Below are 129,793 nucleotides of genomic sequence, written 5' to 3' on the forward strand. Positions count from 1 at the left end.
TTTAAATTTATAGGAAATTGGTGGTGAAAATAGTAAAGCTCAAAGAAGCCCAAAAATACATCACATGATTGACGTTTACTTCTCCAAATTAGTTAGCTTTTGTTTTCAGACAGAAGAGGCAGCTGCTCTCGTGGCCACTGACAGAAAAGCAGAACTAAAGCAACTGAGAGCCCTTGGGAATGGCCAGTCAGCTGCAGGGCTTAAGGCTTGGCAGTGGGTTAGGAGCATTTCTGTTGCTGCCAGGAGGAGGCGGGGTGGGGTGGTTGCAAAACTAGTCTGAAGCAAAAAAAAAAAAAAAAAAAAGTGAGGTTTTTCCGGGATAACAGCAGCAGCGTAGGGGCCGGGGGAGCAGGCCGGGTTCGCTGCCCAGCAGGCGGGTGTGTCCAGTACAGGCCGGAGGACGCAGGAGGCTGAGGGTGGGGGCGGGGGGAGCTGCGTCCAGGTCAGCGAAGGACAAAAGAAGCCGGACAATGACGCCGGTCGCCACCAGATCCCGGCTCGAAGGCCTCTAGTGAGAAACCGGCTCCCAACCTACAGCCAGTTTCCCCAGCATTCGCGAGACCCCAGAACCTCTTCAGGCATTTCCGGTAAGAAGCCCTGGGCCCGGGGCTTAGACCCCCTGCATCGCAGAGCGCAGGCGCCTTGCGATACTGGAGGCCGCGGACGCCGAAGGAGGGGGCGTGCGAGTCAGAGGAAAGCCTCTTCTGCGCCTGCGCTTTGTGTTTTTCCCCGGTCGCGGAGGATAGGGGTTGGAAACAAACCTTGAGCCGACGTCTGGTACTCCCTGGACTCCCGGCCGGGTCGCCCTTCACTCCTCCGCGCGGCGTCTTCGTAGGTCATCAGAGAGCTCCGCAGGGGTGTGGGTAGGTAAGAGTTCCCTGTTACAGGCGTCTTGGCTTCTCACCCCCGTTGCCCTCACGGAGGGGGCGGGGTGGCCGCTGGTCGCGCTGCGCTAGGCGCTGGGTCTGGCCCTTCTGCGCCTCCAGGGGCCGAGCCTTGGGGCCCCAGGAACCATTCCTTTTCCGAGCCCCCTGAAACTGGCTGGGAAATCAGCACCCTCAAACCCAGCGGCCCCCTCAGTAAAGCCTGGAGGGCCGGACCAGGCTAGGGTGGCAATCACGGCGACTGTTTGCCGGGTCCCACCCACTTGGGCCGTCCGGAGTGCTTGGCGCTGCCCCGGGGAGCGACCCCCTGGGGCCGCGGCGGGTGGAGGGAGAAGCGCCCCCCGTACCCCTGGGCCTCCTGTCCGGCTGGGGCTGGGGTGCAGCGCATCCCGGAGGGGCTGCCGCTCCCCGGAAGAGAGTGGCAGCCTCTACGCCGAAAGGACTCGGCCCCCGCAGACCGATCTGTCATCGCCGCCCCAGCTCGAGCAAAGCCCGTTCCAGCACCCAGGCATTTTTTTTCTCGTCGTTTTAGACCCAAAGGACGCGGCGGTGTTCCTTCCGTCTACGTTTTCTTTTGTACCTTTGAAAAATTATAAAAGGTGATCTAACTTTTAAACTGTTAACTTCATTTGTACTACTGTGATTGCCTATTATTATATTCCAGACTGAGGGTGTTATTGCACCCTCTAGCCCCCACATTTGATAACTTTTTTCTTTGACAAAATAGGCAGCTTGTTGATCGAATTAGGTTCCTTAATTTATTGTTTTGAGCTTGTCTTTTGAATTGGCAGAAGTTCAGTGGTTTGATCTAGTAGAACTAATTTTTCACCTAACTTCTTTTCCTTTTTTTCTCACCCGGATATTAAACTGCATGTTTGGTGTAAAATTTTTTTTTAATATTAAAATAAAGGAAAAGGGGAAATAATCAACTATGATTCCACAGTTAAAGGTAATCAACAATAGTTAATTTTGACTTTTTACTTGAGTCTTTTCCCCATGGCATTTTCTTAATGAAGATGATGAGATTTTCTGTACAGTTGGATTACCCACTTTTCTTGCTTAAAATTATATTTTGAGCATTTCCCCATATTTAAAAAAAAAACTTCATAAATATAACTTTATGATTTTGATTACAAAATCATAACTGATAACATGAACCAACTATCTTTTGAAATAGTTATATTACAGGTAAAACTGAATTCCCTGTTAAGTATCATCCCCTGGTATGCTAGATAATATGAAAGTATCACAGTTTATTTAATCCAGTGGGTCTCAGGTTCCCTTTCTACTCTTAAAAATTATCGAGGAGTAATAGAGTTTTTGTTTTTCTAATGAAGTATATATACTACTTTAGAAATTGAAACTGAAAATTAATTTTTTTATTTATTCATTTAAAATTAACAAGAAACCAGTTAACTATATATTAATATATGTTTAAAATAGCTAAACTATATTTTTTAATATTGGGTTTTTTTTTTTTTTTACATTTTTTTGTAGATCACTTTAACATCTGGTATTATAGGAGACAAGTAGAATCTCATTTGGTGTGCTACCTTATTTAAGCTCAAGCGTGTTAAGAAAATCCATCCTTGCACAGATAAATATTTGGACAGGAAGGCCCTCACCCCCCAAAAAGATTTGGGGTTTTTAGGAGCCCTCAGACCACAGTTTGAAAAAGCTGATTTAATCGTTCTCATATTGATGAGCTGTTAGGTTCTTTGCAGTTTTCACTATTACAAACACTGCAACATTGAAAGTTCTTTGTGATGTATTCTTGAGCATAGTACTAGTGTTTCTCTAGACGTAGAATTGCTAGGTCATAGAGTATGTACCTAAAAAGTCTTGACAGACATAAACATCACTTTTGATGTCCACATAACTTTTTATGTCCTAATGTTGGTGTCTAGATTGTTTTAATTAATGATCTGGCATAATACCTTTGCATAGTTTTAGTCATTTTGAATTATTTTCTTGAACTTATGGAATGAGAATTATTAGATCAAATCTTAGGAATCTTTCTTAAGTCTTTTGGTATATATTGTCATATTGTTCCCCTGACTGAGTATACTGCTTTACTTCTTATCATCAGGGTCTGTGATGCTCTTTTTATCAGACCCTTACCAACCATGTGTGCTTTTATTAATAGAAAGATTGTATTCTGATTTAGTAGGCAGCCAAAGGTATGTATTTTAGTTCGTGTTACTTTGATAGTGCGGACTGTACACTGAATTTTTTTTCATAATTTTACTAGTTTGTTCATATTTTTTGCCTGTTTATGGTCCAGTGTCCAAGTGTTTTTCTAAAAGATTTGTAATATCTTTTTATATTATAAGGATACATGCTATCATTTTTTGAAGGAAAGGAACAAAATTAACTTTTTTCCTATTTATAGTAGTATATTTTTGTTAAAAAATACTATAAGGACATATAGATATGAAAAGCTTACATAATCTCAGACACCATTATTAATAGTTTGGTCTTTGCTCCTCTGTATTTTTTTTTCGTTGTGCCTTTGCTAATACTATCATTTTTTTTTTTTTACAACTTATTTGTAAAAATGAGTTTGTACTATGCATGAGGTTTTAGAATTTGGTTTTTCTTTTTTTTGTCTTTTAACATTATATATTGGGTATTTTTCTATAGAAGTACATAGAACTCTGGGCAAAGTTCTTTCAGAGTGGCTTTAGGACACCAGTTGTGGCCTTTAGCTATCTGATGTCAGGCTCCTGTCCTCTTCTGTATTCTCTTCCTAGGTGATTTCATCTGTTAACAGCTATGTGCTGCCAATTTCCAAATCTTTATCTCAGACCTCTCTCCTGCATTCCAGATCCTTACATTCAACTACCCATTGGACATCTCCCCCAGGACAGTCTCAAGGTACTTCAAACACCAGTCTAAACGTAAACTCTTGTTTTCCCTCAGTCCTGTTCCTCTTTGTATTGCCCATTATGGTCAGTGGTACTGCCGGCCACCTAGCTGATCTTACAGTTCAGAGGTTAAAGCCTCTGCCTGCAATGTGGGAGACCTGGGTTTGATCCCTGGGTTGCAAAGATCCCCTGGAGAAGGAAATGGCAACCCACTCCAGTATTCTTGCCTGGAGAATCCCATGGATGGAGGAGCCTGGTGGGCTACAGTTCATGGGCTCACAAAGAGTCAGACATGACTGAGCCACTTCACTTCACTTCACTGCGGGCCACCTACGCATTGTGATGGCAACCTAGCTAATCCTAGCTTTCTCCCTTATTTTCACTCTCCAAAAGTCACCATTCTTTAGCCACTTGAATATCTGTTTCCTTTCTGTCTAATCTGTCTCAGTTCAGACTCTCATCATCTCTCACTTGAACCATTTCAGGAGCCTCCTTACTGTTGTTTTTTTGTTTTCTGACAAATCTTCCACGTTGTTGCCAATTTGGTTTCACTCATGAAGAGATTTTTAAAAATCATTTTTGTAAAACTAAATACTGTAAGTACTTGTTTGTAAAACTGTGTGTACATAAATAACCAAGTGAGTAAAGATACTACTTACAACAGGTTATTATGCACATGTAAATAAAATTCCTTAGAATAGGCAGTATATCTTGTATTTCTTTTGTGTCTTCTCTACAAGGTGGATTACTGGCACAATAAATTTGATTGAAATGGGAAATATGTGCAGTTTAATAAGATTTCATGTCAAAAGATTTCAGTATCACACTTCCTTCGTGGCTCAATTGGTAAAGAATCTGCCTGCAGTGCAGGAGACCAGGGTTCAATCCCTGGGTCGGGAAGATCCCCTGGAGAAGGGAATGACAACCCACTCTGGTATTTTGTCTGGAGAAGTCTATGGACCGAGGAGCTTGGTGGGATACAGTCCATGGAGTGGCAAAAAATTGGACATGACTGAGCAACTAAGCACACACCCATCATACCTTTTATAAATTATTAGATTATGATTTAATTATCCTACTTTTTGGGTATCTTTTAGGTGCCTTAAAGAACATAGTGCTTAGTAGTATTGCTATTTAGAAATACTTTGTAAGTAGAAATTCCTTATTAAGTATTACTTAATAAATTCTATATTCTTTAAGAAAAATTATCTGGCTTTTTCTAATGAGAATTGTTTCTTTCAGTTCTGCACTTTATTTTTTTTAATACATTTTGTATTCAGAGTCCCTTCATTACTTTTTGCTATGTTTATTTTTAATGTAATATTTATCAAAAGGATACCTGTACATAATTTAAAAAGTCAAATAATACTACAAGACTTATAATGAAAAGCAGCCCTCTGCCCTCATGCTCTCCCGTAAATCCCACTCTGCAGAAGCAAAAACAGAAGCAACTTTTCTGAGTGTTCCTCATCGGAATCACAAACACAGAAAATAATTTGACTGTTTTCTCAGTTCCCCCAAGGGTGATTTATAACTACAATTGACCCTTGAACAACCCAAGTTTGAACTGCAGGTCCACTTATTCATGGACCTTGAGTTTTTTCAGTAGTAAATAAATACTGCAGTACTACATGATCCTGCTTGGTTGAATCCATGGATACAGAGGAATTTCAGACACTGAGGAACTGTGGATATGGAGGGCCAACTGTAAATTACACACAACTTCATGAAGAGTCAGCTCCTGTAGCCCACTGTTAAAGGGTCAACTGCAGTAGCACTTCAGATGCTGCTGCTAAGTCGCTTCAGTCGTGTCCGACTCTGTGCGACCCCAGAGACGGCAGCCCACCAGGCTCCCCAGTCCCTGGGATTCTCAAGGCAAGAACACTGGAGAGGGTTGCCATTTCCTTCTCCAATGCAGGAAAGTGAGAAGTGAAAGGGAAGTCGTTCAGTCGTGTCCGACTCTTAGCGACCTCATGGACTGCAGCCAACCAGGCCCCTCCGTCCATGGGATTTTCCAGGTGAGAGTACTGGAGTGGGTTGCCATTGCCTTCTCCATAGGAGAGATGTTAATACATTACATAGAGTGGATGCCTCAGAACATTAAGGATTAATTATCTCACAGAACCTTTATCGAGAAATGTTGCCCCACAGTCAGCAATTTGCCTCTTTTCACCTCTAGGTTTTTAAATAACATGCTTTCTTATACAGCTCTCTCTCCTACTCCCATCCTACCACAAAGTAAACAAACAAATAAGTTTTAGATATTATTTACCAACTTCCTATTACAGAAGATGGGAGTTTAGTTTTGTTACACCAACCTCCACATTTAAACACCGCACTTCTCTCCTTTATGTTTGCATATTATATGTTAATTTTTAGGGGCTTCCCAGGTGGCTCAGTGGTAAAGAATCTGCCTGGCAGTGCAGGAGACAAGGAGTTGCAGGTTTCATCCCTGGGTTGGGATGATCCCTTGGAGGAGGACATGGCAACCCACTCCAGTATTCTTGCCTGAAAAATCCTGTGGACAGAGGAGCCTGCTGCTGCTGCTAAGTCGCTTCAGTCGTGTCCGACTCTGTGCGACCCCAGAGACAGCAGCCCACCAGGGAGGAGCCTAGCGGGCTACAATCCAAAGGGTCCCAAAGAGTTGGACACGACTGAGCACACAGCACACATTGTTTAGCCATGTAAATATTTTGTACAGCTGAGCTAGGTAGTATATTATAATGATATGTTCTTATATAATTTTGTTTTTCCTATAGTTAAAATTATCTTGGTTTTTAAATATATCTTTTTTTTATCTTTAATATGTTAACAAACTTCCAGACAAGACGTAAATCTTTGGTAGATTCACACATGTCAGATAATCTGTTTGTTTGCAGCATCCCTCCTGTCACCCTTCTCCCTGCCTCCATCTTGGGTAGCTCTCTAGACCTGTTGCACAGCTGTCTTCCTGAAGTGACCTTTTATGGTCGTCTGTGAATTTCTTTTGTCTCTCCCCTGTGGTGGACAGCTTGTTTCCAGGATGTCAGGTCTTTCTTCCTTGGTGTCTATTAAATCCTTCATGTTGGCAAAGTACATTTTCTAGTAGTTGCTGAAAAAGACCGAGTGGGAGGCACATTTTGCCATACCTCCTTCATTGTGTGTGTGCACATGCATTTCCTTACTTTCTGGCATTATAAGATACTCCATGCTCTTGTATATCTCCTGTCCCAGTCTTAGCGTCAGCCATTCCTGCAAGGAACCTTGGTTCCTTTTGTTGAAGAAACACACGGGCACTAGTGTGTTTGTTGACACTAGGATTGTCTTGCTTTTAGGCCCTTTTAGCTGATGGAGCAAGAGATAAATGGGTTTATGATAATATCTATAAATATTTCAAGTAAAAAATTATTACAAATGTGTAACCACCTGTGTCCATGTTAAGGTGAACATGAATTTATTCTGATGTCTCCAACTCAAATTTGTTATCATATGGATCATATTCTAGCTCTTCCCCTTAACTTACCTATAACCTTTCCTTCTAAAAGTGGGAGACCTTGCTCCCACCATCAGCCATCCATTTATTTAATTTCATTTCTAGCCTATGTGTATGGGGGTTTCAGAATTAACCCATACCCCCATGGGAAACAGTTTTATCAACTAGAGCAGCGGTTCCCAACCTCTGGGTGGTTTGCCCCAGGGACCAGTTTTATGGAAGACAAGTTTTCCATGGACCGGGCTGGGGAGGGTGCTTTCAGGATGATTCGAGTGCATTACATTTATTCTGTGTTTTATTATTATTATATCAGCTCTACCCCAGAGGCATTAGATCCTGGAGGTTGGGAATCCCTGAACTAGAGTATAATGCTTGTGTTGCTTTTAGACTCCACTCATTTCCCAAGGTAGAACTTTTATTTTTCCACCCTTTTCAGCATAGTTGTTTTATATATTCATAATGCATTTAGACATTTTTTTTCCCCCAGATTCTGCATTCCATCTGAGTTCTCCAGCCTTCTAAATATTTTTTAAATTTGCATACATTGAGATTGTTCTTTGTATTACAAAGTTGTATGGGTATTAAACACTTAATGTTTTGTATTCACTATTATAGTATTGTAGAGAATAATTTCACCACTCTAAAAAATCCACTTTGCTTTACCTGTTCAGTCCTCCCCTAGTCCAAAGCACGGGTTATCACTGATGTATTTACTGTCTTTCTAGTTTTACCCTTTCCAGTATATCATAAAATTAGAAACCTATAGTAGTACATAGATTTTTTTTAGACTGACTTCTTTTACTTAGCAATACCCATTTAAAATTCATCCATCTTTTTGTGTATTGATAGTATATTTCTTCATATCACTGAATAATATTCCATTACATGGATGTACCAAGGTTTATTTATCCACTCATTGAAGGACATCTTCGATGCTTCCACATTTTGGCAGTTATGAATAACATTGCTATAAACTTTCACATCTAAGTGCTTGTGTGGACATAAATCTTTAAATCAGTTGGGTAAATACCTAGTATTACCGTTGCTGGACCATATGGTAAGACCATATTTAGTTTTATAAGAGACTGCCAAGGTGTCTTCCAAGGTGACTGTACATGTTGCATTCCTAAATGAAAGTTCTTGCTGCTTGGCATCCTTGGGGCATTTGGTATTGTCAGGGTTTTTTTTTGAATTTCAGCCATTGTGAGAGATACAAAATGATACCGTGTTATTTTAATCTGTAGTTCTCTAAAGATAAATGATGTTCAGCGTTTTATCATATCTTTGTTTCAAAATTTTACATCTTTTTTTAAATTAAAAACTAACTTCATTTCTATTTTGGCTGTGCTGGGTCTTCACTGCTGTGCAGGCTTTTCTCTACTTTACAGTGAGCAGGGGCTCTTTTTTGTGGTGCATGGGCTTCTCATTGCAGTGGCTTCTCTTGTTTCAAAGTACGGCCCCCAGGGCGTGTGGGCTTCAGTAGTTGTGGTGTATGGGCTCAGTATTTGTGGTTCCTGGGCTCTAGAACATACACTCCATGGTTGTAGCACAAACTTAGTTGCTCCATGGCATGTGGGTCTTCCCAGACCAGGGGTCAAACGTGTGTCTCCTGCACTGGCAGGGGGATTCTTTACCACTGAGCCTCCAGGGAAGCCTTTTAACTTTTATTTTATATTGGAGTACAGTTGATTAGTCAGGTGGGCCTTAGAAAGCATCACTATAAACAAAGCTAGTGGAGGTGATCGAATTCCAGTTGAGCTATTTCAAATCCTGAAAGATGATGCTGTGAAAGTGCTGCACTCAATATGCCAGCAAATTTGGAAAACTCAGCAGTGGCCACAGCACTGGAAAAGGTCAGTTTTCATTCCAATCCCCAAAAAAGGCAACGCCAAAGAATGCTCAAAACTACCACACAATTGCACTCATCTCACACGCTAGTAAAGTAATGCTCAAAATTCTCCAAGCCAGGCTTCAACAGGACGTGAATCGTGAACTTCCAGATGTTCAAGCACTTTTGGAAAAGGCAGAGGAACTGGAGATCAAATTGCCAACATCCGCTGGATCATGGAAAAAGCAAGAGAGTTCCAGAAAAACATCTATTTCTGCTTTATTGACTATGCCAAAGCCTTGGACTGTGTGGATCACAATAAACTGTGGAAAATTCTTCAAGAGATGGGAATACCAGACCACCTGACCTGCCTCTTGAGAAACCTATATGCAGGTCAGGAAGCAACAGTTAGAACCGAACATGGAACAGACTGGTTCCAAATAGGAAAAGGAGTACGTCAAGGCTGTATATTGTCACCCTGCTTATTTAACTTCTATGCAGAGTACATCATGAGAAACACTGGGCTGGAAGAAGCACAAGCTGGAATCAAGATTGCCAGGAGAAATATCAATAACCTCAGATATGCAGATGACACCACTCTTATGGCAGAAAGTGAAGAGGAACTAAAAAGCCTCTTGATGAGAGTGAAAGAGGAGAGTGAAAAAGTTGGCTTAAAGCTCAACATTCAGAAAATGAAGATCATGGCATCCGGTCCCACCACTTCATGGGAAATAGATGGGGAGACAGTGGAAACAGTGTCAGACTTTATTTTTGGGGGCTCCAAAATCACTGCAGATGGTGTCTGCAGCCATGAAATTAAAAGATGCTTACTCCTTGGAAGAAAAGTTATGACCAACCAAGATAGCATATTGAAAAGCAGAGACATTACTTTACCAACAAAAGTCTGTCTAGTCAAGGCTATGGTTTTTCCAGTGGTCATGTATGGATGTGAGAGTTGGACTGTGAAGAAGGCTGAGCGCTGAAGAATTGATGCTTTTGAACTGTGGTGTTGGAGAAGACTCTTGAGAGTCCCTTGGACTGCAAGGAGATCCAACCAGTCCATTTCAAAGGAGATCAGCCCTGGGTGTTCTTTGGAAGGAATGATGCTGAAGCTGAAAGTCCAGTACTTTGGCCACCTCATGCGAAGAGTTGACTCACTGGAAAAGACTCTGATGCTGGGAGGGATTGGTGGCAGGAGGAGAAGAGGACGACAGAGGATGAGATGGCTGGATGGCATCACCGACTCGATGGATGTGAGTTTGAGTGAACTCTGGGAGATGGTGATGGACAGGGAGGCCTGGCGTGCTGCGATTCATGGGGTTGCAAAGAGTCAGACACGACTGAGTGACTGAACTGAACTGAACAGTTGATTAACAATAATTGTGTTTAAATTGGTTGTACAGCAGAGTGATTCAGTTATACATATACATGTATCCATTCTTTTTAAAAATCTTTTCCTATTTAGGTTATTACAGAGAATTGAGCAGAGTTCCCTGTGCTTTATGTTGTTCAGTCACTCAGTTGTGTCTGACTGTTTGTGACCCCATGGACTGCAGCACGCCAGGCCTCCCTGTCTTTCACCATCTCCCGGAGCTTGCTCATACTCATGTCCATTGAGTTAGTGATGCCATCTACCCCATGTTGCCTCCTTCTCCTCTTTCCCTCAATCTTTCCCACTATCAGGGTCTTTTCCAATGAGTTGGCTCTTTGCATCAGGTGGCCGAAGTATTGGAGCTTCAGCATCATTCCTTCCAATGAATATTCCGGATTGATTCCCTTTCTTATTTGGAGACGTATCTGTTCAGAACTCTTGCCCGTTTTTAAATTGGATTGTTTGTTATCTACTGGGGAAGCTAGAAAGTTCAGGCTATGGAAGAATCCGAACAAACTTTTTGGCCAACCCAATAATTATTGAATTTTAAGAGTTTTTTGAGGATTTTAGATACAAGTCCTTTATTAGTTATGTGTTTTGCAACTCTTGTCATCCACTCTGTGGCTTGTCTTCTCATTTTCTTAACAGTGTCTTTTTCAGAGCAGATATTTTTAACTTTATAAGGTCCAACTTACCAATTTTTCTTTCATGTCTCATGTCATTACTGTTACTGCTAAGTCACTTCAGTTGTGTCCGACTCTGTGCGACCCCATAGACGGAAGCCCACCAGGCGTCCTCCAGGACGGAGAATCCCGTCCCTGGGATTCTCCAGGCAGGAACACTGGAGTGGGTTGCCATTTCCTTCTCCAGTGCGTGAAAGTGAAAAGTGAAAGGGAAGTCGCTCAGTCGTGTCCGACTCTTAGTGATGCCATGGACTGCAGCCCACCAGGCTCCTCCGTCCATGAAATTTTCCAGGCAAGAGTACTGGAGTCGGGTGCCATTGCCTTCTCATGTCATTGGTCATCACCAAACCCAGGGTTTGGGAAGTTTTCAGCTATTATGTCTTCAAATATGTTCTCTCTGCTCCTTTCTCTCCTGAAACTCCTTTAATGTAAAGTTAGTACATTTAATGTCATCTCAGAGTTCTCTTAAGTTGTCTTTTTTTTTTTCCTGTTCAGCTTGAGTGATTTCTACTACTCTGTCTTCCAGTTAACGGATCTGTTCTTCTGTATCATCCTACTGCTGATTCCTTCCAGTGTATTTTTTTCTTTCAGTTATTGTATTCTTCAACTCTGTTTGGGTCTTTATGTTTTCTAATTCTTTGCTAGAAACTAATTTCTCACTGTGTTCATTTGTTCTTTTACCAAGTGCTTTGAGCATTTTCATGATCATTACCATGAACTCTTTATCAAGTGGGTTGCTTATCTCCACTTAGTTCTTCTTCTGGGGTTTTATTTTATTCCTTCATTTGGGCCATACTCCTCTGTTGCCTAATTCTTTGTATTTGGTAGGTTGGTTACACTTCCTGATCTTGGACTAGTGAAACCCTATGTAGAAGATGTCCTGTGGTGTCCCACACCCACTGCCCTCTCATCCCCAGACCTATGTGCTCTAGAGAGTGCACTCTGGGTGGACTGCAGGGGCCCTTCCTTTGTGGTGGGATGACCTCTTCTTTGGTTTGGTTGCCAAGCTCTAAGTAGTGTGAAGGCTGCCAGCTGCTGGTGGCAGGGGCAGGTCCTGGCATGGCTGGCTGTATGGCCTGGGGTGTTCCAATCCTGATGCTGGGCTGCTGGTGGACAGGGCTGGATTATGAGCTGATTGGCCCAGAACTAGTACTGGCCCATTAGTGGGTGAAGCTGGGTTCTGAGGCTGGTGTTGGCCTGCTGGTAGGTGGGACTGTTTCCTGACATGGGTGGCTTTGAGGTCTGGGATGTCCTGGAGCTGATGCTGGCCTGCTGTTGCTTGGGTCCAGATCTTGTGGTTAATAAGCCAGAATGATGTTTGTCATCACAAGTGTCCACATGGTAGAATGAGCTCCTCAAAATCACTGGTGCCAGCATCTGTGTCCCCAGGGTGAGTCCCATTTGTCTCCTGAAATCAGCAAGTGAGTCTGAACAACCTCCTTTCAAATTACTGCTTCTGCCCTGGATCTCAGAGCATGTGTGATTTTGTGTGAACGCTTAAGTTTCTGTTTCTCCCAGCCCTCTGGCTCTCCTGAGTGTAAGCCTAAAGCCTAATGTTTAGAGGGCTTATCCTCCTGTTGCAGGACCTCCAGGCTGGGAAACTTGCTGTGGGGCTCAGGCTTCTCATTCCTTGGGCAGAACCTCTGCAATCGTTTATGCTGTTTATGGGTCACCCACCCAGGGATATGTGCCTTGACTGTACCATGTCTCCACCTTTCCTGCCCATCTTGTTGTGGTTCCTTCTTTATATTAGGTTATAGAAGACTTTTTCTGCAAGTTCTCATCAGTGGTTGCTCTTTAAATAGTAATCTTGGGACTTTCTTGGTGGTCCAGTGGCTAAGACTCTGTGTTTCCAAAGCAGGGAGCCTGGGTTTGATCCTTGGTCAGGGAACTAGATCCCACATGCTGCAACTAAGTTTGCCTGCGACAACTAAAAGATCCTGCATGCCTCAACAGATCCAAGATAACCACATGCCACAGCTAAGACCTGGCACAGCCACAATAAATAAATATTTAAAAAATAAATAGTAGTTTTGATGTGTCCATGGAAGGAGCTATAGATATTTTGTAGATATTCTTTACCAAACTGAAGAAGTTCCCCTCTAATCATAATTTCCTGAGAGTTTTTATCATGAGTGTTGGGTTTTGTCAAATGGTTTTTCTTTTGCATCAGTCAGTATGATTGTTTGATAACTCTTCTTTAGTCTGTTGATGTGGTACATTACATTGATTAATCTTCAGATGTTGAACCCACCTTTTTATCTGGATAAATCCCATTTGGTGGTTGTGTATAATTCTGTTTATGCATTGTTGGGTTCAGTTTGGTAATACCTTGTTGTAGATTTTTACTTCTATGTTCATAAGCTACATTGGTCTGCAGTTTCCTTTCCTGTAATGTCTTTATGGTTTGGTGTTATGAGTCATGCTGGTCTCAGTTTTCTGGAGGAGACTTTGGAGAATTGGGATCATTTCTTCATTAAATGGTAAAATTCACAAGTGAAGCTATCTAGATTTGGTGACTTATTTTGTGGAAGGTTATTAATTATTAATTCAGTTTCATTAATATATGTAGGACTTCAGGTTATCTGTTTCTCCTTGTGTGAATTTTGGTAGTTTGTGTTTTTCAAGAAATTGATCCATTTCATTGAAATGATCAAGTTTGGGGATATAGAGTTGTTCATAATATTCCTCTATTTTTCTTTAAGTGTCCATGATATCATATCAGTAGTTATGACCCCTCTTTCATTTCTGATATTGGTAATTTGTATCTCTCTTTTTAAAATTAGCCTAGTTTATCACCTTTACTTTTGTAAAGAGTTTTTGTTTTCAGTGATTTTCTTCATTTCTCTTATTGTTTTCCTGTTTTTAACTTACTGATTTCTGCTCTAATGTATTTTATTTATCTTTTCTGCTACCTACTTTGGCCTTAAATTGCTCTTTTTCTGATTTCCCAAGATGGAAGCTTAGCATATGGATTTTTAGATAATTCTTTTTTAATATATGCACTTAATACTATTAAAAACACCTCAAAGCACTGCTTTTACTACATCCCGTAATCCTCACTTGAATTTTTAGATTGCTGCTATCAATTTCCATGATTACTTTTTTCTTCATATCTTCCTTATGTATGGCTTCCTATTGCTGTTTCATAGTTGTGTTGCTTTTTTTCTGAGAATGTAAGTTTCTTTGATGTTTTCTTCTTCCTATATTATATCTTCCTCCAAGCTCCTTTTATTTCTTTTGGTGTCTGTGTGTTTTCATGTACTTTTGTATATGTATGGTATAACCACAATTTTAAAATGGAAATAGAAGTAATACACTTGAATGAATTAGGATGACATACCATTGTTATTGAGAATTGTTCTGAAGTTTACCTTGTGCTAGCATAATTAATTGTTCCTTTGAAGATGACCCTTTCTTTCTGTCTCTTCTGTCTTCAGGATTCAAAGTTTCACTATAGAGTAACTGTGGATTCCTCTTTGCAGTCTGTTGAACCATGTGAGGGTTAAGGATGCTGACCTTCTCTGCTGTCAGAAATTCTTCCATAACCTAGTCAGTCCTCCGTGCCCGTGGTTCTTCCAGATCCATGGTTCCACCAACCCTGATTGTGCAGGATTGCAGTATTTACTATCGAAAAAAATCTGCATGTCCGTGAACTGTGCAGTTCAGACCCATGTGGTTCAAGGGTCAGCTGTATTTATGTTGCTTGGTAATGGGTTCCCTGTATCTGTTGTGTCTTTAATCAGTTCTGGAACTCCTGGCATTATCTTTAGAAGCATTCTTGTTCCATGCTCTCTAGTCTCCTTGTAGGGCTCCATTCTCATTCTGTCATCCATGTTTCTTAACTTCTTTTTCATATTTTCTTCTTCCCTATTTCTCTGGGCTGCATTTGAGGTTATTTCTTCAGATAGGTCTTCAGTTCTTTGATTCTGTATTAAGCTCTGTCTAACCTTTTTAATTACGTCTTTAAAGTATCATTTTTTTGAGCTTCATGTCCCCAGTTTGTGGTGACTATCATCGGTGGCTCTAGTAAAGCGCTCGCATTTGTTTATTGTCTTTCATCTTTCATTTTCCTCTCCTTTTCCGTACTTCAGGCCACCATTCACATGTGTTTAATAATGTATATCTTTTTGTTTGTATATTATTGCAAAATTTGTATTGTATTTTACAAAAGCAACAGTTTGTAACAGACTGAAAGCTTAAAAAGTCATTCACTATCAGCTGTTTGAGGAACATTGCTGGAAGTGTTCCCCCTTCTGCACTTAGTCTTAGTTGCTTTCTTATGATGTCGTTTAACTTGTCCCTCTATGCTTGAATTTCCTGTAAACATGCAGTTAGTGCTAAAAGCTTGATTAGATTTGGAGTCAGTTACTGTTTTTGTTTTTTAAGGCAGGAATACTTTGTAGGTGATTGTATGTCTTCCACATGAAGCACATAATGTTTGGTTCTTTCACATTTATTGATGGTGAAATTGATCACTGGATTCATATGTATTGGCCTGATCCCACGTTATAAAGTTTCCCACCAGCCTTTCATCCAACAGTTTTAACATCCATTGATAGCCATTGCCTAGTCCATTTATTGCATTAGGGACTGTGAAGAGATGATTTTTTAAATGTTAATATCCTTCTGCATTTATCAACTGGAATTCTTATCTAAAGAACTCTTCCTTAGCAGCTATTTTGTTATCCTAAAGTACGTTTTGTAAATAAAGGGCAAAATAAATTCTTAGTTATTTTCTCTTAATATATCAGTTTTCAGAGTAATGAGTTACTGCCCTAGCAACCCTCTAATGAGTGGTGGTTTTTGTTTCTGTTTTTAGTATCATTATGCTCTCTTGGTGTGTGTTTTAATCCATTTGATTTGTGGTCAGGCCTCATTTATTTGATGTTCACTAGTCCCATTTAGGGCTTCCCTGGTGGCTCAGAGGTTATAGCGTCTGCCTGCAATGTGGGAGACCTGGGTTCGATCCCTGGGTCGGGAAGATTCCCCTGGAGAAGGAAATGGCTACCCACTCCAGTATTCTCGCCTGGAGAATCCCATGGATGGAGGAGCCTGGTAGGCTACAGTCCACGGGGTTGCAAAGAGTTGGACACGACTGGGCGACGTCAATTTCACTTTGTCCCATTTAAGCCAGTGGGATCGCCTTCAGCTTAGCCCCTGTGTTCTTTTATATTGTCCCGTTAGTCATTGATAGATTCCTTCAAGGTCTCTTAGGCTTATTTGGTGGAGTTCCTGCCACAAATCAAAGGTTTATCTACTTTATTCATAAAGTTAATTTTAGTTTTCTTGTACCTCTCTTGTATGCTTATTTTCTGTTTCTTTAATTTCTGCTCTTAGCTTATTTGTTTCCGTTCTTTCTTTCCTAGTTTAAGCATCTAAGTCTCTGTGTATCTGTTGAAGTGCCACTTTTGCTGATTCTCACAAGTTTTTACGTGCAGTATTATTTATATGTAGTATATTTTATATTATTTGATACATGGTACTTACAACTATTTTTAGTTTTCAACTATGAATTCTTGGACCTATGAGTTATTTAGATGAGTGTTTTGTTTTGTTTTGTTTTTAGATGAGTGTTTTAAATTTGACAGTAGTTTATATATACATGTTATATTGCTAGTTTGTTTTCATGTCATCTTTGTATGTATAGAGGAATTTCCTCAGATATATCACAGATTCTTCAAAGCAATACTCTTAAATTTTATTTGTGTCTGTTCCCTGACTGTGTTTCTTGGCATGCAATACATGGAATTAAAGGAATATAATGAATTAAAGGAACTATCATACTTTGTATTTTTTAGCCACACAAGAATTAAATTCTGAATAAGTCTACAAGTAGAATGGACAGTTACTTTAAAGCAGCAGTCAGTGACTTGGACAGACTTCTCGATGATTTTGAACAGAATCCAGGTTTGTACCATTAATGTAATTTTAAAATATCAGTAATTAGTACTCTTAGCAAAATACGGTTTCAATTTTGGTCACATGGTTATCTTCTGTAAAACATTCACATATCTCTGTATAATGAATTAGTATATTCTTATACTGAATAGAACCAATAGCCAGACATAGAAATAAGAAAACTAAAAGTTTCTTTCCAGATATAAATTTAGGTAAAAGAAAGACCTTTAAAACCAGCATATGAACCAGCTAAAAGCAACTTGTGAGTTCTTCATAAAATTGGTATTTCATTACTATGAAAGACAGTGTTTTCCACATCTTAGGATGAAGACAGGGAAACTGGTGGGCAGCACAAAGAAGTTAGATTGTTTTTCAGCTCTTCCTTAGTCTGGTTTTTATAGTGCAACAGAGTTATTTTAAGTAAAGTTTCTATCATATTATGACATGTACATAAATAAAGGTAAAAACCCCAAATAGTTTAAATCCAAATAAAAATAATCCTGAAATTATTACCATTCTGCAAGAGAGTAATCTATCTCTGGTCTAAAAAAACAAGCTTAGAAGTTGTAGAAACCATAATATCTTTGTAATAATTTTGATTTGGGTCTCATCACTAACATTATATTCCTGTTTTAATTAGATGAACAAGATTATCTCCAAGATGCACAAAAGGCGTATGATTCTAAGCACTATTCAGTCTCTTCAGAGTTGACTGCCTCACAAGTAACTTCATTGCTACCAAAGGATCAACAGTGCATTAATTGTTGTGTCTCATCAGAAACAGGTTATGAGACAAATCAGATTGCCCTGAGTGAAAAAGTACTTGAGGGACTAACTTCTTTACAAAATGAAAAGAATGTAACAGGGCTTGATCTCCTTTCTTCTGTGGATGGCGGCACTGCAGATGAAATCCAGCCTCTGTATATGGGACGGTGTAGTAAACCTGTCTGTGATCTGATAAGTGACATGGGTAATTTAGTTCATGTAACTAATAGTGAAGAAGATATTAAAAAATTATTGCCAGATGATTTGAAGTCTAGTGCAGATTCCTTGACTGGACTGGATTTATCTTCAGTGTCGGAAACTTTCTGTGTGTCTTCAGCAGACCATGGTAAGAATGCAGTCAGAGAGGAACAGAACGACGTCAGCTCGGAATTACAAAACAGAGGAATCAGTGGAACTACAGAATTTGGTGTAAAAGTAGATATAGCACTTTCAGATTCATGTAATTACAATGAAGAAGAAAATTTAGAGGATAAAAAGATCTCCAGTCAGTCAGAACCAGTTGCTGATTTTAACATGCCATCTGCTTTGACTCAACAAAGTTCCAAAGCGTGTGATGCCAAAGACCACCCACAGCACAAGAACCAGCCATGTGAATTAGTAAAAGCTGTTGGCTGTTTGGTAAAAGAGGAGGAAGAGGTGCCAGTTAAAGCTGCCACAGAATGTTTAAAAGAAGGAGGCAGCACAAGTGCTTTGTCTTGCAGTCTTCCAGAAGATGGAGGTTTATGCTTAAATGATTCAAATTTAAGAGATGAAAATTCCAAGTTACCTGACTTTTCCTTTGAGGAAGATAGGACTGCTGTATTTATAAAAGAATCTGCAAAAGAAGACTCAAGAAATGTAGATCTTAATGATAATAAAGATGTAATCCAAGATTCTGCTTCAGCTTTACATGTTTCAAGTGAAAATACATACTCCTCATTGTCCTGTCTTCCAGTACCTGGGTCTTTGTGTGGATCTTTAATTGACAGTAAAGGTCATGGTGATTTTTTACCCCAGAATGAAAATAAAGATAATGTACAGGATGCAGTGACTGTACATGAAGAAATACAGAAGAAAGTTACTTCAGGTGGGGAATCTTTGAAGGAGACTGATCTTTTGAAACAGGATAAATGTAAAAACATACTTCATCAGCCATTAACTGAAAAGATGGGAGATAGAAAGGTAGATTCTAACCAGATGGTGATTAGAGTTGAATCTATGGATTACGCTGATAACAGCAGTTCTTATACAGCTGCAGAATCTCAAATAGAGCTTTCTGGTGCTAGTGCCCCAGAATCTCCTGATCATTGTGAAGGTCTCACTTTTTCAAGCAATGATATTGATGGACAAGACTTAGATTACTTTAACATTGATGAAGGCATGAAAAGTGGTGCACCAATTAGTGATGCTGAACTTGATGCCTTTCTCACTGAACAGTATCTTCAGACGAGTAACATAAAATCATTTGAAGAAAATATAAATGATGCAAAATCTCAAATGAATCAGATAGATATGAAAGGCCTAGATGATGGAAATATTGATAATATATATTTTGATGCTGAAGCAGGAGCTACTGGGGAAAGTCCTGGTATTAATATGATTTGTGAAACAATTGATAAACAAAATACAGCTGAAAATGGTAGCCTTTCTTTAGGCGAAAAAAGTACAGTTACAGTTGAACAAGGGTTATCTAGCAGTAAGTCTGAGATTACAAATGACTTATCAGCCTCTGATAGTAACAGTCAATCTGTGCATGTTGGAGGGGCCAGGCCTAAGCAATTGTTTAGTGTTCCGTCAAGAACAAGGAGTTCAAAGGAACCAAATAAACTGGGTGTTCCAAATATGCCTGAAAGTAAACCCAGGACAGCAAATACCACTGTCGCAACCTGTACTACAGATTCTGTGACTGATCCTCAGGTTAGCTTCGATTCTAATTACATTGATATAGAAAGTAATTTTGAAGGTGGGTCCAGTATTGTAACTGCAAATGAAGAATCTCTTCCTGCAAACACTTGCAAAGATGGCCTTGTTTTGGGCCAGAAACAACCTACTTGGGTTCCTGATTCAGAAGCTCCAAACTGTATGAACTGCCAAGTCAAATTTACTTTTACGAAACGGAGACATCATTGCCGAGCATGCGGAAAAGTAAGCTATTAAAATGTTTGTCTTTTATTCTTTTGAGGCATTTTAAATGAAATGTTACATGACAGAAGAATTGATTAATAGATGATTAAAAGATTCAGTTAATTTAAAATCATTGTTTTTCATTTATGTGGAAATATATAAAGCCCTGCCATTTTTATAGATTGCTTGAGGTTTGAATAAATATCACACAGTCATGGGTATTACATACTGGGAAATGAGGAACACTAATTTTTGTGAAATCTAACTATGTGTCATTTTCTCCCTGACATTAACACATCAGATGTACGGAATTCAGTTTAATTCCAGTTTATCCTTGAATACTTAATTTCAGGACTACTCTGCAAGCTAGTGTTAACACTTGATACCTGAGGTAAACACTGAGGAAAAAAAGCAGATTGATTTGCACGAGGTTCAGAACACTGAAGATGACTTCATTTGTGTTCTGTCTTGACTGTGAATTCTAAGGCTTGCCTATAGAAATACCGTTGCATTTTTCCCCAGCATTTTCAGCTTTTCTTTAGTTGCAGCAAGTAGGGGCTCCTCTTTAGTTGCAGCGTGCGGGCTTCTCACTGCAGTGATTTCTCTTGTTGAGGCTCATGGCTCCAGGGTGCTAGGCTTCAGTAGTTGCAGCCCATGGGCTCAGTAGTTGCGACTCAGGCTCTTGAGCACAGGCTCAAGAGTTGTGGCACACGGGCTTAGTTGCTCTGCAGCATGTGGGATCCTCCTGGATCAGGGATGGAACCTGTGTCTCCTGCGTTGGCCAACAGATTCTTGACCACTGAGCCACCAGTGTGTGTGTGTGTGTATGTGTTAGTCACTCATTTGTGTCCGACTGTTTGCGACCCCGTGGACTGTAGCCCCCCAGGCTTCTCTGTCTATGGAATTCTCCAGGCAAGAATACTGGAGTGGACTGCCATTCCCTTCTCCAAATGTAAACCAGCTGCTGCTAAGTCACTTCAGTTGCATCTGACTCTGTGCGACCCCATAGACGGCAGCCCACCAGGCTCCTCTGTGCCTGGGATTCTCCAGACAAGAACACTGGAGTGGGTTGCCATTTCCTTCTCCACCAGGGAAGCCCTCTATTTGTGTTGTTTGTTTGTTTGTTTTTAATTGAGTATAGTTGATTTACAGTATTATGAAAGCTTCAAGTATACAACATAGTGATTCCCAATTTTTAAAGATTATACTCCATTTGTAGTTATTATAAAATACTGGCTATATTCCCTGTGCTGTACAACATATTCTTGTAGTTTATTTTACACTTGTTAGTTTGTGCCTTTTAATCCTCTACCCATGTCTTGCCCTTCCCCACTTTCCTCAGTGGTAGCCACTAGTTTGTTCTCTATAAATCTGAGTCTGTTTCTCTTTTGAATAACATTCTACTTTTAAAAGTTGTAAAGGAAGGAGACTTCCCTGACAGTCCAGTGGTTAAGACTGTACTTCCACTGCATGGGGTTTGGGTTTAATCCCTGATTGGGATTTGAAGATCTCCCATGCAATGCAGCACAGCCAAAAAGTTTTTAAAAAAAGGGGGGTTGTAAAGGATGACAGAAAGGTTTTAAAATTGTGAACTTATTAAGACAGTTTTTTTCTCTTCTAATTAGCGTAATTGATTTAAAGGAATTCTCATCAGTAACAATTTTAAATTGTAGAAACCTCATTTAAGTAACCCACTCCAGTCGGACATGACTAAAGCGACTTAGCAGCAGCAGCAGCATTTAAGTAAAACAATAAAAATAAAAAGAATCATTTTAATAATTACCTATGATTATGATGATTAGAAAAATTGTCATGTAATCAGAAAAATGGTGTTTGCCTCCAGTAGGTATAACCATGCTTGAAACAAAATCAAATGTGATGTTTTATTCTCTTCAGGTATTTTGCGGTGTCTGTTGTAATAGGAAGTGTAAATTGCAGTATCTAGAGAAGGAGGCAAGAGTATGTGTAGTCTGCTATGAGACTATTAGTAAAGGTGAGTATTAACCTGACATTTCTTCTTCCAGTAATTGAATATATCTTAAAAACAACTAGATTGTGACAAAGATAAACTTCTTTATTTTCTTAAGGCGAGGACCTAGTGTTGACTTATCTGGCTTAGGTGGGACATCCCAAGGCTTGGTTTCTCTTCTTTTTGTTCCACTCTCACAATTATTACTACCAGTCTGGAAAGGAAGCATTCAGTTTCTGGAATGGCAGTTCATTAACTTTTAACAGGTACCAAGTCCCTAAATGCTGCATTTCATCCGCCTGTTTGCTTTTGTCACCATCATTGTCATCCTCATCATCTTAATCTAAACATTTATAGAATATCTACCAGTAAATATTACCCAGTCTTATGTATTAATAGCATAAGGCAAGATAATAGTTCCCACCTTATGGAAAATTACAACCTACAGTGGGAATGAAAGATAAGATAGTAATACTTATAATTTTTATATAAATTCTTAGGACTGTTACACTATTTGTACAGTTTCGTCTTTTGCATTTTTCTCTCCTTTCTCAGTTTTATAATTTTGTTTGTATGTTTAGCTAGTTTACTATTATTATCAGCAAAAATTTTGGTGGTCTTACTTTAGTTCTCACAGTTGTGTATGTGTCTATATATGTGTATGTTTGTTTTTTTCTTCAAATACATGTTTGTTCCTTTGAGTACTTCTTGGCATTTTTAAAGATTTGTTGACAGTTTAATTCCCAGCAAATATTACTTGGGACTTTTAAGACCAGACCTGTGCACTAGCTCAGGTACTGCTTCCTGTTAGCCAGGAGAATAAATACCTGATAATAATTTGTTTTTCTCTTTTGAATGAAGATAAATTTTTTCAGCAATTCTTCAAAAAGCTCTGATGTGAGTCTGTTAGCCTGAGGTAAGCTGCTTTACTCCCTGCTGTTGACCTCTGCTCTGGAAGATAATAGAGTGTAAATCTTTTAATATTTCCACAATACCACCAGTCTTTATGAAGAAATTAAGTACTTATATATCTTTTGCTTATGCCATTTCAGTAGCCTTTAAGACTACTGCTGGTACTGTTCGCCAAGCAATCTGCTAGAATTAAGAAATCTTAGAGCAAGCTGCAACATAATTATCTCTCCTCAGTTAAAAATAAAGCAGCCATGAAGATTTGAAACATTCTTCGAGTTGACAAGGCAGATTTTTAGGTGAACATTAGAACATACTCTGACTCTGAGGATCCAGGAGAGAAGATACAGTCATTAAGGAAACCAACTAGGAAACTGAGATCAAGTTTGGTTTATTAAAGAAAATATTTCCAATGGATTTGTTTTATTTAGATATCTGTTTTATTCTTCTGTTTTGATATAATATGTAATTTCATTTGTAGCTCTGTTTATCATTAATTTATACACCACAAGAAAACATAAATAAGTTACTTTAACACCAGCGTTAGGGTTGAAAAGAGTAGACATGATCATTTAAAATAATGTTACTAATAGGAGAAAAATGGCTCAAGGACTCTTTTAGGACAAATTCCAGGAAGAAGATAGTTTCATTATTGACTGGATAATGAGGAAGTTGTGCTAAAACTGTGTAAGTTTTGAAGAAGCATGCATGTGAGTGCCATTACATAAACTTAGGGCAGGTTGGAAATTACTTTGAAACTCTGGGTATTGTGTTTGGATTTTGTTTGGTTAGAGGAAGTCATTGCATGAGGGTGCTAATTCAGTGGCGCTTGGAGACGGTTATTGTAGCAGTGGCAGCATTTGTAGCGGATCAGTTTGGAGAAATGCTTACGGGAGGGCCCCCAGTGCTGTTCCATGTTGTGTGGGTGAAGAACCATCCAGCAGTGCTCAGGTACTGTTCAGTGCTTTAGCGATCCAGCTGAAAACAAAACATGGGACGTTTTGATCTCATAGAGCTTATGAATGTGGGGAGTGATGGATAGGCTAGCAAAGAGAATATCAGATGGTGATAATATTCTAAATAAAAATAAAAGTGTAAGAGGGATAGATGGTAACAGATTTGGGGGCAAGAGGTGGTTATTTTAAAAGGTGGTAAGAATAAGGGCTTATGATACTATGATATGTTAAGCAGAGACTTGAAGGAGATAAGAGAATAAAGCTATATGGAAGAACATGCCAGGCAGAGAGAACAGGAACAGCAAAGACCCTAACCTAGAAGAGTGCTTGCTTCATTGTTGAAGAACAAGGAGGCCTCAGTGGCTGTATCATGATGAGTAAGTAGGATTTTAGTGAGAAATGGTATCAGCTGACTAGGAAAGCAGAGGCTGGATTTATAGAAATGTAGACTAAGACATTTTCCTTCTTAGGAGAAGGAAAAGGCCACCCACTCCAGTGTTCGTTCTTGCCTGGAGAATCCCAGGGGTGGGGAAGTCTGGTGGGCTGCTGTCTATGGGTCGCACAGAGTCGAACACGACTGAAGCGACTTAGCAGCAGCAGACTAAGACAGGGTCTTGTGGGCCACTGTAACAACTTAAATTTTCATTTTAGTAGGGAAGCCACTAAGGATTTTAAGCAGAAGAATGATATGATATGATTTATGTCTTTAAAGAATCACTAGGAACTATACTGGAAATAGACTCTAAGGGTACAAGGGCAAAAACAGATGGTCATATTAAATAACAATGATTTTCTTTAGTAGATACCAAACATAAGCCAAAATTATATTGAATTAACTAATTGGTAGCTTATACTGAAGTAGAATGCTGCCAACTAAAATAAGGAAGTAAGAAAGTTATCTTTCCCACGTGCCACTTCTCGTTTAGCCATTTGATTTCTTTCTCCTTACAACTTGAAAAATAGAATATTTATCATAACTTACTTTGAAGTTTAAAAACATCTGAGATGAATTTTTTTCCCTTTATAGCTCAGGCATTTGAAAGGATGATGAGTCCAACTGGTTCTAATCTTAAATCTAATCATTCTGATGAGTGTGCCACCGTCCAGCCTCTTCAGGAGACTCAAACATCAAGTATACCTTCACCTACAACTTTACCAATCTCAGCACTTAAACAACCAAGTGTTGAAGGTAACTAGAAGAAAATTCTGTCTAATATTAAAGATAAATTATTAAAATAGACGTTTTCTAGTATTCAGGAATCTAGTGAGAACAGAGAACCTAGACTAGCTGCCAGAAGGAACTTAATACAGGGGACTGGTTAGAAGGGTATGTATGTTAGAAGGGTAGAAGAACAAAAAGGGCATGCTCAAGCGACGCTCAAGGACGGAAGAAAAGCTATGACAAACCTAGACAACATATTAAAAAGCAGAGACATTACTTTGCCAACAAAGATCCATCTGGTCAAAGCTGTGGTTTTTCCAATAGTCATGTATGGATGTGAGAGTTGGACCATAAAGAAAGCTGAGCACCAAAGAACTGATGCTTTTGAACTGTGGTGTTGGAGAAGACTCTTGAGAGTCCCTTGGACTGCAAGCAGATCAAACCAGTCAATCCTAAAGGAAATCAGTCCTGAATATTCATTGGAAGGACTGATGCTGAAGCTGAAACTCCAATGCTTTGGCCACCTGATGTGAAGAGCCAACTTATTGGAAAAGACCCTGATACTGGGAGGGATTGAAGGCGGGAGGAGAAAGGGACGACAGAGGATGAGATGGTTGGATGGCATCACAGACTCAATGGACATGAGTTTGGCAAACTCATGGAGATAGTGAGGGACAGGGAGGCCTGGTGTGCTGCAATCCATGGGGTCTCAAAGAGTCAGACACAACTGAGTGACTGAACAAGTGACTCAGAGATTAGTAAGTGCAGGAAGCAGCTGCTATCCCTAGGGTTGGGAGAATGAAAGGGGAGAGTCAGTGTTACTAGAACTCAGTACAGGAATACCAGGAGATGCTTGGTTCTCAGACGTGGTGTTCATGGATTAGGGTACCACATCATGCGGCTGGTGCTGTTGCTTCTAGAGGAACACCAAGTGGCAAATGCTGGGACCACTGAGGAGCCTCATAGGATTGGTGTTAAGATGACTGAAGGACTGTTCCCAGCTTGATTAATTGATTGATGTAAGGAGTACTGAAACTCATGGGACATGTTAGGTATATCTGGTGGTGGTGCTGCTGCAGAGATCTTGGCAGAAACTAGAAACAGAAAGAATTCCTTCTCTTCCCACCTTTCAGTCTTCAGCCAGTGCCTGTCATTAGTACCTGTGACCAGAACCAACTAGCATGGGGGGCTGGGAATTGCACCTTTCAGATGTCCAAAGAGTATCAAAGAGCACCATATAGAAGGGTGGGCTTGGATTTGAAAGATAATAGATAAATAATTGGCATGTCTCCCTTTCCTTAAAAATCTATTTTTAAATATGTATTTCACTACAATAAAAAATGTTTCTTATATCTTCTAAAAAACTTTTAAAGATTTAAAAACCTTTGGGCGCTGTTCTTTTTTACAACCTATTGTAGTTTAGGATCTTGAGTAAAACCTGTGTAGACTTTCATTTAATTTTCAAATTGAAGTATAGTTGATTTACAGTGTTGTGTTAGTTTCAGGTGTATGGTGCAGTGATTCAGTTACATATGTATATATATTCTTTTTCAGATTCTTTCCCTTATAGGTTATTATAAAATATTGAGTGTAATTCCCTGTGCTGTTCAGTACTGTGTATATTTTTTAACATAAACTGTTAGTCTGTAACATGCTAGAAGATAACTGATTGTCAGACGAATTCAAGTATTTCTGTCAACTATTTTGAGTTTCACTTCTCTCTCACTTAATAGCTATATTCTATTTATCATGGTAACTTAAATAATGAGGTTCAGCATGTATGGTTATTATAACTCTAAAGATGATGAGTCCACTTTTTAAAATATTTATATATTTTCTTATATTGACTTTAAAATTATTAAATTCTGAAGCATTGCAAATACAAAAAAGATACCTTTTAAAATATATCCACCCACGTTGCAGAAATTATGTATGAGTCCAATTTTTTCAGTGTTATTTGTATTATGATATGGAAAGTTGGTCCTTTTGATGTTTATATGTTCTAAAATCTGGTAGGAATTTTCATAACCTTCCTCCATAGATGCTTTTTAACAAAAGGGAACAGATATGCTGACATCTAGTTATTTCCTCCAAATCTGAGAGGAAAATATTAATTACTATTAAGAAATATAAATTAATTGTATTAAAAAATGTAAATATCCAACATTATAAGAACAAAACATGTGCTTCTGTTAGAAGTAGAAGTTGACCTCCGATGCACAAGTGATCCCATTTCTTTTTTTTAGATTTTTTATGCTTCTTTCTTCTGTTCTTAATACTTTTTTCCCTTTGCTTATCTACCATGCTCTGATCTATTACATTTCCCCTCCCTGTGTCTTAGTCCCTAAATTTTATTTGGTCTCCATACTCACAAAGTTAGCCTTAAAAATGTAGGCTTTAAATCTGCCTTAAGGTATAACGTCTAAGGTATAGGTATGCCTTAAGGTATAAGGTATAACGATGTCCTTAAGGTATAACGTCTCTTGTCTACTCTTTTTCTGACTTCGGGATTCCTAGGGCCAGCCCTGCCTTTGTAGGAATTAGGAAAAAAACTATTCCGGGTAGATGAATCACAAAAAGCCATTTCTGTAGGCCTTGAAACCCTGAAATGCAGGGCTTGCCAATAGTTAGAAAAAGCTTTTGAAAACTTTTCCTGACCTATTTAATATTAAATCATTGCAATATCAAATTAAAATGCTTTATTTTTTTAAACTGATTCTAGGATTATGCTCCAAAGAACAGAAGAGAGTGTGGTTTGCAGATGGTATATTGCCCAATGGTGAAGTTGCAGATACAACAAAATTATCATCTGGAAGTAAAAGATGTCCTGAAGACTTGAATCCTCTCTTACCCGATATGCCATTGGTAAGGAATCTAAAGAATGACTTGTTAATTTAGTAAAATTTTATTTTATAGGTAATTCCTTGCATGATTATTAGAGTCGTTTAGTTGCTAAGTCATATCTGACTCTTCGGCAACCCCACAGACTATGGCCTGCCAGACTCCTCAGTCCATGGGATTTCCCAGGCAAGAATACTGTTGTGGGTTGCCATTTCCTTCTCCAGAGGATGTGCCTGACCCAGGGGTTGAACCTGCACCTCCTGCATTGGTAGATGGATATTTTACCACTGAGGCACCAGGGAAGCCCCTGATTACTAGAGTACTTTTTTAAAAAGTCTTTGAGCTTCATTAAATGAGAAACATGATGTAGTGAATATATTTTAGATTTTATTTTTTAATGTCAGTTTAAGGCAGTGATTCTTAAAATTTTTTTTTATCTCAGGACCCCTTTATGCTCTCAAAAATTATTGAGAACGCAAAAGAACTGTAGGTTATGTGGGTTATATTTATTGATAATTACTGAATTAAAACTGACAATTTTAAATTAATTAAAAATTCATTAATAGAAATAATATTTTTATGAAAAGTTTTCAAAATAAAACTTTAGTGAGAGGAATAACATTGTTTTATATTTTGTGTGAATTTCTTTAACATCTGGCTTAATAGAAGATAGATTCTTACATCTACTTCTAAATTCAATCTGTTGTGATATGTTTTAGTTAAATGAAGAAAATCCTGGGACCTCACTGACTTCCTGAAAGGGTGTTGAGATCCCTGGACCACATTTTGAGAACCCCTAGTATGGGGAAATAGAACTGAGATTTAGTAAGGCAATTTAGACTAATTTGTTTAATGATTTTCAAACATTCAGTGAAGTATTTGATGGTAGTATATATTTATACAGACATATTAGGTGTTAAATAGAAGACATAGAATCCAAACCCACTAAGAACTCTTAATTGTAAAATAGTAATGTACTTACAAAAGCAAATATGAACATATGAAGTAGAAATCTTGTTTATTCATTAAACAGAGATTTATTGAGCATCTCTTCTGAGCCAGTTACCTGGTTTATCCAGGGTACATACATTAGACAAGATGCACATGTATCCTCTCTTCAAGTTCCCATACCGTATAAACTTAATGTTGTTTGTCAGTAAGAGTTCAAGAGCTAGGTTTTATAAGGAGCCATAATTACCAAAAGTATGTTCCTTAGCTAGCACCTACCCTCAATCAATATTTTAACAAAATGGAATTTTTACAGAGGCTAGTATTACTTGAGTTCATTAATAGTTCTCTACTGACTCAGGTTTGGCCAGTCTTAAAAAAAAAAGGGAAGGGGGGCTTAATTGAAGCAGATTTGATGTATAGTTTATTCCAGATGGCTACTGTTGTGGAATATATCTACCATTTTGCTTCCTAACCACTCCCCTCTCTGCCTTCTTCCCTTTTCCTCTCCCTTGCCACCTCCCAGCCAGGCTTTTTCGTCTATTAGGAGAAGTGCCTTGGGTTGCACTAATAAGCATGCTCACTTTGTGGTATGGAATAGGATCCTGAAGTTCTCCTTGCCTCCTTTTTCCAGTCTATAAAATTAAAGTCATACTTACCTGAGCATATAGTAAAGCTAAACCTGTGTTCTTGAATTTAGAAGCAAGATGGTACCGTTTCTTGGGAAATTTGGCTTCTAAAGAATTTCTGAGCCCATTTTGATTTTATTTATTCTTTTTCAAAAGATATCTTTGACTGTCTACAATCAATATTTCACATTTGAGCAGAGACCCTGAACTGATTTGGGCTTTTTCCTTCATATTTCACAGATGGTAAACACAGTGGATCATGCCCATTCTACTCCAGTGGAAAAACCAAACAGTGAGACAGAAGATACAAGAAATGAGATAATTCGAAGTCCTACTTCTCAGGTTCCACCTGTGGAAAAACTGCCAACAAACACAGGAACTGAGGAGTTGCCTACATCTGCTTCTTTTACACTAGATGATGATGTTTTTGCAGAAACCGAGGAACCATCAGGTCCTACTGACGTCTTGGTTAACAGCAGTTTACCTGTTGCTAGTACTTCAGACTATAGGTTATTGTGTAGTATTGATAATAATGTTTGCAATAAGATTAGTCTTCTACCTGATGATGAGGACAGCTTGCCCCCTCTTCTGGTTACATCTGGAGAAAAGGGAGCAGGTAGGATAGCAGTTATTTACATTTAAAAAGGAGTTTTGTTGTTGTTGTTTTTTTTAAAGAAGAATATATTGATGAATTTTGTCTCTGATATGTGAAATGTATTTTATTAAACTTACTGTGGTTGAAATATGTATGATGGCATGGAACACTAGTTTGCAAAAAGTCTTACTGTATAAAAACAGTTCTAAAAATATCTGACCTCTTGAGTTGATTTGAATGTGATTCATGTATCTGGGTCCCTAATTTAAAGTCCGGTACAACAGAGAAATTCATAGACTTTAAGTCTTGTATTAGTTTTTACTCCATATCATTTTTTTTTTTTTAAGATGCATAGTGCCTAAAGAAAAGAATATTGGATTGGATGACAGAAATAGAAATTTTAGTTCCTCGTCTGCTACATAATATACCTATGACTTGAAGTATAATTTAATCTTCTGGGCCTCAGCTTCCTTTGTAAAAGAAGATAATTTAGGTGGTCTCCAAGGACCTTTCTAAGCTGAAGATTCTGTGGCTATCTCCCACCTTGGAATAGTTCCCTAAGAATACATCCATGTAACTGCAGGCGTTACACTGCATCCCACATGAAATGATTACGTTCTGTGCCTGATAGTGTAGTAGCATGAAGCCTAGGATCTCTGTTCTGTAAGTAGGAGCTATTTCATGATCCTAGTGATGGTGGCAAAACAATGCTGTAAGCCCTGTCCTTTGCATGCCATTGGTGTATTTTCCTGTTGATTGTCAAGCTCTTTCTTAGCCACTTATCTCTGACCTAAGGCACATCACAGCAAGCAGTATATACAATTTGGGTCTAGACTACTTTTAGAGTTGCAAATTTCAGAATTTTTAATTGGAGTGGCTGGCAGATTGGAGTCCACTTTAGAAAACTGTCTTAAAAGCTTAAAGGTGCTGAAATTACATCAGTATGCTATTTAATCAACATATTTGTGCATAGACTATATATATAATTGATCAGAATTTATATGTATTCTAATATTAATATATTCACATAAATTGAAAAGTAAAAATTAGCAGTGTATAACAGTTGTCTGGTGGTTGATTGATTTCATGAGATGTGTTTTTGCTTTTTAACTGTGATCAAGTCATTGGTGGATTTATAAATGTGGCTTTTTTGTGATAGGCATATTTAATAGGAGACATGTTTATTCTAATTAATATGTTATTTTCATGTTTTAGTGCCTGTAGTAGAAGAACACCCATCTCATGAACAGATCATTTTGCTTCTTGAAGGCGAAGGTTCTTGTCCTGTTACATTTGTCTTAAATGCTAATCTACTTGTGAATGTCAAGTTAGCATTTTGTAAGTAACGATTTATTTTTCTTTGCCTAATTGGTAAGCAGGATTTCTGAATAATTAATTTCATTGTCAGGTTAAATTTTGATTGGCAACTGTAAAAAAATAAGCAGTATTGGATATTGATTTTTTAGTCAAATATTATATAAATAAATTTTGCAGTTTTACATGCAGTGATTTTTGAAGTAATATTTTAAAGATTTTTACTCAGTTCAGTCTCTGGGTCGTGTCTGACTCTTGCGACCTCATGGACTGCAGCATGCCAGGCCTCCCTGTCCATCACCAACTCCCAGAGCCTACTCAAACTCACGTCCATTGAGTCAGTGACGCCATCCAACCATCTCATCCTCTGTCATCCCCTTCTCCTCCCACCATCAATCTTTCCCAGCATCAGGGTCTTTTCAAAAGAATCAGCTCTTTGCATTAGGTGGCCAAAGTATTGGAATTTCAACTTCAGCATCAGTTCTTCCAATGAATTTTCAGGACTGATTTCCTTTAGGATGGACTGGTTGGATTTCCTTGCTGTCCGAGGGACTCGCAAGAGTCTTCTCCAACACCACAGTTCAAAAGCATCAATTCTTCAGTGCTCAACTTTCTTTATAGTCCAGCTCTTACATCCATACATGACTACTGGAAAAACCATAGCTTTGACTAGACGGACATTTGTCGGCAAAGTAATATCTCTGCTTTTTAGTATGCTGTCTAGGTTGGTCATAACTTTTCTTCCAAGGAGCAAGCATCTTTTAATTTAATGGCTGCAGTTACCATCTGCAGTGATTTTGGAGCCCCCCAAAATAAAGTCTGTCACTGTTTCTATTGTTTTCCCATCTATTTGCCATGAAGTGATGGGATGACATGCCATGATCTTAGTTTTCTGAATGTTGAGTTTTAAGCCAACTTTTTCACTCTCCTCTTTCACTTTCATTAAGAGGCTCTTTAGTTCCTCTTCACTTTCTGCCATAAGGGTGGTGTCATCTGCATATCTGAGGTTATTGATATTTCTCCCAGCAATCTTTATTCCAGCTTGTGCTTCATCCAGCCCAGCATTTTGCATGATGTACTCTGCATATAAGTTAAATAAGCAGGGTGACAGTATACAGCCTTGATGTACTCCTTTCCCGATTTGGAACCAGTCTGTTGTTCCATGTCCAGTTCTAACTGTTGCTTCTTGACCTGCATACAGATTTCCCAGGAGGCAGGTTGGGTGGTCTGGTTATTCCCATCTCTTTCAGAATTTTCCACAATTTATTGTGATCCACACAGTCAAAGGCTTTGGCATAGTCAATAAAGCAGAAATAGATGTTTTTTTGGAACTCTCCTGCTTTTTCGATGATCCAGCGGATGTTGGCAATTTGATCTCTGGTTCCTCTGCCTTTTCTAAATCCACCTTGAACATCTGGAAGTTCATGGTTCATGTACTGTTGAAGACTGGCTTGGAGAATTTTGAGCATTAGTTTGCTAGTGTTTGAAATGAGTGCAATTGTGTGGTAGTTTAAGCATTCTTCGGTGTTGGATTTCTTTGGGATTAGAATGAAAATTGACCTTTTCCAGTCCTGTGGCCACTGCTGAGTTTTCCAAATTTACTGGCATATTGAATGCAGCACTTTCATAGCATCATCTTTTAGGGTTTGAAATATCTCAACTGAAATTCCATCACCTCCACTAGCTTTGTTCATAGTGATGCTTCCTCAGGCCCACTTGACTTCGCATTCCAGGATATCTGGCTCTAGGTGAGTGATCACACCATCATGATTATCTGGGTCATGAAGATCTTTTTTGCATAGTTCTTCTGTGTATTCTTGCCACCTCTTAATATCTTCTGCTTCTGTTAGGTCCATACCATTTCTGTCCTTTATTGAACCCATCTTGCCATGAAATGCTCCCTTGGTATCTCTAATTTTCTTGAAGAGATCTCTAGTCTTTCCCATTCTATTGTTTTCCTGTATTTCTTTGCATTGATCACTGAGGAAGGCTTTCTTATCTCTCCTTCCTGTTCTTTGGAACTCTGCATTCAGATGCTTATATCTTTCCTTTTCTCCTTTGCCTTTTGCTTCTCTTCTTTTCTCGGGTATTTATAAGGCCTCCTCAGACAACCATTTTGCCTTTTTGCATTTCTTTTTCTTGGGGATGGTCTTTATCACTGCCTCCTGTTCAGTGTCACGCACTCTGTCTGTCAGATCTAATCCCTTGAATCTATTTGTCACTTCCACTGTATAATCATAAGGGATTTGATTTAGGTCATATCTGAATGGTCTAGTGGTTTTCCCTACTTTCTTCAATTTGGCAATAAGGTCTGATCTGAGCCACAGTCAGCTCCCTGTCTTGTTTTTGCTGTCTGTATAGAGCTTCTCCATCTTTGGCTGCAAAGAATATAATCAATCTGATTTTGGTGTTGACCATCTGGTGATGTCCATGTTTAGAGTCGTCTTTTGTCTTGTTGGAAGAGGGTGTTTGCTATGACCAGTGCGTTTTCTTGGCAAAACTCTATTAGCCCTGCTTCATTCTGTCCTCCAAGGCCAAATTTGCCTGGTACTCCAGGTATTTCTTGACTTCCTACTTTTGCATTCCATTCCCCTCTAATGAAAAGGACATTTTTTATGGGTGTTAGTTCTAGAAGGTCTTGTAGGTTTTCATAGAACTGTACAACTTCAGCTTCGTTAGCATTACTGCCCCAGTCATAGACTTGGATTACTGGGATATTGAATGGTTTGCCTTGAAAACAGAGATCATTCTGTCGTTTTTGAGATTGCATGCAAGTACTGCATTTTGGATTCTTTTGTTGACTGTGATGGCTACTCCATTTCTTCTAAGGGATTCTTGCCCACAATAGTAGATGTAATGGTCATCTGAGTTAAATTCACCCATTCCAGTCCATTTCAGTTCACTGATTACTAAAATGTCAGTGTTCACTCTTGCCATCTCCTGTTTGACCACTTCCAATTTGCCTTGATTCATGGACTTAACATTCCAGGTTCCTTGGAATATTACTCTTTATTTATTTTTTTAAATTTATTTATTTTAATTAGAGGCTAATTACTTTACAATATTGTATTGGTTTTAATATTGCTCTTTATAGCATAGGAGTTTACTTCTGTCACCAGTCACATCTACAACTGGATGTTGCTTCTGCTTTGGCTCCGTCTCTTCTTTTCTTTCTGGAGTTATATCTCCGCTGATCTCCAGTAGCGTATTGGGCACCTACCGACCGGGGGAGTTCCAGTGGACCACCTTTTGTCAGACCTCTCCACCATGACCTGTCCGTCTTGGGCAGCCCTACAGGGCATGTCTCATAGTTTCATTGAGTTAGACAAGGCTCTTGTCCATGTGATCAGATTGGTTAATTTTCTGTGATTGTGGTTTTCATTCTGTCTGCCTCTGGTGGAGAAGGATAAGAGGCTTATGCCAGCTTCCTGATGGGAGAGACTGACTAAGGGGGAAACTGGATCTTGTTTTGAGGGCGGTTCCATGCTCAGTAAATCTTTAATCCAATTTTCTGTTGATGGGCGGGGCTCTGTTCCCTCCCTGTTATTTGACCTGAGGCCAAAACTATTGAAGTAATCTTACATAGTTACACAAGTCATCTTACACAATTCAGTTTAAGTTTTGTGAGAACATTGGGGAAATAAGGAGTTTGAAAAGTTGTGCTTCATGCAAAGGACAACTAGAAGTTGACATTTATAGTTGTATGCTTTTGTCACTTAAGATTCCTCAGACAAATACTGGTACTTCTCAACCAATGGATTGCATGGCTTGGGACAGGCAGAAATTATTATTCTATTGTTATGTTTGCCAAATGAAGATACTATTCCTAAGGACATCTTCAGACTGTTTATCACCATTTATAAGGATGCTCTGAAAGGTACAGTATTTTATTTTTAACTGTTCAGGCCAGGGGATGGATAAATGAGGGGCATTTTTGCTTTTAGCAGTGCTAACTGTACTAAAGGTTTATTTTATGATGAGATTACTCATTACCTAAAAGAGCTTAGTTATCATTTTTAGTCTCCTTAAATCTAGCATTTTACTAGTGTCTTCATTGTTTTTTTTTCTATTTTAAAAGGTAAATATATTTACTTTCTTGATCTTTTTATGTGTCTACACAGTAGTCCCCCTTTATCTGCAGGGGATAAGTTCCAAGACCCCAGTGGCTGCCTAAAACTGGAAATGGTACCGAACCCTATTGTACTATTTTTCTGTAGTAGATATATACTATATGAAAAATAGCATATATGTATATGTATAATATATATATATGTGTGCTGTGCTTAGTTGCTCAGTCGTGTCCGACTCTTTATGACCCCATGGCCTGCAGCCTACCAGGCTCCTCTGTCCAAGGAGGTTGTCCAGGCAAGAATACTAGAGTGGGTTGTGATGCCTTCCTCCAGGGGATCTTCCCAACCCTGGGAATAAACTCAGGTCTTCTGTATTGCAGGCGGATTTTTTACTGTCTGAGCCACCAGAGACATCTAAGAATACTGGAGTGGGTACCCTATCCTATCCCTTCATAGGAGGGCTTCCCAACCCAGGAATTGAACCAGGGTCTCCTGCATTGCAGGCGGATTCTTTACCAGCTGAGCTACTGGGAAAGCCACACACATACTATTTTTTCATGCATATCTATTAAGAAGCTTAATTTATAAATTAGGCAGAGTAAGAGAACATCCGAATTACCAACATCACTTCTCTTGTGCCTTGGGGCCAATATTAAGAAAAATAAGCGTTACCTGAACACAAGCACAGTGACTGTAACAGTTGATCTAATAACGGAGACTGCTGCTGAGTGACTGATGGCCTGTAGCATATACAGTGTGAACATGCTGGACAGATGATCCAAGGTGTGGTTCACATCCCACTGGGGCAGAGCAGGATGGCAAGAGATTATGTACTTGTCCAGTTAATATTTTTGGACCATAGTTGACCAGAGGTAACTAAAACCATGGAAAGGCTGTATAAGATTTGGGGAACATGATGACTCACTTGACCTTGAAGTAAGGAGAAAAATTTAAAAACACCTCTGGTTAGAAACATTCGCAAATTTTTGTCTACAATTTCCAGTCCTCAGAAATAACTGAACTTTGTGCACACAAGGTATTTAATGCTTCTTTAAGAGTGAAAGTAAGGAAAATATATTGCTTTTCTTTAAGAAAGTTTATATTGGGACATTGAGACTCAGAATGCCACTTGAAAACAATTTAAAGTCTTTTTATTAATGATTTTATTTCTAGGAAAATACATAGAAAACTTGGACAGTATTACCTTTACTGAGAGTTTTCTCAGCAGCAAGGATCATGGAGGATTTTTATTTATTACACCTACTTTTCAGAAACTTGACGATCTCCTATTACCAAGTAATCCTTTTCTTTGTGGAATTCTTATCCAGAAGCTAGAGATTCCGTGGGCAAAGGTTTTTCCTATGCGTTTAATGTTGAGATTGGGTGCAGAATATAAAGGTAAGTTTTAGAGTAATAAATTATATAGGTTCATATACTGACTGTAAATAAGAATTTCACATATCATTAAAATGAATTTTTAATGTATTAATGGGACTACTTTTGTTTTGATGTACTTTTAAAATTCTAAAACAGCCCTCCTCTGGTATAAGATTAGTCTAGACAACCTTGATATGTTATGAGTATGTAGATGTTCCTAATTATTATATTATTAACTTACTTTAAAATTTTTTTTGAACTTCAAAACAAAACACAGAAAACCTTGAAAAGTTTTCTTGAAAGTATTTACTGTTAAGGAGTTCATTTTGTTATGTTGCTTATATATTAAGAAGATAAATCATTGTGCCCCACCCCAATTTGTACATACTATAATGACAGACATAAATGACTGTGAAGTAATGGTCAAGGCTTATGTATATTTCTAAGGTTATCTCTAAGCTAAAATAATTTCTGTGTTAAACTTTTTTGAATTCACACCTTTCTTTATCCCTCACAGAAAAGAATAATTTATTTATTGCATGTAAAGTATATCACATATAAGGGAAATTTAGGCATTTGCTTCTAATTGAATGGATATTTTCTTGGAGAAAAATTAAATGTAGAGAAGTTATAAAAGTGACCATTACTATTTCAAAATGGACAAATTCCGTGAAAGAGACATACATTTAAATCTATTTGGCAAATGTATTAAACTCTAATTTGAGGGGGTGGTTCTTACCATTTAAGATTTAAATATGTGATACTATTAAATTGTGTTGTAAGAAGTGAAAAATTAACTTTCATCTCAGGTTTTGTACTGTGAACCAAAGAGCTTAAGAGATAGCATTCTGAGCCACGTGTTTCATCCATTCAGGCTCATGTTTTGTCTCTGATACTAATATTTGAATGTTATTTTAGGAAAGTTAGGTCAAAATACTGGCTAATCTTAAATCATTATGGAACATAATAATCTATAAATTTGGCCAGTATTTTTGCCAGTATCACTTCTGTATACTAAATCTGGTTTTCTTATACTGAAAATAGGGAAATCACAGAGTAATATTTTGAAAGACTTCTCAAAATATCAGGTTGGAGCTGGAAAGCTATGACAGCTGTTTAGTGGTAATGAGAAAAATTACCAGTTATACACAGAAGTTAATTAGTCTCTGTTTTCTGAGTTGTTTGTGTTTTGCTGGATTTTAGATAGACCAGCATTTTGATGTTACTGGTATTCATGCCACTTTAGACTAGAATTTGAAATTGTGGGGTGTGTGTGTATGTGTGTGATTATTTTGTTGTAGAGATAATATACCTATGGAGAAGTTCATGGCAAAAGTTAGAGTCCCAAGATTAAAGACTGAAAACTGTCTGAAATTAGTGATTTTCCAATAGGAATTTCCTGCACTTTTATGTTGAGACTATTTGGAATATCATTAAATGTTGAATTAGATGTTTTATGAAGTCCCTTTGTAACTGACAGAATGTCATTCTAAGTCATAACCTTTTGAAGATTAATTTTTTAGGTAAAATTACCTCTATCAAGTTGCATTGGATGCTCCCTATTCATATAAAATGAAGTAAAAAAGTCAGCCTTTACCTTAATCATACTGTTTCCCATTTTAATGTGTTTTACCACAACTTACATTTTTTCTGTATTCTCTGTCATCCAAATAGCTTAGTTGTCATTTTTTAAAACTAAAAAAATATGTTTGTATGTAGCAAAGATGTGAGTTGGAGGTTTATTTAAGCTGAGGACTGAAATTCCCAGTTTAACATGTCTGATTTTTACCATCATAGAAATAGTCTTATCTTCCTGTTCTTACTTTCCTTTTCTTCCAGAAGTCCTGATGCATTGCCACCGAGGTACTTTTCTCTGTTGGTGTGCAGTGTTTATAGCGTCCTAGAGAAAGAGAAGAGTAGTTAGGTGACAGATTCCACGTCACTTCTTTGCACTGTCTTCCTACATGTTCCTTTTATCATGCTGATCCAAGAACTATATCACCATAAATTAACACAATTGAACATTATTTACAATTGCCTTAAAAACCTTGAATTCTTCATACTTTGTTTTAAATTTTCAGAATGTTTCTTTTTAAATTATGAGAATTTTATAGAGGTCCAGCCAGTTATGGTAATTTTCCAGACATTATAATGTTTGTAAACAACATGTATGATGAAAAGATTAAGTGCTTTGGAATTGAGCAATCCTGGTTACATATCTCTTTTACTAGTTATTAGCTTAGAAACCACAGGATTATTAACCTCTGTCTACTTCCCATTTGTAAAGTAGATACACTTGCCTAATTGGGTTGTTAATGCGATTTAAATAGGAAACTGTATATAGAGGTCCCAGTTCAATGTAGCATCTAGTACATACCCAGTACGTGTTAATGTCACCTCTTACTCTCCCCAAAGATCCGAATAAGTGGTATTTATTCATAAATTTTGAAAAATGAGAATTAACAGTAATAAATTCAAGGCTTCTTTTGGTTTTTGTTGATGGTAACCAGTTTTCTATTCTTATATATAGCATATCCTGCTCCTTTAACAAGTATCAGAGGCCGAAAACCTCTTTTTGGAGAAATAGGACACACGATTATGAACTTACTTGTTGTGAGTAATTGAACTATTTTATTAAGTATTCTTATATTGTTACTTAACAAATTAATTTAGCAAATTTATATATTTATTTTTTTCTATTTTAATTTGGCATATTTGGTATAATGAAAGTTCATTTATAATAAATCCTAATTTATTTAACATAATGAGCTTTCTTGATGAAGTGCTTTTAGAACACATGTCTTCATGTATACCTGATTTAGATTGCCTATGATTCATTCATTCAGCTGCAGTGCTTACACATTTAGGTAATGTGAGGTTTACACAGTTGTTGAAGTTTTAGTAAAAGTATAGTCATTCAGTTTGGTAATTTTGAGCAAACTGGCCTAAGTCATCTCATTTTTACTAGGAACTACTGGATTAGATGATTTCTGGTTCCCTTGTACCTCTAATTTCTCTAATTTTGTGTTTACCTTTTATTATAGAAAAGTATTTCAGTGGACTTGCTTTTATTTATAAATGTTCAGTTAGAAGACATATTTTGGAAGATCTGTAACTGGAAAGAGGAGTGAAAGTGTTAGTCACTCAGTCATGTCTGACCCTGTGACCCCATGGACTGTAGCCTGCCAGGCTCCTCTTTCCATGGAATTCTCCAGGCAAGAATACTGGGTATCCAGTTCCTTCTCCATGGGATCTTCCCAACCCAGGGATTGAACCCAGGTCTCCCACATCGAAGGAAGATTCTTTACCATCTGAGCCACCAGGGAAGCCCCAAAGAAAAGATTAGAACACCCTCAAATACTACAGAGTTCTTCCTGAGAATATTTTTTATATTATTATAAAGTAGCTGGAAGGATTAGTTTGTTTGTGAAGTTGGCATTGCTTTCTGGATGGCATTTTGATAGTTATGTATAACAAGTTTAAAAATGACAGATACTCTTTAAAAAAAGGATTTAATGAATGGGTAAATGTTCATGGATAGTAGTTTGAGTTTTATGAAATATCATTGTTTTATGTAGGACCTTCGAAATTACCAGTATACCTTGCATAATATAGATCAGCTGTTGATTCATATGGAAATGGGGAAGAGCTGCATAAAAATACCTCGGAAAAAATACAGTGATGTAAGTGTAATTACTTTATTCAAGTTTTGAAAATAATATTGAACATTAGATTTCTTTAGAAGTGTGTTAAATTTCTTGTTCTGAATTGGACTAATATATAATGGCAGGAAAAAGTTATTGTTGAAATTTAAGATTTGTTTCCTAGTAGAGGATATGTTTAATCCTATTTTTTCTTTTTCTTACTATTTTTATCTGTTTTTTAATTGAGGTAATTTTATCTTAAAACATTTGTTTCTGACTCATTCTCAGGGAGTTGTCCAGACTAAAAGCTTGATAAAGGTGGTCAGAAATATGACTCTTTGAATTATTGTAACTAATAAAGGCATAAAATGTTAAAAATGTCTCTAAATGAGTATTTTTTCCCTAGGTAATGAAAGTGATAAATTCTTCTAATGAGCATGTCATTAGCATTGGAGCCAGTTTCAGTACAGAAGCAGATTCTCATCTGGTCTGTATACAGAATGATGGAGTTTATCAGACACAGGCCAACAGTGCTACTGGCCATCCTAGAAAAGGTGAGTATTGGTTCCTAGTGTTGATCCATAAAACCATCTTAAAAAATAGAATTCCTTTCAAAGAGGAAATATATATAGATGTTTTACTTATTTGCTGAATTGATGATGATGAAACAGTATGCTTTAAATATTTAGCTATAGAAACAGAAAAAAATTGCTTCTAATTTGTGTGTGTTGGGCAACATTAGGTTTAAAGACTTGGAGTACAGTATTTATTTTGATGTCTTCAGGTTTAGTGTGTCTCATATAGTGGGTTCTCTGGAGTGTTTTTGCCAGAGTGTTTTGCAAGCTCTGCTGCAATGCCTATTAGCAGGAAGCACAGGGTAGATAAGTGTAAGAATGATTTATAAAACTACCCTTTTCCACTCCCTACAGGCAACAAAACCAACATTATCAATTTTTGGTATATCCTTTCAGAGACTTCTTGCTTGTGTGTATATTTAAACAGTACCCCTCCATACACACACCTTTCTTCCACTTTTTTTTCCATTGGGTGCACTATGTGGCATGGCGGAACTTCTCTGACCATGCATTTAACAAATATCATATAGCATAAAAAGAGCAGTTTAAAACATAATTATTATTGTGTTTTTTTTTTTAAAAATTAGTGACAGGTGCAAGCTTTGTGGTATTCAATGGAGCTCTAAAAGCATCTTCAGGATTTCTTGCTAAGTCCAGCATAGTTGAAGGTATGAGTTTCTTCTTTAAGATTGCTTTAATGTAAATATGTTTTCTATCTGCTTTTAAAAATGTATTTGATACTTACAAAAGAATATATATAAGTTACAAAGCATAATACCTCAAACTTACGTGAATCATCACTCAGCCAAGAATTAGAACATGACTAATATTTGGGTCTACCTCAAGCCTGACAACTCTGCCTTAACCTGCATTTCTTGTTTGTTTATAGCCTGAAGGTCAGTCTGAGGTGAGAGCTTAGGGTCTTCTCAGGTCTGGTCTTAGCATACACACACCCTGGGCGTGCACTCAGTATTGCACATGCATGAGGCCTCCTGAACTCCCAGATATATGTTAGAGCCTTTTAAAGTACTTATGGACATCTCATTCCCCAGATTTTCCTGTAAGTATTTGCTTGGCCTATTGTTTGCCTCTACTATTATCTGCTGCCACAGGCAGCTATGATGTTGATCACTGGCCACTAATTGTTTTTGACAGATGTTCCCTGAGAAAAGACTTATTTTTCACTGGGCAAGCTTAAGAGTCCAGTCAAATAAAGACATTGTATACAGAGTCTCCTAGGGAGGAGTCTTCCAGAAACCACCTGACCAGTCTAAAAAATGACAGTAATGAAATTTTGAACAGACTGGTTCCAGATAGGAAAAGGAGTACGTCAAGGCTGTATATTGTCACCCTGCTTATTTAACTTATGTGCAGAGTACATGATGAGAAACCCTGGGCTGGAAGAAGCACAAGCTGGAATCAAGATTGCCAGGAGAAATATCAATCACCTCAGATATGCAGATAACACCACCCTTATGGCAGACAGTGAAGAGGAACTAAAAAGCCTCTTAATGAAAGAGGAGAGTGAAAAAGTTGGCTTAAAGCTCAACATTCAGAAAACGAAGATCATGGCATCTGGTCCCATCACTTCATAGGAAATAGACGGGGAAACAGTGTCAGACTTTATTTTTTTGGGCTCCAAAATCACTGCAGATGGTGTCTGCAGCCATGAAATTAAAAGACGCTTACTCCTTGGAAGAAAAGTTATGACCAACCTAGATAGCATATTCAAAAGCAGAGACATTACTTTGCCAACAAAGGTCCGTCTAGTCAAGGCTATGGTTTTTCCAGTGGTCATGTATGGATATGAGAGTTGGACTGTGAAGAAGGCTGAGTGCCAAAGAATTGATGCTTTTGAACTGTGGTGTTGGAGAAGACTCCTGAGAGTCCCTTGGACTGCAAGGAGATCCAACCAGTCCATCCTAAAGGAGATCAGCCCTAGGTGTTCTTTGGAAGGAATGATGCTAAAGCTGAAAGTCCAGTACTTTGGCCACTTCATGTGAAGAGTTGACTCCTTGGAAAAGACTCTGATGCTGGGAGGGATTGGAGGCAGAAGGAGAAGGGGACGAGAGAGAATGAGATGGTTGGATGGCATCACTGACTCGATGGACGTGAATTTGAGTGAACTCTGGGAGTTGGTGATGAACAGGGAGGCCTGGCGTGCTCCGATTCATGGGGTCGCAAAGAGTCGGACACGACTGAGCGACTGAACTGAACTGATAGAGTCTCCTAGGGAAGAGTCTTCCAGAAACCACCTGACCAGTCAAAAAAATGACAGTTCTCCAGTAATGAAATTTTGAAGGAGTTCTAGCCCCATTTGCCTTCTCCAGTGTATACCAAGCTGCTGGTTTTTACTATGATTGCTGACTGTTGGTTTTTAAGGCTAATGCTAAACTGGAAAGGAGGGGAGGGAACTAGGAAAGTTAAAATGACACAAAGCTTGCTGTTTTTAATCACAATTCTGCCATTTTTCTTATAAATATTCTCCAGATTGGTACAAGTCTTTGGTTAATTTCCAGAGTTTCAAAAAAGTTGCTTCTGACACTTTATTAGTTTCCTTGTTCTTTTTATGGAGTATTTTCAGACGTTCTTAGTCTGCATTTTCACTAATATCCTCCTCCATACTATCTCAGTTACATAGCTTTATAGGAAGTCTTCCTATCTCTGATGCCACACACATGCCTTATTCCTCATTTAGTAGTGGTCTGGCCAGTTTTAAGTCTTTTATGATGTTAATTTTAGGATCAGCTTGTTAGGTTTAGAAGGTCTATTGGACTTTTTATTGTAATTGCATTGAATTGCTACTTTTATTTTGAGAAAATTGGCATATTTTCTATTTTAATTGTTCCTATCCATGTACATTGGGTACCTTCAATTTATTTACATAATACATAATGATATTTTTTCCAATAAAATTTTTTAGTTTTTCTGTAGGGTATTTTCTTAATTGATTCCTGTACCTTATCAGTTTTATCGCTGATGTAAATAGTATTTATTTTAATTTTAGTGTAATACAAATGCCATTATAATTTTTTAAATTTACTTTTTATGGAGGTTGAGTTGATATAAAATATTATATAAGCCTCAAGTGTACAACAAACTGATTCACAAGTTTTAAAGGTTATATTCATTTATAGTTATTATAAAATATTGGCTGTGTTCCCTTTGCTGTACAATATATCCTTGTATCTTATTCAGTTTACACCTTCTGGGCTGTATTTTTTAATCCCCTACACCTTTGTTGCCCCTCCTACTTACTTCTCCCCACTGGTAACCCCTAGTTTGTTCTCTATATCCATGAGTTTGTATTTTTTGTTACATTCACTAGTTTTATTTTTTAGATTCCACATATAAGTAATATGATACAGTATTTGTCTTTCTCTGACTTAACTTCAGTTGATGTAATACCCTCCAAGTCCATTCTTCTTGTTGCAAATCACAAAAATTCATTATTTTTATGGCTAAGTAGTATTCCATTGTGTGTGTGTTCTGCCCATTTTTAAACAGGTTGTTTTGTTTTGTTTTTTGATATTGAGTTGTATGAGCCGTTTAGATATTAATTTCCTTATCCTTGCAAATATTTTCTCCCATTTGGTAGCTTGTTTTTTTGTTGTTTCAATGGATTCCTTTGCTGTGTAAAAGCTTTTAAGCTTAATTAGTTCCCATTTGTTTATTTTTGCTTTTATTTTCCTTTGCTTTAGGAAACAGATCCAAAAAATACTTCTACGATTTATGTCAAAGTGTGTTTAGCCTTTTTCTTTCCTAGAAGTTTTATGGTTTCTGATCTTACATTTAAATCATTCATCCATTTTGAGGGTTTTTTTTTTTTAATTGTACATGATATTAAAGAATATTCTAATTTCATTCTTTTACCTGTTGCTGTCCACTTTTCCCAGCACTGCTTATTGAAGAGACTGTTTTTGCTCCACTGAATGTTCTTGCCTCTGTTGTAAATGGATTAACCACAGTGCAAGGATTTATTTCTGAGCTTTCTATTCTATTCCATTGATGAGTGGTTCTGTTTTTGTGCCAGAACCATACTGTTTTGATTGCTGTAGCTTTGTATTAAATAGTATAGTCTGAAGTCAGGGAGCATGATTCCTCCAGTTCTGTTCTTTAAGATAGTTTTGGCTGTTCGGGTCTTTTTATGTTTCCATACAAATTTTAAAATTATTTGTTCTAGTTCTGTGAAAAATAACCTTGGTATCTTGATAGGATTACATTGAATCTGTAGATTGCCTTGAGCAGTATGGTCATTTTAACAATATTAATTCTTCCAGTCTATGAACTCAATATATCTGTGTCCATCTGTTTATGTCATCTTCAATTTATCAGTGTCTTACAGTTTTCTGAGTAGAAGTCTTTTACTTTCTCAAGTAGGTTTTTTTATTCTTATAAAAATACCCTAGGTATTTTATTCTTTCTGATGCAGTTGTAAAAGGGATAATTCCTTAATTTCTTTTTCTGACAGTTTGTTAGTGCATAGAAATGAAATAAATTTTTGTATATTTTGTATCCTGCAACTTTATCAAATTCATCGATGAGCTCCAGTAGTTTTCGGATGGTATCTTTATTATATTGAAGTATGTTTCCTCTCTGCCCACATTCTGAAGGGTTTTTATCATACATGTATCTTGAATTTTGTAAGAAGCTTTTTCTGCATCTACTGAGATGGTCATATGGCTTTTATTCTTCAATTTGTTAATGTTGTGTATTTCATTGATTGATTCGCAGATACTGAAAAATCCTTGCATCCCTGGGACAGATCCCCTTTGGTCATAGTATATGATCCTTTTAATGTATTCTTGCATCTTTTTAAATTAAAATTTTTATGTGTTTGTTGCTGGCACATAGAAATTAAACTAATTGATTTGTGTATTTTAATCTTATTACCAGCTGTATTGCTAACTTGTGTTATTTAAATAATTTGCCTATAGATTCTTTTAGAGTTTTTTATATAATTAAGTATAATATATATTAATAATGATAGTTTCACATTTTTCTTTAGATCCCCTATGCCTTTTTAATTTATTGTTTATTGGCTAGGACTTCCAGTGGAAACAGTGATTGCAAATGTTGTCTAGATCTGTTTTCCTGTTTGTGTGTGCACGCGCATGCATGTGTATGCACTCGGACTGGTCAGACTCTTTGCAACCCCATGGATTGTAGCCTGCCACGCTCCTCTGTCCATGGAATTTTCCAGGCAAGAATACTGGAGCCGGTGCCATTTCCTTCTCTAGGGGATCTTCCCAACCCAGGGATCAAACCCGTATCTCTTGCATCTTCTGCATTGGCAGGTTGATTATCACTGAGCCACCTGCGAAGCCATGTTTCCAGTGTTGGTGTTAATTGCTCAGTTGTGTCCAACTCTTTGTGATTTCTTGGACAGGAGCCCGTCAGGCTCGTCTGTCTAAGGGATTTTCCAAGGGATTCTCATGTAAAAGTGAGTGAGCTTTATGACTCAATTTTGTGTGTCATATCTGTCATTCTGATGATGGAATGTGATGTATTCAGTTATATTGCTTATATCACATTGTATGTGATAAGGAATAAGGAAAAACATGTTTTATTTTTGTTGGATTTTTTTATGATAGGTTTTGATTTTGTTCCTTTTTTCAGGGCAGCAGTTTGCCCTGTGACCTCAATTCTTTGATAGATCTAAGAGTTATTCATTTTACATTTGTTCAGTTTTTAAGTTTTTTAATTTTTTAAATTTAATTTTAATTATTTTAAAAAATTAAAATTGAAATACTGTTGATTTATAATATTAGTTCAGGTATACAGCACAGTGTTCAGTTATATGTATCTTTTTTACAGATTATTTTTTTTACAGGTTTTTTCCATCATAGGTTATCAAAGATAATATGGTTCCCTGTGTTATACAGTAAATCCATGTTATTTATATATATATATTAGTGTGTATCTGTTAATCCCATACTCCTAATTTATCCTACCTCTCCCTTTCACCTTTGTAACTATAAGCCTATTTTCCATGTCTATGCGTCTGTTTCTGTTTGTAAATAACTTCATTTGTATTATTTTTTAGATTCTACATGTAAGTGATAAATAATATTTGTCTCTGTCTGACTTTACTTAGTATGATAATCTGTAGATTCAAGTTGCTGCAAATGGGAATATTTCATTCTTTTTCATGCTTGAGTGATATTCCATTGTATATATGCAACACCTTTACCATTCATCTGTTGATGGATACTTAGATTGCTTCCATGTCTTGGCTGATATAAATAGTGCTGCTATCGACATTGGGATACATGTATTTTTGTTTGAATTAAGACTTTTTGTCTTTTTTGGATATACGCCCAGGAATGGCCTTGTTGGATCTATTTATTTATTGGAGTTCTATTTTTAGTTTTTTAAAGAACCTCCATGTTATTTTCTATAATGGCTGCACCAATTTATATGCTAGTAACAGTAGAAGAGTGTTCCCTTTTCTTCATACCCTCTCCAGCATTTATTATTTGTAGACTTTTTGATGATAGCCATTCTGATGGGTGTGAGGTGCTATCTCATGGTAGTTTTGATTTGCACTTCTCTAATTAGCAGTGTTAAGCATCTTTTCATGTGCTTTTTGGCCACCTGTGTGTTTTCTTTGGAAAAATGTCTGTTTAGGTCTTCTGCCCCTTTTTTGATTGGGTTGTTTGTTTGATATTGAGCTGTATGCACTGTTTGTATATTTTGGAAATTAACCCTTTGACAGTTGCATCATTTGTAAATATTTTCTCCCATTCCATTTCATTTTGTTTATGGCTTCCCTGCTGTGCAAAACTTTTGAATTTGATTAGGTCCTGTTTGTTTGTTTATGCTTTGTTTTCTTTTGTCTTGGCAGACTGACCTAAGAAAAGATTGCTGTGATTTATGTCTAAGAATGTTTTGCCTGTGTTCTCTCCTAGGATTTTTATAGTGTCATGTCTTATATTTAGGTCTTCAAACCACTTTGAGTTTATTTTTGTATATGGTGTGAAGGGAGTGTTCTAGTTTCATTGATTTACATTAGTATCTGGCTTTCCCAACACCATGTCTTGAAGAAACTGTCTTTTCTTCATTGTACAGTCTTGCCTCCTTTGTCAAAGATTAATTGACTGTAGGTGTGTGGGTTTATTTCTAGGCTCTTACCTTTTGTTCTCTTGATCCGTATATCTGTTTTTGTGCCATTACCATATTGTTTTGATTACTGTAGCTTTATAGTATTGTCTGAAGTCTGGGAGGCTTATGTCTCCCAAGATTGTTCTTTTTTCAGGATTTCTTTGGCAATTCTGGGTCTTTTGTGATTGCATATAAATTTTAGGATTATTTGTTAAAGTTCTGTAAGAAATGTGATGTGTAGTTTAATAAGGATCACATTAAATCTGTAGATTGCCTTGAACAGTATGGCCATTTTAACAATATTAATTCTTCCAGTTCAAGAGCATGGAATATCTTTCGATTTCTTTGAATCATCATCAGTTTCTTGTATCAATGTTTTATACTTCTCAGTGGATAAGTCTTCCACCTCCTTGGTCAGGTTTATTCATAGGTATTTTTTTTAATGCAATTTTTAAAGGGATTTTTTTTTTAAACTTTCTGATATTTCATTGATAGTTAAAAGAAATGCAACATATTTCTGTATGGTAATCTTGTATCCTGATATCTTGTTGAATTTATTTATCAGTCTTAATAGTTTTTGTGTGGAGTTTTTAGGATTTTCTATGTTGAGTATCATGTCATCTGCATATAATGACAATTTTACTTCTTTCCTTCCAATTTTTATACCCTTTATTATTTTTCTTATATGATTGCTGTGGCTGGGACTTCCAGTACTATATTGAGTATAAAGCCAGTGGAAGTCCAAGTCTCTCAGTTGTGTCCAACTCTTGGTGACCCCATAGATACATAGTCCATGGAATTCTCCAGTCAGAATACTGGAGTGGGTAACTGTTCCCTTCTCCAAGGGATCCTGCCCAACCCAGGGATCGAACCCAGGTCTCCCACATTGCAGAAAGATTCTTTACCAGCTGAGCCATCAGGGAAGCCCAAGAATACTGGAGTGGGTAGCCTATCCCTTCTCCAGTGGATCTTCCCAACTCAGGAATTGAACCAGGGTCTCCTGCATTACAGGCAGATTCTTTACCAGCTGAGCTAAAAGGGAAGCCCAAAGTCGCTCAGTTGTGTCCAACTCTTTTCGACCCCATGGACTGTATGTAGTCCACCAGGCTCCTCTGTCCATAGGACTTTCCGGGCCAGAATACTAGAGTGGGTAGCCGTTCCCTTCTCCAAGGGATCTTCCCAACCCAGGGATCAAACACAGGTCTCTCACATTGCAGGTGGATTCTTTACCAACTGACCCACCAGGGAAGCCCAAAAATACTGGAGTGGGTAGCCTATCCCTTCTCCAGTGGATCTTCCCAACCCAGGGATCAAACCAGGGTCCCCTGCATTGCAGGCAGATTCTTTACCAGCTGAGCTGCCAGGAAAAGCCCATATTGAGTAGAAGTTAGGTTTATTCCTAGGTATTTATTTTTCAGCTTTCTTCTTATTGTGAAGGTGGGAGTGACACTTTCTGTACTCTTTACATGTTGGAGCAGACCCCAGAAGTCTTTAGTATTTTTTGTTGGCAGGCTTTCATTTACCTAAAGTTGTCTACCTTTCATTTTTCTGAAACTGTTTTTATTTCATTCGCATTTTTTAAGGGTATTTTTGCTAGATATAAAATTCTGCTTTGAAAGTCTTATTTTCTTTAAAGATGTCACTTCTTTGTTTTTTGGCCTTCATTGTTTCTAATGAAGTCAATAATCAGTTCAGTTCAGTTGGTCAGTTGTGTCTGACTCTTTGCAACCCCATGGACTGCAGCACGCCAGGCCTCCCTGTCCATCACCAACTCCCAGAGTTTACTCAGACTCATAGTCGGTGATGCCATCCAACCATCTCATCCTCTGTTGTCCCCTTCTCCCGCCTTCAGTCTTTCCCAGCATCAGGGCCTTTTCACATGAGTCAGTTCTTTGCATCAGGTGACTGAAGTATTGGAGTTTCAGCTTCAGCATAATTTTAAAATTTTTCCTTGTATTTAATGTGCCCTTTTTCTCATCTGTTTTCAGGATAGCCTCTATCTTTGGTTTTTCACCAGTTTTACTGTGATATGCCTCAATATGGCTTTCTTTGTATTTATCCTATTTGGCATTTATTGAGTTCCATATTTGACGTTTGTTGAGTTCTTTGGGTTTGTGTGTCAATATTTTTCATCAAATTTGGGGAATTTCATAACCATTTTAAAAAATGTTCTGATCTCTTTTCTCCTTCTGGGAGATATATATCTATGTATATGTATGTGTATATGTATATCCATATCTGTATTAGGCTGTTTTCTATCATCCTATAGAGAAGGAAATGGCAACCCACTCCAGTACTCTTGCTCAAAGATCCCATGGACAGAGGAGCCTGGTGGACTACATACAGTCCATGAGTCACAAAGAGTTAGACATGACCAAGTGACTACCACACACACACACACACACACGCAAGCATCTTTGATACTTTTTTTATTTTCTTCTTTTTTCTCTGGGTTCTTCAGATTTGATATTTGTTGACCTTTATGTTCTCTGATTCTTTCTTTTGCCATCTTCAATGTACTACTAAACCTGTCCATTAAAGTTTCTATTTCAGTTGGATTATACTTTAAAGTCCTAGAATTTGGGGGGAGGGTTTCCCAGTTTCTATTTCTCCATTAAGATTATTTAAAGAATCTTTATTCATTTAGCTGATATTTGCTTTTTCATTCTTAGAATCTTTATTCATTTAGCTGATATTTGCTTTTTCATTCTTTGAATGTATTTTCCTTTAGGTATTTGAATATATTTTGGAACATATTTCAGTATTTAAAGTTTTTTTTGTATTTAATCCAGTGTTTTGGCCATCTTGTGGTTAATTTCAGTTTTTCAAAAAGTTCAGTTGCTCAGTCGTGTCCTACTCTTTTCGACTCCATGGACTGCAGCACGCCAGGCTTCCCTGTCCATCACCAACTCCTGGAGCTTACTCAGACCCATGTCCATCGAGTCAGTGATGCCATGCAACCATCTCATCCTCAGTGGTCCCCTTCTTCTCCCACCTTCAGTCTTTCCCAGCATCGGGGTCTTTTCCAGTGAATGAGTTCTTCGCATCAGGTGGCCAGAGTATTGGAGTTTCAGCTTCAGCATCATTCCTTCCAGTGTTTCAGGGGCTTACAGTGTCCTGTCACTGTCTGGTAATTTTTTATTATGTACTGTCATTGATATGCTCAAGAGACTTCAGATTGTTAGCTTTTGCTGAAGAAGGCTTATTTATATTTAAGCTGGCATTTTCATGTCTGTTTACCTTAAGCCTGTGTAGTCTTTATTTTGTATTTTTGTAACAGATGAGTCTGTGGATATCCTAAGGTATTTACAGTCTGGCAGGACTCATTTTCAAAATCTCTTTTGCTTGTAGATTTTGTAAGGGCTTTCTCTTGGCTTTGCATAGTTCAGGTTTAATGAGGTTCTATTGTCTATTTTGGCTGGTCTAGACTACCATTGTTCAAGCTGGTTTTAGAAAAGGCAGAGGAACCAGAGATCAAATTGCCCACATCTGCTACATCATCAAAAGAGCAAGAGAGTTCCAGAAAAACATCTATTTCTGCTTTATTGACTATGCCAAAGCCTTTGACTGTGTGGATCACCATAAACTGTAGAAAATCCTGAAAGAGATGCGAATACCAGACCATCTCACCTGCCTTTTGAGAAACCCATATGCAGGACAGGAAGAAACAGTTAGAACTGGACATGGACCAACAGACTGGTTCCAAATAGGAAAAGGAGTACATCAAGGCTGTATATTGTCACCCTGCTTATTTAACTTCTATGTCGAGTAGTACATCATGAGAAATGCTGGGCTGGAGGAAGCACAAGCTGGAATCAAGGAATCAAGATTGCCGGGAGAAATATCAATACCCTCAGATATGCAGATGATGCCACCCTTATGGCAGACAGTGAAGAGGAACTAAAGAGCCTCTTGATGAAAGTGAAAGAGGAGAGTGAAAAAGTTGGCTTAAAGCTCAACATTCAGAAAACTAAGATCATGGCATCCGGCTCCATCACTTCATGGCAAATAGATGGGGAAACAGTGGCTGACTTTATTTTGGGGGGCTCCAAAATCACTGCAGATGGTGACTGCAGCCGTGAAATTAAAAGACGCTTACTCTTTGGAAGGAAAGTTATGACCAACCTAGACAGCATATTAAAAAGCAGAGACATTACTTTGCCAACAAAGGTCCATCTAGTCAAGGCTATGGTTTTTCCAGTAGTCATGTATGGATGTGAGAGTTGGACTATAAAGAAAGCTGAGTGCCAAAGAATTGATGCTTTTAAACTGTGGTGTTGGAAAAGACTCTTGAGAATCCCTTGGGCTGCAAGGAAATCCAGCCAGTCCATCCTAAAGGAGATCAGTCCTGGGTGTTCATTGGAAGGACTGATGTTGAAGCTGCAACTCCAGTACTTAAGGGGCCACCTGATGTGAAGAGCTGACTCATTTGCAAAGACCCTGATGCTGGGAAAGATTGAGGGCAGGAGGAGAAGGGGATGACAGAGGATGAGATGGTTGGATGGCATCACAGACTCAATGGACATGAGTTTGAGTAAACTCTGGGAGTTGATGATGGACAGGGAAGCCTGGCGTGCTGCAGTTCATGCCGTCACAAAGAGTCAGACCCGACTGAGTGACTGGACTGAACTGAACTGAACTGAGACTACCAATATCTCCCAACATTGCTTGAATTCTAGTATCTCTGTTCTGTTCCAACTGTATAATAGCTGTTTTCTATTGGGCCTCATCTAGGGTCACTATTGTGTCCTGAGTTCCAGTCCACGGACTCAAAGAGACCCTTGAACACAGTCTCCAGGTGCTTCTCTTTTTAGTGTCTTGACCACAGATTTCAATCTTCCCTAACCCCTTATCTTTCACTTCTCAGCCCAGAAGGGCCATTGTAGGTTTAATAGTAACCAAGCAGAAGTTGTCCTCAGAGAGCTTGGACAGTTGTGGGCTTATCTATTGAATATTCCTGTAGGAACCATGGTATTGTACTTCCTGTTGTCCCTAGATGTTTTCTGACAGAAAACAATCATCAAAATGATTTAAAATATGATTTAAAACTTGTGTGGAATATATTTTGATGGCAAAATTTATGGCATAGACATATAAATTTATATTAGTAAAAGAAATGTGAAACATAACTCTTTATTTTTAGATGGCTTAATGGTACAAATAACTCCAGAGACTATGGATGGCTTGCGGCTAGCTCTACGAGAACAAAAAGACTTTAAAATTACATGTGGGAAAGTTGATGCTGTAGACATGAGAGAATATGTGGACATCTGCTGGGTAGATTCTGAAGAAAAAGGAAACAAAGGGTAGGAATTTTTTGTTGTCAAAATGTAACTGATCTGATGGAGGAGAAAGGATAAAAGTATGCTGTTAAGAAAATTAAATATTTTATAAATATAGAATTATACCATTAATTTAAGTGCATATACTTTAATTACTAAGTGCAGTATTTTTTCCAGAAATGTACCTAACCAGCATCATGTGTATTTCTTTACCTAGGATGCTGTAAGTTATTAAAGGGTGGTCAGTTTGGGAGGGGCCGGTGATACAGTGTGCATTGTGTAGCACTTTCGGTTTCATGCCGGGTCTATGAAAGACAAGCTACTTTGACTGCTGTATGGTACCTTGAGACACATACATATTTTCACCCCAGACTACCTTTTATATACCAGATATGTATTTCCGTGAAATTATTTCACAAATTTTTTAAATTAATTTTTTATCAAGGGATAATTGCTTTATAGAATTTTGTTGTTTTCTGTCAAACCTCAACATGAATCAGCCATAGATATACATATATCCCCTCCGTTTTCAACTTCCCTCCCATCTCCCTCCCCATGCACCCCTCTAGGTTGATACAGAGCCCTGTTTGAGTTTCCAGAGCCAAACAGCAAATTCCTTTTGGCTATCTATTTTACATATGGTAATGTACGTTTCCATGTTACTGTTTCCATACATCTCACCCTCTCCTCCCCTCTCCCCATGTCCATAAGTCTATTCTCTATGTTTCTCCATTGCTGCCCTTTAAATAAATTCTTCAGTACCATTTTTCTAGATTTTGTATACATGCATTAGAATACAATATTTATTTTTCTCTTTCTGACATAGTTCAATCTGTATAATAGGTTCTAGGTTCATCCGCCTCATTAGGACTGACTCAAATGCGTTCCTTTTTATGGCTGAGTAATATTCCATTGTGTATATGTACCACATCTTTTTCATCCATTCACCTGTCAGTGGACATCTAGGTTGCTTCCATGTTCTAGCTATTGTAAATAGTTCTGTAATGAACAGTGGGATACACGTGTCTTTTTCAGTTTTGGTTTTCTCAGGGTATATGCCTAGGAGTGGGATTGCTGGGTCATATGGTGGTTTTACTCCCACAATCATTTTTTGTAAGTAATGGAATCCTTTGGATGTTTATTCTGTAGTATGTTGATCCATTGTAAATACAACTGAATTCAATAAGATATGTTTAAATTAGAGGCCTTATAGAATATTACTGCCATTCCCTCTTACCCATTTTCTTTCTTTTTTTGGAGACTGCCTAAGGGACCTGGAACAAAAAAGGAAGAAGAGGGCTAATGTTGAAGGATTCCAAAATAGAGTTTTTGAAATACATGAGATAGCTTTTCTATTAGGAGACTATTTAAGGTAGTTTAAACCTTAGGTCTGAATTGGGGATTTGAAAAAGTAGATATAATTTGCTACACAATTTAAAAAATCTTGGTAAATGAATGTGAACTACAGTTTTAATTATTTTTTATGTAATTGAGATGTCTTAACTGCTGCTTTAAATTAATAGCTTTAGTAATTTTTACCCTTATTCCATTTCTTCAAGTCTTATAATTCACTTCATAGAAAGCACTTTGGTTAATAATTCTATTACATTTTTTCTGCAGTGTTATTAGTTCAGTGGATGGAATGTCATTACAAGGATTTCCAAGTGAAAAAATAAAACTGGAAGCAGATTTTGAAACTGATGAGAAGATTGTAAAGTGTACTGAGGTATCATAGAAAAATGATCCCTTCTGTTTACATGCTGTGTTTGGATATATCTTTGTTAACTTGGAGATTTCACAGTATTCAACCTCTGAATGTTTCAGTGCAGCTTATTACACTTTACATTATATCTTGAGACACACATATCTCCACCCCAGACTGCCTTTTACCCACCAGATCTGGATCCCCGTAGGATTATTTCAGTTTATTATATGGTGACGCTGCCTGTCAGCTCACGGTTAGGTTTTGGCAGCACTGCCATCTTTGTTTATGCAATAACATGTTATTTGACCATAGTGTTTTCATTTTTCTTATTTTACAAAAAATAAAATATTTTATAGATATCAGTTTATAATCAGAATTCACATATGGAAGTCATTTTTACTTGTTCCAATTTTTTAAAATATGATTAAAGATAATATGAAACTATACCCTCCCAGCCCCTTAGTCTACCTGCATATTCCCCCTCATTCTACCTCTTGGGTCAATCAATGTTACTAATTTCTTAGGTATTTGTGATTTTAGGTACGTACAAGATACAGAAACTATAGAGGATACCGAAATTACAGAACATTATTTCTTTGTTTGATCTTAACTTCATTAAGATGTCTTTATAAGATGGGTATATTGTAAGATGGACTCACTAATACTTTTCTTTAAACTGAGTTAACAAAGCTTTTGTTGCTACAAGTTAACTTTAGGCAAAAACAGCTAAGTCATTCCTGTATCCCCTAACCTCTGGTTTTAAGTTTTTACTTATAGATCAGCCCAAATATCGAGAATGTTCTTAATTAGTGAATTTCATGGCACCAACCTTGGAATTTTATTCATAAAATTCAATTGAAATTAGCAATTGCATTTTTAAAGTTACTTTTAGTCTTAATCATGACTTGTTTCCTAATTGAATATATTTCAGGTATTCTACTTTCTAAAGGACCAGGATTTATCTATTTCAGCAACTCGTTACCAGTTTGCAAAAGAAATCGCCATGGCTTGTAGTGCTGCACTGTGCCCTCACTTGAAAATTCTAAAGAGTAATGGAATGAATAAAATTGGCCTCAGAGTTTCCATTGACACTGATATGGTGAGACATGTTTTTCTGATGTACTTCTGAACTGAATATATCTTATATTAAAATAATCAAAAGTTTTTTAACCTTTTACTTTGGGATGACTGGAGAGAACTAAAATTTGTTGAACATTATTAATATTTGGTATGTACTTCATGTACATCATCTCCTTTACTGTCCACAGCAGGGGCCCATGAATTTTTTTTTTTTGGTAAAAGGCCAGACAGTAAATAATTTAGGCATTGTGGGCTATCTGTTTTCTTTCACAGCTAGTTAACTCTGCCATTGTAGTGTGAAAGCAGCTATAGACAGTATATAAACAAACTGAGCTGTGTTCAGTGAAACTTTGTTTTCGAAAACAGTGGGTGGGCCACATCGACTCACAGGCCATACATAGCTTACTGATCCCTACACTACAACATTCCTGCTTGATAAGTAGGTTTTTAAATTATGCTGGCTAGATTCTATATGTGGTTTAAAATCATGAAAGTCTAAAGTGTTAAAAAGGGGGAAATTTCAGTTTTTTCCTCCTGTGTAGGGAAAAACCATTTCTTCCCTACTGTTTCTTTCCAGTGTGTCTCTTTTAACTAGTCACAGAAAACACTTGGTCACCAGATGTGTAGAGGCTTTCCCCCACACCAGTAAGCAATTCTCAGACACAAGCAGGTTATCTTAAGAATTCAACTTAATTTTGACTGATCTACACAGAGAGGGACTTCCCTGGTGGCTCAGATGAAGAATCTGCCTGCAAAGCAGGAGATGGGTTTGATCCCTGGGTTGAGAAGACCCCCGCTGGGGAAGGGAATGGCTACCCACTCCAGTATTCTTGCCTGGGAAATCCGGATCATGGACAGAGGAGCCTAGCGGGCTGTGTTCCATGGGGTTGCAAAGAGTCTGACATGACTGAGTGCCACTTTTTTCACCCAGAGATAGCATCAGAACCTCCAGGTCTTACCGGACTGCCTCCTCCCGTTTCACATTTCACACGTTTCACATACTTCATATGTGAGTCACAGCTGCCACCTGTGTTTTTGACCAACCAGTTATGGATCGGAAATTCCAATGACACCCCCATCCTCCTTGTGTTTAATTAATTTGCTAGAGTGGCTCACAGAACTCAGGGCAACATTTTCTTGTGTTTGTCAATTCATTAAAGGATACGCAGATGAAGACATACATAGGGCAAGGTCTGGTAGGATCCTGAGCAGGAGTTTCCAGGGGTATTATCTCACAAATGTGTATATATATATATCAGGGCCACCTCATTAAACATTTTCAGAGAGCAGCATTCACACAATTCTCTATTTAATTGGTGACCTCTAGAGGTAGTAACTCCAGGCTACAATGTAAATGGTTTCAGTAGAGTTGCTGAGATAATAGCCCTGAAAAGACCTCCTTCCTGCCCTTGACTCCTAACACTTTAGTCCACTTCCATACTCTGCTTCATCCTCCCTTCCTAATCAGGCAATCAAATGTTATCCATTTCTATGTATTCTTTGTAATTTACGTGTATGAGCAAGTAAGTTTGTATGTCCTTTTTGTTGTACTTTTTTCACTTTTTTTAAAAAAGCAGTGCTTCTTTAACTTAATATATCTTAGGGAGATTTCATATTAATAACATACTCTTTTTATTTATTTATTTATTTTAACATACTCTTTTTAAAAGTTGCATAGTAGTAGTTGACTATATAAATGTACCATAATTTATTTAGTTCTTATGCATGTTTAGTATGTACTGCTTGATATTTAAGGTATCCACAATATTTTGCTTTTGCTTAACTGTGAGTATATAACATTCCTGGAACTCCCAGGTCCAAGTATGTACTCAGTAGATATTACCATATTGTCTCAAATAGAGGTTATGACAATTTATACTTCTGCCACAATTTATGATAGTATTCTTTCTCTCACATTCTTATCAAGGCAGCATATAATCAAACTTTTGAACTTTACCAATTTACTAGGTTAAAAAATGGTACTCCAGTAGTATTTTAACGTGCATTTTTAGCTGCTTCCAACATCCAGTATAATAGATTTCACTCCAGGTTTTTCATTAGAACAGTCAATCTTTTTCTTTTTTTTTTTTGGCTGTGCTGGGCCCGCGCTACAGCCCATGTCCCTTGCAGTGCAAGAGTGGAATCACCACTGAACTGCCAGGGAAGTCCAAGAATGGTCAGTCTTAACAGGAATAATTTCATATGCTAAAGGTTTGCTTTTCTTCAGGCAGGATGTGTTACAGTTCTTATTGGAAAAAAGAACTTATATTTTTATCTATTAAAAGTTCCTTTTTCAAGGAAGCATCTGATAATTATTTGAGTAATTACTGTTAATTTTTTTAGTCATGTATTAAAATGTAATTTTCACCAGCAAAATTCAATTCAAATATTATTTTACAATAAATTAAAAATATTTTTAAGCAGATCTTTTTAAAAATACCATGGGGTTTTTACTCAAGTCATATTGATAATTATTCAGAACTTTGGTCCACCATGTGTTTTACATGTTCAGAGAGAAGAGACCTAAAGTAAAGTAGTAGCAATTTTACTTTCATAATATCTGTGGGAGGGACAATTATAATTTATGTAGTAGATGGGGAAATATGAAGTATTAACATGCTTAAATAGAATGATACTCTTAAATAGTTTATTTTATATTCATTTGCTGAACTAAAACAAGATTGCTCACTTTGTAGGGTTGACTTACCAAGATTTTTTTTTTTTTTTCAGGTTGAATTTCAGGCAGGATCTGAAGGCCGACTTCTTCCTCAGCATTATCTAAATGATCTTGATAGTGCTCTAATCCCTGTGATACATGGTGGGACCTCCAACTCTACTAGTTTACCATTAGAAATAGAATTAGTATTTTTTATTATAGAAAATCTTTTTGAGTGAAAGAACTGAGTTGTATTATATATTACAAATTGACCTGTTAAAACTAACTCCAGCACTAAGGCTGAAATGCCACAAACACTAAAAGAAAATATGTTTGATGTTTGAAACTTGGAAGCTTTGCTTTTTAGGCAGGAAAGATCTTTTAAAAATCATTAGCACAATATTTAAATCTCAAAAAAATGGAAGAGATCCACAGTTTTTGAAGCTTTACACTTCACAAGTACTGGAAAAGACAAGGATTTCTTTTGTCCTTAAGAAATGTGTAGCATTTACTGTGGTGTTTAAATGCTAAAGCCAAAGTATCTGCACTTTTATGCCAAGAACGATTTTAGTGAAGGCTCCTTTCAGATGTAACCTTATGAGGGAAATACCTGTTTTGTTTATATGCCAGTTAAATTACTGGTTTCTAAAGTCTGTTAAAAATGTATTTCAATGGCACAGACCAGTTTTCAGATCTTACACTTATATGATAATTCTTTGAATAAAGCAGAGTAGCTTATTTGTTTAATTGGAGTGGAGACCTACCTCCATGATTAGATAAACAGATTATTTGCATTAAAATCAGAATTTTGCCTTTTTTCTTTTCAAATTATTATTTTATATATATATATATGACTTTCTGTTGATTAAATGGGTATTCTTAAAATAATTGTGGGTGCTTCAGGATTCTTGTGCTTCTATATTTAAGTATATTGTTTTTATAGCAAGAACATGTGATTTGGTATGTGTTTTATAAATCTTTAATAATTTATAAATAGGTGATATTTTTGTATTGCAGTGCATTATTTTTCCTCTTTTCCTCCCAAAGCGTACCACTGTATATACCACTTCTGAGAGTGATTGACGACAGGCCAGATGACCCTTGAAGTAGTCATTATGTAGCAATAAATGAAGCCTGAAACAGGTGTTTTTTAACTTATCCTTGAAACCTTAGAAGTTTCTTGGCAAGTCTGCATATTTTCATTGACACCAGTGTATTAAATATAAATTTAAATGGAACTACTTACTTTTGCATACTTTAAATTCTTTCTATGGTAGTTATTTTTTATAACAGGATACTAACATAAGTTAAAGTCTGTGTATTTGAAACTGTTACAGAACTTTCTTCTTTACTTCAAATAGCAAAAAAATTTTTAAGTTCATTGTGTTAAAAAAAATCATATTTTAGTTAATCCTGTCATTTAAGTTATATAAAATATAATCATTATTTTAGTGTTTTTTAAAAAAATTCTTACGTGGAATATATATGTTTTTGTATCAAAAACACTCCTATGTCTCACGAAAAAGAAACTACACTAAATAGCCCTGTTTTAAGAAAAGTGTCTATGAAGCATCTCAACTTGAAGACAAAGTCAGGGTTGTAATAACTCAGGATCTTAGGTGTCAGGCTAGGAAAGACAGAATTTGAATCAGTTTGGTCATATGGTTCCTACTAAATCACATCTGTAGTACTAGCCAAAGACATGGCATGAAGGAAAATATCAGTCTTCTGGAAGTAACTACTTCATAAACAATGTAAAATGTTGCAGATATTAAATAAAATAGCAACATGTAATAACTTGTGAAATTTGTTGACACCATATAAGATAAAATCAAATGCATATCAAACTCAATGTTTTCTTTATATATTTGTTGTTTATTTTACAGTATAAGTTAACTGTACAGTCTATGAATACTGAATTTACTTTAAAATAACCAGAAGGTAGAGGGCTCTTCCCATGATGGGATAGCTTTGGAATTGTTTTCATAAGGTCTTTACATTTAATAAAAATTGGAGTTACTGTATCTTTGGAGGCACTATTCTTTGTAGATAAATGTTTCTGAATGCATTTGTCATGTTCTTCATTGATACTTAATTTAAAACTTTAATTTTTTTAAAGACGAAGAAATAGAATGGTTCTTTGTACTCAATCTGCAATGATCTATTTTTGGTCTATGCCTTTTAAGAGTACTGTTTTTCTCTGAATTTTGAAATACACGAAGTAAAATTTAGCCCATTTGTTTTTTGCAGCCATCTGGCAGATTTTCTGTGCCTATATGCTTGCTATACACAGAGCACTTTATTAAGCTTCATTGATTGAAAGATGAATAAACTAGTTCTTTCCCTCTTGGAGATGAATGTATAAAGCAGATAATTAACAAAGAAAAAGTAATTTGCTAAAATAGCAATACGACTTTTGAGTAGCTGGTTGGAAAACAATCCAGGAGGATAGCTGTACCAAAAAATGAGAAGGCATGGGCATTAAACTTGTCTTGGCAAGAGTTGAACATCTGAAGAGTAGATAATATGTCAAAACATTGAATTTTCCCTCTTAAGGCAATTTAAAGAGTCTTCTGTGTTATGTGAATATCTTATCTTATAATTTAATCATAAAAGAAGTAGCCTGACTATGGTGTTTCAACAGCCTAGATTTAAATATTGTTTTATAAGAATACAACTTTTTTTTTAATAGCAAACATAACTTTGATAACTTGACTCAAACATTAAAAGAAAATATCTTGAAATAAACCAGAAACCTCTGAACAATCCTAGGTTTTAATTTATTCTTTTGTGGTTAAAATAATGGTTCATATATAATATATAAACATTAAAAAGTCAGAAATGTTAAAAACTTATCAATATAAGTTTTCCTGCCGACCTTGTATGCATCTGTCTTCTCTCTCTGCAGCCTCAATAAGAAGTGATTTTTATTATTGTGTATCTTTCCAAGGTTTAGGTACAGTAGAAGCAAATAGGAATATGTATTTTTATTTTTTCCCCTCATTTTTATACAAAATATAGTGTGCTGTTTACAGTGTCATCTCCTTAATTACTTTTGATTTATGTGGCTTCTACTTAGAATCTTAAAAGTTTCATTGCTTCTCAAACCACTATTTGATTGATAAAAGCAATCTTAATTGCAGAAAGGCAAGAAGAATATCCATTATTGGGATTATGACCATATGTTTCAGTTAGGAGGACTATTTTTCTCATAACAAATTTTTACAAAAATACTTGCAGGGTTATTTTTTATTTGAGCTATATTTAAAACCTTTATTTTTTTTTTTTCTATTCAACACTAAGCCTCACCATCTAAATTTATCTTTTACCACTTAATTGACACATTGTTTTTTGTTTTTTACATCAGATTTTTAGTATGTTTAAATCTTCTCTTTATAGTCTGTGTTTTGGCTTTAGCTTAGCTTGGAATGATACACAATATTTAACACCGTTTGGAAAACATCTGCATTTGCATTGAGAAAATTACAGCCATATTTTCATGTTTTTACAAATGAAGAAATAGGTCTAAATCAAGTGCTTTATTATGAACCTCTGAATATAAAGTTGTTTTTTTCCCCCCCTTGTGGTAAAATAAGATGCTAGCCAGCCTCCAAAATAGCCCACAATGATCCCTGCCTGTTGGTTTTCACACCCTTGGGTAGTCACTTCCCAGGTTGTACCACTGTTGGTGTTTGTGACTAATAGAATGTGGAAGAAGGGATGGGATGGCATTTCCAGTATTATGTTATAAGAGTTCTGTGGCTGCCACCTTTGGTGCATTTCTCCCCACCTCTCCCTCCCTGTCTGTCCCTTTCTCTTTCTCCTTCTCTATTGAGTCACTCATTCTTGGGGAAGTCAGCTGCCAGGACAGTGGAAGGGGATCCCTCCAACCCTAGTCAAGACTTCAAATTGCAGCCCCAACCACAATTTGACTGCACCGTCCCAAGGACCACCCAACTAAGCAGTTCTTAGATTTCTGAATCTCAGATATAAATGTCTGTTTTTTATTGTGTTTTTATTTTAATTGGAGGACAATTATTTTACAATACTGTGATGGTTTTTGCTATACATCAGTATGAATCAGCCATAGGTATACATGTGTCCTTCCATCCTGAGCCCCACCTCCCCCCTCCCTCCCCACCCTATCCCCCTAGGTTGTCACAGAGCACCGGCTTTGGGTGCCCTGCTTTATGCATCAAACTCACACTGGTTATCTGTTTTACGTATGGTAATTATATGTTTGAGTACTATTCTCTCAAATCATCCCACCCTTTCCTTCTCCCACTGAGTCCAAAATGTCTGTTGTTTTAAGCTGCTACTTTTTCTGTTGGTTAATTACATAAAGCAACTAATATTAGGTAACTGAAACAAAATACTGATATCTTACGGCAGCTCTAAATAAAAATTTCTTAAAAAAAAATTGCTCTGACAAAATTAAGCATAATTCTTATCATTTACGGATTGCATGCCACAAGGAGTATGTGCTAAGTGCAGAGAATACCACGAGGAACAGTAGGTGTGGCCATGTAGGAACAAAGATGGAACTGTGGGAAACTTTCTCTTTCTCCAAATTGCTTGTCAGGATATTTAGAGTATGCCTGACTTCCCTGGTGGCTCAGATGTAAAGCGTCTGCCTACAATGTGGGAGACCTGGGATCAATCCCTGGGTCGGGAATATCCCCTGGAGAAGGAAATGGCACCCCACTCCAGTATTCTTGCCTGGAAAATCCCATGGACAGAGGAGCCTGGTAGGCTACTGTCCATGGGGTCACAAAGAGTCGGACACGACTGAGTGACTTCACTATCTATCTATATCTTTGCTAAAAACAACCAAAGCTGATTAAAATACAAAAAGAATCTTCAAACCTCAAACAGATTTTAAGACAGTATGGAACATCCAGTCAAAAAATAGAAGTGAGCATAGGGCCCTAATATGATAGCCTAATGGGGTAAGGGGGACAGATATCAAAGTTCAAGACCCACACAAGATGATGAATCTAACAGGAGTTGTGAACCTAACAGAAGAACTTCCCTACAGCAATCTGAGATTCTCTCAAAGGGTTTTGGCCTTTGGATGAAGATGAACCAGAAATATAAATTATGTAAAACTACAGCCAAGTTTAGAATTGCCTACATCACCCAAAGATTCTTTAGCCTTCAACTTGCTTTAAGGTGGTCCCCCACTGGTGATGCCGCCTTCAGGTGCTAGGAGGAATAGAACTGTAAAGTCTCTCCATAGAAAGTAATTGTAGGTCTCAAATTAATTTTCAAATATAGTATCTATTAGCACACAGTAAAAACAAAACACACACACACACACACACACACACACACAACTGAAAAGGCACATGAGGGAACCAGATTCCAGAAGCAGCAATTAGTAGAAACAGGTAAATTCGTATCATCTTAGATATTAAATTTATGCTTTCTGTATTTAAAGAAATAAAGTGTCAAGTTCCTGAAGACAATGGGAAACTAAAAAGTGATGGAGCTAATTTGGGAAATACAAATGTTGCAAGAATATATAAAAATTGGCAAATAGGTTTAATGGCAGAATGGAATATAGCCAATTGGAAGGCTGTATAGTCTGGAGTGTAAATCAGAAGGTGGCTCATAATCCCAGCCAGTGGTTTGATCTGTTTTGATGTCAACTGCCATGTGCCCTGCTTCAAGAGGGCAGCTCGTCTTTTGTGAATTTTTTGTACATAAGTATTTGTTACAGATATGTTAGCAAATGCTTTCTGTTTGTCTTGCTTGTGCATATCTTGGCTGGCGTTACAGAAAAATACTGTAAACATTATTTCCTTACTGGGGAATGAGGGTTTTTTTCTTTTTCTTTTTTTTTGTAGTGTGTGTGGGTGGGTGGTGTTTAGTTTTTCTTCTGCACGAAACATCATGTTGTGGGATCTTTAGGAAACTTCATACTGTATGAATAAGAAAATAAAATATTTGAAACTTGAAAAAAAAAATGGGGAAATTAATCAGAATCACAGGTCATACTTCCACAGACAACTCATCTCATTCCACTCCTAGAGGAGGAATACATATAAATCTCACCACCTCTATCCAAATGGGGTTAATCAGAACTTATCTTTATACCATTTATTGCTATTTAAATATTTAAATATGTCATCAAAAGCAGCTCCAAACTATCAGGTCAGTGCCCATTTTTCACATTCTAATCTTCATAAAGCCCTGTACATCATCTTTCTTCAATGTATCATGTACCCTTAACACATGAAACCCTTCCTTTGTGGGGAAAAAAATGAAAAGTAATCACACATATTTGCTATAAAATTTTCCAAACACTTAAAAGTAGAGAAAATCTTAGTAATATGAAATTCCATGTACTCTTCCTATAACAATCCTCAGATTCAAAAGTTAATCAGGATTTTCCACTTGTGCTTCATTTACCTCTTGATTTCTTTGCTGGAGTATTTTCAAGATAATCTCAGACATCATTCTCTCATGCCACTTAGTCCACTTGCTGTGCTGTGCTTAGTCATGTCCGACTCTGTGACGCCATGGACTGTAGCCCACTAGGCTTCTCTGTCCATGGGGATTCTCCAGGTAAGAATACTGGAGTGGGTTGCCATGCCCTCCTCCAGGGGAGCTTCCCAACCCAGGGATCAAACCCAGGTCTCCCGCATTGCAGGCAGATTCTTTACATATTCCACTATATAGTTCTAAAAAATGGACAGTGAAGAGTAAGTTTGACCCAGTTACTATAAAAATCTATAAAAATATTGCCCCAATATGGTGATCAACAGGCCATAAAAACTTTTGTACTGCAACTGGTATGATCTAGAAAGTGAAAAGACAACCTGCAGGACTTCGCTGCTGGTACAGTGGGTAAGAACCTGCCTGCCAACGCAGGGGACACAGGTTTGATCCCTGGGTTGAGAAGATTCCGCATGCTGTGGAGTAAGCAAGCCTGTGTACCACAACTGCTGAGCTCGAGCTCTAGAGCCCTTGAGCTACAACTGAAGCCAGCGCGCCTAGAGCCTATGCTCCACAATAAGAGAGGCCCCTGCAGTGAGAAGCCTGCACACAACTACAGTAGCCCCCACTCTGCGCAACTAGAGAAAGCCCGCGTGCAGCAAAGACCCAGCACAGCCAAAAATAAATTACTTAAAAGCCTGTAAAATGGAAGAGAATGTTGGTAAATCCTTGCAAAGAATTTTTACAATTCAATAAAATCTCCACAAATAACCTAATTTTTAAAATGTGCGAATAATTTAAATAGACACTTCTCCATGCTGCTGCTACTGCTGCTAAGTCACTTCAGTCATGTCCAACTCTGTGCAGCCCCACAGACGGCAGCCCACCAGGCTCCCCAGTCCCTGGGATTCTCCAGGCAAGAACACTGGAGCGGGTTGCCATTTCCTTCTCCAATGCATAGACGATATATAAAAAGCCAATAAGTACTTGAAAACAGTTCAGCATTATTAGTCACTAGCAATACACAAAGACCACAATAAGATGTTACTTCATGTTCATTTCAATGACTATAATTAAACTTATGCTAAACTTATTCTAAGTATTGGCGAAGATGTGGAAAAACTGGAACCCTCATACATTGCTGTTGGGAATGCAAAATGTCTTATGTAGCTGCTTTGCAAAACTGACAATTCCTCAGAAAGATAAACATAAGAGTTACCATATAAACCAGCAATTCCACTCCTATGTATATACCCAAGAGAAGTACATCCACATATTATACTTCCACACAGAATTTTGTACAAGAGTGTTTATAGCAATCAAAATTAACTAGTAGTCAAAAAATGGAAACAATGCAATGGTCCATCCATTAATTGATGAATGGACAAATGTGGAATATGCTAACAATGAAAATTTATTTGGCCACAAAAAAACAATAAAGAATACTGATACATGCTACCATAGGAATGAACCTTGAAAACCTGCTAAGTGAAAGAAGCCAGTTACAAAATACTGTATGAGCTCATTTAAATGAAATGTCCAGAATGGGCAAATCCATACAGCCAGAAAGTGGATTAGTGGGTTCCAAATAGGAAAAGGAGTACATCAAGGCTGTATATTGTCACCCTGCTTATTTAACTTATACGCAGAGTGCATCATGAGAAAACACTGGGCTGGAAGAAGCACAAACTGGAATCAAGATTGCCAGGAGAAATATCAATAACCTCAGATATGCAGATGACACCACCCTTATGGCAGAAAATGAAGAGGAACTAAAAAGCCTCTTGATGAAAGTGAAAGAGGAGAGTGAAAAAGTTGGCTTAAAGCTCAACATTCAGAAAACGAAGATCATGGCATCTGGTCCCATCACTTCGTGGGAAATGGATGGGGAAACAGTGCAAACAGTGTCAGACTTTATTTTTTTGGGCTCCAACATCACTGCAGATGGTGACTGCAGCCATGAAATTAAAAGACGCTTACTCCTTGGGAGGAAAGTTATGACCAACCTAGATAGCATATTCAAAAGCAGAGACATTGTTTTGCCAACAAAGGTCCGTCTAGTCAAGGCTATGGTTTTTCCTGTGGTCATGTATGGATGTGAGAGTTGGACTGTGAAGAAAGCTGAGCGCCGAAGAATTGATGCTTTTGAACTGTGGTATTGGAGAAGACTCTTGAGAGTCCCTTGGGCTGCGAGGAGATCCAACCAGTCCATCCTAAAGGAGATCAGTCCAGGGTGTTGATTGGAAGGACTGATATTGAAGCTGAAACTCCAATACTTTGGTCACCTCATGCGAAGAGTTGACTCATTGGAAAAGACCCTGATGCTGGGAGGGATTGGGGGCAGGAGGAGAAGGGGACGACAGAGGATGAGATGGCTGGATGGCATTACCGACTCGATGGACATGGGTTTGACTGAACTCCGGAAGTTGGTGATGGACAGGAAGGCCTGGCGTGCTGCGATTCATGGGATCGCAAAGAGTCGGACACGACTGAACAACTGAACTGAACTGAAAGTTAGGAAAAAAATGGGAAGTGACTGCTTTGGATGATGAAAACGTTCTAAAATTGTGGTCATAGCTGCACAATGCTATGACTACAGTGAATTGTAAATTGTACCCTTTAAATGTGTAACATTTTCTATCATTAGGAAATGCAGATCAAATACAAGCCAATCAATTATGTCTCCAGAAAGTTTTTAAGATAAGTGAAGTCATTGAAGTTTAGTGTTTTCTGAAACTCAAGAAATCTTTTGATCTTGAGAAAATTCAGCCTAATTGAAGACACAGTGAGATAATTACAACTCGTCTGGATTTAACGTATGTTAAAATCTGAAGAGTTGGGCGAGGACTGCCATTTGTCCTTTGTGTAACGTGTGCTATTTGTTACCCTAATTTTACAATTGACAGAGTAGAATTAGTTACAGTACTAGAATACGGCAGCGATACGTTGCTAATTCTCATCAGTCTGATTCCACTGGCTCTTTTTCCAATCCCAGTTTGGTTGTGGAAAGGAGTTAAGGAGGGCAAAAAAGGCGCTGGGTGGGCGGCTCATCGTGTTTCTAATGAAAACCGTCAGTGAGAAGAGCGAAACAAAAATTTTGACTTAGCATTTCAGCCTCCTCATGCAGAAACACTCATTTTTATGAAGCTATGATTTCATGTCATTTTTTTAGGATGTTATCAAATTAAAAAGAAAAAATATATCGAACTTTGGAAATTCGTACCCCACTGCAGCAACTTAGCGTCTCAACCCAGCCTCCGTCTTCCCTGACGAGACGTTCTAGAACTACGGTGACTACTTTGCCGAAGAGCAAGTCGCGCGACACTTGGACGCGAACTACAGCCAGCAGGATCGCGCACCCGCGAAACTCGAGCTGCAGCCTCTGCGCGTGCGCATTGCTCCTCAGCCGCTTCCGCCTCCGTCTCGCAGGCCACTCCTCTTAGTCTGTCGAGTCGGCTTTTCTCGCCACAGGTGACGGGTCGTCAGCGGTGCCCACCCTCGGCGCCTGCGCAGACTGAGGCTCACGGTCACCATGCCAGCGACCGCTGGGGGCCCTGGTAAGCGGGGTTCCCCAGGCTCCGAGTCTGAGACCGTGCTCCACACTGTTGGCTTGCAGTGAGTGGACATTTTCTCCGGCCCGGTGCCGTAGTTGGGGGCCCTTTGAGAGTCTCCTCTGGTGGCACGCCTTCCTGTTTTGGATCTTCGTGGTTCGCGTTCTCCACGTGTGCCAGTAATCAGCTGGCCTAGAGTCTTGGTTCTCGGTGTGAGCGTTAGCGAAAAGCTTTTGGGGTGTTCAAGAATGGCAGGAATAGTGTGCCTTTTTGTAAAGGATTTCTTTTTTTCAAAAGAGCAGTTTTAGTTTCTTAGGAATACTAAGTGACAGACCTGGAGGTTCTCCATTCAGCCCTACCTGACATAGGCATGCGTGCTCAGTCGTGTTGGACTCTGCCAACCCATGACCTGGGATCTTGCAGGCAAAAATACCGAAGTGGTTTGCCATTTCCTACTCTAGGGACAAATACATAGCTGCCCATTATCAGCCTTCCTCTTCAGAGTGGTACTTTTGTTATAACTCTGAGCCTGCCTTGATGTATCACAATCACTCAAAGTTCATAATTTACATTGTTCACTCTTGGTGATGCAGATCTGTGAGTTTAGACAAATATATAATGAATGACATGGTCCATGGTAGAGTATCATACAAAATAGTTTCGCTGTCCTAAAAATCCCTTGTGCTTTACCTTATCTTCTTCCCCCCAACCCCTGAAAATCAGTGATCTTTCTATTGTATCCATAGATTTTTTTTGTCTTTTCCAGAATGTCATGTAGTTGGAATCATAGAGCACATCGGCTCTCCACCATTGGCTTTTTTTCACTTAGTAATGTGTTTTTAAGCTTTCCCCATGTCTTTTATAGCTTGAGAGCCAACAGTAATAATTCTGTTGTGTGAGTGAACCGCCGTTTATCCATTCATATTCTGAGAGAGATCTTGGTTGCTTCCAAGTTTCGGCAGTTGTAAATAAAACTGCTATAAACCTAAGTATGCTGTAAATAAAACTACTAAAAACATTGTGTGCAGGTTATTGTATGGACATAAGTTTTCAACTCCTTTGGGTAGATATCAAGGGGGTGATTTCTGGATTGTATGATTGGAATATACTTAGCTTTGTAAGAAACCAGCAAGCTTTATTTTAAAGTGGCTATACCGTTTTGCATTCCCACACAATGAGTGAAGATTCCTGTTACTCCATATCCTCACCAGCATTTGATATACTAGTGTTCTGGATTTTGGCCATTTTAATAAGTGTGTAGTTATACCCTGTGTTTTAATTTGTGTTTGATGAAAAGTGATGTGGAGCACCTTTTTATATGGTTGCCATCTATCTTCTTTGTTAAGATGTCTGTTAAGGTCTTTGGCCCATTTTTTTTTTTTTTTTAATGGGATTTTCTTATTGTTGCGTTTTAAGAGTTCTTTATATATTTAGGTTAATAGTCTTTTATCATATATGTTTTTTGCAAATGATTTCTCCCAGTCTGTGGCTTGTCTTTTCATTCTGTTGATGTTATCTTTTGCAGAGCACAAGTTTCTCATTTTAATGAAGTCCAGCTTATCCATTATTTCTTTCATGGATGGTGCCTTTAGTGCTATATCTAAAAAGTCTTTGCTGTACTGAAGGTCATCTATATTTTATTCTGTGTTATCTTGTAGGAGTTTTATAGTTTTGAATTTTACACTTAGATCTATGATCTGTATTGAGTTAATTTTTGTGAAGGTATGAGTTCTGTGTCTAGTATTTTTTGTGTGTGTGTGTGAAAAGAAAAATGTTTGTTGAAAAGGCTGTCTTTTCCCCATTGTATTGCCTATGTGTCTTCATCGAAGATCAGTTACCTCTGTTTATGAGGGTCTATTTGGGGGCCTCTCTGTTTTGGTCCTTTGATCTATTTGTTTATTCTTTCACCAAAACAACACTGTCTTAATTGCTATAGCTTTATAGTAAGTCTTGATGTTGGATAGAGTTATCACTTTGTTCTCCTTCAATATTATATTGACAATTCTGAGTTTTTGCCCTCCACATACACTTTCGGACCAGTTAGTTGATAGCCACAAAATAACTTGGTGGGATTTTGATTGGAATTGCTTGAATCTATAGATTAAGTTGGGAAGAACTGACATCTTGACAGTATTGAGTCTTCCTATCCATAAACATGGAATATCAATCCATTTATTTAATTCTTCTTTGATTTCATTCATCAGTTATCCTCATGTAGATCTTTACATATTTTGTTAGCTTTATACCAAAGTGTTTTGGTTTTGTGGTTTAATGTAAATGCTATTGTGTTTTCAACTTCCACTTACTCATTGCTTTGTAAATAGGAAAACAGTTGACTTTTTTTTTGGGGGGGGGGTCTGCACTAGGTCCTCATTATGACATGCAGGCATATAAAAATAACTCTTAAGTAACATTCTGGTTGCATCCATGTTGCTGCAAATGGCATTATTTTGTTCTTTTTATGGCTGAGTAGTATTCCATTGTATATATGTGCCACATTTTCTTTGTCCATTCATCTGTCCATGGACATTTAGGTTATTTCCATAACCTGGCTATTGTGACTAGTGCTGCTATGAACATAGGAGTGAATTTTTTTATTTTTGTTTCTTTGTTTGTTTGTTTTCTACACCACACAACATCTTTAGTGGGATCTTTAGTTCCCCAACCAAAGATCAAACCCATGTCCCCTGCGTTGGAAGTGCAGAGTCTTAACCACTGGACTGCCAGAGAAGTCACATATCTCAAAAACTTCATTTTTAACAGCCACATCAATTATATATTTTATCATGAGGATAAACTGTGATTTAATTACTTCCCATTGTTGGACATTTCTGTTTTAGCCAATAATTACTGTGCCTTTTTAAGATCCATAAGTTAAACATTTTTAAAATGATGACCATATATTTTCTTTCATCTGAGTCTGAAAGGTCTGTGACTATTGCATATGCTAAAAAGGGACATGTGTGTTTCTATAAGAGACTGCTTGGGGGATAGTGGATACCACAATTAACTCTCCCCTTTCTTTATTCTGTAACCCAATACACAGAGTGGTCATTAAGTTCCATGAATATTACTTAGAAGTTATTAGTATATGCCCCTCCATTCTCTTATCAAATTTTATTTTCTTTCAGTGTCTTGTCAGCAGTTTATAATGGCCATCATTAAGTTTTTAAACTGTTGTTATATAGAATTAATAAACAATTAATGGAAGACACACTCTCATGCATTGGGAATCTGTAGTTATTTGGTAGGTACTTAAATGTTCAAAACAATGAACAAAAATTGGGGAGGTAAGGTGATAGATAACTCTTACTGTTTTTCAGCCTTTTCTCCTTGTTATGGGATCTTCCCCGGTGGCTCAGACAGTAAAGAATCTGCCTGCAATGCAGGAGACCAGGGTTCGATCCCTGGGTTGGGAACGTCCCCTGGAGAAGGAAATGGCAACCCACTCCAGTATTCTTGCCTGGAGAATCCCACGGACAGAAGAGTCTAGTGGCCTGCAGTCCAAGGGGTTGCAAAGAGTCGGACACGACTGAGTGACTAACACTTTTCACTTTCATTGGGATATGGCATTATATGGAGTAGAACTGATTCAAGTATTTTAGTCTTAACTAAATTAACCCACACATTTTAATGCCTAATTAAAAAAAAATCTGGTCTGCCAAAAAGTAGTCGAAAGATACAGGAATTATGTATATTTGTACATGCTAGAGAAATCTAAAAATACTAATTCAGAATTTACTTAGTCACTCATAAGTGTTGCTGACACTCATAATTTGGGACGGGGAGCCTGATGGGCTGCCGTCTATGGGATGGCACAGAGTCGGACACGACTGAAGCGACTTAGCAGCAGCAGCAGCAGCAGCATGCTTAAATGTTGGGCTTCCCAGGTAGCGCTAGTGGTAAAGAACCTACCTGTCAATGCAGGAGACAAAAGAGACACTGGGTTTGATCCCTGGGTGGGAAAGATCCCCTGGAGGAGAGCATGGCCACCCACTCCAGTATTCTTGCCTGGAGAATCTCATGGACAGAGGAGCCTAATGGACTACAGTCCATGGGGTTGAAAAGAGTCAGATGCAACTGATGCGATTTAGCATGCACACATACTTAATGTATAGTTTAAAATTCTAATGGTTATTATAAATATAGAATGGAGCCTCAGGTGGAGAGTTTAAGTTCTACAAAATTTTGATGTTTTTAATATAGCTTTGGCTTTACATACATTTTACTTAATTATGGGGCTAGAATTGGAGAAGATACCATGTGAAAATTCCTGCTTTAAAATATCTGCTTCTTAACAGTTTTTTTTTCTTCCTGCATTTTCTTTACATGTCTCAGGCTCAGATCAGATCAGATCAGTCGCTCAGTCGTGTCTGACTCTTTCCAACCCCATGAATCACAGCACGCCAGGCCTCCCTGTCCATCACCAACTCCCGGAGTTCACCCAGACTCACGTCCATCGAGTCAGTGATGCCATCCAGCCATCTCATCCTCTGTCGTCCCCTTCTCCTCCTGCCCCCAATCCCTCCCAGCATCAGAGTCTTTTCCAATGAGTCAGCTCTTCACATGAGGTGGCCAAAGTACTGGAGTTTCAGCTTTAGCATCATTCCTTCCAAAGAAATCCCAGGGCTGATCTCTTTCAGAATGGACTGGTTGGATCTCTTTGCAGTCCAAGGGACTCTCGAGAGTCTTCTCCAACACCACAGTTCAAAAGCATCAATTCTTCGGCGCTCGGCGTTCTTCACAGTCCAACTCTCACATCCATACATGACCACAGGAAAAACCATAGCCTTGACTAGACGGACCTTTGTTGGCAAAGTAATGTCTCTGCTTTTGAATATGCTGTCTAGGTTGGTCATGACTTTCCTTCCAAGGAGTAAGCGTCTTTTAATTTCATAGCTGCAGTCACCATCTATAGTGATTTTGGAGCCCAGAAAAATAAAGTCTGACACTGTTTCCCCTGTTTCCCCATCTATTTCCCATGAAGTGGTGGGACCGGATGCCATGATCTTAATTTTCTGAATGTTGAGCTTTAAGCCAACTTTTTCACTCTCCACTTTCACTTTCATCAAGAGGCTTTTGAGTTCCTCTTCATTTTCTGCCATAAGGGTGGTGTCATCTGCATATCTGAGGTTATTGATATTTCTCCCGGCAATCTTGATTCCAGCTTGTGCTTCTTCCAGTCCAGCGTTTCTCATGATGTACGCTGCATATAAGTTAAATAAACAGGGTGACAATATACAGCCTTGACGTACTCCTTTTCCTATCTGGAACCAGTCTGTTGTTCCATGTCCAGTTCTAACTGTTGCTTCCTGACCTGCATACAAATTTCTCAAGAGGCAGATCAGGTGGTCTGGTATTCCCATCTCTTGAAGAATTTTCCACAGTTTATTGTGATCCACACAGTCAAAGGCTTTGGCATAGTCAATAAAGCAGAAATAGATGTTTTTCTGGAACTCTCTTGCTTTTTCCATGATCCAGCGGATGTTGGCAATCTGATCTCTGGTTCCTCTGCCTTTTCTAAAACCAGCTTGAACATCAGGAAGTTCATGGTTCACGTCCTGTTGAAGCCTGGCTTGGAGAATTTTGAGCATTACTTTACTAGCGTGTGAGATAAGTGCAATTCTGCGGTAGTTTGAGCATTCTTTGGCATTGCCTTTCTTTGGGATTGGAATGAAAACTGACCTTTTCCAGTCCTGTGGCCACTGCTGAGTTTTCCAAATTTGCTGGCATATTGAGTGCAGCACTTTCACAGCATCATCTTTCAGGATTTGGAATAGCTCAACTGGAATTCCATCACCTCCACTAGCTTTGTTCGTAGTGATGCTTTCTAAGGCCCAGTTGACTTCACATTCCAGGATGTCTCAGGCTCAGACTATCCTAAATGTTTACTAATTATTACTTACATCATATATAGCATGCATGCATGTGTACTCAGTCGTGTCCGACTCTTTGTGAGCCCATGGACTCTAGCCCGCCAGGCTCCTCTGTCCATGGGATCCTACAAGCAAGAATACTGGAGTGGGTTGCCATTTCCTATTCCACATTTATAGCATATTTATATATAAATATATATATATATATATATCTTTATACTTGTCACATCTTAATGTGTGCTGAGTCACTTCAGTCATGTCCGACTCTTTGTGACCCTACAGACTGTAGCCCACCAGGCTTTACTGTCCATAGGATTCTCCAGGGAAGAATACTGGAGTGGATGGCCATGCCCTCCTCTAGGGGATCTTCCCTACCCAGGGATCGAACCCTCATCTCTTGCATCTCCTGCATTGGCAAGCAGATTCTTGACCACTCGCGCCACCTGGGAAGCCCATCTTGATACTGGTTCTTAATTTTTTAAAATCTTTTCTCAGTTTTATTGTTTTATTTTTCTCCATCAACATATGCTGTGCTCTTTTTATTTAAAAATACCCTATAAAATTATTTTTTATATGAATGCTGTCATTTTAGGATCTTGGAGTGAAAATATACTGGAATATTTTCTGAGAAATAACCAGATCACAACAGAAGATGGCGCCCAAATCATCTGGTATCATGCAGCTAACCACAAGGTGCAAGTGAATGAGGCACTGAGAAGTGAGTCAGTATTCCTTGTACTTAGATGGATTCAGTTTTTTTTTTTTAATCTGGTCATATTTTCAGGTACCAGAGTCTTAGATGATTCAAGTATAAATTCTTGGCTAACATAAACATTCGTATAAAAGATCTCATTTTATTTACAAAATGAACAAATTTTCCTAATGGAAGAATTTTCTCATTTTCCAGAAATGATTTACCTTTACTATGCCTTATTTGAAGTTCTCATGTATTATTACATTTGCTTATATATAGTAGTGATTTAAGTAAAATGTTTAAGATCAAGATTGTATGTTGTACGTATTTCTGTGTCTTTCACAGCTTACTCAGTAGAGGCTCAAAAATATTTGTTGAATGGATGAATGAAGCCATTGAATGCTAATTTATAATGCCTTGGGCAGTATTTATGCCTGGGCTGGAAACCAAGCCTTTGGGTTTGCTAACTCCATGTGTAATCTTACATAGATGAACACTATAGCAGTTTAGTTAGCCTTTTCCTGTGAAGTACCCCTTTTGGCTACAGCAGTGCAGGAGAATGAAGGTGTATCATCAGAGGGATGGGGCAGAGCTTGAAGTGCCCTGTTCCAACAGAAAGATTTCCTTGTAATCTCATATTTTATTGTAAAAATTTACAAATTTACACAATTTACACATCCAACTCAATTGTGTATCTGGATAATGTATCTGAATAGTTTATTTTATTAAAAAGCTATTATTTTCATTTGCTTTTCAAAGGGAAGAAATTTGTCTACTAATATTTAATGCTTTGTAATTACAACAGTGCCTAGCACATAATAACCTAACACTGGTTTTTTAATAAACAAATTTTAGCAGAAGCAATGCTTAAGGAAAACATTGATTAATGGCTTCCTGGAGCTGAAATGAATAGGGACTGGGGAGTAAATGCTATTGGGTACAGGTTTCATTTTGGAATGATAAAATTTTCTGGAATTAGATGGTGATGATGGTTGCACAGGGCTTTCCAGGTGTCTCTAGTGGTCTTAGAAAAGGCAGAGGAACCAGAGATCAAATTGCCAATATCCGCTGGATCATCGATAAAGCAAGAGAATTCCAGAAAAACATCTATTTCTGCTTTATTGACTATGCCAAAGCCATAAACTGTGGAAAATTCTTCAAGAGATGGGAATACCAGACCACCTGACCTGCCTCTTGAGAAACCTGTATGCAGGTCAGGAAGCAACAGTTAGAACTGGACATGGAACAACAGACTGGTTCCAAATAGGAAAAGGAGTACATCAAGGTTGTATATCGTCACCCTGCTTATTTAACTTATATGCAGAGTACGTCATGAGAAACGCTGGACTGGAAGAAGCACAAGCTGGAATCAAGATTGCCACGAGAAATATCAATAACCTCAAATATGCAGATGACAGCACCCTTATGGCAGACAGTGAAGAGGAACTAAAAAGCCTCTTGATGAAAGTGAAAGTGGAGAGTGAAAAAGTTGGCTTAAAGCTCAACATTCAGAAAACGAAGATCATGGCATCCGGTCCCACCACTTCATGGGAAATAGATGGGGAAACAGTGGAAACAGTGTCAGACTTTATTTTTGTGGGCTCCAAAATCACTGCAGATGGTGATTGCAGCCATGAAATTAAAAGACGCTTACTCCTTGGAAGGAAAGTCATGACCAACCTAGATAGCATATTGAAAAGCAGAGATATTACTTTGCCAACAAAGGTCTGTCTAGTCAAGGCTATGGTTTTTCCAGTGGTCATGTATAGATGTGAGAGTTGGACTGTGAAGAAAGCTGAGTGCCGAAGAATTGATGCTTTTGAACTGTGGTGTTGGAGAAGACTCTTGAGAGTCCCATGGACTGCAAGGAGGTCCAACCAGTCCATTCTGAAGGAGATCAGTCCTAGATGTTCATTGCAAAGACTGATGCTAAAGCTGAAACTCCAGTACTTTGGCCACTTCATGTGAAGAGTTGACTCATTGGAAAAGACTCTGATGCTGGGAGGGATTTGGGGCAGGAGGAGACGGGGACGACAGAGGATGAGATGACTGGATGGCATCACTGACTCTATGGATGTGAGTACGGGAGTTGGTGATGGACAGGGAGGCCTGGTGTGCTGCGATTCATGGGGTTGCAAAGAGTCGGACACGACTGAGCGACTGAACTGAGCTAGTGGTAAAGAACGGCACTGCCAGTGCAGGAGATGTTAGAGAAATGGACTCAATCCCTGAATCCGGAAGATCCTTGGAGGAGTGCATGGCAACCCACTCCAGTGTTCTTGCCTGGAGAATCCCACAAACAGAGGAGCCTGGTGTACTACAGTCTGTAACGTTGCAAAGAGTCAGACACGACTGAAGTGACTGAGCACACACGCACGCATGATCGTTACACAACCTTCTGAATATTCTGAAAACCACTAAATGGTATGCTTTAAAGAATAGTTTTATAGCTTGTGAATTATATATCAATTTTTAAAAATAAAAGAAAATAGGAAGAAATGTATCTATTATTTGCAGACAATATAGTTTTATATTTGGAAAATCAAAAAGATTCTACAGCTAAATGATTGTAATTCATAGGTTGATATAGACAGTCTCAACCTTTTTGACAATATAAAAATCAAAGCAGAAAATAAATTGGATTTCTATGTAACAGCTAAAAATTTGGAAGCAATCTTTAAATTTTATGGTTTGTAATAGTAAATGTAGAAGTCTCAGACCTAGAAATCATTTAATTAAATATTACTAATTCTAGCCTTGTTTTAAAAATAATCAAGGGAAGTCATTTCCAATTGCTGCAGTCTGCTGTTGACCTGGGAATTTTTCGTAGGTTACTTAGTTTTCAGATAATATCTTCTTTACTTTCTCCTAGTCAACCAGAACCCCAAGTTTTATAGTTTGGGGTGTACTTTTTATCAAGTCCCTTTTTTCAGTCCTGGATAATCTTGCAATTTCTTTCAAACACAAAGGAAAGAAAACAGGTTCTTGGAGACATGTATTATACTGCTTTATCTCATTTCTTCCAGAATATTTAAATTTAGTACAACTGTTATTAATGAAGCTGTTTCTGTTTTCATTAATATGTGATATTGGATTTTCAATAATGTCTGTGATTTAAAAAAGCAAAGTACAGGAGGAACAATGTAGGAGTGCCATTTGTGGACATAAGAGTTGCATCATCAGCATAGCTGATCTCAGAATAGGGAAAATTGTTTGCAAAAGTTATTACATATAATGTTATTTTTTGTTATAACATTTCTGCATGTAGATTTTTAAAATGTATATTAAAAGAAATGCTGGTTAAAAATAGAAATTATTAAATCTCTTTGAGAATAAAAAATGTAGTATTTTTTAAAAAACCTTTGTAACATTTAGGAAACGTGTGACTATAGTCATCAACTAAATGTATTAATTAAAATATAGTAAATTGCTGCATTAGGGATGTAAACAGTATAAGCAAGATAGATAATTTTAACTTCATTTCTATAAACATATTTCTTTGAGTTTTGTTTTAGTGTAAGTAGCATCAGTTTGGGATTTTCTTGTGTAGAAAATCACAAAAAACCCAAAGCTGTTTTCTATTGTCTGGCTCTTGTCAAAAGTTGGGGCTCCTGTGGTTGGAGTGTTAATCTTGATGTGCAGACTTCTTCCTGTGACTTTCCCTGAGATGGGAAACATGGTGACCAGGCAGTCTCCCAAAGCAGAGGCATACCGTGACCTTCAAAAGCCTTCTACCCAACAGCCAAATAGCGAGAGAGGCTGGGCATCTCACATACATGTCTCCAGGCCAGGCTTCCCTCTCTTCTGAGCACTAGTCTAGCCAACTTTTTATTTGCTCTTTTCTTCACGCTTACTCCTTGGAGGGAAAGTTATGACCAACCTAGATAGCATATTCAAAAGCAGAGATATTACTTTGCCAACAAAGGTCCATCTAGTCAAGTCTATGGTTTTTCCTGTGGTCATGTATGGATGTGAGAGTTGGACTGTGAAGAAGGCCAAGTGCCGAAGAATTGATGCTTTTGAACTGTGGTGTTGGAGAAGACTCTCGAGAGTCCCTTGGACTGCAAGGAGATCCAACCAGTCCATTCTGAAGGAGATCAGCCCTGGGATTTCTTTGGAAGGAATGATGCTAAAGCTGAAACTCCAGTACTTTGGCCACCTCATGCGAAGAGTTGACTCCTTGGAAAAGACTCTGATGCTGGGAGGGATTGGTGGCAGGAGGAAAAGGGGACGACAGAGGATGAGATGGCTGGATGGCATCACTGACTCAATGGACATGAGTTTGAGTGAACTCCGGGAGTTGGTGATGGACAGGGAGGCCTGGCGTGCTGCGATTCATGGGGTCGCAAAGAGTTGGACACGACTGAGCAATGCAACTGAACTGAACTGAACTGTGCATCAACAGAAAATTGGATTAAAGATTTACTGAGTGTGGCCCCGCCCATCAGAGCAAGACCTAGTTTCCCCCTCAGTCAGTCTCCATCAGGAAGCTTCCATAAGCCTCTTATTCTCATCCATCAGAGGGCAGACAGAATGGAAACCACAATCACAGAAAACTAATCAAACTGATCACATGGACAACAGCCTTGTCTAAACTCAATGAAACTGTGAGCCATGCCCTGTCGGCCACCCAAGACAGGTGGGTCATGGTGGAGAGTTCTGACGAAACGTGGTCCACTGGTGAAGGGAATGGCAAACCACTTCAGTATTCTTGCCTTGAGAACCCCATGAACAGCATGAAAAGGCAAAAAGATAGGACAGTGAAAGATGAACTCCCCAGGTTGGTAGGTGCCCAATATGCTACTGGAGAACAGTGGAGAAATAGTTCCAGAATGAATGAAGAGACGGAGTCAAAGCATTTAAAAACAACACCCAGTTGTGGATGTGACTGGTTATGGAAGTAAAGTCCAATGTTGTAAGGAACAATATTGCGTAGGAACGTGGAATGTTAGGTCCATGAATCAAGGCGGAAGTGGTCAAACAGGAGATTGCAAGAGTGAACATCAACATTTTAGGAATCAGTGAACTAAAATGGACTGGAATGGGTGAATTTAACTCAAATGACCATTATATCTACTACTGTGGGCAAGAATTCCTTAGAAGAAATGGAGTAGCCCTCACAGTTGACAAAAGAGTCCGAAATGCAGTGGTTGGATGCAGTCTCAAAAATGACAGGGTGATCTCTGTTTGTTTCCAAGGTAAACCATTCAATATCACAGTAATCCAAGTCTGTGCCCCAACCAGTAATGCTGAAAAAGCTGAAGTTGAACGGTTCTATGAAGACCTACACTACCTTTTAGAACTAAAACCCAAATAAGATGTCCTTTTCATTAAAGAGAACTGGAATGCAAAAGTGTGAATTCAAGAGATAACTGGAGTAACAGGCAAATTTGGCCTTGGAGTACAGAATGAAGCAGGGCAAAGACTAAAAGAGTTTTGCCAAGAGAATGCACTGGTCATAGCAAACACCCTCTTCCAACAACACAAGAGGAGACTTTACACATGGACATCACCAGATGGTCAACACCGAAATCAGATTGATTATATTCTTTGCAGCCAAAGATGGAGAAGCTCTCTACAGTCGGCAGAAACAAGACCAGAAGCTGACTGTGGCTCAGATCATGAACTCCTTATTGCCAAATTCAGACTTAAATTGAAGAAAGTAGGGAAAGCCATTAGATCATTCAGGTATGACCTAAATCAAATCCCTTACAATTATACAGTAGAAGTGACAAATAGATTCAAGGGATTAGATCTGATAGATAGCCCGAAGAACTATGGACGGAGGTTCGTGACATCATACAGGAGGCAGGGATCAAGACCATTCCCAAGAAAAAGAAGTGCAAAAAGGCCAAATGGTTGTCTGAGGAGGCCTTATAAATACCCGAGAAAAGAAGAGAAGCAAAAGGCAAAGGAGAAAAGGAAAGATATAAGCATCTGAATGCAGAGTTCCAAAGAACAGGAATGAGATAAGAAAGCCTTCCTCAGTGATCAATGCAAAGAAATACAGGAAAACAATAGAATGGGAAAGACTAGAGATCTCTTCAAGAAAATTAGAGATACCAAGGGAACATTTCATACAAAGATGGGCTCAGTAAAGAAATGATATGGACCTAACAGAAGCAGAAGATATATAAGAAGAGGTGGCAAGAATACACAGAAGAACTATACAAAAAAGAGCTTCATGGCTTAGATAATCACGATGGTGTGATCACTGACCTAGAGCCAGACATCCTGGAATGCGAAGTCAAATGGGCCTTAGGAAGCATCACTAAGAACAAAGCTAGTGGAGGTGATGGAATTCCAGTTGAGCTATTTCAAATCCTAAAGGATGATGCTGTGAAAGTGCTATACTCAATATGCCAGCAAATTTGGAAAACTCAGCAGTGGCTACAGGACTGGAAAAGGTCAGTTTTCATTCCAATCCCAAAGAAAGACAAGCCTAAAGAATGCTCAAAGTACCGCACAATCGCACTCATCTCATATGCTAGTAAAGTAATGCTCAAAATTCTCAAAGCCAAGCTTCAACAGGATGTGAACCGTGAACTTCCAGATGTTCAAGCTGGATTTAGAGAAGGCAGAGGAACCAGAGATCAGATAGCCAACATTTGTTGGATCATCAAAAAGTCAAGAGAGTTCCAAAAAAAATCTGCTTTATTGATTATGCCAAAGCCTTTGACTGTGTGGATCACAACAAACTGTGGAAAATTCTGAAAGAGATGGGAATACCAGACCACCTGACCTGCCTCCTGAGAAATCTGTTTGCAGGTCAAGAAGCAACAGTTAGAACTGGACATGGAACAACAGACTGGTTCCAAATCAGGAAAGGAGTATGTCAAGGCTGTATGTTGTCACCCTGCTTATTTAACTTATATGCAGAGTACATCACAAGAAATGCCAGGGTGGAGGAAGCACAAAATGGAATCAAGATTGCCGGGAGAAATATCAACAACCTCAGATATACAGATGACGCCACCCTTATGACAGAAAGTGAAGAAAAACTAAAGAGCCTCTTGATGAAAGTGAAAGAGGAGGGTGAAGAAGTTGGCTTAAAACTCAACATTCAGAAAACTAAGATCATGGCATCCGGTCCAATCATTTCATGGCAAATAGATGGGGAAACAAGGGAAACAGTGAGAGACTTTATGTTTTAGGGCTCCAAAATCAGAGCAGATGGTGATTGCAGCCATGAAATTAAAAGACGGTTGCTCCTTGAAAGAAAAGTTATGACCAACCTAGACAGCGTATTAAAAAGCAGAGACATTACTTTGCCAACAAAGGTCTGTCTAGTCAAAGCTTTGGTTTTTCCAGTAGTCATGTATGGATATGAGAGTTGGACTATAAAGAGAACTGAGCACCAAAGAATTGATGCTTTGAACTGTGGTGTTGGAGAAGACTCTTGAGAGTCCCTTGGACTGCAAGGAGATCCAACCAGTCCACCCTAAAGGAAATCTGTCCTGAATATTCATTGGAAGGACTGATGCTGAAGCTGAAGCTCCAGTACTTTGGCCACCTGATGCAGATAACTCACTAGAAAAGATGCTGATACTGGGAAAGATTGAAGGCAGGAGGAGAAGGAAACGACAGAGGATCAATGGTTGGATGGTATCACTGACTCGATGAACATGAGTTTGAATAAGCTCAGGGAGTTGGTGATGGACAGGGAGACCTGGCGTGCTGCAGTCCATGGGGTTGCAAAGAGTCGGACCCAACTGAGTGACTGAACTGAACTGAATGTGCATCACCTTCTCAATTGTGTCTGCTAACCTGTATTTCCTATGATCCTTCCTCTCTCAGTAATCTCAGTAAGTGGCACCATAATCTGCATATATTCTTAAGCCAGAAATCTGGGAGTCATCTATTCTTTGTTTTTTATTGTTGTTCTTGTTGTTGTTGTGTATACTCTATTGGACATTATAATTCTATTCCAAAATACATTTTGAATTAGTCCACATCTCTCTATCTCTTTTGTCTTCACCCTAGTCCAAGCCACCATGATCTGTTGCCCTTACTACATGGCTTCCATTCTTATTCTTAAAAGAAACCATCAGGAACATAATTTACATGGAGCCTGAGACTCTAGCCACTGCCATTTAGCGATTTTTCTTTTCTACTCATGGGAAATGAATGGAGTTAATAAATGGAGAAACTGGCTATTACTTTTAAGGAATTCGAAAGCCTATGTGTTCCTTTACAACTGCTCTGATAGACAAGATGGAATGGCTACATATGTTATACTAAATACCACTTTACTGAGAAATCATGTTTGTGTGACTTATAAAATTAGACAGAAGCTTGACCTATTTCATCTTAGATATAGCCCTGTTTAACTTTTTTTGAGAAACTGCCAAGCTTTTCTGAAGCAGCTGAGTGGGTTCTTATATTCTCACCAGCAAAGGGAATGATGTTTCCAATTTCCCCATGTCCTTGTCAGCATTAGTTATTGTCTGTCTTTTTCATTATAGTCATCCTAGCATTTGTGAGTTGGTATCTCATTGTAGTTTAGATTTGCATTTCTCTGAAGATTAATGATGTTGAGCATCTGTTCATGCACTTATTGGAAAATCACCTGTATGTGCAGCTGAGTAGCTTTTTCAGCCTATTTCCTGCCTGTAGAAATTGGAGAGTTCATAGACTTCTTTTCAAAATCCTTCAAGCTGGGCTTAAGCAGTACATAAACTGAGAACTTCCAGATGTACCAGCTGGATTTAGAAAAGGCAGAGGAACCAGAGATCAAATTGCCAACATTCCTTGGATCATAGAGCAAAGGATTTCCAGAAAAAACATCTACTTCCGCTTCATTGAGTACGTTAAAGCCTTTGACGGTGTAGATCACAACAACCTGTGGAAAATTCTTAAAGAGATGGTAATACCAGACCACCTTACCTGCCTCCTGAGAAACCTGTATGCGGGTCAAGAAGCAACAGGTAGAACCTGTCATGGAACAACGGACTGGTTCCACATTGGGAAAGGAGTATGTAAAGGCTGTATATTGTCACCCTGCTTATTTAACTTCTATGCAGAGTACATCATGTGAAACGCCAGGCTGGATAAATCACAAGTTGGAATCAAGATTGCCAGAGAAATAACAACAACCTCAGATATGCAGCTCATACGACTCTAATTGCAGAAAACAAAGAGGAATGAGAAAACCTGTTGATGAGGGTAAAAGAGGAGAGTGAAAAAGCTGGTTTAAAACTCAACATTTGAAAAACTAAAATCATGGCAACCAGTCCCATCACTTCATGGTAAATAGAAGAGGAAAAAGTGGAAGCAGTGACAGATTTTATTTTCTTGGGCTCCAAAATCACTGCAGATGGTGATCGCAGTGATGAATTTAAAAGATGCTTACTTCTTGAAAGGAAAGTTGTGCCAAACCTAGACAGTGTATTAAAAAGCAGAGACATCACTTTGCTGACAAAAGTCCATCTAGTCAAAGCTGTGGTTTTTCCAGTAGTCAATGTATGGATGTGAGAGTTGCACCATAAAGAAGACTGAGTGCTAAAGAATTGATTCTTTCAAATTGTGGTGTTGGAGAAGACTCTTGAGGGTCCCTTGGACTGCAAGGAGATCAAACCAGTCAATCTTAAAGGAAATCAGTCCTGAATATTCATTGGAAGGACTGATGCTGAAGCTGAAGCTCCAATACTTTGGCCACCTAATGTGAAGAGCTGACTCATTAGAAAAGACTCTGATGCTGGGAAAGGTTGAAGGCCAAAGAAGGGAGTGGCAGAGGATGAGATGGTTAGATAGCATCACTGACTCAATGGACATGAATTTGAGCAAACTCCAGGAGATAGTGGAGGACAGAGGAGGTTGGTGTGCTGCAGTTGATAGGGTTGCAAAGAGTCGGACATGGCTTAGCAACTGAGCAACAGCAACAACAGACCTCTTTTCATTTTAACTCTCTCTCTTTTTTCAGGTCCAAGTCTATAGCAGCTCTATTAAAAATGTACTGGGATTTTTATATATCAAGTTATAAACCATCCCTTTAGTCAAAAGCCTTACTGCCAAATCTCTTTGAGGCAGATCTCTCTCTGCTTTGGTTTGCTAGTTAGGGTGCTATGGGATAAAACCCTTAAGATTCTATAAATTCTTTTATCTAGCTGTATTGGTACCCGAGGCTCCATATTTCTCAGGTCTTAATAAAGTGTCCTGTAGTTGTATCCTTGATTTGGCCTTGATCCTGAGGCTATAGTTTCCTAGCAGCATCCTGGACTTGACTTTTGGACTGAGGCTTTCTCTTCCTTTGAGAATCTTTTGCCAGATGGAGAGAGTGGTTTTATTTTCTAACTCACACGAGTTTGGATCTGGAAATATTTCCTCTTTATGCTGCTTAAAATCTAAACAGCTAATTATTTAACTCAGCTCTTTCTTCCCATCCTTTATCATAGGAACTAAAAGAAGCCAATTAACACTTTCAATATTCTGCCTGGAAACCTCCTTAGCTAAATCCACAAATTCATTAGGTATCCTATCTATCTTCCACCAGTTGCTACACATGCCAGTGTTGCCAGAAGTTTCACCATGATGTAAAAATAAGTTTCTCACTGCTCTTCCAACCTCTGTTAACAGTGCCTTTCTAGAGTCTACTGGATTCCAAAGCCCGTGTCACACATTTCAGGTTTTTCTTATGCCATTGCCCCGCTTCCAGATAACTATTTCTGCTTGTTTTCTAATACTGTGTAATAAATTACCTCCCAAACTTAGTGGCTTCAAATAACAGTGATTTATTATCTTTGCTGATTTTGTGGGTCAGATAGTGGTTCTTCTCTTCCTTGTGGAATAGGACGAGGACATGTTGCTGCACTTGGCTGGTTGCTCAGCTAGGCCTGGAAATTTTGCAGTGGCCTCACTCACGTGTCAGAGACCTAATGCTGTCTGTCAGGCATGAAGCCTTAGTTTTTTTCTATGTGACTTCTCTCTCTCTATGTGGTTTCTGAGTCTTCAGAATTCTTACCTGAACTTCTCTGTGTGGTAACTGGCTTTCCAGAGGACAGAAGCAGAAGCTGCCAGACCTTTTAAGAGCTAAGCCTAGAACTGACAGTTTTGCTTCAACTTTCTTTTGTTGGTCAAAGCAAGTCACAAAACCACCCCAGACTCAAGGGGAGGAAAAAGAGATGAGAAGATAGCAGGATTGTTGTCAGACATCTTTGAAGGTAGTCCACCAAAGCCTGCTAAGCCACACTAAGTAACTAGTGAAGCTTCTTACCCATTCCAGGGATGTGTGCTTTTACATAGTAGCTAAGCTTTGGGTCAAAGAATTGAATCTATAGCATAGAGTTTCAAACATAAACAATAAACACCTATAGTTTCTAATTTCAGGAATGAGAAGATAAAAGTACTATTTGTGTTCTCAGAAGCTTCACCAAATACTTATGAAGCTTCCTTTTGTATACTCACTTTGCTGTGTACTGGGAAGAAATTCAATATTAGGACAAGAGTTTGAGTGTGACCTAGGCAAAGATATTTAACTCCTAACCACCTGTTTGCTCATAACTAACAAGGGAACATGCAAGGCCTGACATAGTACCTGGCACTTAGTTATTTCTCAGTAAATATTATTTTCTTTCCTCCTTTTTATCTTCCTTCAAAGGATACTGGACGTGCCATCTGCTGTAGTCTCTATTAACACTGACATAGATTCTTTTATGTGGACAGGTACTGCTCATATGATAGAGGCCGATGTCATTCTTCCAAGTGATGGATCAGAACATGGCCAGCCAATCATGGCCCATCCTCCAGAAATAAACAGTGATAATACTTTACAGGAATGGCTGGCTGAAGTTATTAAAAGCAATAAAGGCATAAAGCTGGATTTTAAGAGGTATTTGTACAAACATGTTCAGTCTCCTGGTTGTTATAGAATAACAATAAGGGGAAAAAATCAGTAACTTCATATATCTGTACCTAAGTAACTTTATACTTTATCTAAACTGAAAATGGAATTGCAAATTTTATTTTTCGGGAATGGACCAAAGATCCACAGAGTTGTCTGCTAATATTGTTTCTTGGGAACGTTTTGAGGCCAAACTTAAGTTAATTTTTATAAAGGAATTTATCATAACTGACCATTGTAATAATAGAATGGTAAATTTTTTTCTATGTGAATAACTCCCAATACTTTTTAAAAATTTTATTTGGAGGATAATTCCTTTACAATGTTGCGTTAGTTTCCTCTGTACAATGAAGTGAATAAGCTGTATGTGTATATATGTGTGTGTGTGTATATATATATAAGTTCTCTTGAACTTCCCTGTCCCCCACCGTCCCACTCTTCTAGGTCATCACAGGGCACCAAGCTGAGCTCCCTGTGTTACATAGCAGCTTCCCATTAGCGCTCTGTTTTGCACATAGCAGTGTATATATTTCAGTGTTACTCTTTCAATTTGTCTCACCCTCTCCTTCCCCTACTATGTCCACAAGTCCATTTGAAAGAAAGTGAAGTCGCTCAGTTGTGTCTGATTCTTTTCGACCCCATGGACTGTAGCTCGCCAGGTTCCTCCATTCATGGGATTTTCCAGGCAAGAGTACTGAAGTGGGTTGCCATTTCCTTCTCCAGAGGATCTCCAGGAGATCCAGAGGTCTCCTGCATTATAGGCAGATGCTTTACTGTCTGAGCCACCAGGGAAGTCATAGAGCAATATAAGTTCACAAGTCCATAGAACAATACACTTAAGATGCTACTTTCATTAAGAAGTAGTCTGAGAGAGAGTTGGCAGTAGTTGGGTTAGTTAATGCATTTCCTACTTGATTTGTGTTATTATATTTGGGAAATTATTTAGAATTCTTTAATTACTGAAGAGTTTCTTAAAAATAATGTTTTAGAAACATTGATAATGAAGAGAGCAAGATTAAGTATCATTTCCTTCTCTGTGACCATCATGGAAAGTTTTTCTTCTGTGGTATTTTGGCAGTGTAAAAATTATAGGTAGAGCCAGGGATTTATTGTGACACCATAAAAGCTCTTCATGAGACCCATGAAGGCAACTGCTATGAGAATCTAGAATATGTGGTAAACTTACTTTATCTTTGAACAGTATTTTAAAATTGAACCATCTCAAGAAATGAATAAGGATTGGAAATCTTATTCATAGGGTTTAAAAAAAACTAGTAAGTATTTAATCATTAATGCTTGGCAAGCAAAACTTTAGATCTCCTTGCCTTTTCATTTGTTGTGGGGCTAAATATACTAGTAAACCTCTTTATACTGTGAATGAAAGCTACTGTAAGATCTTAAAGCTTTTAGAATGGTGAATAGTCCAACTCCATTTTATTGGCAAAGGAACTTAGTCCTAAAGAGGTTATGTGACAACAGCTAAACTTGAGAGCTGAGCTAGGACCAGATTCCAGGTTTCCTGGAGCCAGTCCAGTGTTCCCTGTGATGCAGGTTTAGTCACTCAGTTGTGTCGGACTCTTCGCAACCCCATGAACTATAGCCCACCAGGCTCCCCTGTCCATGGAATTTCCCAGGCAAGAATACTGGAGTGGGTTGTCATTTCCTTCTCTAGGGGATCTTCCCAACCCAGGGATTGAACCAGCATCTCCTGCATTGCAGGTGGTCTCCTACATTACAAGTGGATTCTTTGCCGACTGAGCCACCAGGGACCATGAAATAAAGTATTTAATCCTTAATGCTTGGCGAGCAAAACTTTAGATCTCCTTGCCTTTTCACATGCTCAGTTTTCTTTTTTTTTTAATGTTTACCATTTTCCGTAGACTTGTTCTCTGTGTAATATATACTTTGACTCCTCACCAGTCAGATCAGCTCATTCCTTCCTAAATGCTAGCTGCTGCTGCTAAGTCGCTTCAGTCATGTCTGACTCTGTGCGACCCCATAGACAGCAGCCCACCAGGCTCCCCCATCCCTGGGATTCTCCAGGCAAGAATACTGGAGTGGGTTGCCATTTCCTTCTCCAATGCATGAAAGTGAAAAGTGACAGTGAAGTCGCTCAGTCGTGTCCGACTCTTAGCAACCCCATGGACTGCAGCCTACCAGGCTCCTCCGTCCATGGGATTTTCCAGGCAAGAGTACTGGAGTGGGGTGCCATCGCCTTCTCCGTAAATGCTAGTAGTCACCAGTAAAAGGCTGTACCATTAGAAAAAGATTTTGCTTGTTTTTTGATCATACGTATTTGAAGGGGAATGAATTTACCTAACAATTATGTTAACACGTACTGTGTGTCAGACACAGTTCTAAGAGTAAGAGCGTGCTCAGTCGCTCAGTTCTGTCTGATTCATTGTGACCCTAGGGACTGTAGTCCGCCAGGCTCCTCTGTCCAAGGGACTTTTCCAGGTGAGAACACTGGAGTGGTTGCCATTTCCTCCTCCATGGTCTAAGAGCATTGAATGTTAATTCATTTAATCTTTATAACAATCCTAAGATGTAGGTTCTTCCTGTTCTCATCTTCCAGATAAAAGAACAAAGGAATTTATAGATTAATTGGGAAAGAATTGTTATTTTAAAATATTCACACATTGAGTTTTCCAGGCTAGGAATATAGTATATTATTCTTTGTAGTAAACATTGTATTTTGCTGTTGGGCAAAAGTTTATCCTCAGTCTTTTTTTTTTCCCTTCCTAAATATGGTGTTTCCTCCACATTTACTCTTCCAGAAGAATTTTGTAATTATTTTTAAAGTTCCAAAAATTAAAACTAAATTTTTTCCTAAGTAAGATTTTATGTTTTTCTTAATATAGGTTTTGTTTTTCTTATCGGAAAGGGAAAGTGGCGGTACTATAGTCTTTTGCATTAGTGATAATTAAAACATTTACATGTAAAAGAATATTAAAATATTAAATAGTTAAATATTAAAATAAAAATATTTAAAAGTATATTAAAATCTTACTTCATGATGTTCTGTGTCGTAGCTCTTTATGTCTAACTGTGCAGTGCTTTGCACGTGGTAGACACCTAATATATGCTGTTGCAATGTCAGTTTGGGGGAGAATGTGCTGAGACTAGATATTATCAGATGGCGAGCCATCGTTAAACAGCCTAATGTCAGTTTACTAAATTGAGAAAGGCTAAGAAGCTTCCTGTTGAATATAAACGGGAAGTTAGTGATTAACCCAACTGCACAGACACCAGATTTCTTAAGAAAGCAGATCGTTTCTAGAAAAGGAGAGGAGGTCAGCTGTAAGACATGTGTGGATTCGTTTAAGGTTTCCTTCTACTCCACTTCTGAAGAGCAGAACCCCACCAGCACTTAGCTTCTGCTGTGGGACTTGCAGACAAGCAAGCTTTGGAGTAATAGGTATAAGTTGCTTAAGTACCTTGTAATAGGTACAGGTGATAGGTAAGCAAGCTTTGGAGTAATAGTACAAGTTGCTTAAGTACCTTGTAATAGGTACAAGGTACTAAAAATGAGGGAATTTTGTAGGAAGTACAGTTGGCCAGATCTAAGAATTGTGGTTTTTAACACAGCGTTGATACCATTCAAGGCAGAAAGCATTTGAGACAGAGAAATGACAACATCTGTATTAGAATCTGTTAGGTCCTGCATTAGAGTTTATTAACCCACTATAATCTAGGGCCTGCATTTCAGGGGTATAACAATGAGAAAAAAAGCAGCTTATTACATGGGAGCAGCGTTAAAGAGAGGCTGATTTCCTCTGGTTTTAGTGAACAGTATCCTTGCTCACTAATAAATATGACCCTATAGAAGCAGAAAAGATCAAGAAGAGATGGAAAGAATACACAGAACTGTACCAAAAAAGAGTTTAATGACCCAGCTAATGACGATGGTGTAATCTCTCACTCAGAGCCGAACACTGTGGAGTATAAAATCAAGTGGGCCTTAGGAAGTGCTGCTACCAGTCAAGTCAGTGGAGATGATGGAATCCTTGCAGAGCTATTTAAAATCCTAAAAGATGATGCTGTGAATAAGTGCTGCACTCAGTATGTCAGCAAATTTGGAAAACCCAGCAGTGGCTGGAAAAGGTCAGTCCTCATCCCAATTCCAAAGAAGGGTAGTACTAAGAATGTTCAAACCACCAGACAGTTGCACTCATCTCCCATGCTAGTAAGGTAATGCTCAAAGTCCTCCAAGCTAGGCTTCAGCATTACGTGAACTGAGAGCTTCCGATATCCAAACCGGGTTTAGAAAAGACAGAAGAACCAGAGATCAAATTGCAAACATTCGCTGGATCACAGAGAAAGCAAGGGAATTCCAGAAAAATATCTATCTCTGTTTCATTGACTATGCTAAAGTCTTTGACTGTGTGTATCATAACAAACTGTGAAAAACTCTTAGAGAGATGGGAATATCAGACCATCTGACTTGTCTCCTGGGAAACCTGTATGTGGGTCAAGAAGCAAAAGTTAGAACCCTGTATGGAACAACTGAGTGGTTCGGGATTGAGAAAAGAGTACGAAAAGGCTGTTTATTGTCTCCCTGTTTGTTTTACTTATACACAGAGCACATCATGCAAAATGCCAGGCTGGATGAGTTACAAGCTGGAATCAAGATAGCTGGGAGAAATATCAACAACCTCAGATATGCTGATCAGATCAGATCAGATCAGTTGCTCAGTTGTGTCCGACTCTGCGACCTCATGATCGCAGCACGCCAGGCCTCCCTGTCCATCACCAACTCCCGGAGTTCACCCAGACTCAGGTCCATCGAGTCAGTGATGCCATCCAGCCATCTCATCCTCTGTCGTCCCCTTCTCCTCCTGCCCCCAATCCCTCCCAGCATCAGAGTCTTTTCCAATGAGTCAACTCTTCGCATGAGGTGGCCAAAGTACTGGAGTTTCAGCTTTAGCATCATTCTTCCAAAGAAATCCCAGGGCTGATCTCCTTCAGAATGGACTGGTTGGATCTCCTTGCAGTCCAAGGGACTCTCGAGAGTCTTCTCCAACACCACAGTTCAAAAGCATCAACTCTTCGGCGCTCAGCCTTCTTCACAGTCCAACTCTCACATCCATACATGACCACAGGAAAAACCTGTTGATACCACTCTAATGGCAGAGAGTGAAGAGGAATTCTTAAAAGAGTCTCCTGATGAGGGTAAAGGAGGACAGTGAAAAAGCCAACTTGAAACTAAATATTAAAAAAACAAAGATCCTGGCATCCGGTCCTTTCACTTCATGGCAAATGGAAGGGAAAAGGTGGAAGCAGTGACAGATTTTTTCTTCCTGGGCTCTAAATCACTGCAGATGATAACTACAGCCATGAAATTAGAAGATGATTGCTTCTTGGCAGGAAAGCTATGACAAACCTAAACAGTGTGTTAAAAAGCAAAGACAAAAGAAAAAAAAAGCAAAGACATCACTTTGCTGACAAAGGTCCATATAGTCAAGGCTATGATCTTTCTAGTAGTCATGTACAGATTTGAGAGCTGAACTATAAAGAAGGCAGAGCGCCGAAGAATTGATGCTTTCCAACTGTGGTGCTGGAGAAGACTTTTAAGAATCCCTTGGAAAGCAAGGAGATCAAGCCAGTCAATTTTAAAGGAAATCAACCCTGAATACTCTTTGGAAGAACTGATGCTGAACCTGAAGCTCCAAGACTCTGGTCATCTGATGTGAACAGCTGGCTCATTGGAAAAGACCCTGACGCTGGGAAAGACTGAAAAGGCAGGAAAAGAGGGCAACAGAGGATGAGATGGTTGGATGGCATCACTGATGCAATCGACATGAACTTGGGCAAACTCTGGGAGATGGTGAGGGATAGGGAAGCCTGCTGTGCTGTAGTCCATGGGGTTTCAAAGAGTCGGACATGACTGGCGACTGAACACAACAGACAACAATGATGACATTATCAGTTTCTGCTCATAAAGTAGGAAGCCCAAAAGGAGTAAGGGAAGAGAGGTGGAAGCACAGGCAGAAGGACTTCAGTCCATTAAGAGGAAAAGTTGAAGACTGATAAGGGGTGCTGCATGTTCTCCCTCCCAATATCCACCTCCCAGATTCTTAGTCCCCCCAATCATTGTGTTAGGTAGGTAGAATAGGGAAAAGGAGTCCAAAATGGCGGCGGCTACAAGACAAGGAAGGGAAAAGCCCGTGAAAATAGAACAAAGGAAGGTCAAAGGAAGGTCCGAGGACTACAGTGAAGACCTCAGGTAGAACAAACAGCACTCCTGGCTAAGCCCAATTTGCATAGGGCAGGCCCAGGTGGAGGAAAAAAACATATAAAAGGAGGAGCCAAAGCACTTTCTCTCTTTCTCTCTCTCCCTCTCTCACTCTCTCTCCCCTGCGCGCTCCTCCAGTCTCTGCTCTTCAAGTCTTTGGGTTGGCATGCCCTCACTCTTCGAGGATGGGTTCTCCTGCTATCTTCTAAATAAAATAGAGCTGTAACACTGATTTGCCTAAGAGCTATAACATGATTTGTCCAAGACCCGAGAGCTGTGACGCACCGAGGGCTTTAATGTCCATCGCTCCAAACCTTGGTTGTGACAAGACAAAGAACCGAGGAACATACACTCGCGTGACAATTGTGTTCCTTAAAAGCTAATTTTCTGAGAAATATGCATAGGCCTCAAAGATTCAGAAGGGATTCAAGATTGCAGGTAGTGTAGTTTTCCAATAAAGTTTGTGTTTGTATTTTTTAAAAGTAAAAATTATATTGGCTGCTCAAAGCCTTATTATTTCAAAAGGTATTCGTCCAAGAAGACATCAGGAAGTAAAAGGAGTGAAGTTGCTTTTTAGTTTAAAAGTAACTAAAATATAGTTGTCTCGAGTTTTCAGAAAAGATGTTTACAGTAGAGGAGAAAAATGAAGTTTATAAAAGCTTTAAGGAAATGTTTTAATTTTACATTTTGCAGTCATTTTTAGAAATGTGTTTGTGCATCCAGACTCTCACAAGAATACATAAGGGGAAAGAGGCTCTTTTTCCCAAGGTCATTAGCCAGTGTTAGAGACATGGTGTCTGAGTGCACTTTGTGTATTTTCATAAACTGGAATTTGCAGGTTGTGAATATGTTTAATTTTAAATCCTATTTATACATTCTTTGATGAGTGAATGTTTGTGTCTTTTCTTAAACTGTTTTTATACGGAGTGATCATAATACAGGGTTTTGAAACCTCTATCTACAGGTAATGGCATTATTCATACATTTATAGAACCTTTTAAATACCTTCTTGAATAATAAGTATAAATCAGTATTTTAAGATATGACACATGTTAACTTTCCCCTCTGGTGATATCTAAATCTTTGATTTTATTTAATTCAAGCATTATGATATTATACTCTTATTATGAATTTGAGAATGTTAAAGCCACTAGTCTAAAAGAACTTTTTACTTTTACTTTAGGAATGTATCTCATTGACAACAAATTGTTTTTAGTTTGGCAGCTGTAGAACCATCCATGATGCTCTTGGAAAATGTCAAGAGGCATCTGAAGCGTCCAGTGTGGATTAATGCTGATGTTCTTCCTGGTCCAAATGGAAACAGCAGAGTAGTGGATGCAAAACCTTTTATAGACACTGTGACATCCTTCTCTCCAGATGTGACGTTTTCCTTGGGTTGGACAACAGGATGGCATCCTGAGAAAGTCAATGAAGGTGATAATTTAAAATATGTGTTCCTTTTATACATTCAGATATAAAAATAATACCTTTAATACAAAACCAAAACCATGTTCTATAAACCCAAGAGCCTAATGGAGAGAAAGATCTGGCCCTAAAGATGTGTGTATGACTCTTCCTTCTGTTATTTCAGATAGATCTCGTTCACTGGCGACATTTTGGTCACCAGGCTCCCACAGAAAATATTTATTTGCAAGGTCTAGAATAACCAAAGCTGCCTCTTTACATTCTGCAAATTCTGAGTTGGTCTCTTTGTACTTGTAGAGCATTCTATACTCTTTTTTTCCTTTTACTTTGAAGCAAATTCTCTCTGTTGGATGAAAGATAAAGAAGTGGTAATAAAATCTTTTTAAGTGATGTGGGCTGCCGTCTGTGGGGTCGCACAGAGTCGAACACAACTGAAGTGACTTAGCAGCAGTAGCAACAGCAAGGCCAGAAGTAGGGGGTGTGTGGCTGAAGAGCACGGATTCTGTTCCCTTGATATTAGAAGGTCCTCGAAATGTAGACTGCTAGGAAAGAAGCCTGGTGCCCTCATGCCCTCAGGCTAGACAGAGCGTGTGGGAGGCCACGAGACTTTCCTCTCTGGGAAATTTCTTCTTTCTCTTCATGTACTCTTTTCGATGGACCTGATATTCAGCTTATTTTTCCTGGATGAAATTTATTACCCTATTTGGATTCATCTTTTTCTTCATACATCCCTATTTAGTGATTGTCCAGTAAAATCACTAATTAGGGATCCTAAGTCAGGGATCCAGTAAGATCAGATGCTCTGGGACACCTGAACACATGGTAAAAATAATTAACCAAGAAGATATTTAGAGTTTATGGAAATGTTAGCCTTTATTTTATGTTTATAGCATTTTAAAATTTACTTATTTGCTATTACTGTCTTTAGATGTAAAGTTTTAAAATCTAACATGAAATTAGAGTAACTGCTATCTGGTTGCGTAGTGACATTTAGGTTATAACCCCTGGACCAGCAATTGATATAATCAAGAGAAAAACGGTATACTTTCAATTTGTTCTATTTTAATTTTCTAATCATTGTATTAGTGTCAGTAAAGGATATAGCCTATAATTCAAAGTGTTTGAAGAAGGTAAACTAGAAACGATTTAATAGCTTCCATCCTGCTTCTGATCTCTTTTTAGTCACAGTTTAGTCTAACTCTGACTTTAATCTCAGGCTTGAACTGAATTAAACCATGTCTGGGTCTTTAAGTCATGTTGGTGTTGAATGTTTCCAGGCTACTTTTCCCCTGCTGGCAGATGGTCATTACCACCGTGTGCTTTATCTTCCCTTACTTCTTATGCTACAAATTTTAGGAAAGAGAGTTTATGTTTGTAGTAATGTAAGTAATAGCGTATGTTAGCAGCCCCTTTTTCTAATTAAAAAGGTACAATTTTCCAGATTTTAAAGGAAAGTAGACCTTTCCCTTCTTTCATGAGGAATTTAGCTGCTATAGGCTTTTAGTAAATTGTTCCTTTATAGACCAAAATACTTTTGATGGAGTTTAGGGGTTATTTTTAAAATATACATTTTTTTTTCTGAAGCTGTTTATAAATAGGCAGATATATTTTCCACAATGTCTAAACTTGATTTAAAACATAAAACACACATATAAAAGCCAATTCAAATACTATTTCTATTTTAGAAAAAAATGTGTAAGTAATTTGGACTAGTCCCCACATTTAAAAAAAAATTGAAGTTAATTATTACTTAAATAGCTCTTAAGTACCTAGCAACCATCTTTTTCCTGGAAAAGAAAGCTTAACACAAGTGGAAAATCTAAGTTTATAGAGTATGTTAATGATGCAGAGCCTTAGATTTTTAAATTTTATATATATATATAGTGCCAACATTTCCTTTTTTGTACTTGATAGATTAATCAATTCTTTTCTAAGGTTTCAGTTTTTTTGCTTGATTTGCTCTCGTTCACTTGTGACATGACTTTAGATGTAATTTTTTTATCTGCATCCCACTCAAAATATTTTCCTGCATTAAGTGGTATACTACTTTCTCTGAATCCAAATGGAAATTTTAGTGAATTACCTATGAATTTACATATTCATATATAATTTAACTTTTATCCTTCCCTGGTGGCTCAGATGGTAAAGTGTCTGCCTGCAATGCTGGAGACCTGGGTTTGATCCCTGGGTCGGGAAGATCCCCTGGAGAAGGAAATGGCAACCCACTCCAGTATTCTTGCCTGGAAAATCCCATGGTCGGAGGAGCCTTATAGGTTACAGTCCATGGACTTTCTCTGAATCCAAATGGAAATTTTAGTGAATTACCTATGAAGTTACATATTCATATATAATTTAATTTTTACTTAATTGACTTTTTAGGATTCTGGTGAGAAAAGTTAAATTTCTTTCTTTTCACTTCAGGTTACAGTTGGACAATGGTGAAAGAGATGGAATATATATGTAATGAACTAAATCAGCCTGTAACATTTCCTGTCAGAGCAGCATTAGTCAGGCAGTCTTGTTCTCAGTTACTCTGGCTGTTGAAGCAATCAAACAGGTATGTGTAAATTTGACAGTGTAGTGTGTACATGTGAGTGTGTGTGAAAGATGAGAGTGTGTGTGAAAGATGAAAACTGGTCATACAGACAGTGTGTGAGAGAAAGAGACAGAAGGTGGACGCTGATCTGGCAGTGCTCCGACTTCCTCACTGGAATGAAGCTCCTTGATGAATCTTAATATCAGGTCTTTCACCTCTGTTCCGCACGAAACCTTTTGCATGTAATAGGTACCCAGTAAATGTTTGTCATTTTTTTCAATATGCTATACATTCACAAAAAGTTATAAGTGGATACAATAATTTCCCTTTGAATTCTGTCATAATTCTAAGTCTTTTCCATATAAAAATTTTGTTATTTTAAAAATTAATTTTTTTTTGGCTGTGCAGCTTGTGAGATCTTAGTTCCCTAACCAGAGATTGAATCTGTACCCTTGGCAATGAAAGTACCAAGTCCTAACCACTGGACTGCCAAGGAATTGCCCAAATTTTGTTTTTTTATCATGTCAAAAAAATATGTTGGACCATGTATTAAATATTATAAAGCTACAGATAGTAAAACAGTTTTGATACTATATTTTTTAATAGGCTAGTCAATAGGACAGCAGGGAAAGCCCAGAAATAAACTCAGCTCTCTCATGGAACTTAGGATAGGAAAAGGCTGGTATTTCAGATCACTGGTGTAAAAGTTCAATAACTTGTATTGGGACAGGCAACATTGTAGGAAAAACAAAGTAAATGAACTTCCTTAATCTTCCTCCAAAATAAATTCCAGATGAATTAAAGATTTGAACACCAAACAATAAATGCATAAAGAAAACACGATTGATGATTTTTTTTTTGTATATATAGTTTCAGGATGGAGAAGACCCTTCTTGGTAAGGCACAAAACCCAGAAGCAATAAAAGAAAAGTTTGATACATTTGAATACATAGAAATGAAAAGATTCTGGTAAAACTGTCTTCAACACATATGTTACATCATTGTAAACAATTCTAACAAACAAGTAATTATCACAAATCATCCAGAAAAAGACCCAGTTTGATAATTCACTATATTTTAGAGAATAAGGGAAGCATATACCCAAATATTAGAGAAATATCCATATTCCTGTGGGTAGAGTTTTTACTAAATGCTTTTTTCAGTTTTTATGAAAATAACCCTATTTTCTTACATTATATATTAATAAAATAAATTATATTAGCATTTTATATATTGAATCATCCACACATTTACAGAATAAACTCTCTTGATTGAGATTTATCATTCTTTTAAAGTCTGCTGAATTTTATTGCTAATATTTTAGTTAGAATTTCAGCATTTTAAAGTGAGATTGGTCTGTAGTTTTTTTTTTTTTGTCAGTTTTGGGTATCAATATCATGGATATTTCATTAGAAAAAAACTAAGGACCTTTCTTTTTACATTTCCTAGGATGTTAAAAATAACATTCAAATAGCCTGTACATGAGTTTGAATAAACTCAACATTGAAACCAACCTGATGCTTAGTGTTAGAGGCTCAGTCGTGTCCGACTCTTTGTGACCCCATGGATAGTAGCCCACCCGGCTCCTCTGTCCGTGAAATTCTCCAGGCAAGAATACTGGAGAGGGTTGCCATTCCCTTCTCCAGGGGATCTTCCCAACCCAGGGATCGAACCTGGGTTTCCGGCATTGCAGGCGGATTCTTCACCGTCTGAGCCACCAAGGAATATAAATATAATTTTTATTTTATTTTTCATTGACTGTTTTAAGGGTGACTTACTGTCATAAAAATAATTTTAAACCTGCAGAAAAGTTGCAACATCTCTTTTACCCATGTTCCCAAATTGTTTATCCATTCTTTCTTCCTCTAGCCTTCTTTCTCCCCCATCTCCTTTTCTTTTTTTCTGTTTCTTTTTTCTGTTATGATGTCTCATATCCTGAAGTCCTCCAGTGTAGACTTACCCACACAAGAATGCCCTTCTGTATTTCTACTATGTAGCCTCCCAACCAGGAAATCAGCATTAAGGCAAAACTGCCCCTATAGTCTCCAGATCCCATTCAAATTTATCAGTCATTCCAACAATCCTTATTTCCTTGTGGTCTATGAAACTCTCTAAGAACATGCATTGCATTTAGTTTACATCAATCTCTTTCAAAATTCTTCCTCAATTTTTCCTTTCCTCTCATACACATAACAGTCTTAAAGACTATAGGCCCTTTATTATGAAAAATATCCTCAGTCTCAATCAGTTCAATATTTCCTCATGCTAGATCTCAGGTCTTGCATTCTTGGCAAGCTAATCATGTACTTGTCCCAATTCCCAAATCAGTCACTTCTTCAAGGATCCCTTCTTGATTATAGCAGCAGGTGGTATTTAGAAAGCAAAATCTGGGATTTTAGTATAATCATTGCTCCTAGAGTGTCAATGCTTCCAGAACTGTTAAGGATAGGAAAGAATTCTTAAGCAAGACACAAAAATCATTAGCCATAAAGGATATGTTTAAGTAATTTGAACACATTAAAATTTGGAAATTCTTTCCATCAAAAAACACCATGAAGAATATGAACAGGTTAGGCAGAGTTGGGGAATATTTTTGTATATCAAAAGGGCTCTAATCAATTTATAATGAATTCTGTATTCTATTGTGTGCACATCAGAGTTCATCTATTATTGAATATTTGGATTATTTCATGGTTTTGTCTATTGCAAAAATTGGTGTTGTGAACATTGATATATATATATATATATATATATATATATGTACATATATATAAATGTGAGCACACACATACATCCTGGTGCAAATGTGCCTAAAGACTATATCAGGAAGGAACTTCTAGAAATAGAATTTATAGGTCATAGGGTGTTCATATTTTCAATTCTAGTGGATACTGCTAAACTATTTTCCAAAGAAAATGAATAAATTGTGGCTACATGTTTCAACTTGAATACATTTCACAAAAAATATTCAGCAAAAGAAGCAATACCAAAAATATTACATCCCATATGATTCCACTTATATAAAATTTATTAACAGGCAAAAATTAAGCTGTATTATTTAGGATGGATATACAGGTGGTAAATAAAGCATGCAGATGGCAACTGAAAAGTCTAGGCTGTGAGAACTCCGGGGGAGAGGTGAAGCTGTGATGGGGCTCTGATATACAGGTGTCTCCTAAGGTGCTGGCAAGGTTCTTTTTTTGGTTTGTGTTGTGTTACACTGGAGTTCATTTTATAATAATTTGTCAAAATTTACATTTATGTTTTATGCATCTTTTCCTATATGTGTTATTTCACAGTGGAAAGAGCTTTAAAAATGAAACCTGAGAGGTGATTTGAATGAATGCAATTTAAAATACCCTTAGGCAATTTTATTTTTCCTGTTTTAGTTTGTATACCATAGTGGGAGGTTTAAAAGAGGCAAAACAACACTGGAAAGCTCTTCTTTTAACCTAAATTCATATCTGTCTTTTTATAAGGTTTGTCTCCATGGTGCTTGAATAAAGTAATAAAAATGCCATTTTAGCAAAAATATGTTTTTAGAGTAATTCTTATTTTTTTCCTGTGTTCCCCACTGTAGTTTAAAATTCTTCTGGGTTTGTCACATAATACTCTTATGCAAAGTCGGAAGTACTTCCCTTTGTTGCATTTCCAGAATGGTGTTACCATCCGTAAGGAGAGAATGTGTCAGTATAATAGCAGGAATATATGTATTGGTTAGACAGTTTTCCCATCTTTACTAGAACAACTGCTTTGGAGATTTTCTCCTGGATTCTGACGTGCTTATGAGGAAAATAAATATGAAAATACTTAAGAGATTTGCATTTCTCTGAATTCTAATAAGAACAGTGTAATAGTAATGTCACCGGAAGAAATGAAAAGATGTGATTTAAGTAGCGTTTGAATTTCTGAGCATATTCTTACATCCATAATCAATCTGCATATATTATTATTGTTTTTTGACTCCAGAAATAGATCTAGGTTTATTCTCTTTGGCATTCTTATATCTCTTACAGAAACCCCCCGAAGGGGTATCAGGGCCTTAGAAGTGGACATGAATGTTGGGAATGTTAGTAACAATTGTATCTCTTCACTGTCCCTTCCTGTCATGCTCTTGACTCTGGCCTGGCTACTGAAGAAACCAGGTTAGAGCTGCGGTTTTGTGTAGGGAACGGATTCCTTGATCAACAACACAGTCTCCTCTGTTCTTTTGTCCAAAATTGGGCCTATTTACAGTGCTAACCATTCTGGGTTTCTAAAGTCATATGAGGGTTACCTAATTTAGGCAATAGTGATGTGAATTTTATTCTGTCTAGTCCCTTTGATGTTGATGAAGGAATGAAACAGGAAAATACAGTTCCACCAGTGCTAATTAATTTTTCTTCTATGTGAATTTGGGTTAGAGACAAGTGAGGGTGACTGTGTTTAGGCTTGTTGGAATTCTTCATCACTGTTTCTTATCTTTCTCTATTAACTCTATGATTCTGTTTTGTTTTGATGCAGGTATAGCCTGACCATTTGGACTGGGAAAAATGATAGCTATTCCACTGAAGATTTACTTTTTATTAGAGATCATTTTGACAAAAAACGAGTTTTCTATGACATCTTGGAACCACAAAACCATGAATTTAAACAAGCCATTGGAATCAAAATTAATCTCTAAGATGAAAATTCTGCTAAATTATTTCATGTTTTGCTTTTTCAATCCTTCTTTGTCTGATCTGAATTAATTACCATATAAATTATGATGATTGATTGATGTTCCAGTTCATCCAATCAAAAAATACTTATTGAGGCTTACTCTGTTAGGCTTCTGTCCTTATAATACTGTACCTACCTACAAGATTTGGAAAGAAGAGATTTCACTGGGCCTCATATAATAATGATTTAGGAAAATGAATCTTTAAAACCGTTAATAAAAATATTTTGGTATATTGAAAATAATTGAAAAAATCCACGTGTCATTCCGATACTAAATTACATGTTGGTGCTAGCATAACAGAGATTCCATAAAAATATGCCATTCTCTTTTCTTTTCCCTGGAGAACTAATTATTTCAGAGACTACAAAAGAGAAAGAGGGCTTTAAAAACGTTTTTAACTTTCACAGGGTTGAGCAGTTTTCTTATAACAAGATCAAGTCTATTTACTGAAAGCAATGAGGATTAAATTAGGATGTATCTAAAATTTCCTTATTGCTCAGAGCATCCTGACAGCCATATATTAATGTGTTGTTTTGTATTCTTTGTTTTGATCATAGTATCTTATCTAGAGTGAGCAAAATACTATTGGGGAGCAGAATTTTAATCCTGGTAATCTATTATTTGTTTTTCAAGATTTTCACCCACACCACCTTGTTCCCAGGCCTTTGTTCTACTACTAGAATTTTAAAAATTATTTCCTCATGACTTCATTCCTCACATGACTCAAAGAAACGCTGGATAATTCTGCTGAAAAAAAACAAAAACAAAACACCAACTTTAAAAACACCTCTTTCTTTATGCCAAATCAAAAGTCTCTAGGGGCTTCTTAAATTCAACTTCATTGAATTTTACTCTTTCAATACCCTTCCTAATATAGTCCCACTCTACAAGTTAATTCAGTGTCCTCAGCACAGTGCTTTGTTTCAAAAACGCTTACATCATCAGTAATCTCCAGATTTTTTTAACGATTACTTTTAACTGATAGTGTTCACTGATTGTGTCATACATTGTAGTTGTGTCTCCTTAGCTAGACTGTGGAGTCCTTCATGGTGAGAGAACATTCTTAATTGTCTTTACAGTATCTGGCATAGTCCTGAGCAAGGAATTCAGAAAAATGTGTTGCTTCTTTGATTTATTAAAAAGTACTTTACCAGTGAATGTCCTAAGATATGTAATTTGTCTTTTATCAACCATTTCCCCCCAGAGAATAAAATAGTGCTGTGCAGAGAAAAGAGCTTGGGTTTTGAATTCAGATAGACTTCCCTTACAGCCCCACCTCACAGCCCCACCTCTGTCCCTTACTAGCCATGGGTTTGAGGAAATATTTAACCTCATTGAGTCTTGACTCCTTCCTGTATAAAATGGGGGCGGGGGCCAGGGTGGAGGATGAGGATTCTCTTGTAAGGTTGTTGTGGAGATTAAGGGAGATTCTTGAAATGGAAGCATGTAGCTCAGTGCTCGTCTCATAGCAAGCGCTCAACAGATCATCCCTGTTTATTAGACTTACCATGTGATTATACCCATTGTAGACAGACAAAAGTAAGAGATATGACGTGAAACACTGTACACATGCAATACTTAAAGAAAATGATCGTATTCTACTTTAAATTTTAGTACAACTGAATATGGTGCTATTGGTCAAATAACACCTAAAACTTCACTTTCTATGGTTGTTTGCCAAAAGCAAAGGGTGCAATTTCATAATTATAAAATTATAACAATTGTAGCAAAGAATAACTCTTAAAAACTATGGTAAAAAGTATTGTTTACATTATAAATGTTCTAAAATGACCATGCTTAGCTTTCACAAAAAGAGTTGAATTTATAAATGAACTACATTTAAGTTTAAAATAAAATTTCATTTGCCCAGATTAACTGTTTATCTGGTCCTCAATAATATTTTTTAAAGTATTAATCTTAAATCCAAATACCTTTATATTGCAAAATTTATCAACTGAGTGTTATTTAGATTAAGATTTAAAACTGTATTTTAAAGTGTTCTTGGGAATAAAAGGGCTTCCCAGGTGACTCAATGGTAAAGAATCCACCTGCCAATTCAGAAGATGCCAGAAATGCTGGTTTGGTCCTTGGGTGGGAAAGATAACCTGGAGGAGAAAATAGCAACCTGCTTCAGCATTCTTGCCAAGAAAATCCCATGGACAGAGAAGCCTGGCGGGCTACACTCCATGGGGCCCCAAAGAGTCGGACGCAAGAGCACACACAGCAGCAGGAATAAAAATTATATAAGAGAATTATGAAATTTACTCTGTTGAAAGTAAAATTTAAATGGATTATGGTCCATATGGAAAAAAGGATAACGATCCCTCCTTCACACCCTACACAGGTAATAATTTGAGTTGGATCTTAGGCCTAAAAGTGAAAGCTAAATCTATAAAGCATTTAGAAGAGAATAAAGGAGAATGTTTTCATGACTTTAGACAATTATTTCTTTCCATTTTTAAATTTCAGCTTTACTGAGATAAATTGACACATAAAATTGTAAGGTATTATTATTAAATATTTGGGAAGAAGTTCACAGATACAAGTAAATGATTTAATAACACCTGATTTTTTTCTCTCCAGATTCTCTGGTTTAATGTATTAAGATCCCATAGCATCCAAATGCTGTTTCTCAAGCCTGCAGAGCAATCCTCTCCCTAGAAAATGCTTTTGTACAAGATCCAATTGTTCAAAAAATCAGAGCTTTTAAAAGGAGAGTGGCTTATGGCCCTGTAACACTGATTTGATTGCTGAGCAACCAGATGCGTACTCATTTATCCAGTGGGAAACTGTTGCAAGTTATTCAGAACAGGTTGTTCATTTGCTTGTTTGTTGCAGCTAGGATTTTAGATTTTTCCTTGTAACTGAAAACAACAACAACAACAACCTAAATACCTAGTGAATATATAGAAAAATGCAATATTTCTCATTTTGAAATTTAAGGTGGGAGTCTACCTAGTATGAGCTTACTATCTTATAAATTCATGAATCAGTGCAAGGAATATTGTGTGTTAGAAAGATGAGAATAGTAGTGCTGAAGTACTTTTCAATGTAGAAAATGAGAGTATAATGAATTAGTGAAACCAAGAAGAACTGATCACAGGTCTTGAAAGAAGTGGGCAGGATCCAGGACGCTTGGCGGCCTCAGCAGCAGGAGTTCAGGGGCCTTGTTCCAGCGCCCCACCTCAGAGCCACTCTTCTAGTCTTCATTATGATTACATGTCTGTTCCTTGTACATCTGGACTGCCATGCCTTGGTCCAGAGACCTTAATTTGTCCAGTCACTTGTGTCTTTCATGAGGGAGACATGTACTTAAGGGCTCAGTAGGAACTCTGGGGTGCGGGAGCAGTGGGAGGAAAAGGGACACCTAATTGATGTTTGATTTGCTGAAGCAGGGCAAATAATTCAGAAATGATTTCTATCCCAAAGCTCTTATCGTCTAGTACGGGGAGCAAAAGTGAAAGCAAAGTTGCTCAGTCATGTCCAATTCTTTGTGACCCCATGGACTGTAGCCTATGAGGTTCCTCCATCCATGGAATTTTCCAGGCAAGAGTACTGGGCTGAGTTGCCCTTTCCTTCTCCAGGGGATCTCACGGACCCAGGGATTGAACCCTGGTCTCCAGCATTGCAAGCAGACGATTTTACTGTCTGAGCCACCAGGGAAGCTCGAGCTACAAAGGAAACCCAGTAGGGGGAGAGAGACTTGTAAATAGTATGTTGGATATTTGCTGTAACTCCTGTAATGGAACTATATTCCAGGTTGTGGCAAGAGACAGCAGTCTGTTCTAATTTGGCGAGAATACTTAAGTTGTGTTAAGTAAGATTCACCATGTAGACAGAAGCACATGAGCAGAGGAACTCTTAAGGAGGAAAAACTTGTTCAGAAAAGTTTTTGTGGAGGCACTGTATCTCAAAGCTGAACATTTAGGCAGGGGCCAGATTAACTATTCAAGCTAAGGAGTTTGTTCCTTTTCTCTCAAGCTTAGGAGGCATCATGCCATTTTAAGCAGGGATGCGTTATCAGTTTTGAGTGTTACAAAGATGATTCCAATGGCATGAGAAGGAGCCTTAGAATTCTTGAAAGGAGATGATGCCTTGAATTAAGGTGGTAGCAAAAGGGGATGGGAAGGCTCAAGACATAGAGGAAAGGTTAAGGAAGAACTTTTAAGGCTTTGTAAACTAGTTGAATGAGAAGTATGGGGGAGAAGGAAGAATCTAATAATACATATTTTGGGCTCGTGTAACAGGGTCAGGAGGAGCCACTGACCCAAACAGGACAAGGCAGAGGCTAGATATTGCTATATTTCTCAGTGATTTGTTGACATTGCTACTTGATACCAATTTGGAAAGAAAAATAAAAACCCCATCTTCCTGCCTCTGAACTCACCTCCCATCTACGGTCATACCACACTCAACACAACCAATCTCATCTGAACTCACCTCCCATTCTGACTTTAGGAAGAATGCTCTTTAATTCAGGTTTCCCAGGTAGTGCTGGTGGTAAGGAATCCATCTGCCAGTGCAGGGGATGCAAGAGTGGAGGGTTCAATCCTCAGGTCACGAAGATCCCCTGGAGTAGGAAATGGCAACCCACTCCAGTATTCTTTCCTAGAAAATTCCATGGGCAAAGGAGCTGGTGGGCTATAGTCCATGGGGCTGTAAAGAGTTGGACGTGACTGACAGTTTCTTAAACAACTACACCCACTCCCCAGTAACTGCTACTTTATTACATATTTTTTAATTATGTCGTAATTTTAACCAACAAAAGCTACCCCACGGTCTAACCATCAGAGTAGAGAGAAAACAGGCAAACCTTGAAAGGTGCTCACCCAACCTCCTGTCCTCTAAGGGAGGCTCTTCTGTTTCTACGCTTCTGCTCTCAAAAGGAACCAGTCTGACTAAATCAGGCAGTTGTGTTGTTCTGGGTTTGATTGCTGCTATAGAATCTTCATAAAGGCTGGTCATTGCCCCTTTCTTCTTTATCCCTTTCTTGAGGTCACATAATGTAGTAAGAATTTAGAAAATTTAATTGAAGTATTTACTGCGAGAGTCTGTTGCCACTTTGTGAATTCAAGAGCTAATCAAAAAATTCTGAATTAAAGTTGAAGGGTGTGACCTCTTCACAGAGCCTGTTGAGCTCTGTCCCAAAGCCAAGGTTTCTATATATAAGGTCTTTCATGACTTCCCCGGGGTTTTCTCCTGGTGCACGTCCTCTGCTAGACTATGATTATTTTATGGGTTTGTGTTTTGCCCTTAACTGTGCTGTTGGGGGAGAGGTCATTCATCATTTTTGTATGATACCTGGTCAGAACAGGCCCTTAACAAATGATGGATGAATGGTTGATGGATGACACGAAACCTCAGCAATTCTCTTAGATCAATGGTTCCTAAAGTGTGGCCCACAAACCCCTCAGTGTCCCTGAGATGCTTTTAGAAGCGAGATGAGATCAAAACCGTTTTGAAATTGCCCGTCTCACTGTGTTGACATTTGCACTGATGGCCGAAAAAAGAACGTTAGGTTCAGCTGTTGATACCTGGTGTGCTGTGTGCTATGCTTAGTCACTCAGCCGTGTCCAACTCTTTGTGACCCTGTGGACTGTAGCCCACCAGGCTCTTCTTGTCCATGGGGATTCTCCAGGCAAGAATACTGGAGTGAGTTGCCATGCCATCCTTCAGGGGATCTTCCCAACCCAGGAATCAAACCCAGGTCTCCCGCATTGCAGGTGGATTCTTTACTGTGTGAGCCACCAGGGAAGCCCTTAGTATGAATCAAATTCATAGCATCGACTATCAATCATAATCTCCACTGCCCTACATGTTAAAAAGAACACAGGAATATCATCAATGACTCAGCAATAATTAGTAATGTCAGTAAATCTTGATCCTGAGTACATATCTTTTTAAGATTCCATGTGATGGAATTGAGGTAGAGTACAGCTCTGTTGTACTGAAGTTCAGGATTTGTTTTAAAGAAAAGCCTTTGATGCAAACTGAACCAGCCATTTTTTTTCATGGAAAAAATATTTACTTTAAAGAACAACTGACAGCCCAGTTAGTGTTGGGTAATTGGCAGATATTTTCTCAAAAATGAACAAAGCAAGCTTGTCACTTAAACAACTGACAGTGTCTGCTGCCAATGATAAAACCCGAGCTTTTACATGAAAAAAATAGAATTTAACTCAACTTGAACCATCATGCTGAGCTTGACAATTCCCAATACGTAAGGACTTTGATATCAGTGGTGATATTAATAAATGTTATTTTTTAATGTTACATAGTGCAGTGTGTCAACACTTAGAATATCTGCATAACTCAAGGAACATTGTTTTACAAATGACTAGTGCATGATATTATAAGGTCTTGCTTGGATAAGGAATCCATTCAAAGTGCAAGACAAAGCAGGGAAATTTAATATAACAGAAAATGATAATTCCTTGGTGTGGCTTCAGATTCTATACCACAACTAACCATTTAAGAAACTTCCACCTACTTAACAAGTATGAGTACAGTATCAAGAAAGATGATCTAGAATTATCTGAAAAGTGTATTAAATTATTTCTCCCTTTTATATATATCTGCGTGATGCCATATTGTCTTGTTTCCACTAAACATTTTACAACAGATTGAAGCAGAAACAGGGATGAGAATCCAGCTGTTTTCTATTAAGTCAAACATTTAAGAGACTGCAAAAACATGAAACACTGCCACTCTTCTCACTAAATATATTTTGGAAAATGTAGCTATTTTTCATAAAATATTTATGCTAATGTGTAATGGGTTTGGCATTTTAAAACAGTATTTTTAAAATGTCCCAGTTTTAAATTTTAATGTAGTAAATATTGATACACATAACCCAGATATACAAAAAACAAAAACAACAAAAAACATTTGAGGTTCTAATTTTTAATACTGTAAAGTTCTAAGACCAAAATGTGTGAATGTCTCGAGGTGTTTCAGGTGTTCAGCTTTTGTGGATAAAAGGTTCATGCCATTTCTGCTTTGATCATTCTAGCATTGTTTCTTTAAGCTATAAAATGTATGTCAGTCAGTCAGTCAGTTAAGTCGCTCAGTCGTGTCCGACTCTTTGCAACCCCATGAACTGCAGCATGTCAGGCCTCCTTGTCTATCACCAACTCCCAGAGTTTACTCAAACTCATGTCCATTGAGTCGGTGATGCCATCCAACCATCTCATCCTCTGTTGTCCCCTTCTCTTGCCTTCAATCTTTCCCAGCATCAGGGTCTTTTCAAATGAGTCAGCTCCTCGCATGAGGTGGCCAAAGTACTGGAGTTTCAGCTTCAACATCAGTCCTTCCAATGAACACCCAGGACTGATTTCCTTTAGGGTGGACTGGTTGGATCTCCTTGCAGTCCAAGGGACTCTCAAGAATCTTCTCCAACACCACAGTTCAAAAGCATCAGTTCGTTGGTGCTCAGCTTTCTTTATGGTCCAACTCTCACATCCATACATGACTACTGGAAAAACCATAGCCTTGACTAGATGGACCTTTGTTGACAAAGTAACGTCTCTGGTTTTTAATATGCTGTCTAGGTTGGTCATAACTTTCCTTCCAAGGAGAAAGTGTCTTTTAATTTCATGGCTGCAATCACCATCTGCAGTGATTTTGGAGCCCCCAAAAATAAATTCTGACACTGTTTCCACTGTTTCTCCATCTATTTGCCATGAAGTGATGGGACCGGAGCCATGATCTTTGTTTTCTGAATGTTGAGCTTTAAGCCAACTTTTTGACTCTCCTCTTTCACTTTCATCTTCTTTCACTTTCATCATGAGGGTGAATTTCTGTCATGAGGGTGGTGTCGTCTGCATATCTGATTTTTTGATATTTCTCCCAGCAATCTTGATTCCAGCTGGTACTTCATCCAGCCCAACGTTTTTCATGATGTACTCTGCCTTATAAACTTACTTTATAAACTTACTATATAAACTTACTTTAATTATAAGTTAAATAAGCAGGGTGACAATATACAGCCTTGATGTACTCCTTTCACAATTTGGAACCAGTCTGTTGTTCCATGTCCAGTTCTAACTGTTGCTTCCTGACCTGTATACAGGTTTCTCAAGAGGCAGGTCAGGTGGTCTGGTACTCCCATCTCTTTCAGAATTTTCCACAGTTTATTGTGATCCAGTCAAAGGCTTTGGCATAGTCAATAAAGCAGAAGTAGATGTTTTTCTGGAACTTTCTTGCTTTTTTGATGATCCAGTGGATATTGGCAATTTGATCTCTGATTCCTCTGCCTTTTCTAAATCCAGCTTGAACATCTGGAAGTTCACGGTTCATGTATTGTTGAAGCCTGGCTTGGAGAATTTTGAGCATTACTTTACTAGCATGTGAGATGAGTACAATTGTGCGGTAGTCTGAGCATTCTTTGGCATTGCCTTTCTTTGGGATTGGAATGAAAACTGACCTTTTCCAGTCCTGTGGCCACTGCTGAGTTTTCCAAATTTGCTGGCATATTGAGTGCAGCACTTTCATAGCATCATCTTTCAGGATTTGAAATAGCTCAACTGGAATTCTATCACTGGAATTCATCCACTTTCGTAGTGATGCTTCCTAAGGCCCACTTGACTTCACTTTCCAGGATGTCTGGCTCTAGGTGAGTGATCGCACCATTGTGGTTATCTGGGTCATGAAAATCTTTTTTGTACAGTTCTTCTGTGTATTCTTGCCACCTCTTCCTAATATCTTCTGCTTCTGTTAGGTCCATACCATTTCTGTCCTTTATTGAGTCCATCTTTGCATGAAATGTTCCCTTGGTATCTCTAATTTAAATGTATTTTGTGTCTAAACATATTCAATCCTTGAAAAATAGTTTTATTAGTCTTTATTTATTATTTCTTCGCTGCACCACTCAGTTTGTGGAATCTTAGCTCCCCAACCAGGGATTGAACTGGGCCGTCGGCAGTGAAAGCTCAAAGTCCTAATCACCAATCAGGGAATTCCCTATTAGCCTTTAAATTGAAAAATATATACACAAGCAATTTTAAGATTCAAACAGTACAGAAGTATATTGAAGTTGTTTTTTAGTTAAAAGGCTGTATAAAATAATGATCCATTTGTAACTTTGTAGGGGAAAGAGATGGAGAAGGCAATGGCAACCCACTCCATTACTCTTGCCTGTAAAGTCCCATGGACGGAGGAGCCTGGTAGGCTGCAGTCCATGGGGTCACGAAGAGTTGGACACGACTGAGCGACTTCACTTTCACTTTTCACTTTCATGCATTGGAGAAGGAAATGGCAACCCACTCCAGTGTTCTCACCTGGAGAATCCCAGGGATGGGGGAGCATGGTGGGCTGCTGTCTATGGGGTCGCACAGTCGGACACGACTGAAGCGACTTAGCAGCAGCAGCAGGGGAAAGAGAATAATTATAACCATTGTCTTACCAACTTAACAAGTGTTTTTTAGTTTTTAAAAACTATCCTTATCCTTTTATCCTTATAAAAACTACCCTTATCCTTGTATTTATGATAAGAAGCAGTAAAAATCTGAAGTGTGTACTATACAGGCATTGTACTAAAGAACCTCTGTGACATGCTATGATCACTGATAAAGATACTGTCTCCTGATACACTCTTCAAAGCTGAAGCCTTAGGTGTCAAAGCTGCCTTATAACTCTCTTGGCATGAGCCATGAAATCCTTGTTTTGATAATGATTATCTTCTTTCTGGATCATATTTTCCATTTTGATCCAACTGATACTGCTTTAGGTACTGTCTTGTTCTGAAACATTTTGGATGTATTAATAGGCTCCTACTCAAATTAACTCAAATAACTGAGGCTAGGGAAGAACTTACCATAAGAGCAATATCCAGAAAATTCAGAGAAATGTTGAACACCTAGGAGGCAGGAAGGGCAAAAACTAAGACCACTGTCCTAAGCAACTAAGACGAGGTCCTCAGCAGTGGGAAGCCACAAACTCCAGTGCGCCACAAGACAAATTCAGATTACTGAGAGAGAGCTCCCATTGGCTCATCCCAGTTTGTGCCTTTGTTCCTTTGGGTCACTTATCCATCCTTCATCCAGTTTACTGTCGGGGAGTAAGGGAACCATGGGACGATATGGCACCTTAGGCTGCCCCTTCTAACAGCTGCAGGCAGAAACAGCCAAGAACGTCCCTGGTGGTGTACCCCCATCTCTTCATTCTTGAGAATTCTGATGCCTCGATGCTCCATTTGTGTGGAACTGGGATAACCTACATTTACCACTGGCTATGATAATGCAAGGGGGTCCCCAGTAAATTCCTCAAATTCTACCCGTATTTATTCCAACCAGTGTCACGAAACCTTTTTCTCCTGTGAAGGAACCTGGAATGATCAGATGGTTATCACAGTTTCCATTCTGGTGGACTGTGATTGAATCCCTTGGTGGAATTGTTCTTCCCTTGAATGTCAGATTCCTCATATTTATAGGACCCAAAGCTGTAGGGATAATATAGAATTTTTTTTTTTAAGAAATTGAGAAGAGCCTTTTTGAAATGTGTTGCCTGACAATCAAAATTTATATTTATGCCACTAAAGCTAACACTGAATAAACATGAAAATAAAGCTAAGAAGTTGCATGGATGACTGAAATTCAAAAACATAATTTCAATCATTAGTTTTCAACTTGTCCCAATGAATCTAGAATTGTCAATAAGTAAAGCCTTTCTCAAAAACTCTTCAAAGTTGATAAGACTTTGGTGGTCAGTCAATCAAAGGAATCTCTTTTGTTAAATCTTTGATTAACATCTATCCTCAGCCTATTTCCAAAAGTTATTATTATCTTCCTAGGATAGGTAAAATATTTGAAATATTTTTGTAACTTCAATTTTCTGGCTTTAGTTGTTTTTCTTAATCTGGAGGATTTGGACCAAGTCAGTCATCAGTCCTTTCAGTATTTAAAGTCAACTGTCTAATCTCAAGTAGAAGGCAATGGCACCCTACTCCAGTACTGTTGCCTGGAAAATCCCATGGATGGAGGAGCCTGGTGGGCTGCAGTCCATGGGGTCGCTAAGAGTCGGACACGACTGAGCGACTTCACTTTCACTTTTCACTTCCATGCATTGGAGAAGGAAATGGCAACCCACTCCAGTGTTCTTGCCTGGAGAATCCCAGGGACGGGGGGAGCCTGGTGGGCTGCCGTCTATGGGGTCGCACTGAGTCGGACACGACTGAAGCGACTTAGCAGCAGCAGCATGTGTACTAAATACTGAAAAGTAAAAAATAGCACTGATACTCAAAATGACATTTAAATCTTTATTGATATCATTGTTTATGAACTAATCGAACTACATATTCTTCCAAACTGTATCCTTACAACTTAAAGCCAAGAACTTTTCTCAGTATTAAAACTTCCAAAAAGGGTTGAGTTACCTATAAACATCAGGCACGATTCTAAGTTCTGAACCAAAAAATTCTTTTAATGCAATTAATATAAATGTTTTTCAAAACATTAAATGGAAAACTTCCAGTTTCCATCTATTTTTCAAATAAAAGCCACAAGAAATTAATTACTATGTTATACAACTTGCTTATATCAAGTTATGAAGAAAAGCATTGTGTCAATTGCTAGGACCTCAAATTAATACACTTAGGTTCTGTATAGTTTGATTTACTCTTTGTTGTAAAACTGCTAACTTGAAATAAGGACTCTGTATAGACACCATATTTTGAAATAATATAGCTAATATATCCATAATATTTTATGATAGTAGTATCACATTCATTTGTTAGAAATTATTCACAGGTCCTAAATACTAGATGATTGGAATGTCACACTAAGGAAATTACCCTTATTATTCTAATTATATAAATATCTAATAATTATATCTCAGAAATAAAAAGATATTCTTTAATATTGACCGAATACTTAATATATTTTGTAATTAAATTTCTACTGGCTTTCTTTATTTTAGCTAACCTAATATAATCTAATAATCAGTTTTTTCTTTTTTACAACAAAGCAAGCATTTAGTTTCTCTTGTGATAAATCCCAAACTTTTTTTCAGTTGTCTTTCGAAAGAGAAGAATAGTTTGATACAAGAAAACAAGAAATGCTTTTAACAGTTGTATTATATTGTCATTGGGAATCTATGACTAAGCTTCAAAAAACAATAACAGGGATGAAAAGATACAGAGAGAGAATTCCATAAAATAACATTAAAAAGAAAAAAAGGCAAAAACCCACTCTAGTAGTCTTGCCTGGAAAATTCCATGGACAGAGCAGTCTGGTAGGCTACAGTCCCTGGGACTGCGAAGAGTTGGACGTGACTAAGCATGCACACACTGAGCTGAACTGCACTAAGATATGGTAACAGGCAACTGGACTGCAAGTAGATATTGTAGTGGATTAACACACTTGAAAAACAGGGCAACCATATATCAAAAACATTCAACAGACTCACAAAAACCAAAAAGAAGAGAACATAAGCACACAAAAATGAAACTCATCAAAGTACAAAAGGAAAAACAAAAATTAAAAAAAAAAAGGAACAAAGAAGAAACAAAAAATTACTGGAAAACAAGGTTTACAAAGGCAATAAATACACACCTATCAGTAATTCCCTTAAATGTCAATGGATTAAATGCTCCAATTGAAAGATGCAGAGTGGTTGATAGGATAAGAAAACAAGAGCCTACAACATGCTGCCTGCAAATGACCCGTCTGGGGCGAAGGACACACATAAATTTAAAGTAAGGGGATGGAAAAAGGTATTTCTTGCAAACGGAGATGACAAGAAATTGGAGGTAGCAATACTCATTTCAGACAAAATACACTTTAAAACAAATGTCATAAAGATAGATAAAGAAGGACATTATATGAGGATTAAAAAAAAATCTGGATCCACATTGAGTTTACAGACTAAAGAGTTAATATTATTCCAAAATGCCTTCATGTTTTAAAAAATCAATACTCTATTATACTGTATATATGAAGGCTCATTGAACTATTCTCTTTACTTTTGTGTGACTGAAAATGCCCATAATATAAAATAAGAAAAAAGGTTCTGTCAACAGCAAATGAACAGAAATGTTCCTTTGACTAATAATCCTGTAAATTCAATATTGCAGAAGCTTAGTATCTGTAAGAAATTTCAGTACACTGTCACAACGTCAAGCAACAAACTAACATTTTTGTTGTTATAATTTCTTTTCACTGCCTCTAATATTTTATGTATTTTAAAAGTATTCTATTCTTGCTTTAGTCTTACTGTGTTTGCTCTTGGGAAATAGAATAAAAAGCAGAAAAGATCCTATTAAAAAAAAAAGGCAAAGCAAAAAACAGCACACAAACATTTGGCATAGATTATAACCAGCTTATAAAACTCAGCAGATCTGAGTTTTATAAGCTATAAACCATTTTGACACTGATTAAGCTGACAACACATATTAGCTGCCTTGTCTACTATACTGGTTGACCATTAAAAATATTAATTAGATTGTCACCTACCTGGAGTCAAGATTTTTCAAGAATTAGTTCATTCTTTCTTTGTAGCTTAGGCTTATTGATCATAGAACACTTTATAACTGTTAATGTTTTCTTTTACGATGTTGGCATCATGGCAAATTACAATCTTGAAATGCTTTTTTAAAAATCACTGATTTGAACACAATGCTTCCTAATAAAATTTTGGCAAAATTGAAAACTTTAAAGTTATCTCCAACATATGTAACCTTCTTTGTTTGCTTATTTTTGTTTAAATTAAAAACTTGGACCACATAAAGTTTGTTAAATATGGAAGGTTTAAAAAAAATTGGCTTAATTTTATTTGAGAGAATCTCTTTTCAAAAATTATCTATTATTTGTATATCTACAATGCATAGTATGATGGTACACAGTACATTTTGATAACCCCTAACTATTATGAACTATCCAATTAGAAGTTTTAAAAGGATGAACATTTGAATCTTCTAGTTCCATATTTCTCTGATAAAATGTGAACAAAAACGTACTTTCTAGCCATGTCTTAAAAATTAACTAACTGCTTAATTTGTTCTGTTTGCAATGATTGTCTCCTTAACAACATCTTTTTACTTTTGAATTCTTTGGGGAAAATAGGAACTGTTGGCATAAGCACTTTTTGACCACAAGAAAGAAGGCTGGAAATCTTGTTGCTGACATTGATATCTGATATGGGAGGGTGAGGGTTCACATTTAAGGGTGGCAGGAATCCTGGTCTGGTTTGTGTACTGTTGTGATCTAAAGGGAAAGCTCCTGAACCACGCCTTTCTAAAAGGGCATGAGTTCTCCTGCTCAGGGGACCTGGGGGGATATTCTCCAACAATTCTTTGGACCCTGATAACAAGGAAGAAGATGGTGAGAGAATCTTTTTTTTTCCTATAAATGCTTTGCCATCGTCTGAAGCTGCAGGGGTAAGACCAGCTGAGAGCTGGGAATCAGAGCTGTAGTGATTTGCTCCTGAGTTTCTTTTTTGAACTATACTTCTTAGGGTGGAAGCAAATATTGTCTGGTTAGAGTCTGGCTCCTGATCCACTGGGATGTCAATGCATTGCTGATTTCCTTCTGAAAAAAATGACTGATGATTTACTTCATCAAATGACATCTTTCTTGAGCTGGCCTGATCAAAGGCTCTTAGCAAATGCGCAGTGTCTTTTACATCAATACTTTGGTGCCTAGTAATGAATCGCTTGGAAAGTGCCAGCCGGTTGGCTTTGTAAGATAATTCTTCCTCTGGAGTAATATCCTGAAGCTCCTCTTGTAAGGAGGCCACTCTGTGCATTAATAAAGGAGGACTCCTGATCCAGTGAGAAGCCTGAGGGAGCTTGGGCCCATTAGGGGTCAGACCAGGCTTCCTCACAGGGGAGCCTCGATCCCCAGTATCATCACTGCTTCCTGCAGGCTCCAGATCTTTAAAGCCAAAAAGTGTTTCAGTTTCAGAAGAATGTGAAAGTGGTGGTGAGGCTGTTTTTAAGTCTATTTCTGAAGGAGTGGCACAGGTCGCTGGAGTATGACACCCATCCATACCCCCAGGAGGCATATTTAAGTACTGTTTGGTGGTGTGCCTGCCAGAGGGCGATTTTGCTGTTGTTATGATAATGACTTCTTTCCCCTTTGCCTTGCAAGCACTAAGGAGAACTTTCAGGGTCTCTCTGTCTTCTGAATTTATAGCATAAACCAGGGCTGAGGAACTAGAATGATCTTGCAAGCTGAGGTCAGCCCCGCTCTTTAGGAGCAACGAAACAACTTCAGGACCAGCTTTTTCTAAGCAAGCATGCATTAAGGCAGTTTTCCCAGATTTGTCCTGTATGTTGGGATCAGCATTGTTTTCTAACAGGTATTTAACCATTTTGGCTTTACTGACACTCTGGTGATCAACATGTTTGGTCTTACAAGCAATCATTAAAGGTGTTTCCCCACGGTCATTGCTCTCATTGATGTAAGCGCCGCCTTCCAACAAGAGTCTTGTAAGGCGAAGCCGGCTCTGATGGACCGCTTTAATTAGGGAATTTCCATCACTGGAAATTTCTACACATTCATCCATCTTCAAAAGTCAGAATCAATACCTGGTTATCAAAGAAGATGAAGAACAAAAGATTAGTTGGAATCAATGTCCCAATTTATATTCATGTTGTTAGTCACAATTTCTGAAATATGTCTAGAGAAAGAAGACATAAATAAGATTGTTCTTTAATAAATACAGAGCAAAATAGTGAGCTGCAAAATTAAAAATAATTTTAGAATAGTAACAACCTTTAGGGCATTCAAACTAAAATTTACTTTTAAAATCTTCATTGAATATTTATGACATAACACTGGCCTGATATTTCTCTAAATCCCATATTAACTAATCATCATCTTATTTTCTACTTGGAAAAAATATTTTTAAAATAACATTAGAATGCAAATTTAAGCAAAAAAGCCAAATTTCTGTGTAACTGCAACTGAATCAACTAAAATAGAGCATGTTTATGATAGCTTAATATAAAATACTTCTTAGTATTAAATTACTTAAACATGCTCTTCAATTAAATAACATAATTAAGATCTAGATTTCCAATTTGAGGGGCATTTTGATGTTTCTTTTAAAGGATGAAAAATATCTGGACTACAAGATGTTAAAAGAACTGACGTGTCTGACACTGAGATAGGAATGATGAGCATGTGATTCTGCATTTTTCTTGATTCCATTATTTAAGTCATATACTAACTAGGTTACAGGGTTGCTGCTGCTGCTGCTGCTAAGTCTCTTAAGTCGTGTCCGACTCTGTGTGACCCCAGAGACGGCAGCCCACCAGGCTCTCCTGTCCCTGGGATTCTCCAGGCAAGAACACTGGAGTGGGTTGCCATTTCCTTCTCCAATGCATGAAAGTGAAAAGTGAAAGTGAAGTCACTCAGTCATGTCCGACTCTTCGTGACCCCATGGACTGCAGCCTACCAGGCTCCTCCGTCCATGGGATTTTCCAGGCAAGAGTACTGAAGTGGGGTGCCATTGCCTTCTCCGAGGTTACAGGGTTAGCAATGTACTATTGGGTTGAATTTTGACAGCTGCTCCAAAGGAGTTTTCTAGGCTAAAAACAAATGAAGACATGTAGACTTCATAAACATTTTATTGTTATCATTAAAATGGAAAATGATTTATGTTTAATTTATTTAAATCATTTAGATTCAAACTCACTCAACAGATAATTTCATTAGGTGGTAAGAATTATATCTTTATCGAGAGCCAAGAAAATGTTAGTTTTATAACAGTCCTTGGAGCTAGGGATAAAAAGCAAATAAAAGTTTATGTAATATTTAAGTCTATTTCATTTAACTTGGTAGCTTTGATAAATTGAAAAGGATTATTTATTTTAGTCATTTACTTTTAAGATTAAGAATATTGGACATGAATTTCTATTGGACAGTAGAATAGATAATAAATATGACTTCTTAAAAGAAGGAAGAGATGAAGAGAGCAGAAAGAAAGTGAAGAAAAAAGGGATCGACATGTACACAGAAATTAATTCGGTGATAAACAGCTATAAGCTCTTAATATTGTGATGGGCTCTGAGCTATAACGGTGCAGGCCCCAGCCCTGAGGAGCTTATACAGCTGTTTGGAATAAGCAGCTGGTTATGGGTTAAAATCATGAGCACACACAGACGTTAATAGTGTGAGGATGGAATGGGGGCTTCACAGAGACCAGTCATTTGAGCTGAGCCTTGATGACTGTGAAAGCGTTTGGCAGGAAGAAAAAGGGGGAGCGGAGAAGTAGAGACCACTCCTGTGCAAAGACCTGAAGACTTTAATTAGCACAGTTTTTATCACAGATCAGGCTTTATACCAATACCATAATCAACTTTAGGAAAATACTTTAGCAGATGATTATGTTTAGGGTGATACGGCAGAACAAACACAGCTAATTTTTAACCCTGCCTGAAACCCCCTGAAAGTAAAGATTTTTTTTTTTCCAGAAAGACATAAACTCACAACGATAGCAGGCAAAGGACAGAAGGTGACAGCGGCATTTTGGAAGCCAGAAAGCAAACGAGCCAGTGGTGACTGACTCAGCCAACCTGAAAAGGCTGTGCCTTGAGTCAGCGTGGCAGGGTTGAGAGCTACCCCACGTACACCACAGAATCCTCAAAAGAGGCAGCAGCTGGAGGCTCTAGAACTAGCTAGTGAGCAAGTGGAGAGTACAGCCCTCCTAGAGGGTTAGGAGAAGGACCGTGAGAGAGGCAGTTAGATCCCTGGGACTTGCTACGAGAAGTGTGGTGGTCCTACGTTGGACCAGCAGCAGCAGCACTACCTGAAACTTGTTAAATGTGCAAAATCTCAGGCTCCGACCCCAGACCTACTGAATCAGAGCCTATGGTTCAGCTAGATCCCCAGGTGACTTGCGTGCACAGTAAAATTTGAGAAACACTTCGCCACTCCAAGCCAGGGAGACAGAAGACTGTCATCTCCCACCTCAAAAGATGTCCAGTTTATTCTCCACACATGGTGAAACAGAGAATCTCTGGACTGAGAGACACTGGGTATATCTGAGGACAAGAAAACAGGAGAATAAGTGACTGTATGCTTCTTGTTTAGTCACTAAGTCATGTCCGACTCTTCTAGCACCTCATGGAGTGTGGCCTGCCAGGCTTCTCTGTCCATGGAATTTCTCAGGCAAGAATACTGGAACAGGTTGCCATTTCCTTCTCCAAGCTGCTACTGCTGCTGCTGCTAAGTCGCTTCAGTCGTGTCCGACTCTGTGTGACCCCATAGACGGCAGCCCACCAGGCTCCGCTGTCCCTGGGATTCTCCAGGCAAGAATACTGGAGTGGGTTGCCATTTCCTTCTCCAATGCATGAAAGTGAAAAGTGAAAGTTAAGTTGCTCAATCTTCCCAATTCAGGTACTGAACCCTTGCAAACCCACATCTCCTGCACTGCAAGCAGATTCTTTACCACTGCACCACAATGACGATGGTATGCGTACTGACCATCAATATGAAAGGACTCACAGCATCGCCCCCCTACTCATCTTCAAGAAGGACAGCAGCCATATCTTTATTCTTCAGAAGAAAACAGAATAGGCTTCTCTCAAGAATGTGACCTACCAAGGAGAAAATACCTAGAATACTAATCACAGGGATTCCTCAATATGCCACCCAAATCATCCCACCGAGGGGTATAAACGTCCCGCATGTGCTCAAAGCTACACATTAGCTTTTTAACCCAAGCCCTTTAATCATGAGCATGCAAACAAAAAAGCCTCTTATATTCAAGGTAGAGACCAGAACAAATAGAAAATGTAACCTGGAAAAGTCCAGAAAATGAAAGCTTCCAAAACTCATCCTCTAAAGGATAAGAAGATATTGTAACCATGAAACGATACGAAGTCTATTAAAAAGAATATTCAGAGACCATAAAAAGCTCTCAAAAGATAAAAACGTGATACAAACTGCAAAAGTCAATAGAAGGGTTGAATAATAATGTTGATAAAATCTCTAACACAGTCAAGCAAAAAGAATAGAAAGAAAAAAAAAAACGAGAAAATTAGAGGACTAGATCAGGAAATCTGTGATCCAACAGAAGTTCCTGCTAGAGAAAATAGTGGGGGTGGAGGAATGGGTGAGCAGGAGAGGAAATGATGAATAAGATCAAGAAAATTTTCTAGACATGAGGGACTCAAGTTCTTGAATTGAAAGGGCTCAATTAGAACACAGCACAGTGGATGAAGACAGACGCTGACCATGGCTCATGGTTATAAATTTCCAGAACACTGAGAACAGGGAAGATTCCACAAGTTTGGAGGCAAGTAAGGGGAGTGGAATGGATAAGTCACCTAGTAGAGGATCAAGAATTACAATGGATTCAGATATATCAACAACAATAATGAGAGACAACAGAGGGATATCTTTTTTTTTTTAATCTGAAGGATAAATGATTCCCAAGTTAGAATTTTATACTAGCTAAACCATTAGTCAATAATTGGGAATCACTTTCAATTGAATCCCAATTCACTTTCAAGAATCTACTGAAGAATACAATCTATCAAGATGAAATGGTGGAACAAGAAAGAAGAAACGAGATCTGGAGATCATCAGAGGAGAAGCAACAATAATCCCCAGGAATATGGTGAGATGCCAGGATAATGAATGTGCACAGGCATCCTCTTTGAGATTATGCTGACATTTTACCATCTTGTTAACTGAGGACCAGTTGACTGAGTCCTCCAGTTGACCCAGGTGAGCCTGACCTCAGTTCTTTAACCAGCTTGCTTTTTCCTCACCGTATCTCTGCTCTCCCCTCCATCCTCTGCTTTCTGGGGCAACCAATGACACTCATTTCAGCCCTGCTCAAATGTTCTGCTTTGACCTGCTCTGAGATCTGGGGATAAGTCATGGTGTGTGTGTGTGTGTGTGTGTGTGTGTGTGTTAGTTGCTCAGTCATGTCCGACTCTTTGAGACCCTATGGACTATAGCCTGCCAGGCTCCCCTGTCCATGGAATTCTCCAAGCAAGAATACTGGAGTGGGTAGCCATTCCCTTCTCTAGGGGATCTTCCTGACCCAGGGATCAAACCTGGGTCTCCTGCACCACAGGCAGATTCTTTACTGTGTGAGCCACCAGAAAGCCCTGAGCTTAGGAGGAGACTCAAGACCCACTGCCTTTGGATATCCAGTATCTGGTCGACACTGTAGCCTGCCCCCTGTCATGGTAAATCCAGGTTTCCCAGGATTCACTCAAGACCTTGCCCAGAAGGGCTCTCGTACACACTCAGGGATGCTGAGCTGAACTGAGATCCAGAGATTGTTCAACTTATCTTCTCCTGAGAACTTTTGCCATATTTTGGCAATACTGATCTTCCTTTATTCAACTAATTTGTGCTTCCTACCCAGTTTACCAAAAAATAAATAGTCTACTTAAGGATTATATACAAGTGGGAAACTGGGGAAAAAAGAAGCAAAGGGAACGATCTACACAAAAGTCAAGACCAAGTGACCTCTTGGTGGGGATCAGGAGAATAACGCACTTTGGGAGGGACACGGAGAGGTTTTTAAGATTCACGTGATGTTCTGTCTCTCAACCTGGATGGTGTGTATATAGGTGTCTGTTTTATTTTTATTCTTCAAATAGTATATACTTCATATACTCCTCTATACAACACTACTATTCTCTATTGTAAAATGGGACATGTATACAAAAAAGAACATAATATTTATGTAAGAATGTCTCATAATTAAAATTTATAAAGAACCATATTAGGTCTCAGTTTTCACAACATAAATCACTTTTTGTGGTGTTTTCAATAGTATTTACGCCTAGACTTTCAAGGTATTTCAACTAGTAAGCTTCTATAAGCAGTATTCAAAAGGATATACTTATTCATTTCCACTTCAGTTTCATTAACGATGTTAAGCAAAGAACAACCACTCAATATATGTATCTATAAATACAATGAAAGTAATACATAAAATATATTATTTTTGTCCTCTGTGCAACCTTCTAAAAAAGCTATTCCACAGCCAGACGTACCTGCAACCTAGGAATTTATGGCTGGCTGACAGATTGGGGCCCAATTCAGAGGTCTATTCAGAATGTGAAACACCTGAAAAGAGCTCACATGAGACAGTGATCACAAAAAAACCCTTCTTTTAGCATTTTTCATATACAAATGGGTTTAATAAAGCAAAGAGACTTATAGAAATGAGCTGGAACATAATCTAAAATATAAAAACTACTCTGTAACTGTCATTCAAGAAGAGGAAATAGTATCAATCATGTAAAAACACCTCTGACCAAAAGTAGCATTTGAGAGAGATATTCAAATGAGAACCAGTTGCCAGATACCAGATTTCAGTATTAAATATAGTTTCTACTATTTGGAGCCAAACCACTTTTTTTTTTTTTTTTAAAGTTTTAAAAGAAATCTTTTGGAACAACATTCAAATTTTTTCACCTATCCTCACATACAGACCTTTCTTCACAGTGCTAAACCTGCCCACTTCCTGCCATAACTTTCCCTCCCACAGGGAAAGTTTTCCTCTCACTGGGAGAAGAAGGGGAGCTGGCTGGGATGGCTAAGCCGGGCAGTGGTTCCGCTGTGGTCCCGTGGAAAGAGAAGATGCTGTGAGCTCCAGGGCTTCAGAGAAGCTGGGAAGTGGCACCGCTAGCTGGCGGCAGCTAGCAAGGATGTCTACCATGCGGCTGTAGGCAGACCCCGCCCCTGAGTACTGCCAGCTGTCAGAACAACATGGCTTAACTTGCTCATTATAAAGACTTCTAAGCTACTGGATCACCGAAAAAGCAAGAGAGTTCCAGAAAAACATCTATTTCTGCTTTATTGACTATGCCAAAGCCTTTGACTGTGTGGATCACAATAAACTGTGGAAAATTCTTCAAGAGATGGGAATATCAGACCACCTGACCTGCCTCTTGAGAAACCTATATGCAGGTCAGGAAGCAACAGTTAGAACTGGACATGGAACAACAGACTGGTTCCAGATAGGAAAAGGAGTACGTCAAGGCTGTATATTGTCACCCTGCTTATTTAACTTCTATGCAGAGTACATCATGAGAAACGCTGGGCTGGAAGAAGCACAAGCTGGAATCAAGATTGCTGGGAGAAATATCAATAACCTCAGATATGCAGATGACACCACCCTTATGGCAGAAAGTGAAGAGGAACTAAAAAGTCTCTTGATGAAAGTGAAAGAGGAGAGTGAAAAATTTGGCTTAAAGCTCAACATTCAGAAAACTAAGATCATGGCATCTGGTCCCATCACTTCATGGCAAATAGATGGGGAAACAGTGGAAACAGTGTTGGACTTTATTTTTTTGGGCTCCAACATCACTGCAGATGGTGACTTCAGCCATGAAACTAAAAGATGCTTACTCCTTGGAAGGAAGGTTATGACCAACCTGCTGCTGCTGCTAAGTCGCTTCAGTCGTGTCCGACTCTGTGCGACCCCATAGACGGCAGCCCACCAGGCCCTGCCGTCCCTGGGATTCTCCAGGCAAGAACATTGGAGTGGGTTGCCATTTCCTCCTCCAATGCATGAAAGTGAAAAGTGAAAGTGAAGTCGCTCAGCCGTGTCCGACTCTTCGAGACCCCATGGACTGCAGCCCACCAGGCTCCTCCATCCATGGGATTTTCCAGGCAAGAGTACTGGAGTGGGTTGCCATTAAAGCAGAGACATTACTTTGCCAACAAAGGTCCATCTAGTCAAGGCTATGGTTTTTCCAGTAGTCATGTATGGATGTGAGAGTTGGACTGTGAAGAAAGCTGAGCGCCGAAGAATTGACGCTTTTGAACTATGGTGTTGGAGAAGACTCTTGAGAGTCCTTTGGACTGCAAGGAGATCCAACCAGTCCATTCTAAAGGAGATCAGTCCTGGGTGTTCTTTGGAAGGAATGATGCTAAAGCTGAAACTCCAGTACTTTGGCCACCTCATGCGAAGAGTTGACTCATTGGAAAAGACTCTGATGCTGGGAGGGATTGGGGGCAGGAGGAGAAGGGGGCGACAGAGGATGAGATGGCTGGATGGCATCACTGACTCAATGGATGTGAGTCTGAGTGAACTCCGGGAGTTGGTGATGGACAGGAAGGCCTGGCGTGCTGAGATTCATGGGGTCGCGAAGAGTCGGACACGAGTGAGCAACGGAACTGAAGCTACTGGACTGATCACTTTAAAAAAAATTTTTTAATTTTGTATTGGGGTACAGCCGACTAACAATGTTGTGATAGTTTCAGGTGAACGAGAAAGGACTCGGCCATACATATAAATGTATCCATTCTCCCCCAAACCCCCCTCCCATCCAGGCTACCACATAACACTGAGCAGAGTTCCTTGTGATGTACAGTAGGTCCTTTTGGTTATCCATTTTAAATGTCAGATGCTCACTTTTTATTTTTTATTTTTTTTTTAGATGCTCACTTTTTAAACTGCTTACACTTGATAGAGAAATTTTGAAATTGTTTAAACATTAAATTTTTCAAAAAAAAATGTTACCACGTACTTTATTCTCCATGTGTATACATATTTGGTTTCCTAGTGTCTCATCTTGTAATCAGCACTTTATTGGAATAACCCCCTTGTCTTCATGCCTTCACCTTCTTTCAGTCTGTTCTTTTCTCTCACCTCATCCATCTGCACATCAAAAATGCTGATATTGAAGTTTGAGTAATTTACTTTTCGCAGAGGTAAGCCCCACCTGGGATGAAGACCACTTCTCTAGCCTACAGTGATCCTAGTTCAGAAATGTTCCTGCCTCACGTCTCTTCCTTTGAAACATCCTCACCGAGGGCAGCCAGTGCGAGTACCGTATTCACATTGAGTCAGGCTCTGTTATAATCTAGCTTATAAATGATCCCCCAGTTCAGTTACACTTTCCAAATAGACTGTTCAACTGGAGAAAATCTGAAGGTCAGGTAGACCCAGACTTCCACCCTGACTCTCCTAGTTTCTAGCTGTGTGCCCTGGTCAAATATCTCAGCCTCTCAGAGTCTTGGGTTCCCCGTTGGTGGAAGACAATCATAAAACATTCATCCCCTGGGGGCCGGTGATGAAATCAGACAACATCTGGAAAGAGACTTTCCTGTGTGCCTTCCTACTCACTGTGCTCTTCTTTTTAAAGTTTTTATCTCAGAATTTAGCCATTTTTTATTTTTATCATGTCTCGAAAGTGAAAAGTGAAAATGTCACTCAGTTGTGTCTGACTCTTTGCAATCCCATGGACTGTAGCCCACCAGGATCCTCTGTCCACAGGGACTCTCCAGGCAAGAATACTGGAGTGGGTTGCCATTTCCTTCTCCAGGGGATCTTCCCGACCCAAGGATCTAACCCGGGTCTCCTGTATTGCAGGCAGATTCTTTACCAACTAAGCCACTGGGGAAGCCCATCATGTCTCTAACTCACAGGCTATTTAAATAACATAAAAAACTTAAAATGTTGTTTTTCTAGAATCTGTAAATAATGTTTGTAAACATAAATGGAACCTAATAAGTGAACTATGGAATAAGATACCCCTTTAAGGGCATTTTCCTTATAATTTCCAAATACAATAATTTCAGCATTAAAGATATGAGTAATATAAGATATTAATTATTAAACAGCTGGATAAATTGCTTTTATTTTAAAATTAAATTGTCTTTAACAAGGCTCATGATTCATCATGGCATATTTACTCTACTCTTTTACCGCCTCTCTCAATCTTCTCCAGGGGATCTTTCCAACCCAGTGATCGAACCCAGGTCTCCTGCATTGCAGGCATATTCTCCACCACCTGAGTCACCAAGATGGTCTCCATCTCCCAAGGCCCTTCTAAAATTAGTTTATTTTTTTTTAAGATATCTATTCTGAAGAACAAAGAAAACTGAAAGAGGGTAATATCAGATGATCAATTTCAAACATGCTGAGGAGGCAGAGGTGGGGGTGGCATGGTTAACTGCATTAACATAGTAGAAGCTACATTGTAAACCTCCCTAGGGAGATGGCCCCAGCGAGAAAGGAGCCAGTTTACCGGGAGGACCCCGGAAGCTTAGGACATGGAGGTTCCAAATGACACAGAAATTGGCAATGAGGCACAGGGTTGAACATGACAGGATGGCTGGCTAGAACAACTGGACCCCCAGAACTTTACGCCACCCCAAGTAGACGACCACTCTCCTAGGCAAGGAATGAAGATTTGTTCTCTAAACAGACTGATCAGGGAGGCTCCAGCCTTGGAAGCCACGTGCTGAAAACGGAAGAAACTGAGAGTCTATAGGCTACATGGTGCAATTCCCAGCTCGCTGCCCTGACACCAGGGTACTGGGAGGTAGGAAAAAGAAGTAAAAGGCATTGGATCTCAGAATTATGAGCCCTATTAAAAAATCTCTATAGATAAATGAAGCAATTCAAATCATAACCACATTCGCCCCTCTAGACACCCACTCTAAATGGAAATAGAAAGTTACCTGAAAATGTTATTCAAAATTTCATACTTCACTTATGTCTTTTCTCTCCTTGGATGAGTTTTCTGTCAGCCAGCTGTCAGTTCCTACTAAAGGAAATCAAAGCTATTCAGAGCTACATAAATACCAATAATTTGTTCCACACATCTCTCCCATTTGGAGTCTAGTTTTTTAATTCCCTGTTAAGGAAGACATCCCCACAGTGTTTGTGCAGTTAATCATGTTTCACTGATTATAATCTGTAAAGTGTTAGGAGTGGATTCTACGCAGGGCAATCCTGTGTATGTGCATTTTCGCACACACACGTACTCACGCACACAGGACGCAGCCTGCTGTGCAAGGACTGTTGAGCTGTGGCATCTACCTGGTCTGCCCCATTCTGGGCTGAGGTCTGTCCCATTGATGTGGCTGAGGGGGGAAAGGTCAGAGAACTCCCAGAGTCACTTCTCTTACCCTCCTGCTCGCCAGGACTTGATAGATGTTCCCATGTTCCTTCTCTTATGTCTCCTTGCTTCTTAGATACCAGCTTCCCCCACTGTATCCCCACTTTAGGAATGGGGAAACAGAGGAAAGTAGAGTTCTGTTTTGAGTACCTGATTTGTGTGATATCTATGGATTTCCCCAGTGGCTCAGCGGTACAGAATCTGCTTGTAATGCAGGAGACGCGGGGTGGGGGTTCGATCCCTGGGTCAGGAAGATCCCCTGGAGGAGGGAATGGCAACTCACTCCAACGTTCTTTCCTGGAGAATCCCCACGGACAGAGGAACCTGGCGGGTTATGGACCATAGGGTCGCAAAGAGTTGGGCACAACAACGTGACTGAGCACGCACAACTAGACACCGCCACAGGGGCCAAGGTGCCTCAGAAGCCATTGTGGAGATAATAGGCTGGGTCTTTCCTGTGGCGTTTTTCTCCCCAAGCTACTCCTAGTTTTCCTGTCATTCAGGAAGAAATTTTACTTTCCTTTGAGCCTCTTAGTCCACCTCCAAACAGGATCTATGCTTCCTCCCTAAAAGTTATTAATATTTATCTGGCCATGGTGAGAAAGAGCAGCAAGGGGCAGGGGTGGGGGGGGGTGGGCGGTGGTGGTGGTGGTGGAAATTAACAGATGAGTTTCAAGCTGGAAACCCAGTCCCTCACCTTTGCCCCAGGTTACCCTGTCTTTATGCTGCCTGCAGGGGACCAGAGCATGCTCAGAGGGGGCAGCAGGCAGTGTGTCAAAGCCTGGGGCTCTGTCTCCTCCCAAGTTACCAGCCCTGGAGAAGCTGTTCCTCTGAGCCTCTGTTTCCACATTCCTAAAGTGGGGATAATTTTTACTGATGATGACTGTGAGGATTTTAGAAGATCCTTATATATTTGCCACTTAGGAATTCAATCAATGACAGTTTCTAAACATGCATCACTAAATGTGAGTGCTCTGGGCTAAGGGGTCTGAGAATGGGGGCTAAGATGCCTATAACCAACAGGTCTTCCACCTACTATGGGCCTAACATGGAGAGCTTGCTAATTAGATCCCAGGCTCCACTCCCCATAGGGGGTGCTTCTTGTGCACACTTGGAAAAAATCTGCGACAAACTCGTCCCCCAGTCCCACTTCCTATTAGCTATCAGTCCCTGCCCAAGGCTCCCCCACCAGACTGTCTCCAATCATTTCACCTCCAGGGCATCTGAGGCTTAGCTCTGCTGCAGGAGCCAAGGGCAGAGACAACTGCCCTGCCTCAGAGTGGGCAAAGAGAGCCCACAGGTCTAGAGAAGAGTACAGCCTTGAGTTACAGCAGCCGAGGTACTCGAGGTCTCCTGCCCTACCCTTCCTAGACAGGTCTGAGAAAGTCCAGACTTGCAGTGGGAGGCCCAGGCCAGGATGTGGAGGCCAGCTGCACCTGGAATGAGGCAAGCCTGCCTGCCACCAGCAAAAGACGTGTCTCCTTCCCTATGCAAAGGAAGGGACAAAGCCAGAACAAAAGATGCCACTGAGATTGTCCCAGGGAACGTCATGACTTGCCAGGTAAAGTGTTCTCTGGCACCGGGCTCATAAGAAATATTCAGAAACGACCCAAGCTGGTAAGGTTTGCTGTCTTTCCCATGTGTACCCCCAAAGGGCTGGTTACTTCTACTTACTGCAGGCGACCCCAGGTTTCTGGTGCTGGGCCCTGGGGAAGCTGCACCCCCACATCCCTCTGCAGAACCCGCACCCCCCCCAACCCCGCCTTCCCAACACACACACATAAACAAACCTATACCTCCAAGTCTCAGGGAACCAAGGTGATGGGATTTCCAGGCTGCCGAGGATTCTGGCGGCGTCTTCACAGTCCTCGCGGCCTCCGGAACGGAGTTGTTGCCTCAGTTTTTCCCGAGAGCGGGGAGGGTGCGAGCCCGAGGAGCTGTCGGAGAAGGGCACAGG

The 129,793-nt window shown here is 38.5% G+C and overlaps 3 protein-coding genes across 18 annotated transcripts in view; 2 read left to right on the forward strand and 1 right to left on the reverse strand.

The window, feature by feature from the left end:
* The first annotated feature begins 369 nt into the window (after positions 1-369).
* Positions 370-61,478, forward strand: ZFYVE16 (zinc finger FYVE-type containing 16). 10 transcript variants are annotated; one of them, XM_055562829.1, is made up of 19 exons: positions 669-867; positions 1,417-1,483; positions 16,908-17,016; positions 17,648-19,917; positions 21,793-21,889; positions 24,758-24,919; positions 27,615-27,757; positions 29,551-29,926; positions 31,121-31,243; positions 34,941-35,096; positions 36,463-36,687; positions 39,197-39,279; positions 40,245-40,349; positions 40,717-40,864; positions 41,473-41,553; positions 53,133-53,295; positions 54,892-54,997; positions 55,908-56,075; positions 58,787-61,478. In XM_055562829.1, exons 3-19 carry the CDS (start codon positions 16,947-16,949, stop codon positions 58,949-58,951), a joined length of 4,641 nt encoding a protein of 1,546 aa, XP_055418804.1. In that variant the 5' UTR covers positions 669-867; positions 1,417-1,483; positions 16,908-16,946; the 3' UTR covers positions 58,952-61,478. The 10 variants fall into 10 exon arrangements, with proteins under 10 accessions (XP_055418801.1, XP_055418804.1, XP_055418800.1 ...); XM_055562825.1 differs by lacking the exon at positions 1,417-1,483 and adding an exon at positions 3,638-3,761; XM_055562828.1 differs by having other exon boundaries at positions 669-863.
* A 7,050-nt stretch (positions 61,479-68,528) lies between these two features.
* On the forward strand, positions 68,529-103,243 carry FAM151B (family with sequence similarity 151 member B). Of its 3 annotated transcripts, none has more exons than XM_055562832.1 (6): positions 68,529-68,710; positions 75,173-75,298; positions 86,936-87,101; positions 94,565-94,782; positions 97,195-97,330; positions 101,813-103,243. In XM_055562832.1, exons 1-6 carry the CDS (start codon positions 68,686-68,688, stop codon positions 101,970-101,972), a joined length of 831 nt encoding a protein of 276 aa, XP_055418807.1. In that variant the 5' UTR covers positions 68,529-68,685; the 3' UTR covers positions 101,973-103,243. The 3 variants fall into 3 exon arrangements, with proteins under 3 accessions (XP_055418807.1, XP_055418809.1, XP_055418810.1); XM_055562835.1 differs by having other exon boundaries at positions 68,643-68,768; XM_055562834.1 differs by lacking the exon at positions 75,173-75,298.
* Positions 103,244-113,277: 10,034 nt separating this feature from the next.
* Positions 113,278-129,793, reverse strand: part of ANKRD34B (ankyrin repeat domain 34B) — a 17,683-nt gene continuing 1,167 nt past the window's right edge. The window contains exons 2-5 of one of the 5 annotated variants that reach the window (XM_055566823.1): positions 129,633-129,773; positions 127,987-128,160; positions 127,397-127,479; positions 113,278-117,534 (exon numbers count right to left, since the gene is read on the reverse strand). In XM_055566823.1, coding sequence (XP_055422798.1) covers positions 115,977-117,512 — 1,536 coding nt within the window. In that variant the 5' untranslated portion in view covers positions 117,513-117,534; positions 127,397-127,479; positions 127,987-128,160; positions 129,633-129,773 and the 3' untranslated portion in view covers positions 113,278-115,976. Of the gene's footprint in view, positions 117,535-125,441; positions 125,589-127,396; positions 127,483-127,986; positions 128,161-129,632; positions 129,774-129,793 lie in introns of those variants that run through there. The other 4 variants (XM_055566825.1, XM_055566824.1, XR_008709592.1 and 1 more) reach the window with 4 other exon arrangements.

The sequence above is a fragment of the Bubalus kerabau genome, chromosome 1, assembly GCF_029407905.1.
Source record: "Bubalus kerabau isolate K-KA32 ecotype Philippines breed swamp buffalo chromosome 1, PCC_UOA_SB_1v2, whole genome shotgun sequence".
NCBI classification, from domain to species: domain Eukaryota; kingdom Metazoa; phylum Chordata; class Mammalia; order Artiodactyla; family Bovidae; genus Bubalus; species Bubalus kerabau.

Coding starts and splice junctions, on each gene's coding strand:
- ZFYVE16 (XM_055562826.1), top strand. CDS start 16,947: ATGGACAGTTACTTTAAAGCAGCAGTCAGTGACTTGGACAGACTTCTC. Junction 27,758..29,550: donor TCTTACCCGATATGCCATTG/GTAAGGAATCTA, acceptor CATATTTCACAG/ATGGTAAACACAGTGGATCA. Junction 31,244..34,940: donor GAATGTCAAGTTAGCATTTT/GTAAGTAACGAT, acceptor TTGTCACTTAAG/ATTCCTCAGACAAATACTGG.
- FAM151B (XM_055562832.1), top strand. CDS start 68,686: ATGCCAGCGACCGCTGGGGGCCCTG. Junction 87,102..94,564: donor ATAAAGCTGGATTTTAAGAG/GTATTTGTACAA, acceptor AATTGTTTTTAG/TTTGGCAGCTGTAGAACCAT. Junction 94,783..97,194: donor TCCTGAGAAAGTCAATGAAG/GTGATAATTTAA, acceptor TTTTCACTTCAG/GTTACAGTTGGACAATGGTG.